The sequence below is a fragment of the Argopecten irradians genome, chromosome 7 (assembly GCF_041381155.1).
Source record: "Argopecten irradians isolate NY chromosome 7, Ai_NY, whole genome shotgun sequence".
In the NCBI taxonomy this organism is placed as follows: Eukaryota; Metazoa; Mollusca; class Bivalvia; order Pectinida; family Pectinidae; genus Argopecten; species Argopecten irradians.
This window is the reverse complement of record NC_091140.1, coordinates 28,197,238-28,341,416: the sequence shown is the minus strand read 5'-3', so window position 1 is coordinate 28,341,416 and position 144,179 is coordinate 28,197,238. Positions and strand designations below refer to the sequence as shown.

General features: G+C 34.1%; 2 protein-coding genes across 5 annotated transcripts in view; one reads left to right on the top strand and one right to left on the bottom strand.

The window, feature by feature from the left end:
- The window catches only part of LOC138328047 (armadillo repeat-containing protein 3-like), an 18,231-nt gene extending 7,571 nt beyond the window's left edge, over window positions 1-10,660 (top strand). Inside the window, exons 13-23 of one of the 4 annotated variants that reach the window (XM_069274641.1) lie at window positions 160-336; window positions 750-959; window positions 1,284-1,408; window positions 1,649-1,787; window positions 2,458-2,565; window positions 3,930-3,941; window positions 6,766-6,786; window positions 8,307-8,516; window positions 9,114-9,276; window positions 9,490-9,585; window positions 10,007-10,660. In XM_069274641.1, the coding sequence (XP_069130742.1) occupies window positions 160-336; window positions 750-959; window positions 1,284-1,408; window positions 1,649-1,787; window positions 2,458-2,565; window positions 3,930-3,941; window positions 6,766-6,786; window positions 8,307-8,516; window positions 9,114-9,276; window positions 9,490-9,585; window positions 10,007-10,117 (1,372 nt within the window). In that variant the 3' untranslated portion in view covers window positions 10,118-10,660. The remainder of the gene's footprint in view (window positions 1-159; window positions 337-749; window positions 960-1,283; window positions 1,409-1,648; window positions 1,788-2,457; window positions 2,566-3,929; window positions 3,942-6,765; window positions 6,787-8,306; window positions 8,517-9,113; window positions 9,277-9,489; window positions 9,586-10,006) is intronic. The other 3 variants (XM_069274642.1, XM_069274644.1, XM_069274643.1) reach the window with 3 other exon arrangements.
- A 22,580-nt stretch (window positions 10,661-33,240) lies between these two features.
- Window positions 33,241-101,532, bottom strand: LOC138328046 (glutamate receptor 1-like). Its single transcript, XM_069274640.1, has 12 exons — window positions 101,035-101,532; window positions 86,524-86,667; window positions 74,567-74,806; window positions 67,485-67,663; window positions 61,277-61,330; window positions 60,153-60,380; window positions 59,605-59,709; window positions 44,464-44,592; window positions 43,586-43,795; window positions 39,428-40,260; window positions 38,725-38,902; window positions 33,241-36,898 (listed from the first exon to the last, which is right to left on the bottom strand). Exons 1-12 carry the CDS (start codon window positions 101,147-101,149, stop codon window positions 36,839-36,841), a joined length of 2,475 nt encoding a protein of 824 aa, XP_069130741.1. The 5' UTR covers window positions 101,150-101,532; the 3' UTR covers window positions 33,241-36,838.
- Between the last annotated feature and the right edge of the window lie 42,647 nt (window positions 101,533-144,179).

The window sequence follows — 144,179 nt, the reverse complement described above, 5'->3', positions numbered from 1 at the left end:
ATGGATCCTATTAGGGAACAGTTACACTGACTGAGATTAAGAAGAAAAAATTAAAACCGAAAAGGTTGAATAATACAATTATTTATTAAAACCTAAATTTGTGAGGGAATAAAACTTTTCTTCTGTATATTTAAGGTCTAAATCTGTTTTTAATTACAGTGAGGTCAGCAATTTCAGTGGTACAGAGATTCTAGTAAATCTGCTGACGGACCCTCGGGAGGAGGCGGTGGCTAATGCTGCATGTGTCCTTACCAATATGGCTACAGAGGAGGCTCTCCGTATGGAGGCCCAGGGGAAAGGGGTCGTCACCACGCTGATAGAAGGCCTTAAATCCAAGTAAGTCCTCAACAAATTTATAACACCCTTACAATAAGTTTTTATAACCTGGAAAGAGAAATCGAGGATGTAGCAGGAGTAAATTATATGTTACTGAAAGCTACCATCTCCGCGGTGGCTGAGTGGTTGGTAGTTTTTCTCTGGGTACTCCGGCTTTCCTCCACCAATAAATCTGTTGTCTTTAAATGACCATGGCTGTTAATAGGATGTTAAATTAGTAAACTGAGAACCAAATTGTTGGTGTTCAAAATTTCCGATTTTAACACAATCTCACATTTTATGAAGACCACGATTTGTGTCGTAGGTAGCCTTTATAGACAGGTTTTTATTGTATGTTGTAATGTATCGACTGATGAAACCAAAATTTATGTTGTAATGTCTGAATGTCACACCCTCCCGTATTTCTTTGACAGAAACACAACGGTCCAGGCCAAGACCTCCTTGTGTGTTGCCGCCTTCGTGTGTGACTCTGATTCTAGAGCAGAGTTCCGAAATGCAAGTGGAATCGAAAACCTAGTCATACTGTTGCATTCTGGGAATGATGAAGTGCGGAGAAATGCATCGTGGGCTATCACAGTGTGTGCAGTAGACGAACCAACAGCTACAGAAGTTTGTAAGCTAGGGTAAGAAAATTGTAAAAATATTTTAAAGGTGAAATGCTAGGATATCTTAATGTCATTTCTTTCGCTAAATTTATCAAAGTTGTTAATGCATGTATTTTGTAAGTCCTTTGTACCGTCCTTTGACAGAGAAAGTCGTAAACACTGCCAATGCACTTTTTCTACCCATTTTTTTTCAACAGTTGTATTATTCTTTATCATTTAAAATTAACTGAAAATTAATGTTACAAAAACTTTTTCCATATCTTTACTTAGAGATTCTCTTTATATTTTATTTTAGAAAAAGGATATGTCAGTATTCATTTTTGTCCGGATTTATATTTACAGAGGTATGGAAATCCTACAGGACATCCAGGTGTCTGGAACAAGGAAGAATCCATTTGCTGAAGCAGCCTTGGAGCGCCTTCTGGACAGTAATCTATCGGCCAAGTACGCCCTCACAGGAAACCTCAGTAAGTATACCTGTAAGCAAGTATAGTAAGTATATATATATATGATATCTCTAAGCCTGAACTATATCCACTCACAGGAACCAGGTATATGCCCTCATAGAAAACCTTTATTCTAAAGGTTATGGTTCTAAAAATAAACATGCAAATAAATATCAAATCTGTCTCTTTTAGAAACCTGGAAGGAGAAATCAATATTAATTTAAGTAAACATCCTCTATTTGTATGTCTGAACTGTTTCAGGCTCAACAAACCTCATAGAGAATGGTTTCTACGATGCTGGGCAATTAAGGACAGGCAGCAAGTTCATGACAATTGAGGATTGTTGTCAACAAGAGCTCAACGACAAGCGAGCTGTTCTCCTGGTCAACGCCAAGGCAGCGTAAGTGTCCACAACTTGTGTAATAAGTACATGGTTTAGCTCTGAAGTCATATATGAAAAAGGCATCAATTTAATTAAATGTTCATCTTTTTTTTTTAAATTGGAAAATCTTACTATATTTTTATTCAATTTGACCCAAAAACTGTAGCTTCAATTGTCTCTAATTCTTAATTGCAAGGCAGATAATTTCTGTCTATAATTTTCCTTATTCACGAATAAGCCCCTACCTTGTAATAAGCTTCCCTGTGTCCATAAAATGTTTGCAGTTCAGTAAAACTAATGCTTTCTGTGTATATCGTTATGTGTAATGTACAACATATATGTTTCCTGGTCAAGATTTGTAAAACAAACTTACAAACAGTATGGCATTATCAATGTGTGTGTTTTAATTAATAATACTGGTATATTGACCGAGTGGTATGTATATAAAATGGTTATGGATATTTGTAGAGACCTTTTCCAAATATATGGCAATTTTTTCACACACAAGGGAAAGTTGAGCAAATTGTTTGAGTCAGCAGATATCAAAATCATGTGTTGTGACTTGATTTTTATGAGAGAGTAAAACTTAAGTAAGTGATAGCGCAGTAATCAGTAAGCTGTTTGGAAAAGGTCTAATTGGTTGCGGGGTGTGTTGTGTATATATCTGTCGTGTCGTCTGTGTTCTCAGCCCGGCCGCTCAACAGTCGTCATCCCAGCAGGAAGTGGAAGTCAAACAGGAGAGTTCCAAAACCAGTGTCTCGGGCAAGTCATCAAGAACAGGACGCGAATCAAAAGCGTATGTATCAAAAACACATTTCTTTCCGAAGGGTTTAATTCTTCGCTATTACTTCTGCCTAATTAGAATATCTCAAAGCCAGTTATTTAACTTTGCTACTGGTAGATTAAAAAAGATAGTTTCTTGGGGATTTTTTCTGTCAGTAAAATGCATTTAAGCTCTTATATTTAGACTACTGCATTTCTTGGTGCATTAAGATTCTGCTTTTGTAGAAAATTTAAGTTTGTGCTGCTTAAGATCTTTTGGGAATGGTATTTCCTTGAAATTGCTCTTTGGATTGCATTCATGAACACTATCTTTCATATATCTATTTAAATTATTCAGTTCTTCATAGCCTTACATAAAATTATATACTAGATTTTATTCTATAACAAGTTAAATATTTTTTAATATGGTGAGATCAGAAACAAACATTATAAATGAGGGCTGAGATGATAAGACTGATTCCGTGTCGTGTTGTCTTGTACATTATAACTTATATAACCTGCTGTGTGTTCACAAGTACACAGTTACTGACAACAACAACACATATAAGTACTCCACTGGATATAGGGGCCCCACATCGGAGTTAATCGGTATGTCCGTTCGCTCGTCCGTCTGTCTGTCAATTCACGATCCGTTTCCAAAAAATTTCTCGAAAACTGATAAAGGGATTATTTTTGAAATTGCTATTGGTAGTAGCTGATTATAGACAAGGTTTTTGGGGACATTGACTTATGTATCATGGTCATATTTGTTTTAAAGAGGTCTGGAAATTCACGATTGCCACAGTGGCATTTATATGGGTTAAAATTTGAAATATTGTCCAATTTCAATGAAAATTGCTTATATGAGGTATTTGGAGTCATTATAGATATCTTTTGTATGCAAGAACCAAAATTGGCTGCTTGAGAGAGTACACTGCATGTACTACGTATAATAGTCAACTTAGCAAAGGGCTGAGCTCTTTCTGACAGAACTTTGTCAGTTTTCTAGTTCAATTAATATGATACCATGCTTATTTGTAAGGAAAAAAATAACTAAATCCAAAAAGCCTAACTTTTCAGTATTCAAAAGAAGTAAAAAAAGGTTTCTTTATTTTCAGAAGGTTTATGTCCATCATTTATGTTTGATTAATTTAATGAATCCTAAAAATTAACTTATACACAAAAGCAAATAAAATCACCAAGGTTATTGGAATTTATTTTCATAAAATGTTTATGAACCTTGAAGAATTCAATTATCTTATAGACTATAGTGTTCATATTACTAAACCAGTGGAGTACTGAAATAAGCTGAACAAAAAATTAATTTTAATTGGTCAAGGTTTAAATGTTTGGTAATTTTGACCAATCACTAACTGCCGTTCCATTTCCTGCTTCCAGTGCATCACCTCCGTAAGTAGCACATTAATCTGTTGTGTGTGCCTTTCTGCCCATATAAGGCTTGGTGCCCCACCCCTGTGACCCAGAGCCCCTCCTCGAGGGATCCCTATTAATAATTTTTGCCTTTGATGTTGCAGCATGCAAGAAGATATTATTTATGTATAGTTATGCATGACGTACTCGAATATGTTTTTATTTTTTTTCAGCTTTTTTTTGCCAATTTACACTTTTGACACTTTTTCAATTAAAATTTCTATGACATTTTTTTATAATTAGATGTGTTGATTGGTTTGAATTTTAAATTTATATCCATATCTGATTCCAAAAGTTTTTTATTTGAAAAAAAATGCAATCAAGAAATAGGTAGAAATTGACCTCATGTTATTCAGAAATGATATTTAGTTTTCACTATAAGCACACAGTTTTAGAGATTCCCCTAAAGTGAAGGCTGTATTTTATAATGCATGTTGTGTAATTTTGTATGTACATATGCATATATACCTGGTATATATATATACAATGTATGTATTCAGTATTGGTGCTTTGTAAAATACATATATATGTTTATGTGTCCAAAATGTATTGTGAAAGGATATATCTACACCTTTTGTCTTTTAAATTGCTATATGTATGAGCATTTTATGTTTAGGAAATTAAATTCTGTTTTTTTTATCCGTATGTCCTTTCTCATGGTCATCCAAGTTAAACTTATGATATATCCATAAACTTAAATGATGTAGCAAATTATCAATTACCAATAACCTTTTGAAAAATGTAAATTAATATTTCATATGAACTGAGCCTTATAAATCTACGATGTTGATTCTATGAATCCCTCCATTATTATTTGTATTTCATATGAACTGAGCCTATAAATCTACGATTATTTTTGTATTTCATATGAACTGAGCCCTATAAATCTACGATGTTTGAAACCCTCCATTAATTCAGATCTGTATTGTTGTTTATTGTAGATATTCTGGGTATCTATACCATTTGTTTATTCCAATATTAACCCTTTAAGGTGTGCTACTATTAAAGGCTATGGGAACATCTTATATAACTCCCAGCTGCCGAAGCCCATACTTATCACAAATCATCAGAGCATGCAGGCACTATACTAATAAATTTGTTATGTGGATAGATTTTTTGCATGGAGAAAATCATCCATTGAAACTTCATTTATCTAAATAGTAGAGATCCAAGATTTCATCCCAATTTTTTAACAAAGGTGGCCGGTTTTTCTGTATTGGTGTAAATTGAAATGCATGTACCGAGTTTAAATTGAAATAGAATTGTCTTAAACTGAGATGTGAATTTCTTCCGATTTCTACTCATGAATATTGTCATCATTAATATGAATACTTTTATACTCATGAATATGCATGTCGGTATTAATATGCAGACATTCCTACTTATGGATATGCATGTGATGTTGAAGTTACCATTGCATGTTGTTAATCAAACTGAATTCATAAAAGGATATTGCACGATATACAAATGTACCAAGTCCATGCACTGATATTGACATAGCAATCATATCAAAATATCATAAATTTATAAACACAATCATAAAAATGTAATATGAGTAAATGAAAAAAATTTTCATGAGGATGTATATTTTACTCCCTATCTTTTTAAAACATTGACTTGTAAAAATTTAAATAAAATTATAACTATAAAATGAAATTGCTACAAATGCATATATAAATGTGGAGAAAATCACTCAGGTTCTAGCATGCATTCTGCATTAATGAATTCTACAGTCTCCTCCTCAATGTATACATTTTTACCTTAGTCACTCCAATAATTATTTTGAAATCATTTTACTTGCCATGTAGTGTTATATTTAAGGGACATGTAGTGGTTATGGTGTCTGACCTTCTATTTATGAATACCCCTTGACCTCTGGGTCACTGAACTTTCATACTGTAACAACCCTGAATGGACCAATAGATTGATAGTAGAATGTAAAAACCAAATTAGGAACCAAGCGTATACACATTTAAAGGGACATACTGATCTAATATCAGTTGTAGTGACAAACATACAGGTAGACAAAGGAATTACCTATAGAAGTTGTCAATAAAATAGTAGTTGTAACACTGAATATTGAGGACTATATTCCAGCAATCACAGAGATTAAAGTGAACAGTCGGGCAAGGATGGCTAAAGTCGGTAAAAATGGTGTGAATGTATCCAGTATAATTTCTTATGAAATAGAAATAGAATATCTCTCGTCAAAATCGGTCTGCGTACGAAGAAATTAATTTTAAGTATAGGAATCCTAAAACGTCCTCCCGGCTGACTATATCGGTGGTTACATTTCCACGCAGCCTGGCTTTCAATGCTTCAACTTTTATTTATTTCAATGGTCAGAACTGGGAAATGTAAGCAGAACTTGACCGTCCTATTAATATGTGAGAACTTTTGGAAGGCCAATGAACGCATTTAGACTGGTTTTCTTTGCCCGACTATTCACTTTAAGTATAACTCAAATGAAAACATTTTCTCAACTCTTAGATTGTGTCCCCCTCGTTTGGAACAACTAAAATCTATTTTCCATTGTCAAATTTTCGGATTTCACTCATTTACCCCTGAATACAGATTAAGGCTCATCTAAAGCAATGACTAGTCCAGTCCATTATGGAATTTCAGGGATGAATGAGTTAAATTATCCACACTTGTAGTTGCTGGAACTGTTAGAGTTACTTCCCCTTCTTCAGTACAGGTCTTGCTGCTGATCATGACATCATCATATTAAACTTTAGATATTAATATTGCATGAGTCTTTGTCAGTTTAGATTTAAACTTAAAATCCTGGTAACATTTACAGGGAAGACACCTGTTCTCCAGTGTAAGTTTTATCATTGTGTTCATAACCCGAATTTGTCGTCATACCATCTGTTGCCATGGTAACTTAGTTCTCTAATATGCCTAGCTGTTACTGTTACATTTAAAATAGTTAAATTTAACAAGGGTGTTTTCTGTGGAATGAATGTTTAATGCTAATTATTGTTCTGTTGTAATTATATAATATGTTTCCCACTTGAAAATGAATATGAATATTATCCTAGTTTCATGTAAAAAAAATTTACCTCAACTTGTTGCTTTAGTTTAGTTTTTAGATATTAATGCTTAGTTCACATATCGGTCAATGTTAAAAAAATATGAAACCTTTCAATTCACTAATCAATCCATTAAAATTTCAGTATATGAACCCAATTAGGGGATATTTTAGAATTTCATGTTTATAAGCACAATCACAAAATTAAGATATTTAATAAAAGATAGAACATTTGTGTCAATATTCTGAATTAAAGAAAAAATAATTTTCACTGAAATATAAATCATCTACTATCTATTTCATACAAATGTATGAATGAAAAGATCATTTCATAGAATTTGATATTATTATGAGTGCACGGTCTACATGCCTAAATATGTAATACATAGATGTAATTGCTCAATTTTCACTGAAATTTGGGAATTCAAAACAAAAGAGTAAAGAAAAAGAATAGTATATATCTTCTTGCAATTTTTCTTAAATCTGTTTCTCTAAATGTTTTAATAAAATTTACATAAAACATGTCAGTGTAGTTGTTTAGCTGCTTATTTGTTGTATTGTGAAGTTACATGGTGAAGGTAAACAAAGCTCGCTTTATACCTTGTAATCTGCCTAAATAATATGATTATTACATAGAATGTTTGAGTGGTGTCGTCATTCTGTCTTTGCAAAAATAAAGAGTTTAATTATCTCCCCTTGTAGGTCGGTATTGATTGTGACGTCACGTGTTTGTGAACATATATTTATAACCCCATCTTTTTGAGAGAAAATGATGTAAAAATCGCTCGAAGAACAATGGCATCAAGACCTTCCTGCAAGGCAGATAACTCTAATCTGCAAAGATGGAATAAATTGAATGAAAACAAATATACAAGTAATATGTCAGGGTCTCCAAGAAAATTTGATTTTCTAGTGACTATTCTTTGTTATTGGTTTTAGTTGCAAAAGTTTTGAGTGTGAAAAATTCATTTTATAATTGTATAATCCAATATAAATCCGGACATCCTCTCCGCAAAGTGATTAAAACAGAAAAAATTTAAATATATGACAAATGATAATATGAATCAATTTAATGCTGGTCTGTAGTAATTTTGTTGTCTTCAAATCATCTCGTTTTCTTTAGAAAAAGCATGAACAAAAATTAGAAGTTCCCAATGCATTAATCTTATTGACAATTATTGTTTATTACCTAAATTGTATACTTTATTTTGACTTAAGGAAGTGTTTTACATATTTTTGGAAATGAAGGCTTTGTTTATATAATATACAACAATAATATCAACCTCAATGATTCTGTTTAATTTACACAGGAAGAGTCGGACACAGAGAGATCGAGAAGAAAAACAGCGCGAGGAAGAAATGCAGGCACAGTTACTAAAAGAAGCCATGTCCCAGGGCGGTCGAGACAACAAACCATTCGAACTTCCTACAGATCCAACTCTACTGAAATATATAGAGGAGGTGACAGAAAAAATCCAGCCTATTACCTCTGTCCATGAACAAGTCACCACACTGGCCAGGTAAGGGTCGCAATGGTCATTTAATTCTTACAAATAAATTGACCTAAAACTCCTAATTAACTGCTTTATTAAGTATTCTATGCAGCCAGCTACAGAAGATCAAAATTCTTGTGAAAATTTTTAAAATGCACATGAATATATAAGTTTGTCACTGGAAAGTACATTGTCTTTATTGTTCATAACTAAATTGTTTATGTCATGTAGTCAGCATAAAATCTTTCAGGGATTCCTTATTTTGAGGGTTGATATAATTTTTTGTCTGTTAGAAATCCCATTATCAAAGTCATCAAAAAAGATTAAGGATTTTTATCTCGAGAGACACGTCTTAATTTGAATTGTGTTAATACATAAGGGAGATAACCATTTAGTAAAAATGTGTCTTGGCGGTTCGGTCCAAAATGGGGTGGTAGTACCCAATTAAGGCAATCAAATCAAGATGGCTGAAGAGATTGAAAGACAGCAAAATTAAAATTTTCTATGGAAAGAAAACAATATTACATTTAACTAAAAATTACAAGACATTTTGGGGGGAAAAAATGATCCTTTTTTGTTGCCGTATAAAAAATGTACCTTGTAAATTTTGGCATATTTTACCAGATATGTGGCTGACAAGATGGGTGGCCCTATAGAGAAAGGACAGCTCACCAACTTCAGCTGGGAATTGCCGATTGGTCAGATTAAGTTTGAACTGAAATCCAACGTTGTCCCAATCGGCAAGATCAAAACTGGCATACATATCCACCGAGCCCTGCTCTTCAAGGTAAAAAAACTACAGATTCCTTGAATAAATCTGCTACATTTTATGTTGGAGAATATGCTTCCTGAACCATGGATGTTTTGAGTATTTTTTCTACTGCTGTAACTAGCTTCTTACCATTAAGAGTTTAACAAATAAGAAGTATGTTAAAAGAAAAATTGTAATTACAAAAGCATATTATTTTCTCTTAGTATTATTTTGTATATTTTTTACCAGACCCTTGCTGACCAGATAGCTGTACCCTGTACACTGACCCGAGGAGAGTATAACAGAGCCTGGAACGAGGTTATGCTGCCCGATAGTGACCCTACGGTCAGTCATTGTACAGTCTAATTATACAAAAGTCATTTAATTAGGATTAACCCTTTGACATGAAGATAAACAAAAACATATGTTAAGTTTTTTAAGATACCAAAATTAATTCACAAAAAATAATATACATGTACTTTGCAGAATTGAAATGAGTATTTGAGATTTTGTAATTTGATAAACAGAGAAAATCAAAAGGAATGTGTGATAGATATGTTGTGGTATTTCTGAATTCCTTGAAAAAAGGAATAGAGAAAAACAAACTATTGTTTCCATTAAAGGCACTATTAACCAAAACTGAAAAATTTTTATACCTGTGCCTTCATATGTAAGATTACATTTTCTGTTTTATTTATTTACCCATTTTGTTTATTGATCTATGTGTTTATTTATTTAATTTATTTATTAATTAATATATTTACAGCCTGGTGCCCCCAAGTTCCCACCAAGAGCATTTATAGTGGACCTTATACATGAGCCAGGACACCTAATGAAATCTGATACCCCAGAGGCCATCACATACCGAAAGTTATAGTCAGCAAAATAAACAATTATACATAGCAATATAAATAAACAAATGTGAGACATCGGTTGTTACAAAAAATGTGATGCAAAACATCAGTGTCTTATTTGGAATTACATCTCGAACATCCTAACTTTGCTTTTTTGCGCAGTTTTCATACACCCCTTGTAATTTCATAATAGACTGATCCAGCCTCAGAATGAGAAAAGTCCAAATATATCCGGGGGTGAATGGGTGAACTTATGGATTGTCAAAGAACAGGTTGACAAGCAATATCTGTGATACACAAATATTCTAAGATATGAAATATAGCTTGAACTTCAACACAGATTAATTTATTATGTACACTTGTATTTGAGTATTGATAACTTATAAAAAGCTGTCCAATTTTCATATGAACAATGTTCTTTACAAACTATTGTTATATTTGTTACAAAGATTTGTGTAATTAGTATAATATTTATATGTGAATTATGAATTGTATAATATACATGTGTATGTAATTCTTCTGTGAATAGGGGATGCATTACTTTCAAATAAATGAATCAACATGTATCTTTTGTCATTTCTCATTTTAGCGGGAGTTTCTCCCCTTTCAACAAGTTTTGTTTCAATTTCTTCCTGAAACTGACCCTTGAGATAAATAAATGTCAGAAAGCAGAGGATTGCTATACATTTAAATCATGGCCTCCATTCATAGTACTGAACCTAGGACTACTGGATCTAATACTACACCGAAAACAAAAATATTTACAAAACACATCCCTTCCCTTATTCCTTCTTTCCTCACTCCCTCCCTTCCTGTTCTTGCTTGATTGATCCCTTCTTTCTTGCCTGCTTGTTTGCATCCTTGTTTGCTTCTTCATTTTTAAGTCACATGAGACGAAGTCTCAAGTGACCTATTCTAATCGCCTTTTGTCCGTCGTCGTCCGTTCTCCGTCGTGTGTTCTTAAACAATTTACAGTTTCGACTTCTCCAAAACTGCTGAAGCAATTTCAATGAAATTTTGCACAAATCTGTGGCCAATCAAAATTGTGAATTATATGACCCCCAACCCATCCGCAGGGGGCTGTGGGAGTGGCAAAAGGGGTAAAATTGACTAAAATTTCAAAAATCTTCTTCTCCACTCACAGATGTGGTAGAATCTTCAAGCGAAATATCAACAGTTTCTAGGATGTACTGTATTTTATGAAAGATGAATGTATTTCGTCAAAAAACAATGGATCGAAAAATATCACTCCACTATTTGTGATATGACGATTCTCAAAACTCGGTATATAGAATTAAATCCGCCAAATCTCAGTATAACTAAATGACAAACAAATATGTATATATATTTGTATATACTGGTAATTAAGCAATAGTATTAAATGTGCATTAAGTCACACGATTGATTTCAGACATAACACAATAAGTAGATGAATTTGCATATACACCTTAATATATCAAACATATCCCCCCCCCCTCCGATTTTCGCTGACTGAAATGGTCTGAAAATGCACGTTTGAAAGAAAAAATGTCCTCCTGCGAATTTTCGTACTTCATTTTAGAAAATTTCCGCTACGCGGCGCATTTCCTAAAACGTTCAAGCACATAATGTTCAAACTTTTCATAAGAAAAATTCAATACACATGAACTAGACTAAAACTGTCCATCAAGGGATTATACATTTTATTTTTTTTAAATGTGTCTTTAAAAGATTAATTTGTATATATGTCTTTGCAAAATAGAAAAAAATTACCACGTTAAGAACGCATAACAATCATCAAAATACATCGTAAAACTTAACTCAGCCGTTTTAAGTTAAGTCGTAGTATTTTTTCCGATGGAGATCTCTTATATTTAGAATTTCTGAGTAATCAATTGATGAGTTTAACATAAAAAACAATCTAGAAGATAACATTTGGAACTTCACTAGAAGATAACATTTGGAACTCACTAGAAAAAAAAAACAATTTTTTAAACGTTTTTGGAATCTAGATTTAAAAAAATAGGTAAAACATTATATTTAACATTATAAAATACACATATATTCATAAAACAGTACGATGTGTATCGATCCCTTAAAAGGTCTAAAATTTCTGGTGGGGCCATATTGATACGAATTGTAGCTTATTTTCAGATCCCTGTGTTCAGGAATCTTGTCTAAATATACAATCAACTTTTCTATATACACAATAATTTATACATGTAGATGTTGACATTATGTCTATGTAAACTTATACAATTGCACTATAGTTTCTAAATTATCAAAAGAACGTCAAACTTCTGTGAACGAATAAAGCTAAAACCATGCCTTCACTTGTAAATAGGTATGAACAGTTCCATGACATTGTATTTCTGTCGCATTAAATAAACATGTTTATTGTATCCATATTTTTAACCCTCAATTGGGTGTTTAGCTTTGAAATTTTCCACTACTCCTTTTCTATTACATGTATAGTTTTCCCCACATTTACTTTTACCAATACATTCATATCCAATTTTCAAATAAAGATATCTTCTCTGAACCGTCCATAGACCTCCGATTTACTTACACGCCTTGAATCAGTATTAATGAAACTTCACGTGTACTCTTCTGATACAACAGGCATCAACCACCCTCATTGAATTACTTTCGCCTCACCTATGTAAAGCGCACGTGCGATATACTCTTCGACTTTCTTTTTATAGCTGGCACCACAGGGATCTGGGAATTAGTTCTAGTTTATATCATTACGGCCCATAAAGAAGATTAAGATGTTTCCTTGGTCAAGATAAAATAAAATAGATAAAAATCACCGAATCTATTATTTGGACCCCTAAAACGTCTATATAAATGTTCTGTGGGTACTTTGGTTGGTCCATATTGATATAACTAACTTGTTCTCAGATTCCTGTGTCTTACACGTGTACACGTGCACGTGTAAGTTATACCTGAGCGGACAACATATAGACCATATCCGACTATCGGGCGACTTGTGTATAATCGTGTACATTTTGTACAAGTGTAGGTAGGACACGACTTGCGACTGTATGAGGATACCACTTCCAGCCAACATTGAAGTGAAGAAATATGATTATGTCGAAAAACTGGGCAACGAATAATACATGCTAGAATATGGAGATCACTGCATTAGAAAGAATACAGGTAAAAATATATTATCAACATTTTAATAGCATTGCATTCAAAGTGCACATAATGGATTGATTGGAGTTTAGATTTCATTTTATTTATGAAAACGAAAGGAATCGATTCTAATGTTTGACTTTTCAAAGATGCATTTTAATATTGCACTAGACTATACTCGTATTAATATATACATAGGTGTCAGTCTTACTCAAACGTATGTGACTGTACTATATTCAGGATATTTTTTAAATAGTTTTACAAAAATGTGCATATGATCCGCGTTTTATGTTATCTCCTCCGGAAGTCCTCCGGATGTATCAAGCCCCTGTGGTCTCAGCAGAGCGACACGGCTAAACGCCCAATACTACCCAATTATACCCAAGAGTACCCAATAGTACCCAATAGCACCCAATAGTACCTAGTAGTACCCACTAGTACCCAATACTACCTATAAATATCTTTTATACCACTTTTTTATAACAAAATCTTTTTGATTTTGTTAAGTTAAAGCATACTTTACTGTACCTTATGCAATTGATTTTGTGTTAAATTGTGTGTTTTGAAGCCAAATATCGTCCGGAAATGACCCAACACAACGATTAAATGCCGAAAACTACCTGTGATTATGCTATATCCGTGTCTCGTCCGTCCTGCTAATTCAATGGCCATGGTCACAGAATGAAAACAACGTACTTTGTCCATTCTAAACTTTGTCCAGTAAATTTATCAAGACTCATACCAAACCATTTCGTGTACACTTTAAGTGGAACTTAAGTAATATAAACATTTTCTTTTGGCCAAATCAAATAAAAGAACCCAAGAAACAGTTTTATCATTTCTTACGGAAACTTATATATATATTTACTAGACGTGTTGAGAAATGAAACCATAGTAGGCCTCAATAATAATATAGCAATGTTTATAAATCTTAGTTCACAAAGGTTAGAGAGCTATTTGCTATACTCTGTGAAGGTTGATAAATTGTAAATATTCGAACAGTTCTTAAGAAATGATTTGGCAGCGCCGCGCTGGTAAAATACACATACGTGAATGGGTTATTGCAATTGGTTTCGGTTTTAGAGCTTACAATTATGAACAATGACAAATGTTTCATCTGTTTTCAAATAAATATTTACGTTTCATTATCAATAAACTAAAAAATACATTTATTTTCACATCGTCTGCGAACCAAGTTATATAACAACATGTTTATTGGCTATAAATACAAATTACTTTCGATGGCAGTGCAAAAAGGTTCTTGGGGTGAAAGGAAACCGGAGTGCCAGGAGAAAACTCTCGTAATCAGGAAAAAAAAGTGACCCCTAACATTAACCTTTCCCGTCCGTGCCGGGCGGCTTTAAAGTCGAATACACCTTCATATAGATACAAAAAGTCCAAATTAGATATGAAGTACGAAAATTTCAATGATTCCGATGTCATTAGTGAATGAAGCCACTAGTTTATCGACGTGCAAAAATACCGAGATCGTCAGATTGTGTTTGATTTTATGGTGGCATATTTCTGCCATCGAGTTGCCTCGCGCGCACTCCCCCGTGCAGTTAAATAGCTGAGTCGAGGCTAATTACCACATCGTACTCCAAATATAACTTTGAAATTAATTGCTGTTAATTTAAACCCATATGTGGCATTGCTAACAGGAACACTTAATCACATTTTGCCGTGAAGTTGACGCCTGCAAAACCCAGTGTTTTAAGCTTTAATCTCGCTGATAACGGGATATCATTTTTTGGAAGGTTATATTCGTCACACGCTAATGGCGCTATATTTTAATTTACGTCACAAGACATATATACACCCATATAATTATAGAAATCTGCAGTGTATCAACTTTTCCGTACTCAATTGGTTTGTTTCTCAACCAGCGACGGCAAACCATCGTTCAAATTTGGACATTTCGTCCCAGTGCGGGTGATGGAATATATTTCAACGTGTGCACGCGGTGTCAAGTGTTTTGAATTCTGTCAAAGTCAATCGCTATGAAGTTGTAGATTTCAGGTCGAAATGTATATACCAAGGCATATTGACTCTGAGATTCGTTTCACCGTCGGATTTACTGTTCCACGGGATCAAACAATGATACACTTCATCTGTAATACCGCAATATTTTTATTTGATGACATTAAACCATTATCAGTAATGAAGAACTTGACATTTGACATCAATATCTCTGTATGTTTGCGGTTGTAATGTGTGCCGATATTTCATCTTGGCATTGATAAATTTCTAATATAGGAAATCAGTCAGAATAGCTGGTTTTACGAGATATGGCGTTCCATTACATGGTCAGCGGTATTTATCTACGTGAGAGATTACACGATTGATAAATTAATATACGTAGGAATCGTCAAGGCATCTAAAAATATCACGCGAATGGAAATTAGCGCAAATTAATTGTTTTTACGAGTAGCAGATCTAAGAGTAGATGGTGACCGTGATATAAGCCATCTAGGTTTTTTTAATAACTGCTGTATTACTACTTATAATCACGATTTAGCTATTTGACGTCATTTTTGTTGAAGAATTCCTGACGACTTACTGTTACATGTATCCCTCAGTCCTATGGTGGCCATAATGATAAGTCGATTGTTTTGGAAGATACTTAAAAAAATGTCGTGTCTGATTTTAGATAACGTCGAGCAGAAAAATATAGGGTCAGGAGGATTGAACTCTCCAGCCTTCGCATGTCAAAATGTGACAACAAAATGACACTGTCCAACCATCCCTTTTTGATTTTATATTGCTTTATGTTTTTTACTGGGATTTCCATAAGATCCCGGATGTTTCCCTTCAAACAGCTGTTGGCGATATATTCTCCCAGACCTTTGTGTCGGAAACATAAATATACACAACTATGCTGGACACGTCCTGTATGTCCGACGGCTGTTTCCTGTAAATTGTCTGGGTTATAGCCACACATCCGGTAACTATGATATACGAAATAACCCGTGACACATACATCTACTGTTCTAACTAAAGAAGATGATTTGTGACATTTTCGTTTATCTCCTTTGCTGAAAAAAACCCCAAGGAAAACATAAATTCTGCTATGTTAAAAGTTTCATTTTTCGTGATTTCCGTGAACGATACAAAACAAAACCAAAAAAATCAAGAAAGCTTAATATACACATTAAAAATGGAGAGAAAAATAACAACAAAACTTCATTGCTTACATCATGAAAATTCAGTATAACTGATTTTATAAAAGTTGTCTCTAAAGCCATCATTACATAAATGTTATCTTAATTTTTATTTTGTAAACTTGGGAGCATTCCTTTTATGGATTATTTTGCTGTGCGTGGTTACAACATGTTAAGTTCCTTTGCATCCGTACAGCAGGGAGATCCCCGATGTCGGTAATGTTTCAGGAGAGGTTTTTTCACAATCCATTATAAGCTGAAGATGTTGTTATAGTTATTACTAAAAATATGGGAAAATCCCCCATTTTTTTGTTTTATGACATTTTAAATACGTTAACCCTACGTAAAACCATCACTTTCGAGACATTTGGAAATAATGGTAAGGTTCAATGTTCTGAAAATGTTTTTTCTTTGCCAATTATTAGTTTTGGATGACTCTTTTGATCTTCCGATGAATTCCGGCGGGTCTTCTCCTGTAAATGTGTGTAATAATGTTATATGTGTATAGATAGGGAACCTAGGAGACAAAGTACAAATGTTTTCTCCTGTGAATATGTGTAATTATGGTATGTGTGTATAGACAGGAAACCCAAGAGACAAAGAACAAATGTTTTCTGATACGAGCACACCCCACTTGAACAAGAGATGTTGATTTAAAAAGAGTTGAAATGGTAAATCACGTATTTTGACAAAATAACACCAAAAGTTCTAGTAATTTTTTCAGCTGAATATAGTTGAACTTGACAATCCAAATAAAAAGAAACAAATTGTAATCGTGTATTGAATAAATTGCAGAAGATTACCGTCCAGTTTCACGAACATTCCTTCAAGGAATCCCATAACTAAAAATTCTCCTTAAGAAAGCGATAGAGATTTTTTTAGGAAGGCTCCTTAACTTAAGATTTTTTCCTTGATTTTTGTAATGCTTTTCTATGAGGAAATTGAAGTTAAGGAATTCATTAAAATTAAGGAATGTTCATGAAACAGGGCCCAGATGTAATGTCAGTAGCTGTGATAAGAGGTGGTTGGTTTCGGAAAGAATTCCGGCAATTTTCGGAAATATATCACACGAAGATTGCCGGAAATTTCTCCGAGATGTTGAGATTGGTGATGATGGTGTGTTGGAGAGGGGAGCGTGTTTTTCGCAATAAATTGAGATAATGGTTTTATCAACAAAATCTATGTCATATTAGACACCAAGGAAAGGAATGTCCTAGTCGTGGCTAATTTCAGTTTAAAGCTACTCCTTTATAAATCCTGATGTAGCTGTGTAACGTCTCTCCCCGGCGACCAGCTGGTAGCTCAATTGGTAGAGCATCCGGCTAGTGTTCGGAGAGTCCCAGGTTCGAACCCCATTTTGCTGTTCCTACTACACACGTAACTTTGGTATAACAACCAAGGGAGATAACTTATGTCGACGATAAAAAATAATATGTGACCAATTGACACCTAGTTCGATTATTCCCAGTCCTCTATCAATAACTGTACAGGGAAGTGTTCTAATTCACCATGTTTACACAATTCTAAATCACTTTCTCTGATCAGATTGGAGGCAGATGTATTGCTAATTATCCCGAGTTCAATATTTAGTGGGGTTTCAAACAAAAATAGAGCAACAATCTGTGTGAGGAAATCATTTGTACTCTTTACGTTTTCTTCCGAAACCAACATGGCTGACACTACATGTATCTGATTATTGGTATGATTTGTTTTATTAACGTCCTTTTAACATATTCCCAGGTTACTTTATGGATGGCCTCTCATGTGTGAAAAATTTTGCGGTGTGTGAATGTCAGTATGTTGTGGGAGGCTATGGTATATTTGTGTTGTGTCTCCATGTGATAGTGGAACTAATGATTGTACGTTTGCAATGACGTCAAAATTTCGTGTGCATGGTAAGTGTATACTCGAAACTATAGCTATATTCCCAAAAACTTCAATGCTATAGACTGAAGTTAATTGCATAATAGAATTTAATGAATCTCAGTTTATTACTTTAAAATACATACACTCAATACAATATGAAAACAATGCTTTTGGTGCTTACATTGAAAACTGATTTATTTAGATAAAAAGCAAAGGATAAAACAAACAAAATGTCATCCGAACATCTTTTCGAAAAATTCTCGACTAAGAAATAATAAGTGTTCAAAATCTCACTGACACAATTTTACGCATTAGAAACATATTCCGTGATCAAATAATTATGCAACAAAGATTTGTCCAAAGAACAAGAGCAACGTACGTCCCGTAAAGATTTCTAGCAATTTTAAAAGGATTTTCAAACGTTAGTGGCAATTAGAAGAAATGTTCCAATTGCTGGAATACCTGTTAACAAGAATGCATGACAAGATGGAAAAAGTGTTGTTTCGAGTTGTCAAGAAGTTATTAGGTACTGTTTTTCAATAGTCTTGATTTTATCGGTATTTTCTTGCAGAATTGCCACTGAATGTTTTATTGTTCCGACAAAAAGGGTTTTAGACGCAAGATGTCTTCACAATCATCCGTTGACATCTTTTACTAGTTCATTTTTTACCATTTCCGGAAATCTTAACAAGGCGTTAACTGACTAATTGCGCAAGTTGAAAATAACTTCCGGTTCCTGCTCACTGAGAGAATTGAAAATGAAAAAAAGTATGTGTTTATTGACCAATAAGGTCTTTGTTTGACGGTCGCTCAGTACGTAAATTGACATCAGGAAAGTTTACTGTGTGCAAGAATGAGATTTTTCGAATGAATAGCCATGGCCATGTTAACATCTAGACACATTTTGGGTCCTTAAAACAAGCTGCCGAACCTTTCCCATCATAAAATAGATTTTAGTATCGGAATTGTTTCCGTCTCTTTTATAGCGGTTTCATGAAGACAGCTGAATCAATTTGCTCGGAAATGCCTACCGTGTGAGCCTTTGACAACACAAAATCATGAGGGTATGTCAAAACCTCGTGTCATTTCCAATTGTAACGCCGCCGCTCTTTGATTAAGTCTGCAAAGAGTTATCGAAATTTTGACTTTTGAATGGTTTAAATTATGATATATTTGATTAGGATTTAAAATTCAAATACGGTGAGTATTTTCATTATGGAAAATACTTAAGCGGGTTATAACGTACTATGAGTTTTCATTTAATTTCAATATGCAATTATCGCTCTCTAGACAATGTTTTTCTTTTACGAATGCACCACATGACCCCGTATTATCGAAAATGAGTCTCCGGGGCCAATTATGTCACAGTAACCTGGCCTATAGAAGGAGGTGTGCGCCATGATATTTCATTAATTGCCAAATGATTTCAGAATAGTTGCAATATCTTCAGGTCTATAGCTCTGGACGAGACAGAAATTGGCACTTAAATCACCGCGCTAGGACCACCGTTCTGGAGAAACCTTATTACACGTATATGGAGTGGACGCCATAACTACCATGGTGCGGGAATGTCGACTCATCGCGTAGTTGGACAATTGTGTGCTTCAAACCTTATTACCAGGCCTCGTTCTGACAGACTGCCGTATAACGACGTTGTTCACAATATTGCTGGGTGTGTTGAAGATACAATGACTATGAGTTTTTTGTCTGACCTTCATGACCGACCCATCCCATCAAGAGAACAGACGTCTGCACACAGAATATTCAAATCACGGTCAACTTGAAACGTCCTCACAGTTCCGACGATTCCATTGTGCAGTAACATGTTTTAGCAGATACCTGTGTATAAAGACCGCCTTCGTAATGATACAACTTTCTTCACTGCCAAATGACCAGTGTTAACATATTTATCATGTGTATAAAGACTACCTGGCCATAAAGACATTTTTCCTTGTCCATTGGGAGGTCGTTAAAAACAGGATTGACTGTAAAAGAAAAGGTCCCCAAGCGGTGATTAAGTAATCTACATCGAGATTCTTCGGAATGTATCAAATACCGTTCGCTTATTACAAATGTAGCTCGCCTTTCGAAGAGAGAGGGCCTTATGGAACCACCCTGGCGTCGGCGTCGGCGTTGGAAATGACAGGTTAAAGTTTTGGTGCAAGTTTTAAAATGCAATTATTCGTAACAACTTACATTGATTTCTACAATGATTTTTATCTAAAATTATTGTGATGGGCATAGGCAATAAATAAAAAGAAGAAAATTATGTATTTTGAGAATTTCAAGAAGCCCAATTGCCAGAAATGACCAAAGCAAGGTTTTGGTGGAAGTCTTGAGTCAAGCTTTGTTGTTTTCAATCAATTCCTGCATGTTTGACAGACGACAGATAGACGATCGATGGATGGGCGGTAAAAGTAAACCTTTTCATGGTGCATATTGCTTTAATTTTCATCATAATTTCAATTAGATCGATGCACAATGATCAACAATATCTTATGGCTTCAACGCCACTTTTCTTGATCATTATGAACTAGTGCTATAACCCGTCGATATAAGGCAGCTGTCCAGATGCTTTTCAGAATAGGACTAAAAAGGAAAATCCTGGGAAAAACCCCCCCTCAACATAAGTCTGACAACATTTCAATCAGCCCATGTAATTAATAACTTTAATTTGATTGGGTGATTGAAAGAAGTTAACCACCAATTAACAGCAGCTAGAGTCTGCAGTGCGTTGTGTGTGAATGTCTGTATATTTTAGGAGGCTGCGGTATGTTCAGATTGTTTGTCTTTGCGATAGGAGAAACTCCTTTTTCTATTTAACATGCCGTCAGATCTATAGATGCCGGTCATCACACACCATCTGTCTCCAGGATCATGAAACAATCTTGGACTTTAGGCTTAGCCAATCATTAATTACGTAACATTTTGTAACGTCATTTTTTATTGGCTTAGTCTAACCTTAAGCCAGTTTTTGAAATAAGATTGTTCCATGATCCTGGGGCCAGGTCTTATTATACCCACATTTGAAAATAGTTCATGACGACTTATTTAGTAGTGATGGTTAAAATGGTTTGTAATCGTATAACTTCCCGTTTACGCAAATAATTTTGACTCCATCTCATGGGTCTTTGGGTTTTTCCCTGGTTCACTGGTTTCTGGGTATTTCAAAACTTTATTATCAGAATGTATTCTAGTGCTCACTTTTCTATATTTTCCTTTACAGTGTATGCTTATGTTATCAGGAATTTGTAGAATAACTTGATATATAATTTACCAATAAATTTAACACCGCCGCGATTCTTACATCATCAATTATCTTTGTTCACAGTTTTTCGGTGCTCATAAATACGAAACACACACAAAACTATTTTATCTCTAAACAGTTTTAAAATCGTCCTCATTTGGTCCAACAGGCTCCGAGCAGTATTTACGATTCTCTTATTCGTAGTCACGCTCCAAATTTATTCCATATCCGTTAGCGGAAAGTAAACAAAAACTGCAGTTGTATCTTCAATAAATTCTACTTAAGGCAGGCTTGCACTCAGTGAGCATTGCATAATTTTCGTTAATGGATATTGTTGATATTTCACCTTTGTACATGTGCCAATACATCTAAATCAAAGTATACTAGATCACTTTTGTCTTTTAAATCACATTTCAATTAGCAATGCTATCGCAAATGAGATTTATAGGACCGAACCATTATTATCAGCTTAATGTTTTAAAGTCAAAGGTTTGCTCATAAATTTATTTACTCGGCATTATTCAGATAATTCGATAAGAGTACAAATTGATCTTCAGAAAACCATATACGATTTGCTGATTATCAAAGAAAGCACTTTTAAAATGTTCTAAAAATGCAAATGTCAAGCTTCGAAAATTTAAAGTGAATTTAACAATTTCATGCATCGTTCTACCTTAGGCTTAATTTATCTTCTTTAATATGCTGATCGGGATTGCGATTTTTCTAGGAAATAAAGAGTTATTTCACAAAAGTTACGTAATTATGACATAATACGGGTTTAGCGTACTATATCATACCGGTATATAGCTGAATGATATTTCCTAATTAAAGGTTGCTAATACATCAGAATAGAAAGATTTTCATTAATATTTGTAACAGGACAAGAAATAAGGTACATTTGATCTAACATATAATTGCCCTTTGAATACATCATCGCTGTATCTAATACGTGTGTAGAATGTCTTTTGCCATGCACTGATACAGGGTCTTCAGTTACAGGGAGTGCAAATGTGTATAGAGACATCGTGCTTGGCATATTTAAGGAATAGATTTTTATTTTGTTGAGATTATGAGGATATAATGATAATGGAGCACGTGTATATTATGTAACCAAGGCGAAGCCGGGTTACATAAAATTTACACGTGCTCCATTATCAATATACCCTCATAACCTCGACAAAATAAAAATCTATTCCTTATTTTTACAGTTTTTCAAGTAAATGGATATTATTTATTCTCGCGGCAGTTGCATTTTTTTTAAATAACCATATTTTTTTCTCTTCTGTCATCGTCAACGAATTCGATTGAACAGCTGATTGGAATCGAGTCATTCATATGTTCCCACCAAAAGTGGGGTCATGACCCCACGTTGCTACGCTATCGACTATTCCCGTAACAATAGAATCGCCGCACGTGTGGTGCTATCATTATACACTGATAATGATAATACTAGAAAGCATGGTTATTGAGTCCATATCAGTGCAAACTGTAAATATTCGGTTAATTCCTTACGCTACCTGCTACGCTATATAAGTGTAGTGTAGCGTAGCGTCCACGGTGACTACACTACACTATGCTAGTAATGTACGTAATGTTATCAACAATGAGTCTCCGACGACGGCTAGATAGATTGCGTAGCACAATCGGATCTGCGCTGATCAGTTAAGGTATATTTAGACGTTTTCGTTGGTGGTTAGATTGAAATTTGATTAAGTTACCCCGCTCCAACTTTGAAATGATAATGTTTTAAACAGAGGTGGTTTAATAATGAAGTTTCAATTTAAGCTGGTGGGAAAATCCGAACGACCTCAGAAATTCGCAATCAAAAGATGGAAGACTAGAGGTAGAATGAACTATCATTGAGACTGTCTTTCTGTAAAGTCACTATGACCCCATCTTCATTTCTCGATGTCAAAATCATTCTATATTGTTTTATAAATATTATTTGACCGTTGCATGAAAATATCGATATTGTTCAATAACGGTCGCTAAAGAAGTACAAATTCATTCCGAAACACTGAAACATGCATATTCTGCCTTTTTGTCCCTGGAGAATTTCAGTGATTGTGTATTTTGAAGAGCAAAACGGCTTATTGGTATTTTGAGACTGAGTCCAATGCATTTCATCGACATCCTTAAGTTAGGAAACTCTATAATTAAAATATTCCGTGGAATAGCGTTGAAGACATAAAGTCAAAACATTTAAGTTTAAATATTTCCGTATCTTCTGTAATGTTTTCCTATGAATAACTTTAAACGGAGGAGTTTCCTTCAAGTTGAGTAATATTGATGAACTGGGTCATGTTTATATCATCAGATCTTCGACTTTTGTTGTATCGTCTGCGGGACCCAACCAAACAAGGCAGGTACACGCGATTGTTTATGAACAGCACCAAGGACTTCGCACATGATCCTGAGTGGTATATGTATATGCATCAGAATCAAGACTGTATCTGTATTCAAAATATATATAAAGTCTTGTTGATAATGGTCTATTGGCATAGATTTATGATAATCCAACTTTGACATTTTTAATGGTGCTGGCTGTGACAACGGTCTAGCCAAAGTGTTTTAAACATGTGCCTTTTACTTATGTTCTTGTTGACAGATAGACATTTCGTGTAAGAACATTATACTTAGCCTATTAGTCATATTGTCTTCATCCTGTTTTCTTCGATATACCAGATTATCCGCCATAGTACCAACTCTGTCCGCTAGGATGCAGATTACCTGCGATAGTACCAACTCTGTCCGCTAGGATGCAGATTACCTGCAATAGTACCAACTCTGTCCGCTAGGATGCAGATTACCTGCCATAGTACCAACTCTGTCCGCTAGGATGCAGATTACCTGCCATAGTACCAACTCTGTCCGCTAGGATGCAGATTACCTGCCATAGTACCAACTCTGTCCGCTAGGATGCACTCATTAATACTATATAATATTTGTTTCGGAGCGATGCCTAGCAGAGACTAGATACAGACCAGATTTTAATCATATAGTGTTACGAATGTGCAAAAGGTCCATTAGCCATTTTGTTGGTTCTCTGTTTTTCACTTTTTACGTTTAAGCAATTGCTTCTAGGTTTGTTTCAATTTTATTTTCACCGGATTTCTCAATTTTCTTTTCACTGGATTTCTGTTATTGGGTACATCTGCATTCCAATTACAATGTATTTAAATGTACGTAATAATTGCTATAGAGTATTTCGGTGTAGCGATTTTTCGATAAGTTACTTTTCTAAATCTAAGCATGCTTTTATATGGTAATGAAAACGTACTTAAATGAAATTTTGCTGCTAGCACATTTTGACACTTTATCACCCAATTCCTATCTAAACAAGACTGGAGATTCCTATCAGAATTCATTTGGTTTAGTCCACTGTTGGTCTATGAAACACCATCGAACTTCTTTAACGATGTTTGCTAAACACATCTAAAATTGGACACCAAAATGAAAGGCTGTTTGGGTACAATTAGTTTCCGCTCTCCGTGTGTTGATTTTGAAGCTACTTTAATTGCGGAAAACTAGCTTCGTTAGTCGTCGTTATTGGCGAATTTATTGCATCATCACTTGGCATCCGGAATAATTAACGTTTGTTTTCGTTTATTACTATGCTCTATTCCTGTTCCGCTACCTGATGGGCATGCTCACTGCAGGTAGAGTTGGGCAGTGTTGATTAGATCAGTCGTCCTTGAAGCCAGTTTGTCTCCTTTCTCTCTCCCCACACATGCCTCAAAATGCCGATAGTGCGTAGAGATGAGACTTTTAACATTGTCTTGTCGATATTTCGTGTCAACCGAGAAATAGATTAATGAAGTGACAGTTGTGGCTGTATCGGTGACATAGTGAAGACCGCGTTTAATCTTGGAGTTGCTGACGACATAAGGCCACTTCCCGGTAACTGACAAACATCGAGCGACGGGAATAAGATAGCGCCAAATCAACCCTCTCACGTTCGCTATGCAGGAATGAAACACGTTCCAATGGTTGCACGTGCCCACAGGAACTACGCAACGCTGATTAAGAGTTTTCTCTAACAAGTTAGACTCGCTTGTTTTTGTTTATTCGTTCGAATGAATCACTTGCAAATGTAAATAAATCCCACTTAATTTGAAATCTGTTATCTTCAAGTACTGGTTGATTCAAAATGAAGTAGAATCGCTAATCACATGCTTTCATTATCTTTTTTCCTTCACAAATGTTGTAATATGAATAATTAGAAATATTTCTATTATCCAAAGATTTCAAAATCTGATCACAATTTTATGCATCACTTTTGTATGCATATGATAAATCGAAGTGAAGCTGTAACACCCTTTCTGACGTTTAGGATCTGTGAAGTAAATGTTGCGAAAATTAGAAGACGCTTCTTCTTCAATACCCTCAGGTCGTATTGCTTCCAAATTCAAATTCTTGTAATGGAAATTGTGCTTTGTTGTCATGGCATTAGCCAAATATGTTCTGCCCCTGACACCAAACTTTTACATCTGATCTATTTCAAGCTATCGTGATATATTCTTTCTTTCTGTTTATCTTCATTCTTTCATTTATGTTTTGTTTGTTTGTTTGTTTGTTTGGTTTTACGTCCTATTAACAGCCAGGGTCATGTAAGGACGTGCCAGGTTTGTTGGTGGAGGAAAGCCGGAGTACCCGGAGAAAAACCACCGGTCAGCGGTCAGTACCTGGCAACTGCCCCACATGGGATTCGAACCCGCATCCCAGAGGTGGAGGGCTTGTGGTAATATGTCGGGACATCTTAACCACTCGGCCACCGCGGCCCTTATGTTTTGTTCTGGGACGTCTATTTATTATTATATAGGTCAAAAGATTTTATACTTGAAATGTCAGTTAACACTGCTTTACATTTTGAATAAATCTATGTAGAATATCACTGATTGGCAGTAATATTCAGTAAATGTTGATAATAAAATCACAATGTCACCGAAGCATGTTTAATGTGCTAACTTGAAATCTTACAATTAACACTATACTTGTACTAGTTTTTCTCTCGTTGTATTGATTTGTGACAAGTATGGAATATTTGTTAACGTGTTAACACAATGACTGTATGTTCTCTCTTATAATTCAATTGTCTGGTGAACATTATCTTTGATATACACACTTTATGATTCCAGAATATCTTTTCCTAGTCTGCTAAATTACCAATCTTTCTAAGAAGCCCTCTTCTGACACCAAATGTCACACAAGGCAACCCAATTTAACTGATACCCCGCCTTGCCTAAATCTCTGGCATTCTTGAAGATTATTAACTTAGACAATGTATACATGTCTGCCCGTATATACCGATCCCTACTCCCATACATACGCCAACAAAGCCATCCACGCGAACATGGAGGAATAATGGAATTGATATCAACAGTTATCCTTCGACAGCTCTAGGAATTGATTTGATAAACTTATGGATGGAACCACTGGTCTCTTGAAATCACTTTAATTTTGAGTGGTTTTGTAACCTTGGCATATCGCATGCTTTAGAAACAGAGGTTAGGGCGGTTCTGGAATTGATCACTCGATCGACTCGATCATCAGAACTGCAAGCGAGCAAGCTTTTGCAATTGTCTGATGTGATGTTAAGCGCCCTTGATGCTTGTTGATATGACAAGTGCTATAGTGCCTCGGCAACTATTCGGGCTTTATGTCTTTCGAAATGTTGTATTTTTATCAAGTTTACTTTTTGCTAAATATCTGTCTTGCTGTTTTTAAAAGATACAGGCACTATGTCTCAGTATTGTGCATATGAATTGGAACCAAAAGCAAATGATATGATGAGTTTTATACGGAACTGCTAACTGGAGAACAGTAATTATAACCAGTCATTACGAGTGCTGATATGGTCAGCAATTTCTCAAGTTTAATTTTTCATTGATGACATTGGATCGTTTCTTATGTCTCTATTGCAATATAAGTTTCTATATTCTAAAGTACTTTTCGCAGACGAATGTGATGCATTTTTTCTCGTATCGAGATTGGAAGGATGTAGCCGTTATGATGTAATTACTGATAAGAAAAACAACATGTTTTAGACACTGTTAAAGTACATAAAACATTATAGCGGCGATGTTTTCAAGCTAATTTTTCACGCATATTACTAAATTCAACATTCATTCGTAGACGTTCGGACTTATATAAGAATGCTGGAAGATAAGGTAACTGCTAGAAGATTAATTTGAAATGTCTCTTTGCAATCGAACATCACGTAAAAGCTCTTAATCAACTTTAAACAAAGAAAGGAAAAAAAATATATTTACAAGTACATAATGTGATAAGAAATCAAGGTATTGAAATAAAAGAAGGTATGAGTTTCTTGCAAAAGAGTAAAGCAATGAGAACCAGGATGACCGGAATAGTAAGTGCTCCTTCATCAATGGCCATACAAAAGATCACGAGATTCCGCCAATGGAATAGCAAAGTTCGCTTAATAGACTGGACAAGTCTGATGTAATATCTTGAAGGGACACAACGTATTTCCAAAGTCATGCGATCGACCGTTAAACTTGTAAACAATTTTCACGTATTCAAAATTATTCAAGCGCACTCAACATTAGTTACAATGTATGTCATTGCAGCAAAATCAAATGCTGCTTTTACCAATAGAACTTTACAAGCTGACTAGAAAAAATCGATACGATAAATCGCTTGCGATGTTCTAAAATTTAGAGTTTGACATTGCCTTTGGCAGCTTTCGAATTTCAGCCTTCTCTACAATTAGAGGCAGGCTTTTTACCGATAAAACATTATATTGTACCACAAAGTACTTGTTAATTAACGACCGAACGGTAGCATTGATATACTTTAATTGTTAAAAGGTGTTTAAAGTGTATGTTTGATTATCAATCCTTTATATTCACACTCTAGCATCACTCTCTCTCATGTCTTAAAGGAACGAGCATGATGCAATTCAATTAATTAGTTCGATGACAAAGTGAACGAGAATTGAGCCACATGTGCTAATTACATGTTCAATGTTATAATCTTAAATTCCCCTCATCGAGCCCCTCTAATTAAATGTTACGTAACAACTTGTCTGGGTCAGCCGAACTCTTATTCATTCCCTTTTAATTATTACTACATGATAAATAGTCTGGATCAACAAAGCGCTTTCTCAAATCTGCATCCTTAGAGTACACCGATTTTCCCCTTTGTTATTTCTCAGCGAAAGTTTTTTTTCCGATTAATCTAATTGTGCTGCTTGATTCTCTTGTGATCAGACTCTCTGGATATTTTCTGTTAATATTAAATAGAAGAAAGTCTCTGTACATAGAAGGAGATTAATAAGGAATAATGGGTAAGATTCCGAATGAATTTCCGGTTGCAGCTTGCAAATGAATGAAAGTCTGGAAACATAGGCTAGAACTGTGTAGCTATCTTCACGTACTAATGATTCTGTACTTGTTATTACCCGTAACTTACATACGAAAACAGAATGATTCTGACAGAGAGTTTAAATCACGAAAAATCTGTAAATTACAATGTAGCAAAAGATGTATGGTTCAATTTTACATTGGAGTACTAGGTCTCATCTTGAGATAAGTAGTAGTCATCGGTTTTACTTTGATTAATTATCAAATAAACTTATCTTTTAATTGATAATTTGATATTTTTCCGTTGCCACCATATATAACATATGCTCCTATTTCAAATTCCTCACATTCTACACGTGCAAATTGTGGTCTATATGCGAATGATATAGACAAATAGAACAAAGGAGAACATTTTAATTACACTGAAGCAATTTTGCATTGCTTGAACAGCAACCTTCTTCGTATAACTGCCGTGTATGTAGTGCAGGTAAGTTTTTATTAAAGGAAACTTCAAATGTTTCAACCTTGATTTTCTCCTCATAAAATAGCAAACCTGAATTCAAATACACTAAAGCATACAGTCGTAGTACATTCAAACATAGTATTGGAAAAAGATGAATTTCAAATGCTAAATACCACTGTCATTTAAGTTGTCGTTCTCGAAATGTGTTTCACAATACCATCGAAACACATTTCTTGTACGATTTCATATCCGTCTTTTTACTTAGCGTAAACACAGCGAAATAATGTTGTTTACCAGTATTGTCAAAAATAGTATTGCTTGATTGTGCATTGATAATTCTCTTTAACTTTCCTAAGGCAGAAACTCATCTGAATTGCCAGGCCTACACGGGCTTGTTATTGTATGATTGGTAGCTGACTCTTGGTTGATCTAGTGCTTTCCAATAACGGCTTGGTGTTTGTTTTGGGGACCCTGAAGCAATCCAAATTAGACGTGATCCGCCATCAGAAGTATAGAAGCCTTTATAGGCACTGTCCAGATTGGTTATCCCCAGTCAGGCGTTAGTTACGACGTCATGGTGCGGTTCATCTCGAGTTTATATACATATTTCTCAATGGTTTTGTAGATATAGGGTTGTGAGGCAATCAGAATGTTCTTATTTTTGGTATAGCTTCAATAAGGGTTGTAGATAAAAATGCTACTCATATCGTATACATATGAGTGTTTTAAAAAGTCGTTTTTGTTTGAAATTCAATATAGTCAAGATAGTGAAACATTAAATGATGTATATGGTATTTCAGATTTGTTAACTAAAAAAAAAAAAAAAAAAAAAAAAGACAAAAAAAAATTAATTTGTAAAAATGATTCTTTAACTGCATACCGGAAAGCTGACATCAGATTCAGCCTTATCTGTTATATCTTAAAATCTTGTGTATTTATTTTTCTCTGTGTTTCGTTTTCGCTTGTAATTTGTCTATTTTTGTTTTGGAATTTCGTTATTTGTCGCTTCGTTCGTTACTTAGTATCACTAAAGAAAAACCAAAAGGAATGACCAGTGAGGGATCATTTATTTGGTGTCAAACACCTGTGTGTTCACTGTCTACGTCTTCGAGGAGAAACGACAACATTCGTGCTCTCTATCATAAAACGTATCCTACATTACGAAATCAATATCTTGCGATTTTCCTTTTTACAAGCATAATCCAGTATAACTTTGATAAATATACGTTATAAGACAAGAAAAAAAAGTTTTTGATTCTCTAACCACATGCCCGACGCGTCCGCAAATTAGAACCGAACGGAATAATTTTAAGGCAAGTGATTCGTACCTATGTGTAAACATGCAAACCGTCTATTAAAAGTAAGACTTGTGTGGATAACAGGCGTTTTACTATTTACCTTCCTCTCAGTCAAAGTCAGGCAACACACCGATCGTTATTTATTGTATAGAATTGGATTTATCTTGTCTCAATTTGACATTGATAATACAGATGTGAATCCGGGAGATTAGTCAAAATATTTGTTATGTTGATATATTACGACACCTTCATCTTCCTTGACACCATTATTTGAACTGACTAACGAGATGACGTCACGTCAGACCATTAACTATGACGTCATAATCACAATGAGAATTCACGACAATATTAGCGATTCAGAAAAATAATAATTATTAAAAAATGTATTGAAAGATGGATTTTCATTAAGAAAACCCTATAATAAATTGGAAAGGAACAAGTGGTTTAAAATCGAATCCAATAAATCTGTTAAACTGTACACAAATTATACCTAAATCGATGTCTCCATGACACATATTGTCGGATTTTACTTTATAGGTAGATAATACAAATATCAAATATGCATTTATGAAGGGACGACTGCATTTTTCAATGGGACATTGCAAATACAGACGGTATAAAATAAATAAATAAAAAAAATAAATAAATAAATAAAAATAATCCCATCTAATCATGAGCTCTAGTGTAACATTTGCTATGTCCATTACGTAAATTGTCGTATTCTCATATAACTATTTTTTATCTTGTTGGATTACACAATATAAATGTATTAGGGGAAGGTTAGATTTCCAGACCGAAATGCACTTAGTTCTGTATGTCCCAGAGCAGCCTAGATCAGCTGTACAATTTGTTTACACTGGTAGTGCTCCCATCGGCGACTTTATTGTCACAGTAAGAACCCGATAGATGGATTGTCAATTGTCTGGGATACTGAGAGTAATCGGGCGTGCCTTTCTGGCATTAGAGATGTGATCTCTGTATCATTAGCGAGGACTTGAGATGATAACCATCAATAAGTAGAGAACATTATAATATGCCACTGTGTGCACTTATTCACGCCTCGTCAACTCAAGGTTGGAATTTGTTCGAATGCACGTACATCGAGTACGCATTGGAAAGCCAGACAAAATCAATATTTTATACTGTATAAATGCATATTGTGGACTCTAAAACTTTCCCAGTCAATAACATTTACAGAAATAATTCTTTTTTGAAATAATCGTCTTGTTTTCAGATAACATTTAATTGTTAAGCTGACAGATCTTTGTGCATGGGGTGAAAGTACTTACATTATGTAAAAGTCTTGTCATCTTAGCTTTGAGACATGAGTGACATATATCATTGTAAAGCAGGTGACAAGTTAATTTTCGGATTCCTAAGTCTTTTCTTTGATATTTTCGTTTAGAGTGATTAAGATTTGTTAACTCTATACGTTCCGTTCGTGTTAATATATCGGTATATAGTCATCAAAGGGACAATTCAGTGAGGCTACTTCTGTTACATAACCAGGAAGCAAAATATGACATAAATGTATTGTTCTACATTCCTAATGAAACATATAACAAAAAATATTGACAAATTCCACGACATTGTTAAGTATTTTGATTGAAACCATTGACATTCCAAATCGATGATCAATACGATTAAGCAGGTACAACATGTACGCTGTACCAATACCCGAGCCAAAGTTTCGCACGTTAAACAATGCAATACATAACCATTGAGGAGTTGAGGAAATTATTTTTAGACAGGAACATACATCTAATAAGGTAAACACACTATTGTAAGAGCAATTTGAGTATTTCTAGGCAAACATTACTTTAATACACAGGCAAGAGCCAGGGTTCGGCATACAAGACATCCGACCACTTTGTGTAATGGCGGACAGTAAGAGAGGTTTAACATTTCACATACATTTCACTACAGTGGGCTTTTCTTGCATATCACAGTAAAACCAACTAATCTAATTTCTATTAGAAATGGCTTGTTTTCGAAATATGTGCAAATTTTAATGTACTCTTAGACTGAATTGTCCCTTTAACCTTTATGATATAATTTCTATTCACATAATACCCTACTCACATGGATTTTAGTAATACTGGAACATAATGTTCACACCCTCGATAATTACAAGGTTCCATTCGCTGTTACTCTCTCTCTAAACTGTTAGCATTTCAGCACAAAAGTATCAGTATTATTAAAGATAAATATCTAGTTGTTATCAAAAACCAATCACAAAGCTTATGTATTATTATTTATCACCAAGGAGCGATTACCATGATAAGAATATCGACTCCTAAATTCAATTCAAACATTTTTTGAATAATTGTATTTTTAAATCTTCATATCCATCTAACGTTATGTATTTTGTATCATGGTTGCTGATGCTGTCGTTTTTCAACCTCTCCAAGATGAAATTCATTCATAAAGGTATTTTTTGTTTTGAATGAATAAACGTAGCTTCCTTGTCAAAAATATGACAATGACGCGGAATACAATTTTGAAATGATAGGAGTCGCAGACGGTTGAAATGATCATTTTAACCCTCAAGCGTCGAGAACGTATGTATGAAAGTGAATTTGAAATGCATTATTTGATCACTGAACAAATTATTTTGCCGAGAGGAACAAATGGCGAGAGCAAACGCAATAAGACTAACAACGATACAAGTTTTCAGATACATTGTTTATTTTTTAATAAACTGATCACAACAGTTCAACACTGGTATATGTCTATGGGTGAAAATGCAGTGGTGACAAGGAAAATAAAACCGAAATTCCGACATTGAAATGAGCTGCCATGTGGGCAAGACTTGATGCTATGTGCAAGTTACCATGGAAATGTTGAAAGACGTGATTGGCATGCTAGAAAAAAGAAGATAAATGTCTTTGAAGCAGGTGCTATAAACCAATTGATTTTCGCGTGTTTTTTTGTTGTTTTTTTTGTGTTTTTTTTTTGTTTTTTATTTCGCGGACATTGTTAGCCATAAGTAATCACGAAGACTTATTGACAATCGCAAAGAAACTATTTCCGGCAGGAGTCTAGTTCTTAGTTTGAAGTTTTTTTTATTATTGTGAGCTTATTAGTTCGTCTTTAGAACCATATTAGTTTAAACCGTTTTAAGAGTCTTAAACATAGAATCTCGAACTGAAGTCTCCCCCAAAAAGTATTCAACATGAAAACAATTTCCAGCAGGATTACAGTTCTAAATTAAAAGTTCTTTATTTCTTTTAGCTTATTAGCTAATTAGTAGAGCCATATTAGCTTAAGCTGTTTTAAGAGAGTCTTTGTCATCAAATCGCGAAGTTAATTCACCGCAAAATTAATTGCTTTACAGTAACCATACTTCAAAAACGTTTCAGTAATTTTCTATCACAGATTAGTGTCTGGGGCTATCACAGCCCAAACATTTTGTTAAACACTCATTGCATTATACTCAAGTTAATGTTGTCATTATGTTAATCTCTAGAAAATTTGTGTTGTCTTTCCATATTTTGATACGTCTTTGTGAATCACCAATGTACGTGAAATAAAATTGTAAAGTCCAGAACAACGAATTTACATATACAAAGAATGATATTGATAACATTTAGAATATACAATTCATAACAATAAAAATGTATGCATTTATATTTTCCCACACATTTTGAATCAAATGCCTTTGCTCCAGAGCTCTAGAACTCTCACACACATGCATGCATATCAAAAATTAATGTTGAAAATGGTATTTTTGTTATGAATAACAGTATATGAAAAGTGTATATTTACATGAAGATAGGTCAGCGTAGGCTACTTTTAACAATAACAGGAAAAATGTCCTCGTAAACATGTACATATATATAATAGAGATCGGAGACACTAAGGATTATACTACACTATATAACACATAACACCCATATTTGATCAATACATGTAGAGAACACATTCTAATCCAATTTTTAACTAGCTACAAAGTAAAGAGAGCATTAATGTTGCATAACTTATAATCATATGAAAAGGTTTAATGATCTAGATTTATGAAGGTATTTGAAGTGTTCCACATTTTTTTCTTCCAGTATTGCTCCCTTTTATCAAGAAATTCAAATCTAGACTGAATGTGCCCCGGAATCAAAACAAATTACCCAGAATGCTACGGGCCAACCGGAACCGGAAAGCATGGATCAGAGAGGCGTTAGTGAGATAATAGGAAAGAGTAACTGCATAACAGGAATGTGTATCTTTATTTGACACTCCATACTTATTCTTGAAGAATATTTTCAGATATTTTTTATTTACTTTTTATGTAAAAACATTTTAGTGTATTTATATATCATCCCACTATCAAATTATCTTACATAGATAATGACAATAACTTAAGTATTTTGGATCACTTTGAACCCGTGCAAGGGATATTGTTTAAATCAAGAAAAATAGTGTTTTGAACATTTCAGAAAGAATACATTTTTTTCGAAGAAACATATGTGAAACTTCGTGTCTTTCAGCTCAAATTACATTTTTCATCATAGGGAAAAAAGCGGATATCTTTGTGAAACAGCTACAGACAATATGTCACCATACAAGGGAACAAATAAGAAAATCGCGCAATTTGATGCTATGTATAATTACCAACATCACATAAGGCACTGTTAAGTTGTCAAATACGGTTCATGGCATCCGTCTGTTGTTTTTCACATACTTCTATAAATTCTAGATAAAACTATATATTCATTTTTTCTGGTATCACCTTTTAAAAGTTCTTATTTTTTTTCTTTCTAACTCATAATAATATTATGAATTGTGTGTTTAACATGAAGTTGTTTCACATTTTGAAAATAGAAGTATTTTGATCAGTTCTAGTTTATAGCAAATAAGATAGAAGTTGAGATCTGTGCTGATAAGTTGTTAAGAACACCTTTATATCATTTGTAATGATACAAATTACCGAAAAAAATATCAGTTAAAAATAAGCAAAGGTACATGTCATTATCTCCAAATTAGGATTCCATTTTTGATCCATCCTCGCCTTTCCGTAGACAATGCCTTGTTAGTTCAGGAAATATCCGTTAGGCAGTATGGATGAAATTGGTTTAAAGGCAAATATAACAGTTATATACATTTATTGGTACTAATTGGTCAACAAGTTCAAAAATCAGAATAGGATTGATTTACAGGGGAGTTATACTTCACAGTAGATATATTATAGTTCACTTTCTATCACATCGTAGAAATATATATTGAACAGATATTTACAGACATATTCAGCAGTCTTATGTACAGATAAACAATTTAAGTATCATACATCGGTTAAAGAAACGGCGTTAGCATCACACAAAGATACCGTCACATTTTCACACAGTTTAATGCATACATTGGCAAACTGAAATTTGATTTTCATTTTAAATCATTTTAGTAAATGACGAAAAGATTAATTTAGCGACCAAGTTTCGATTCCTCATTTGCACATTACATTTATATCTGTCACCGATAATGACTTTTTGATGTAATTTCATGTTTCCATGGAAACGACACACTATTTGTTAAAATTAATGACGCTACAATCGATACCTACCCCCAAGGGCAGATTACTCTGTATGCATCATTTCTAGTGGCGACATTCTAAAGTATTGTATTATAATACTTCCTTTTCTAAGGTAAATCTATTATTCAACAGCGACTAATTTGAGTCTCTTGTTGTACAAAAAAAACCCAACCTTTCAGGGTCTATATTTCATTCATAATTCCCCTAAACAGTTCAATATATCGTCCTGCTGAACTATTTTACTTTCAAGCATACACATGCTCACATATTGGAATTCAAATATAAACTTCGGATTTATTACATTTTGTATATCAAGGTACCATGACAAAGGAGACATACGTTCCTGAAAGAAGTCCATTCTTACTGAATCGTTTCATTGTCATAAGTACAATCCTTGTATTCATGTCTCTCCATTTTTAGGGAACTTGTGGTACCATAACGTTCATACATACACTTATTCACTGAAAACAGAATCATTTGTTCATTCCGTCATATTTACATCTTCATTGAAATAGCTCCACGTTATTTTCCCAAAACATATATACTGAAAGTTCATAGTTACTGTCGTACAGGTCACTTTCTTTTATATTAATAATACATTTAACACTGCAATATCTTAATAACTTCGTATACATAATTCTTTTCAAACAAATCATTAGTTGCTTTGTATAGTTTAAAGAAGTCTGTGCCATCTTGTTTTTCTTAAACCGGAAACTCGAACCTGTATGACGTCACAAATGATTTACCTATGTTCTTGTTGGGAGTAAAAAGCTCTCTCGTTCCTTCTCCGCTTGTGGTGTTTTTTGCTGCAACAAGAATAAAGCATTTTAATGATGATATAACAAATATAACAGAAATAAAGACAAACACATAACTCCATGGTTGTTTATATTTCGTTAAAATATGCGTGTAAGTTAAGATAATATAAGATGATTTAATTAAGTTATTCAAAATTGTAAAGAATAAATACTAAGCTTTACAACTAAACAGACATAGCCACTTCTTCATCTTGCATTTCATCTAGGGACGATAGATATAGCTTTTGTTTACTGCTTTCTTAAAGATACTCCACCACCGACAGAGCATAAATGATATTTATCATTTGAACAATAATAGGTGTTTAATCGTGTATATATATATGCCTAATTAACACAAAAAATGATATAAAATAATTATATCGCCATTGGTGCATGCGCAATCAGTACTTATTCCATATAGTGTCACGGAATTTTTTCGGGATGCGATTAATTATTTTTCTTATTTCTAACTTGAAATAAAATTAGAAGCTCAGATTTTTTCAATGGTGGTAATGGTGTAAAGTAAATAACTTTTGTAACTAAAGAAAAGAAATCAATCGTGTTCTCCTGTTGTTGGTAATGCAAAAATACCATTTATCAGCGATGGAGCATCTTTAACGATTCCTGAGAATGTCAATTTCATATCTGTCAACTTAAATGATAAGAAAAAGGAACAGTTTCCATCCCAAGTGCACTATTAGTAAGATTATGATGTGTTTTGTCTTGATAACATCACTGTAAATAAGTTTCACAAATGAGTTGGAGATTCTGTAAAGCTTTTGCTGTACTGTATGGTCAATACCATCATTTCGCACTTCGACAGCTATGTCTCTGATAATAACTTGAATACATTTTGATTTTTAAAAATACAGGGTTTTGTAATTACATTTAAAAGGTTAGCAAATAGCTAAATGACAAGGATTGAGTGAGCAATATACTGGTGATAAGTGATATTTCATTATAAAGTCGATAATGCAGACCATGGTATCTGAGGTTGGACGTAATCCTAGATAAATATTTGATTTTAACATCTAATTTAACGTATCATTAGCTGTGATGTATGACAAAGAACAAGAAAACACAGACATTTAATTATATTAAGATTAATGTCTATTATAATTGTTATTCTATATGGTAAACACTATTAAACATTGTATTGCATTCGACAAGGATTATGCTTAGAAGAGCGTAATACTCTGCAAATACGTCTCAATTCAACTGTCCAGAATGACTCAAATAGACACACAGAAATTGATTATATATAAATATTTTGTTTGTGATCCATTGTTGAAATTACCTCTTCATCAAAACCGACCACCTGGTGAGTATTGCAAATAATTCCAAATTAAACATAATTATTTATCGTAGGAAAAATATTAGATGATTACGAAATCAACAAAATTCCTTTTGTGTCATGCTGCTATGCATATTTGATACCCTTCGATCCATTGCAGGCATTCGTTATGATGAATAACATTAATATTTGTACTGTAGCACAAGAGCAAATTCCAATCAACTTCAGGCGCAAACCTATTAAGAACAATTGGCCGAACCGGAGCCTAACACATTCAGCAAATACAACAACAGAAATAAAGTATACTATTTTTGCAGCTAATTGGTTTCCTCCGAGAATACATTGACAAATGCAGGTTTATAAAAATCGATTAAATTGATAATCTCTCTGTAAAACATGCTTACGCTAACTTTAGTCGGTTCTGATGAGTCATATAACACGCACCCACGAATCATTATGGTCTAATCAGGAGAAACATAAATTCGGTGATGCACGAAATAATTGCAATAAAAAGGTATTGTTCTGCATTTTATTGTTTTACCTTTTTTGCTGCATTATGCAACATTTTTGTGAAATGCTCGAATCCACACACGATGGCTGCGAACACAATCCCGCCGACTAGAATGAAGAAAACACCGGCAACATTCTCTATTTGTAGTTCTGAAGTCTCGTCTGCTGAAGGCTTGGTGAAATCCGGACAGTTCCGCCTACCCCACCATCTGTAACGAAGTAAGGTGTCAGTTAAACAAGGCGTTCTCATTACTTAGCGTCTTTAGTAACACTAAAATCGTAATATAATAACGCAAGTGGAGGATAACAAGTAGATAACTAAATTCCGTCTCTGTGTGTTGCTAAGTTATTTGCCCTTGTGAGAAAGTATTGGCTGTGACGTCATATTTTCATCAGCGTAACGTCATAACTATAGCGAAAACGAAGCAATTCTTGACACTCTTTAATTATCTAAAATCATTCCCTTCCCGTAAGAGTAGATAACTATGCAAAATGCAAAGCCGGAATAAATCACAGAATGACGGAGATAAAGTATATCTATATGATTAAACTACTGCAAAGACTTTTCAAAATGAAATAAAGAGCAAAATGGGAGTCCATGAAATATATGTTGAATGCAATATGGTATTCAATTGCACATTAAAGAAATTCACTTTCCTTACCGGACAGGAAATAAATCAAGATTATTTATCTATGTTTATATCAGTTTATATATAAGTGTTGAAACAACCTACTTGTTTTCTAACTCGTGCAGAAGTCCAGTGTCACTCATTCTGAGAATAGCCATCGATAATTCCTCTCGATAAGTGGCGCCTGGCGGGACACCAATTCCAAAACCCTTGGGATCAAAATGGGGTCCAATTTCCATAAATTCACAGTCCTGAATGGTCATGTATTTATTGACCGTGGTGTCCCAAAAGAATGCGTAATTTCCCTTTTTGACCTTTTCAAATCCTTCCGCTGTCGTTTCAACCATTGAGTCCTGCTCTCGAACTTCAGACATTTGGGCCCACATTTTGGAGAAATGCTCAATTGTTGTCTGCTTAAAAAAGTGCATAATTCCACTACTCCTAACGGTGCCGTATTGGATTTTGGTTTGGGATGCTAGATCAGTAACCGATTTGATAGGCGCATTAATCTTCTTGACCGTTAAAAAAGCAGCGAGGTTAGCCGTATAGGATGAAATCAAGATAAGGGCAAAAAACCACCAAGCACTGGTCAGTATTCGGCCAGGTAGAGTGGACGGTGATGCGTCAGTACTGCCCTGAAGGAGTGACCCGAACACAAACCATAAACTCTCGCGGAAGGATATAGCCGGATAGTCCTTATTGTGAGACGTCCCTATCTTTTCAAGCATGTACAGGATTATGCTAACTACAACAAAGGCACCACATGTGCAGAACCACACAATGTGGTGCAGAGGGTTCAGGAATTCGAAATAGGACCTCTCGGATTTAGGAAGTTTCATTAGGACACTAATATAACGAGTCATAAAAGGTTTGGTGAAGTCCACGGCCTCCTCTCGCTGGGAGTTGATACTTATCGGGGCAACTGACATCGTCGCATTCTGAAAAAAAGCAGAGAAAAATTAAAGAAATAATAACGATTTGAAATCGAGATGGACATATTCCTCTTGTTAGGAGGTGATATTAATCAGGTCAACATACATCGTCGCATTTTTGAAAAGAGGAAAATCATTTGAAATTTAAATATTCAAATTGGATTACTTCGGTTCTGTGTATCTAGAAGTCTGAATTAGACTACTTATTAATGTTTGAAAATATAGCTTGTTGTGCAAGTGTTTATGGTGATAATATAATCATACACATGTATCTCTTTTTGGAATAGAAGTAAAAAATATGATTTAACAATTAAAGAGACAATTCACTCAGGCTTTCTTTACATAACCAAGAAGCCAAATATAGCATAAATGTATTGTTCTACATTTCTTATGAAATCATAACGTAAAACATTGACAAATTCCTCGACATTGTTAAGTATTTTATTAATATCGTTCAAAACTCGTTGATCAATACGATTAAGCAGGTACAATATGTACGCTGTACCCATACCCGAGTCAAAGGCACGCACGTTAAACAAATGAACTACATAACCACTGAGAAGGTGATAAAAAAATTTTTGGCAAGACAATTCACCTAACAAGATAAACACACTACCGTCAGAGCGATTTGCAAAGTTCTAGACAAAAATTGCATTACTCTACGAGCAAGGGACAGGGTTCGGCATACAAGAAGTTTGACCACAGTGTGTAATGGCGGACAGCGAGCGAGTTTGAACATTTCACACACATGTCACACCAGGGGCATTTCATGCATATCACAGTAAAACCGACTGATCTAATTTCCATTAGAGCTGGGTTTTTTTCGATATATGTACAAATTTTAATATTGTCTTAGACCGAATTGTCCCTTTAAACAGGTAATATGTTAATATAAAACATGAAAATAACCTTGCGTTAATTATAATTAGAATTATACATTTTTCAACAACGTTCAAGAACAGTTTCAATCAATTCAAAATCGAAGCATGATGCAAATATCTAGTTTCAACAGATGGTTTCTCCAATACCCATTTCAGAATTGATCTTAATAATTGCTGATAAAATGACCAATTACTTTCAACGCCTATTTAGAGTACAGATAGAGAAAACCACTTAAAAAGCCTAATGGCAACCAATCGCTTTTAAAAATTACGGAACAAGTAATATGTTTCATGAAAAGAATTTAAACCATTTCAGCAACAAAATGAAAACAATAGACACTTTAACGTTGTCGCTTTTGACAAATTTTAATGTCCACCATTATTTCCTTCATTTGTTTAAGTTAGCTATGACATTAACACATGGTCTTCTGCACCTAGTACAACATTGTCTCGAACGTACTGTATTCCTTTATGCTCTTAGAAAAAATTCAATATCCATTGGATTTTTTCCGAAGGATAATGGCTTTCAGAGATATTTTATGGCTATTTTCATAAGCCGTTGTACTGTTCACTTTAGGTATTTACTATCAATATGTCATTCATTTTTTACAATATTTGTATGTATTGTAGACTATTCATTATCAGCCAGATTTGGGATAGAATATAAAGACCGGTCGTAGATAAGTGTACCAGAACTACATTAAAACACATAAATGTGACAGCTAGCGGTATTGACATTTCAACAGTAGCCCTATGGTGTCACATTTCCGTGTACATTATCAATGTCAATTTAATGCAATTAAAACCGACGGAAGGAACACGTATGTTGCGTGATGGGGATGGACATCACATGAGTAGATAAAATCATGCTCTATTTTATCACGCATCCTTTGATTATAGTATATATATGCATTATTTGTAAAATCGATACGAGATAAATCAAACCAAACATATTCAGTTATCTATCCTTTTTGTTCATTATTGATGAATTTCTTTACACAATCATTAGTGTTAAGCGCAGTAACAGAAGAATATACTGAAAAAGATCCAGATAGATCCCAAAGCACCCTTGTAAGCTTCTATACACAATAGCTGACCATTAACTGAAACTGGGCCTCTACATCCTAGTATCTACTTCCCAATCCACGATAAAGATTAGATATTTATTAATGAGAATATATACGCTTCAACTGATAAACGGTTGATTGATATATTATATGATGTTCATTTTATTCCACAAAATACATTTTTTGGTTATGGAACATGGAATCAAGGTATATTGTGCTATGTGCTTGCGACAATTCCTTGGGTTAACATGGTGTATTTGAACATTTCAAATTGGTGCTCCACATAAATCCTACAAAAACAAAATCATAAAGTTGTGGCAAATAGCAGTCATTTTGGCATAATAACAGTTTATTGAAATATAGATTATATAATTTTGTTTTCTCGTATTAAGATAAGATACTTAGAACAAACACAGTTGAGCCACGTTCCGCTGAAGAATCGAATTAGATTCAATGAAAAGTGAAAAATGGCAGCAATAAATTCCAAAGTAGACCAAAAATACTGATAACGCCATTTCCGTTTTAAAAGATATAAATGATTATCACAGTGGCATTGTCAACAATGTATCTAACTCATGCTTTAAGAGAAGGAATATTCACTTGCGTGTAGAAGTAGAAATATATTTTTCTAAGTTAGGACTTGACCGTATGATAACGTCAGAAATATGATATTTACATTATAGAGGTAATGAATAACGGCAGTTACACACGCGACGCATAACCATAACATCCTGACTAGAATCATCTTTCTAGATTTATACAAATGTTACAGATGAGATTTGGTCACGAACTGAATGGATCTAACTTTGGTTCCCGTAGAGTAAAACGCACAAGGCACGAATTTGTTGATGAATCTTTATCTGATGTAAAGGTAGTTAAACACCCAACAGATTCCAACAGTTTTGGAATATTTGTTATCGTAATGAAATATTGATTCTCCCTATTCTTACAAATGGATGATTATGTATAACATAATCCAGGTTTTTTATGCTTGCTCTTTTGAGATTACACCAAGACAGATACATTTAAGTAAAGTAGAAAAGACTCGATGTGCATGCTGTTGTCAAGTCGAATCTTTTCAAAAAAAGGAGCTCTTTGTACACGCTATGAGCATTATTAAACATAATGGCATGGCTCTTTGGTGACAGAAATATGGTCTAATCCTTAAAAATCCCTTAAAATGACTTATTTTGGAACTATTACATGTATCAAAGTTCATGTTTTGAACATGTGCTATGGTAAAGCTACGTTGAGTTTTGTCGCTTCCTTGCAATTGGTTAGTTCCTTAACAATGACATATACACCCATCTATCTCAATATTAACTGAGAAATGTATTACGTAACTACTGTTTAAACATATAGACCACTTCTACTAATTCTCACCCCGGCTAGCAGTTCGCCGATCATGCCGTTCCATTCCTCGCTACCATCGTCCACCTTTGAGCCGAACTTGCCATCATGAACCAGATAGATATCGTAGTCGAACTGTAACATCTCAGCCACCTCCTTAATCAAGTCCACAGCAAAGCCCTCAAACCGGTCGTTACCATGGCGGAGGTTGTAATCTCGTTTCAGCATGGTAAATGGTTGTTCCTGTACGTAAAAAGGAAGGTCACCCAGGGCACATATACCAAATTAGTTAGAGTTAAAAAAGTGGAAACCTGCCTTAGTGGAAGGACAAGCTTAAGGTGATTTCATCTAATTGTAAAATGGCGGTTTGCTGTCCTTGATAATTTGCCTCCTTGCAAATGGCAAATATTTCTATATGTTAATGTGAAGGCGGAATAGGGGAGTAACAACACTTTATGATGAAGGAACACGACTGGTACCAGAGGTGTTAATATAGAATGGAATAATAAATACTACTAGTAATTCAGTGGCAAATCTAGGACGTTTGATTCTAGATGAAATGGACGCCTTTTCACGAATAGTTATAAATGTTTTTGTAAATTGCGTAATGCATGAATCGTGTCATATCTGAAACTGTTAATTCCTTAGTTTAATAAGCAGTAAATTTAGCATTTAACAATCATGTATATATTTAAAGCATATGGAAACTCTAAATGGACTCGTTTTCTAGCTCTTTCGTCCTTGTTGGGCTCCATTAAGAAAGTCAATATCATTGATACACGTGTTTTTGTTTATTAATTAAATTACTTCAATCTAGTTATACTAGTGCTTCATATCACATCAATGCACCATCCGATTCGAATATAAACTTTAGCATTATGAGTTTGAATATCGGAACATGCGAAGCTTACAATGATCATGACAACTTTTGCTCTCCGTCCTCTCAGTGGAAATGGCATGGTTTTGTTTCCTCGCTTGATCCTATCCCGAAACTGAATTCTCGAATCAAAGAAGTCTGGATTGGAAACCCATTTTCCTATCTGAAGTATAAAGAAACATACTTTTACACAGTTATTTTTCAAAGACACAATTGGAAAAAGATTATATTATTTTAATTACCATTCATATATTTTCAACTAATGCTCTACATCTAATATCCTCTTTTATTTTGCCTTTTATTTTTGTTGCGAGGTGACGGAGGTACGGCGGCACAGAAGTGACACGAAAAATATTTTTTTTAATGTAGGAAAAAAAAAAAAAAAAAAAAAAAGATTTTATGTAGGGTGAAAAATATTTTGTTCTTTTACGTGCTCACGTAAAACAGTTTGCGTAAGACAAGAAATATTTTTTTATGTATGGTGAATTTTTTTTTCTTTTACGTGCTCACGTAATACTTATTACATGAGCACGTAAAAGAAAAAAATATTTTTTGTCTTACATTAAAAAACATTTTTCGTCCTACATAAAAGAAATATTTCTTGTCTTACACACAGTGTTTTACGTGAGCACGTAAACGTTTTACGTGCTCACGTAATAAGTTTTACGTGAGCACGTGAAAGAAAAAAAATATTTTTCACCCTACACAAAATATATATTTTTTGTCCTACATTAAAAAAAAAATTTCTTGCCACTTCTGTGCCGCCGTACGGAGGGGATACTATCAGGAATCGGCAATCTACTTAATTAACGAACGCGGTCGAAAGGAGAATGGATGATCAATTTAATTTAAATAACACACAATTTTCTCTCGTCAGTAGCTGGAATTGACAATAGTTACGGACATTGCAGCATTTCTGGGGCAAATGTAATAACGATCAAAATCGTTAAGTTGGAAGAGTTTTCCAAAGCACCAGCAGTAATGGATGTCTGGTTTTAATGAGTTGCAAATTTAAAAAGGACAGTATTTTTACTCTATCAGTTTAATTTAGCAGTGTATTCAAAGTATAATCACGCAGAATACACATCCCTGTTGCAATAATGAATATGATTGAAATGCATTAACTTCACAGATATCGTTTGTATATATAATTTTATTATTACTTGACGTTGTCTTTGCTAATAAGCTGGTAGATCAATCGATGTCAATAAGACTCTTGTTAGTCGAACAACTACACCGAAACAACGCGACAATAAAATTCTTATTGTTATTTATCATTTAGAAGTGTCCGAGAATACTCAATATGATTATAAAAAAAAATCCAATGTGTGTTTTATTTTATGGACTGAGTGTATAAAATCTTTATTTCTATCAACAATGGTACGTCCAAGAAATAAACATTTATAAAAGATGGATATATTTATGCGACAAGGTTTCACCTAATCAAATTCATTGTTACAAAAGTTACATTTTGATTAAGGATAATCGCATTGTTTTTAACCAATGGAAAAAATATTGCGATTAGTTAATCCATATTAATGATAGTCTAAAGTCCCAATAAGAAAACGAATCCATCTGTTAAATAAATGTTCGTGAAAGATAATTGGGGAGGCGATGCCCCATCTGGACATTTGGAACTTGACCATTAACTTGACCTATTGCATGTTAACCATCAATTTGTTAGACTGTGTTGTCCTCTCCACAGTTACGTTGTGACCAATTACCCAGTTCCACTGGTCATTAGAGGTCGAACCCCCGACACGTACATGGTATGGAATTACGTACTGAAATGCCAATGGAGACATTTTCACGAATAAACCGTATAAGCCTACCACACAGTTTCTTTAGCAAGTGTCATCAACCACACAATCACATGAAGACAAAATCTACTCTTTCCGTACGTGGCGCCGCCAAAAATTCTCGAGTCAGTTGCACGGTAACAGGAAATCTATGTGTCGGGTAACACTCTTGAATCATTCTGGATATAAGAGATAATGTTGTTTCTCCAACTGACTCTAGGATTGTGATCTTAAGACAAATTAACCGCCGAGGTGAATGTCCCCAGTCGATCATTTGGTTTTGGCGGCCATATTGGTATTTCACAAATTGGGAAGATCAACATGAAGGAATATATTACACCGATGGGAGTTCATTTTAACGCAGGAGCTCAAAGTCTTAAACAAAATGTACTTAGTTGTGAGATCATTTATATTAATTAATGCCTTTTAATCATGATATGTAGTGTATCCATGGTGATATTGTTTTCGTCTTATTTGAATAAGCCTCAAAACATGTACCTACATGAGTTTGAGAGTAATGTGATATTTAAACTAGACTGCATTACGAAATATCATCAAGGACAATTTTGGCGGATTTGAAATCGGGATAATCTATTTGAATGACAAATATCTTGGTGAGAATGTTATTTCAGCGTCTGTGTTCCATTCACGTTGTTATCAGTATATAAAAGCGCAAAACATTAAAACAAGAATAACATTACTTTAGTATGTGGTTTTTTGCGGCAAGGTCACCTGATAGCTTTATCGGCCTTATAATACAAACTTATGAAATGTAATGATTTAAGAAATTTATAAGATTTATCTTTCCACATACTTTGTTTTATGGGTAAACAACGACCGGGTAGTTTCTGTGCTCAATATTTGAAACGTCCATATCGATGAATTTCTTTTATCGTCGCGTTTTGACCAAAATTGCCATAGAACGACCTGGATTTCATTTATCTACTGTATTTAGAAATAAAAATGAATTAAAATGTTCACGTATGACCCGAAAGAAAAAACTGTGTGCAGCGTTTTCAAAATAGAAATGTCTTGGTTCGATAGTAGTCTTAATGGTGTATGAAAGGCGATTGTACTGATATTTTGACTGGTGTTCTGCTAGCATTAAAGATATCAATCTTCTGTTAAACTCATAAACTATATGATACATGGAACATAAAACCATCAATAGCCTCCATTTATAGAAACATTCCATGCATAAAGAGATTTGTCATCGTTGAAAATCCAGTTCGGCTTGAAACCCCAAGGATGAATGTACGTCGTAGCAAGGACATTGATACCATACTTTAGCAGCCAGAAACTATAGCAGAGACAATATTCGAACTGCAACAACATAGTCAGGCTTTTATAATATTTCTTGCAACGACCATAAAAAACCTGAAAGCATTGCAAAAAGCATTCCAAGACGCAACAAGACATGCCAGATGGGGCGAACTGTGAATCAGTGTATAGAGTGTATATATATATAAAAGGCTACTGTTGGGACATTTACGTCTGGGTCGAAACTGACGATATGTCATATTATAGTTAGTTTGTTTCTACGTTATGAGAAATTAAAGAAATGTCTATATTCGGAACGTTACACAACTGCTTGCGCATTGTTTTAATTTGTTTTCGTTCTGATGGATCATGTCTCCGCGACCTCATACAACGTGGAGTTGGTGGAAGATGGAGATATATCCGGCCAGACGCGAGACGGAAACACAAATACACAGCATTGGCTTCTGTCACAGATTTATATAACAAACTGATGGATAACTACAGTGGAAGTTCGGAAAGTTATATTTCCTTCGGAAACGCGACAAAAGTGAAGAATGACCGGTTAGAAATTGGAGATATACTTGGTACATTGTAAATATATAACTCTTTGATTTCCAATAGCGTGAAGAAATATACTTGGAGGAAAGAATAAAATATATACCAAGTCACTAGGAAATCTATCCTTTATTTACTCGACTTCCTCACTGTGACCTTAGAAAGAAAGTTGTTGCTTGTCAATATGGATAAAATAAAAAAAATATAACCTAGTTTTCCTCCTGAATTTGGATTATAGAATTGACTAAATAGTATCATGCTTATTGTAATTGTTCGTTAGGAAATACATTTTTATTTTTTTTGTTAATGATTTATTATAATGTCCTTTTAACAAAAAGAAGGAAAAATGTAACATTTTTAATTTTATACAGACATAATGCTGATATTCGTACCGTGTTAAATCAAACTCGTATAAGTCAAATACCATGTTTATTTCGAAGTGCTTAATTATCCCGACTAAAGTTTCCAATATATCATTAAGGACACTCATATCGTATTTTCGAAATTTTAATATGGTCCAGTCCTTCGGGCAAAGAGGTTTTACTTTAATTGAACATTTCAGTGATACCGTGACTAAACAGTGATACCGTGACAAAACAGTGATACCGTGACAAAACAGTGATACTGTGACTAAACAGTGATACCGTGACAAAACAGTGATACCGTGACAAAACAGTGATACCTTGACTAAACAGTGATACTGTGACTAAACAGTGATACTGTGACAAAACAGTGATACCGTGACTAAACAATGATACTGTGACTAAACAGTGATACCGTGACTAAACAGTGATACCGTGACTAAACAGTGATACCGTGACTAAACAGTGATACCGTGACTAAACAGTGATACCGTGACTAAACAGTGATACCGTGACTAAACAGTGATACCGTGACTAAACAGTGATACCGTGACTAAACAGTGATACCGTGACTAAACAGTGATACTGTGACTAAACAGTGATACGTGACTAAAAACAGTGATACGTGACAAAACAGTGATACCGTGACTAAACAGTGATACGTGACTAAACAGTGATACCGTGACTAAACAGTGATACACGTGACTAACTAACAGTGATACGTGACTAAACAGTGATACGTGACTAAACATGATACCGTGACTAAACAGTGATACCGTGACTAAACAGTGATACTGTGACTAAACATTGATACCGTGACTAAAGTGATACCTAGACAGTGATACTGTGACTAAACAGTGATACCGTGATTAAACAGTGATACCGTGACTAAACAGTGATACCGTGACTAAACAGTGATACCGTGACTAAACAGTGATACCGTGACTAAACAGTGATACCGTGACTAAACAGTGATACCGTGACTAAACAGTGATACCGTGACTAAACAGTGATACCGTGACTAAACAGTGATACCGTGACTAAACAGTGATACCGTGACTAAACAGTGATACCGTGACTAAACAGTGATACCGTGACTAAACAGTGATACCGTGACTAAACAGTGATACTGCAATACCGTGACTAAACAGTGATACCGTGACTAAACAGTGATACCGTGACTAAACAGTGATACCGTGACTAAACAGTGATACCGTGACTAAACAGTGATACCGTGACTAAACAGTGATACCGTGACTAAACAGTGATACCGTGACTAAACAGTGATACCGTGACTAAACATTGATACCGTGACTAAACAGTGATACCGTGACTAAACAGTGATACCGTGACTAAACAGTGATACCGTGACTAAACAGTGATACCGTGACTAAACAGTGATACCGTGACTAAACAGTGATACCGTGACTAAACAGTGATACCGTGACTAAACAGTGATACCGTGACAAAACATTGATACCGTGACTAAACAGTGATACTGTGACTAAACAGTGATACCGTGACTAAACAGTGATACCGTGACTAAACAGTGATACTGTGACTAAACAGTGATACTGTGACTAAACAGTGATACCGTGACTAAACAGTGATACCTTGAAACAGTGATACTGTGACTAAACAGTGATACCGTGACTAAACAGTGATACCGTGACTAAACAGTGATACCGTGACTAAACAGTGATACCGTGACTAAACAGTGATACCGTGACTAAACAGTGATACCGTGACTAAACAGTGATACCGTGACAAAACAGTGATACCGTGACAAAACAGTGATACCATGACTAAACAGTGATACTGTGACTAAACAGTGATACCGTGACTAAACAGTGATACCGTGACTAAACAGTGATACCGTGACTAAACAGTGATACCGTGACTAAACAGTGATACCGTGACTAAACAGTGATACCGTGACTAAACAGTGATACCGTGACTAAACAGTGATACCGTGACTAAACAGTGATACCGTGACTAAACAGTGATACCGTGACTAAACAGTGATACCGTGACTAAACAGTGATACCGTGACTAAAAACAGTGATACCGTGACTAAACAGTGATACCGTGACTAAACAGTGATACCGTGACAAAACAGTGATACCGTGACTAAACAGTGATACCGTGACTAAACAGTGATACCGTGACTAAACAGTGATACCAAACAGTGATACGTACTAAACAGTGATACCGTGACTAACAGTGATACCTGACTAAACAGTGATACCGTGACTAAACAGTGATACCGTACTAAACAGTGATACCGTGACTAAACAGTGATACCGTGACTAAACAGTGATACCGTGACTAAACAGTGATACCGTGACTAAACAGTGATACTGTGACTAAACAGTGATACCGTGACTAAAAGTGATACCGTGACTGAACTGATACGATGCTAAACAGTGATACCGTGACTAAACAGTGATACCGTGACTAAACAGTGATACCGTGACTAAACAGTGATACCGTGACTAAACAGTGATACCGTGACTAAACAGTGATACTGTGACTAAACAGTGATATACCGTGACTAACAGTGATACGTGACTAAACAGTGATACTGTGACTAAACAGTGATACCGTGACTAAACAGTGATACCGTGACTAAACAGTGATACTGTGACTAAACAGTGATACCGTGACTAAACAGTGATACCGTGACTAAACAGTGATACCGTGACTAAACAGTGATACCGTGACTAAACAGTGATACCGTGACTAAACAGTGATACCGTGAAACAGTGATACCGTGACTAAACAGTGATACTGACTAAACAGTGATACCGTGACTAAACAGTGATACCGTGACTAAACAGTGATACCGTGACTAAACAGTGATACCGTGACTAAACAGTGATCGTGACTAAACAGTGATACCGTGACTAAACAGTGGATACCGTGACTAAACAGTGATGAGTAACTAAACAGTGATACCGTGAAAACAGTGTGATACCAGTGATGGACTAAACAGTGATACCGTGACTAAACAGTGATACCTGAATGATACCGTACTAACAGTGATGCCGTAACTAAACAGTGATACGGACCGTGATACCGTGACTAAACAGTGATACGTACTAAACAGTGATACCGTGACTAAAGAGTGATACCGTGATTAAACAGTGATACCGTGACTAAACAGTATACCGCGACTAAACAGTGATACCGTGACCAAACAGTGATAGCATGACTTAACAGTGATACCGTGACTAAACAGTGGTACCGTGACAAAACAGTGATACCGTGACAAAACAGTGATACCTTGACTAAACAGTGATACCGTGACAAAACAGTGATACCGTGATTAAACAGTGATACCTTGACTAAACAGTGATACCGTGACTTAACAGTGATACCGTGACTAAACATTGATACCGTGACAAAACAGTGATACCTTGACTAAACAGTGATACCGTGACAAAACAGTGATACCGTGATTAAACAGTGATACCTTGACTAAACAGTGATATTGTGACAAAACAGTGATACCGTGACTAAACAGTGATACTGTGACTAAACAGGACATGCAATTTATTTTTATTGATGACAAAAAAGACTACGCCTCATTTCATTTGTCGTAAAATGTTAATTTTAGGTTACTACTTTATCTCTATATAGTTTTCATGCACCATAGGTTTTCTTACACTCTTCGATTCGGGCCAAGAAGAACTATATGTATGTATAAAGCATTTCTCATTTTGCTTCGTCTAAAAATAAATAAAAATAAGATAAAACAATTTTGCGTATTTGTATAACAAAACTATCAGTCATTTGATTTTTTGTTTTTCCGTAAATAATAAATAATAAAAACTACACGATTGATTTAGAAACAATACAACTTCAAAACAAATATACACCATGCATTTGGCGGAGACTGAGAATTGAGAAATGCATTATTACTATCTGAAAAACTCGTTCGGAATCACTGTATCCATTTTCAATATGAAGTCAGGAAATTTTCAGTGCTTTCCTAAATACTTCGTGTGTGGTTGTGTTGAAACTAGAAAATGCTCATTTAGGATTGTTCCTTGAATCATAATTCAGCGAAGTTTGTAAGACAGGCGTCCTGAACGAATCAAATAATACTTTCTCTCTTCAGAAACACTTGGTTCTATTGTCGTTTCGGTTTTATTCAATCAGTTTTTATGACCTCCATTTTATTCTGTAGTTTTTCTCTTTTTAATTATCTTAAGCTTAATGTAAAGTTTGGTTCGGTTATATTGCTAGCATGTTTTCCAATAAATTTCTTTCAATTATAAAGTTACATTGGGTGTCCTATTTCGATCACATCAGCCGACGGGACCAACATTGATAAAATATAGCTTTACAAAGAATTACTTGCAAATTCCTGACGTAGAATAAATCTCGTTTATGCCATCTAACTTTTCACATGGATATGCGTTTTCAGCAAGTATTATACCCAAATAAATCGCCAGGAAAAAAATCGAGTTTATTATTACGTGCAAAATGGTATTGCTGATTCATCAGTTGAAAGATTTACACTAAAATGTCAACTAGGATCTGGGAGAGATTACCAGGCAATGAAGAAACAAAATCCAATTTCCGATTCCTCGATTTTAAACTGACAGACATGGTTAGTTCAATGACACTTGTTGCAATCGTCAAAGACTCGGCACAACGCATGCTTAAACGCTTGCGTTTACAAACACACCGAAAAGTAAATGACAAACGTAATTTGTATGAAAAGGTAAATTATTCTTTAACACATTTGGTGATTAAACTACTAATTCCTTTGAATACCTTCAATGTGACGTACGACATGCATATATATATATACAGAATCACTATCCTCCGTAATAAAATCAATGGTAAAGATGACGCTAAACCCATCAAATCGATTTTACGTCATAGTTTATCTTTCGGGTATTAATTTCCTGCAGTAATCACCCCTATTTCTGTCACTTAGAACGGCAGCGTTTGTTTAACTCTATAAAAATGCTAACCATCTTTTCCGTCGTGGTATCGTTTTTAACACCACCTGTCCTAGTCTTCTTCAGAAATCATCGAGCAATAACGCTATTTTAAAAATAATTTGTGACACTCCTTCCTTAGGATATACCGAAATAAAATTGAACTATTTGCTTTTGTCTTAAGCAGGCTCCTTAAATCCAAAAATAGAATCCAATTTCTGCTGTTTCGCATTGTAATGAAAGCTTTAATCCCGAAATGCATTCGGCATATTTGATTCAGGTACGCTCGATGTAATTTTAGACGAATAAGATGTGAATCGCAAATACTGATCTTTGCAGTAATCTAAATCAGGTAGAAAATAATACGCTTTTGCTTTGGTATTAGCATTTTCACACATTATAAAAATAAAAGCTAGTGTAGAGAGTTTAACAAACGAGCTTAGATGTATGGTTTGGTTAATTAAATGTTCTTTAATACCCAGGACCATTTAAGTACGTATCAGAGGTGGATGACTTGTGGTAATAATGTTTGGGACATCTTAACCACTCGGCCATCGCGGTACAGAGGTGGAGGACTTGTGGTAATATGTTGGGACATCTTAACCACTCGGCCATCGCGGTACAGAGGTGGAGGACTTGTGGTAATAATGTTTGGACATCTTAACCACTCGGCCATCGCGGTACAGAGGTGGAGGACGTGTGGTAATATGTTGGGGACATCTTAACCACTCGGCCATCGCGGCCCACTGAGTATTATGGACAGTACTTACACTGTATATAAAGGTATCAAAATGAAATTAGAAACGTATCAAGTTCTAATGTAATAAGCCAATATATTGACATCTCTAATGCTTACCGACACCTTTAATTAATGCATATTATGGTATTATTCGTTTAAATGCTCGGCATTGATTTCGTTTGATGATTGGAATCCACAACTTTTAGCAACATGTTTTTTTTATTACTTAAGGCAATTCAAATCGGCAGTTAATGCGCATTGCATTTATAAAAGAAGTCATTTCAATGGTATCAAAAGACCTAGATGGTCATTTTTGCTTCAAAATCCTTCTAAAATTTGATTTATCCCGTTGCATAATACCATTTTATATTTTTATTTTCACGCCAGCGGCTAGCATACACGGGCGTATGATCCCGCAGTTATATATTAATACTATACAGACACCGCGTATTAATACATGTAATCAACGGAACAAAATCGAATGATGTCAAGTCTGTGTGGTAAATCTGGGGTGACACTCATCGTAGAACAACAATTTGTCTTCGATTATTTCCTGGCGAATAAGTGGGAATAATATATGGTAATAACGCTGCACGAATTACACTATAAATCGAAATTAGCTTAGTCTTTGTTATGTGGACTTTGCTAGGAACTACTGTGCAAGATGTTGTGATTTCATTATATTGATGTAGATGGATGGCGGTGTCGGGGCAGATTAGTATCCCCGTCAGTAAGGACCGTGCGAAAAGACAAAAATGTGTCACAGAACGCAAACACGACGGAATATCTCCGAGATCAAACAATGTCCGTCAGCAGAGCGACGACTAGCAATAGCAAAGGACTACCAACCTGGCCCCGATTCGAGACAAGTTTAAGACATAAGCTGACATAAGGAAAAGCGAAGTCCACATTTCTACGTTAACCTACCATGACAGGGACATGGTTATCTTAAAACAATTAAAATACAAAGAACAGATTCTTAGTTCTTAATTCTTATTGTTAAGCCGTTTTAAAACGGTCGCTTATTACTTTGAACTTTCTCAAAGCATTGGCTTATATCGTTAACAATCGCGAAATGTTTCTAAAACTATTGACATTAGGAGTAAAAAATCTTCCAAAATCAATTAAATTGTGTTTAGAAAGTACAAATGTTAAAAGAATTGTATAGGCTTACCTACTAAAATTCTGGATTTAATGTGTCTTTCTCATACCATTAGCAATAGCATCATTACTGGATTTGAAAAACACGTTATCAATATCTCACAGGACACATACATTGTCGTTCTATGCAGACGACACTCCAATGGCACAAGAACTTCTAGCCCCATCAACATTTATTTACGATGGTGCCTTCCTGAACTTAAAATTTCTTCACAGGAAATCATTATTTAATTTTTTAAATGATATCCTGTGGATAACTTTAAGCGAAGAAATTCCTTGAAGTTAAGCAATGTGGATGAAACTGAGCTCAGACTGTTTCTGATTTTACAACAATAAATGAAGGTAGTTAAAACCACTTGTAAAACTCATAACCTAGAACATGCCATTCTGAAATAATTATATAAGACTGTTTCCTCTGAACACTGGAAGCTTAGAACGAAATCACAGGAAATTGAGTTGATCACCAGGACCAGCATGTCACTTTAAGACATAAACCAAAATGTCAAGAAGTCAAATAATCCGGGGCAGGAAAATAAACCGTGTCAAGGATATATCCAACAGAGAATTGTGTGATTTGAACAACAATGTCAAAAATCTCTGTCTCCGTATTCTCTATACAATACCGTGGTCTTCTGCAATCATTTCAAAGGATATTTTACTATTATGGTCTCGCTAGAGTTCGTTATTTCAGTTAGGTTGGTTGTCAGTACAGAAATATTACCATTATTTTAAGGCTTTGTTTTTGTGTTATAATAAACACAAAGTCTGTCTGATATTCGGAACATTAAAAAACCAGCTGTTTACGAAAATTTCATTTTACATTACTTGCTCATGAATATAAATCAATGTGAACAATCAATTTTCTTCTCGAATGGAAATATGAATGATTATGAACTAAAATTTAAAAAAAAAAAATATTTAGAGCAGTGCTCATAAAAATCTGTATATTCTTAAGTTACGCTTCTTCACAAATGGTTATAAATGTATCACCACAAATCAGTTCTGCGTATATTTAACAGAAGACGTCAAACATTTTGATAGAAAATTTTGATGTAGAGATACTATGTAACTCACACTTAAACCATACTTCAAATTTAAAAATAAAATAACCAACTTACATAAAACTTTAAATATTATTGATGTCTATAGCGTGAAGAAAGCAATAACTACAGAAAAATAAATCTATTTTGACTCAATATAGATTTGAAAGAAATCATTAACGTATGGTAGTTGACATTGCGGCTCTCACACATCGCTCTTGATATTGCTAGTTAGGCCGTTGTTAGAGCAGGAAGCATTGATGCGCTTGGCGTTTGATAGATTTACGGGATACATGCAGATACAAATAACTATTTATATTCTGTACGGTGAAATCCTGATGACTGATACGCCAAAATAAATTGATTTAGTAGTAAATATGGAGAAGCAAATAATACTGGCCAAATCGATAGACTTGTGATGTCTCAGATAGCAATGGAAATAACAAACCGGTCGTCAATGTCCATATCGGTCTGTGTTAAAAATCTATGTTTGTAAAAACACCTTTGCGATTTGTGATAACACATCGGCGGTTAATGATAACAGTGTGTATCATCTTTATACATTCTTACACACTCTAGGAGGAGCGACGATGAAACCATTACTTTTGGATGGCCGTCGTGGGAATACTTCAGAAGAACTCGTGAAAGGTTTGGAATGTAGTTTCTTCTTGGAATGGGTTTGATCGAATTACTACGTCTGGCCATGTTAGGTGATGTGAGGCTACTGAGGCGGATAACAATCATCTACCGGAAAATGTGACGCACACAAAAGTAGTCCTTCTTTAGATTGTTGTTTTGCATAAAAAGACGGCATCATTGTACTCGATTAAATCTGCTGCACTTCATAACGATTTTAAAAACAATTCTTTCGCTACATCTAACAGTGAATAATTGCATTGGTAGCAAAGTCCTCTTGTCTTTACTGAAGATTTTCTTTAATAAGTATCAGTGACTTTAACCTTTATATACGCATGCTACAATATTAGGTGAATAATTTTCCTATTGACGAAATTGGGTCAAATATGTGGGGCTGATGAAAGTACAGCGATCGAAAGCTTTCAAAGGGCTGGTAACTATGACTTTGAAAATGACCCTAACTCATAAAAGGTCTTCCGAAGGCGATACTTGAAAAAATAGTCAAAATTGATCCAAACTGGTAAAAAATGTAATTGATTACTCTGACATGGCGGACACAAATTTAAAGGTATTATGATAGCTTATTTGGCGAAATGTTGTTGAGGAATGGATATGAAAATGATGTTTGTAAGACGAACATGAGTACGGAGGTAAGTACATCCAAACGTGCAAGTGGAATGATATATCTCCTCAGCGTTCGCAATAAGGGAAACTAAATTTACCAAAGGGGAAATAGGAAAAAGTAATATGGCGAACAGCATATAATGTCAATATTTAGTAGCTAAAGACAACCTTGTTTTTACGACTGATGCACTTGAGATATCAATTCAAACATTAAATTGTATGTTTGTTTTTATAAATCAACGGACATAGAGGTATACATAGTTGATAATTTATTACTCTGGGTAGGGCGATTGTAGTTGGAGTAGATAGAATTCTCCGTATAAAAGTAAAACTTCATTTTTATGATTGGACTCGAAGGTCATTAAAATATATCTGCTCGGTTATATATTGTAACTGTTCTTGGCGATATCATGCCTTGAGGTAACATCAACATGTCAATGTTCCCTAAAATGATCGAAAAAGCTAATGGATAAAAGTAAAAGAAGATTTATTTTTCAGTATTCCTATCAATCGAAACGGTTATGTGTACTTAACGGGCTTCAATAAAGAATGAAAATCTTTGACAAGCACTAGTACAAATGTACTGTTTGAAATACAGTAACCAGTTATTTTGGCGAGTCACAGATTTCTCGATGTCTGCTTAATTATTGAAAACAATTGTTGTTCTTGATTTGTAAATAAAAATACAACATCATTTTGCGATTATTACTGTCTCGCGAAAGCTTGAAAATATCATTTCCGCGAAAACTACCGCAATGCATTAACATACTGATCCAGATTACGTATTACTCATTACAGATTACGTATTACTCATTACAGATTACGTATTACTCATTACAGATTACGTATTACTCATTACAGATTACGTATTACTCGTCAATTTACGTATTACTCATTACAGATTACGTATTACTCATTACGTATTACTCATTACAGATTACGTATTACTCATTACAGATTACGTATTACTCATTACAGATTACGTATTACTCATTACAGATTACGTATTACTCATTACAGATTACGTATAACTAATTACAGATTCAAAACACACAAGTAAAAAGAAAGAAAAAACCACTCGATCCTCCTCAATCCTTCTTCTCACTTCTAACGTTTTCAATAGAAATTGATATTCTTTTGAAGGCACCATCAACGATGAAATGTCGACGACCTATGTTGCGAGCCTCATATGTACTGGGAACCTACCAGTAGACGTGAAGGAGCAGTAGTCGTGATTTGGGAACAATTTAATTGTTTGCATCTCATGAAACACATTATTCACACATCAACAAAACATCACCATTGTGAAGTATTCGTCAGTTGCTTAAGACAATCCGAAATCTGGACGTATAGTAGACTATGGTTTGGTCCCAGTAGGGGTTTGAATATTGACAAATACGATTGCCTGATACACTTTAGTATCAATGCAAGTTGTCAACAATGCCTACAAAATAAGGGCCTTACTGCCACTTTGAAAGAAGCCCTTTAACTGACCTGGCCATTCAGAAAGTCCTCCACTGCAAGGGACACCATTGCCTAGTGCTTCCTCCGTATCAGTATGAACACCCTTAGGTGCTCAACTTTTATTTCTAAATATTAGAACGCTGCTCAGTTACCGATTTTGTTCATTTCACAAAAGTCATTTGTTTTGTTTAATGGGAATAATTCACGTGCAACGTGATACCTGATATCGTTCGTGCGAGACTAGTGTCTCTATTAGTGATGGAATGATTCTAGATGATGATATTTCGTACTATCGTCATTTCAGCGGGAAGAATTCAAATAGTTATCTTCCGTCACCAATGGAAATACTAGTACCGAACAAACGTTATCGGGTATCACATGGTACATGAATTAGTCTCATTTAGATTGCCGCCTTCCTGATATAAACTTAACCAATAACAAAACAACCAGTATTTAAGTACATGACCTTGCATAGTCAGGGAATATCATGGCTAAAAGTAACTCCCTGCAAATCTTATTCCATACAACATATCAATTACCCCACGTAATGTTTCTAGAACGTTCTATATTTATAACTTACTGCGTATTTTTCGAATCCGTTGTATTCAGAGAGGAAGATAGAGAAGTTGTCTCGGCGACCCCTCTCATCAAACTCCATGATACCAGTAAGACCTGAAACCTTCATCTGCAACAGGTGTATAAGAGTATATGGAACAAAGCAAGTGAGATGAAACGTCTGGGTCAACATTATAGGCCAAAAAATCACAACTCATTTCATAACTGAAGATTATTTTAAAAGCTTGATCAAAAGGAATTAGTTGGTACGATAATGACCGTGTATCTTGATTTTGAAGTTTAAAATGCAGACAATAGCTCAAATAATTTGTGTTTACAAATATGTAGGTGCTTATTTTCAAGACTGATATTTTTGAAATAGAATACATTGGAATAGACAAAGTGAAAACAACGTAAATTATACTTCATTCCTTTGTGAACTATATTATTTATATGATGTAGAAACTCGGTGGTTAGAACTGCAAGTGAATGCAGAAAAGACTAGATTGTATAACCATTTCATTCCCTAATAGCTGTATGTTATTAAACTCCATCCTCCAAAGCCAGTGATACCTTTTTAATGTTATCTGAAAGCCCCTTCCGTACATCCGTCGCTGAATAATTCTTGAGATTTTCCACGGAGAACCGGACAAGGGAAGATGCATCCATGGCTAAAGACCAATTAAGACGGTCCTCTGCCAAATCGAGTTTGGGATCCATAGAATCGTTCATTAATCCGAACATGGTGAAATTCACAGTCACTTCTGGGAAGTCATTGAAGACATCGTTTAGCTGATCGCCCTGTAAGTAAAATTATCAATGATAAAATAAATACATAAATAAATAATAAAAATATGAATAATAATAAGAAAACAAAATGCTATTTTTTCTGAGTATTATTTATCAATCATTTGTTTATTCAGAATGCCGTGAGTGGTAGTTTGATACAGGCATGTGACTTCATATTTTGATTTTATTATTTAGAACTGAACTATTAGAATATAAGAAAACTAAAAAACTTAACGACAACTCCAAGGGCATCCTATTGATCAGTGAAATTAACATACTTGCGGTGAAATATATAGTTCATGTCCAACACATTTACCACGTTGTCGTTTTTTGCCAGAGTATTATCTAATTTAACAATTAACGGTACACGCATGCGTGATAATCTGGTTGTGACTTCATGTTGACATTTTCAAAACTATAATGACAGCTGGTATCCCCTCTTTAAGTTAACATGGATTACATCTTTAAGTTAACATGGATTACATAAATCTACAAAAATTGAAGGGAGGTATTGAGTTTACGTTCTCTTTCTCCGTATTTATGCTTCTGATTTAAGGAAATATGCACGGAGACATTTTGATGATATTAGATGTGCTTTGATTGTTCTCATTGGCTAATACATGGTCACGTGTATTTCGATATGAAGTATATCAGTTATCAAGCATTTTAGAAACACCGAGTTAATTTGTGAACGTCATTGCCCAAACGTTGAGTTCTTCAGGGTGGTGTCCTATAGCTAACTTTTTTCTTGTAATTAACAAGCACACCAGGTAATTGGTTTACATTTGTCAACGAAATTACATATATAAGACTTAAAGACCTTTGTTTCGGTCGATATGGTGTAATACCACCCTGGTAGAATCTAAAATAATGCCTTCAAGAATGATCTCTTTTACCAAAATACGTACAGGATCGTAAAAGAACCACTCATATGGTGTCGACAGCATTGCTAAACTGCGTGCCTGAAAATAAAAAAAAAAACATTTTAAAGAAAGCAACAACCAAACCAAATAACAATAAATGCAATCAATCGACAAGTATATAAGTATATTGGTAAAGAAATGCATTCTTTTGAAAAATAATCTGGTATATCGAACATCCAGCAATAAAAGCAATCGACATATAAGTATATTGGTAAAGAAATGCATTCTTTTGAAAAATAATCTGGTATATCGAACATCCAGCAATAAAAGCAATCGACATATAAGTATATAGGTAAAGAAAAGCATTCTTTTGAAAAATAATCTGGTATATCGAACATCCAGCATCTGTATTCGTACATAATCAGGAATGTTTAATTAAACTGACAGGAGAGGTATGGATTCGAAAATTGATATTTATTAAGTATTAGCATGGCTATATTAAGGGACTGCGATCGTGTAAAAAGGCTTTTTAGGCCCAAAAAGTGCACAGAAATGAGACTAATGACCTGTGATGACCTCTGCCACTAAACACACAAGCCATTTCTAGTCTACTTGAAAAGTACGCTGGGGTGGAACTGTTAATGAAGTTCAGGACATTACCATTCCCCGAAACGCATGATAGCACAATTGTACCAATACATTGTGCAATCCATTTTCGTTGATGGATATATGAACAGCGATATTTCAAATAATGTTAATCGATGCGTTATTAACGTATTGAATGAGATTTAAATGTTTACAGTATTATGATCATAATGACCATTGTGATATCTATACTTTTAAGCGCACCCATTATATGTTCGCTGTATTGTTATTAAGGTCTAGTTGTTTCGCTCTTTGTAGTTGCTCATATTTCTATAATATGCCATTAGTAAACGGAGAAAATACAAACAAATTGTTAGAGAGAGACAAAATTGATGGCTTCTTTTGTACGGGACAGATTTATTTTGTTTAACACACTATCGCCATTCGAGTGCGGTGTGTGCAAGGATGTTCCAGACGACAACGGAATACATGTATTCCTTTCGTGTCTCCTTAAAATAGATATACTCTAGACCAGTTTTTAGCGCATTATCATTGTGGTATACCAATGACACAAACCTGTTGTCCCAATCCATGAATGCTGTTACTTTCAACAGCATTCATGAATTTCTAAGCGATAAAGCAGGAGAAGAATAGATAATTGCAACATGGTCTCAAGATTTTCTTACAAGAGCATAAAATATTTACTCTACCTCGATACTCATTATTTGAATCCTCTTTATGGATTTAGAGTTTTAATAGAGCTCTGTTATTTTTGTTATTTGTTCAAGAATTTGGGTCAAAAGATTTCTTTATTGGAATCGAAAGAAGAGCCCAACAAATCACTCTTGACATAAGGCAGCATAATTATCGAAATGATTATTTTTCCTCGACACTTTCGGCATTACAAACGTCTGATTAACCTAGTGATCAATCAACTTCCGGTTAATAATTCATTGTCTAGTCACATCAATCACAAGCGTCTTGCTGCACTAGTCTCATTTCTACAGATGGCTTTGGCAAGTATATTTGGTAACAAAACACGGTTTGTACGCTATGTTTAGGGTTTCCTTTTGTAGAAATGTATTATTGTAACAATTCAAAGGCACCATATCAAATTAAAACAATTACTGCAAACCTTTAATTTTGGCGATATCTAATTTTAGCGTAAATTGATTTTGGAAGGCCTAGCGTAGTGACGAACTCGCACCTCCATAATAAAAGCAAGTATAATACAATAAGCGTAAACTTATTTTTATCGCAATTGTTTAGCGCGAAAAATGCTTTGAAATATGATAGTATGTAATGGTAATGTTGCTAGTAATTAAACATACGATTTTAAAAAGTTAAAACACGTAAGAGATTCAGGATATCATATATATATAGTGTGGTCCATGATATCCTATGAGAATGGTTGTGACTTAAGGGGATACCGCGAAGAGGTTTGTTACTTCCTATTCAAATTAAAACCGATATAAACTCGCCTATACGAGACAGTTTTGTTTTACTACGGTGAAATATTTACAGTAAAATAATAAGGTATTTAAGTTCAGTCGTCAATCACGCCATCCACATTAAGTAATATATTTGTTTTGTATGACTTAATGTTGGATGATAAAGCTCTCTGTTCCTGAAGACATTCACGTTCCGCCTTTTATACACGATTTATTGTAGAAATCAAGACGGTTTGTTCCGAACAGATAACAATGCCGTCATTAATTACAGCAATTTTAAACGATTTAGTTTAAATATAAAAATTGAAATGTATCCGTTTTAGTAGTTATTTTGAACTTATTTTACAATTGTATCCATAATGGGAAATTGGTCAGATTTTAATGCAAAATTTATGCTATCGTTTAACGCCCGTATTGAATCTAACACCATACCTACTGTAATAAATAAGAAGTCCACAAGGAAATGTAAAATATGGTTATGGTATATGTGACAGACATACACTGTCATTAGGAAGTGAAATATACTCTTTCCGTAAATAACAATAAGACAAAGTACATTGCAAATACAATGCATATGTCTACTTTCAATTAGGAAACATTATCTATATTATTAACTTTCGAAATTCAAATAGCTGCATATCACCATTTTAACAGTCGGTAAAAAATCTAATATGACTTATAAGAAACTATGGGAACCTGAAAACGCAACGAATTTTGTCAAATAAATATATATTATTTCCATTTAACATTAAATACCGAAATGGCTTTTAATTAAAAAAAAGGAACTGTGAAACATAATTTTGAAGAGTCATAAATCTGTTATTGTCCTAATATCCTAACACTAGGTCTCGCGGCAAAACAGAGAAATGCTTCTTCTTTTTAAGATAAATTTAGATTGGGAATCGTTTTTTGACGTTGTAACTTCATCCTCATATACAATGAAGATGTTTCAGTGCTATTTATATTTTCCATTTCTGTTACGGACATGCAAAGGGTTTTAAATTTTGCACTTCACTGTAAGGCATCCTGCAAAGCATTGCATAGAAACAAAACAATGTCGTGCAATGAATCAGATATGGAACTACAGTAGTATATCATATATACCATTATGATAGATAGAACCGCTTCTGTAGTAAACCTTCATCAGTAGCACTCATTTCCTTTATATCACTTTCGGTTTGACACCAGCTATCGTCTTTATTGAGATGTATACGTTTACTAGCATGATACGTATATACATTAGTGATAGCAAATAGCGCGTGCGGGGGTGATATGCAGCACGTGCGCCCGTGTACCACCCCAAATTAATATCCCAACAACTTCGTGTATGTAGCTATTTACCTTTCCATCACGTGCAGTATGTTTGAATTTTAACGCGATAATCGATAACGATGAACAGATAATCTTGATTTATGTGTCGTAGGTAAAGGGGTATTTAAAATTGATATTGTTTATAATTTCATGTTTGGAATCGCCATTGGGATAATAGATAAAAAGTCAACACAGTCGTGAGTCACTGGTACGAAACCGAATCGATCTATTGTTGTTGATATCTCTAAATTACAAGACAAATCTGTATGTGCCGCATATGTCACTGACAAAATATTGCTGTACACAATTACGCCCTGCATGACAGCATTTCAACTGGTCGCTTGTGTTGTTGAAAATCAGTAGATACAATTGCCAATATCATTTGGCCGACAGACACATCTAGTGTTCCGACCAGTTTGGTTTATTGTGCTCTTGGCAGAGTCGGCGAGAGAGGACGTATGGAAAGGACACTTTAGGGATGCATAATTAGCTATCTATGGTAAAATCAATGAAGCGATGGCCCAGGGATTTTCCGGTGTTTATTTATCAGAATGTTCACCCTTTTTACTACAACGCTTGACTCAGTACACAGAGGAAAGAACGGACAATACTGGTACATTCAGTTGATGTTAAATAATGATATATCTATATACAGTAAAACCTGCATTAGCGACCACCTTTGTATAGTGACCACCTGATTATTAAGACCGTTTTTCTAGGGTCGCAAATGACCAATTTCAACTCAATTTAACCTGTGTATAAAGACCAACTGGCTATAAAGACCAACTTCCTATCCCTTGGTCTTTATCGGCAGGTTTGACTATATATATATATTTGTGATATGAAGCAATAGAGTTTTGAGTTATACAGAACAAATAGATATCAATGGATGTGATCAAGACGATATAGAGGCCATTTTTGCATCAAGTACATTAAGAAAGTTCGCTGTTTGTTGACTTTGAAAGACAAACGAAACGAAAGCTAGTAAAATCATCCAGTATACATTATGAAAATCTTTCATGATATTTATTTTGCCGAGATGATTTACAACAATTGTGATAAAAAATTCCATTGATTAATTAGAAATCATTGACGGTAAAATCTGTAGCAACAGAATGAACGTATCTTTCATGAAACAAAGTGGACTATAGGGGTATAGAAAATTGACTGAAAGGCATAAAAAGCTGACGTTGCAATTTTGACATTATCAAGTTATAACGGGGTATATTTGAGCATATTTGTTCCATTAAAACGATTCAAAAGTACAATTTAGTTATAAATCTACCCTAAATTAATGTAATCTAGGTTTTTATGACAGGTATCTTGATGGAATAAAGAATGCGCTCCCTACAACGTATCACCTGGTCGCATCATTGCTACACTTGTATCTTTTACAGTATACTTGTTAACTTTTGCGGTGTTAAATTGCGCGATTTGCTGTTTAGAAATTGTTCGATGGGAAGCATTTTCGCCAATCTTCTTTGTGACCTTTGAACTCGCTATTTACATGAGTGTGATATGTAGAATCATGCTATTTTAGAAAATTTCGCCAGGTACTGAAGTTCGCAGATTTGGGTGAATTCGCTATTTAAGCGAAATTAATATACCGCGAAAATCAGCAACTGTACGGTATATTTATTTCATATGTCATTGCTTAATAGGTTGAGTATGGGAATTTTGTTGTTTTAAAATCTCTGTATTTCTTTTTTTCTGTCATATTCAATTTGAATAATATCAACTGATGGGGTATACCGTCTCAATGTGATAGTCAAAAATACAATGTACTACCAGCAGACAGATTAATTTTATGTAATTTTCTATACGAAACAAAGTTATTTCAATCCTAGCGCAGTTTTTCGACGCAGACAATGATGAAATCGATAATATTCGTGTTATAAACAAAGTAATGCAATGTCTAATAGTTAGAAAATGTTCAGCGAATTACACCAGAGCATTTTAAATGGGCGCATACCAGCAATTGAAACGCGCATGTTTTATATTCTTGGTTTATACATTACAGTGATTTGGGATAGAAAGGCCTTGGAAATCAGACAAATGAATCATATTATCGTCCCTAAATCAACACCGTGAAAAAGGACTTCATTTCGAAACATGTTATTGAGCTTTAGAGCAATTGGAAGGTATTGGCGAGAAGACCTTGACAAGCAGACAAATATGAGACGTTAACGACTATTAAATCGGTGCTATGCATATGCTGAAGCCGCAAAATGTTCGGAACGAATTGTTCTCGAGGGCATCCGTCGAAACATAATGGGTATTTCACAAAGCAAATCGCCGATGAATGCATTTCAGAGTCTACTAACACTGAGCATATCAATAGCAAAATAGAACATTGAAAATATCAACTTGCGAGAAAAAAGTAAATGTCATCAAGAAATTTGTTTGGCGATTTCGACTTAAAGCGGTGTACTTAAATGTGAAGGAGATAAACAGTGGCAGCCAATGGCGCTGTTTTTGAATTTCTAACGGAAAACTATTGTTTGTACGTATTGATTTTTTAATGAAACCAGAAATTCCAAATTCTTTACAGTTACCAAGAAAAATATAAATGTATGAATAACAAAACTCTCGCATGGATACAATTCTTGTATACTGAAAAAGTCAATGATACCCAAGGATAAACAAACAAAAAATCTATTTTTTTAAATAATCTTATGTGTATCAGATTTGGTAATTTTGATACAATTTACTATTATACAATATCGATGATAAATAGTATATTTCATTTCATTTGATTTAAAGTAGATACTTTACGCAAGTTAATATTAGCGAAATGAATGGAATACGAAACTAAACTTTGAATACATGTATATACTAAAGGGTACAGGAAACGAAAGTAATATGTGAAATATACTCAAATAATAGCCCCGTTTCAGCTAACATACCTGTTCCAAGATGTTTCGAGTATTTTCTTTACTGCAAAAAAGAACACTCTTCTGTCCAAAAGCTCTGCGCATGTGCACCAGATGTTCTCTGATTTGTGACGTCCCGCGCAATTGGTCAACTCGCCACGACTTGACAACAAGGTCATGATTGGTCAAGAGCTTTTCAATAATGGATACACCTAAAAAATAATATTTCAAGATAAAAATGACCTCAACATGCTCATTCTTATATAACTGACAAGGTAAAACAAGTACTAAATGTGTGTGCTTTAACAAAGTCGAATCCGGTCAAACAAGCGCTCCTTGTACATGTTATAGACACTACTAAACACTGTGATATAGTTATTTGGAGAAAGAAATATTTACCGAACCTTGTGAACTTACTTACCTGAAATGTGCATTCTTTTTGCATATTTTGGCCGAATTTACAAAAAACACAACAATTTACAACTCAACAGTTATACCTAAGGTTAGCCCTGGTAAATACACATTTTTATCAACTTAGTTATGAACAAGTAACGTAAGTGAAAAATTGGAATTTAGAATATCACTAGTTAAAACAGGATCTAAAACCTTAACTTAGTAAAATATTTGAAAGAGAAACTTCTTTTGAAAAGTTAGTAAAATACTCTAGAAACTCATAAAGCAGAATATATCTATTTAATCTTTTATTCCGTCATCATAAATGATGCAACATTACACCTTTGTACAGGTGATAAAGCAACAATGATTCACCTAATGAGGAATATTTATTTCGGCGTTGTTTCATGAAAGAATAATCAAAAGTATAAATAGTTCAGTAGAAGTGCATTGTTTTTCCCTAATAGGCTACATCAGGGCCTCAATTGGGCAATACGTTTGACAGTAACGCGGATTTATATGATAACAATAGGACTGATGTCATTCCCGACAGCCAATTATAGCTCTATATCTAATAATAAATTCATAACAATCTTAACTGGTCGTAACAATGGCCGTTTATAGTCTCCAAAGTATTAAATATGGTATGAATGGTCAGTGTCCGTGACAAACAAAGCCTCACAAATACCGTACTATCTCGGAGGGTGAGCATAATTGGCAGTCATAGTCTGTTGTTGTGTGGAATAGTGTTACACGTGGGGAATGTTTAATGATTGATCCTTCCGAGGTCATTCTAAGGTGTTGTGATATGACATTCCTGAAAAGCGCACCAATAAACCCAATATACGACATTGCTGAAGAACGCAATACTCCTGTGATCTATACAGATTTCTGTCGCAAAGTGTTAGATTTGTGTACGTCTTCAACTCCCAGGCATCACCTGTTGAAGAACTTTCTTTTTATTTTACTTTGTACGTGTTATAAACCCTAAGTTTTGCAGGCTGTTGTAATAGTGATGTGATTATCATAAACTTTGTTTCATATTTTGGAGTTTTGGTGATTTACTGGTGATTTAATACGGTCCAACACTACGTGGACAAAATACATTTAAACCAGACAAGAACATTCCAAAAACAATTGTACAATTCTTGACATAATCCTACTGTTTTTGTTGTTGGAGATATCGATTGTTGAGGAAACCAAAGACATTTTGTATAAAGTCTTACGCTTGTTTGTTTCATTATTTTAACGTCCTATGAACAGCCAGAGTCATGTAAGGCTTACGTGTATATTGACAAAGTGCATACCCAGACACCTGACATGTTCCTACGACAAAGAATTAAAATGATAATTAGTATGACCTTCGGATACCTTATACATGACGTAAGGTCATCAATATTGATACAATACTCAGTACTTTTCAGCTACATTTGTAAATATGTTTCTGCTGCTACATGAACCATAAGAGCTTTGTTAACATTATCGACAGTTTCCGAAGGACGTAGAATTTCTTTGTTTGGGTTTCGCGTCAATTTCAAAAATATGTTTTCCTGTTCTCTACTGTTAAATTCCTTGTTAAAACACCAAAATTCCTTGTTAAAACACCAAAATCAAGCAAACATCTTTTTATATGATTACAAAAATATAGTGGCTAGTGGCTACGTGAACTAATCACTAGGTAGTATAGTTCTATTTTACAACGCACCGGTACACTGATCTCCGTGCGATGTGTTGTTGATAAGTAATTATTCATTCAGGCAGAACAGATGTTGATTTCCTCCCTGGAGATTAACATCTCGCATTGCTGCTTTGCATGTTCATCAAACAAACACACAGCTAGTGTCAGTATATGTCTGCACATTGATCTAAAATCCATCTCACTGACTGAATTATATATCGATAATCATATCACAGTTATCAGAGAGTAAAGGGAAAATCTAATTACAAATTAACCCCTGAATATTGACTAGCGTCCGGTGATTAATGTCTCGATACCTCATAATTTATCAACAACATCAATTCCGCCAGCTGATTTCTGATTTATATAAGCATGTGTGACTCTATTGGCATACATGTGTTTATAAGATACATTGTTTATGCTCAATGATGCATTGTATGGCATCCATATATATGTTAAATTTAAAGATGCTCCACCGCTGACAAATGGTATTTGTTCACTATCAAAAACAGGAGGAGAGTATTTTTCTTCAGTTACAAAAGTTACTTACTTAACACCATTACCACCGTGAAAAAAAGTTTGAGCTTCTAATTCTGATTCAAGTTAAAAATATGAAAAATAATTAATTGCATCCCGAAAAAATTTCGTGGCAGTATATCCTATATGGAATGAAGTAATGAATGCGCATGCACCAAAGGCGAAATAAACTATTTTATATTATTTTTTGTTTTAATTAGGCATATATATACACGATTAAACACCAATTATTGTTCAAATGAAGAATACCACTTATGCCTTGTCTTGTTACAAATGTATGAAATATGACCTAAGTTAGCTGCTACATGGGAGTGGGTATAGCGTTTTACACGTAGATTTAACACATATCAAGGAATCGAAATATGCCTGTATCTCAAAATGGCAATGACCTATGCTAACCTATATTAACACTCCAAAGATTTTTAAAGAGGAGAAAAAAGGTATGAGGGAGTTATATTTTATATCAAACCGAAGAAAGCTAGTACACATACAGTCAAACATCGTTAAGTCGAAAATAAACTTCGAAGCTTCGAGTGTGTTTGACGAATAAATATTTATAAGTTTTAAATGTATCTTTGAGGATAATATTTGAAAGTAATTCATGCGTATAAGCATGTTTGATTCGACATTTGACATTGATCCAGTCACATTTACCGCAGCCTCGTTATATTCGAGTGTCGTGTTGCGCTCTTTGCGCCTTATTGCATCGAGCCGATATCGATGTAACATCATTTGACCCTTAACAGCCTAACGTCGAGGTGACGATATCTAAATATAAAATATCAGAAAACGTGTTATTCGGTTGAAATAATGGCATACGGGTCGCCTGAAATGTATCACTGAGTCTAATTTAACGACAGCCATAGCTTGGGAATTTGACATTGATAGATTCCATAATTCACAAGACTGCTGGTGTGTTTTATTTCGTATGGACCTCAAGGGATTTAGGGAACTACTGCCAGGAACCGAAAACCACATCCGATGCTGATATGGTTTGAATTTTTTTTTCTGAAAATGAAATGCTAAAGCTTAATGTTCTTGCATATCGAATGGAATCATTTGTATAGCGATATGCTGAATTCGGACACCGTCAAACTACCTTCCGCAATAACCCGTCAAAAGCTTATATAACAAATCCTTTTATTATGATGGGCACGTAACAGATAGTCTACTCAGCCAATCAGAAGTTCCCATTTCTCACAATCCGGCTCATTATAAATTAATAACTTTTTCACACTAATGCAGAGGAAAATATTGATGAAAGTCGGTTAGATTTCATAGGTCTATTAGTAAAACTAACCAATCATTAATCCGTGTCATGTAATCATTATGAAATCAAGTTGGTGTGAATAAAGATTTATTGAATTGTTTTAAACTATGACTGTAATGATATACTTCCGTGAAAAACGAGTATGTATTTATTGGTGAATATGTCACTTTTATTTCCAACAAATCATTTTATGATTTTGATAACTTATCAATAGACATATTTGAAATAAATAAATAAATAAATAAATAAAATAAAAATGAAATAAAATAACTTAAAGTTATATGTGCCGTAACTGGGCGATAATTTTGACATGCTATTATTTCATCATTAATTGATTAAAAATGAATAAAGCTGTAAAAATCATTCAAATGGCTTCAGATGACGTATAAACGTTAGTTATAACACAGAAATGTTGTACTGTATTTGTTTAAATGAAAACATACCTGCAGAAGTCACTTTACAATTACTAAAAACATTGTAAAAATGTGTAATGAAATTGTAGACCACAATTTGGCTCATTGGTCTGACCGTATGTACTAATTTCACTTCACTATTGATGTAAACAGTACTGCCAAAAATCATTTTCAGCTCTTATTTGTACATGTACATTTAAAACATATGCATTGAGAGCACTGTAATTTTCAAAAAGGTTGGTAAATTGTGGTGATGAATAGCATATTAAAAGCTCATCTTGATTCGTGAGTATGAAAAATACGGCACATATAACTTTAAATGAAAAAATTAAATAAGAAATAAAAGATTAAGAAAATAATAAAAGGAACATAATATATAATAACTCTGATAAGATTAAACATTCATATTTTGCGATTACCACAATTAGAGGCCAACCATTGTGCGGTTACTGTATTGACTTTTTTTCTCTGTCAAAGAGCGCTAATCAAAGAATAAAAGAAAATTAGATGAACAAACTTTTGAAAGCCGTATAAAATAATTATAAAATGAACGCAGCTGTTTAATAAAAGATGATTGCATTGTTTTTTTTAAATCTTGCAGCTGGTTCGTGCTGTCACAAGTTTATATGAAATTCCTCGGCGACGATGTACCTTAACTACTATATTGTTATCAACCATGATGGACATAACACAGCTTGTATAGAGATAACCACCCACATACCAAACCCATCAAATCATTACCTCATCTATTTTTATAGAATTGTGTTATTTTTGACCATATGGTAATTAAATTAAAAAGAAGCGGCTTGGTAGTAGCTCGTATGCGTCCTGATGTTATTAATAATTACAAATTCTATACCCGCCCACGTAGCAATTTTAATATACATTCTATAAACTTAGCTATATTTGCGTGTGATTTAATTTTTGCGTATTTACCGGACGAAATAGAGTCCGCGAAAATGATTCAGCTTGAAGGATTTTAAGCTGTAAATTGCGAAATTTTATAGTCGCGAAAAAGTCGTTATGCAAGAAAACGCCTAATTAAGTTATCGCGAAAATAAGTCAATTTACCGTATTTTATAAATTTGAATTATTTTTTCCTTCTCATGTTGAAAATATATGACAATAGTTTTATTGTTGAGTTGGGGAGTATATGTGTATTTCATAAAGATGGCAGTTGAACTCTGCTACTCGAAATGAATGTTGGTATTATTTCGAAAATATCGTAATGCAAAAATCGTTAATTATTGTACTTTGGATTGTACTTTATGGGAATCAATAGATGTATCAATTAAAAGGTCATTGTGAATATTTACTCAGTCTGATAATATTGATGAATTCATAACGTCAAATGACCACCCCAGAAAGTTAACTCAGACTTAAACAATATTGATTTGCCCTGGTCAGCTCTAGTAACATATTTACACAGGGGGAACATCAGAGTCTTCTCAAATAAAATTGGTCTCAAGCGTCGTAGTGAGTGACCCCACATTGAATCCCAATCAATCAACCTTTGACAGCATCCACGTGTAAACATGCGAACATGGTCGTTTTAGATGATCTCTCTAAAATGACGTTTCTACCCATTGATATATAAAGTGTTTAATTTCAAAAGCTTTTTACACACTTAGAACTAGTTTCACAAAAACGGAACATTCCTAAAGCATTCGAAAATGACATCATCTAGAAATGCCGTTGATAAAAGGATGTTACCAATAGAAGGTCATCGATTATATTTACACTCTGTTAATAAAACGCAGTTAGATGATGTGATGTGATGATAGATAGATATACAAATAAAGAATCTCCTTCCAAACTTGGTGTTATAATGTTGCTCAATGGTTGAAAGAAATGTTCCCAACAAATTATGGTAAAAATAGCATTGGCAGTTGTCAACTCAAACATATTACTGTCGCTAGTAATGAATAATTCTCAAAAAGGTATAATGCCTCTAAATAATATAGTTCAATATAGGTTGGAGTATTCACCCGTCATCATATTTCACATAAAAATAACATGCAAGTATATTTATAAGCCCAGCAATATAACTTCTCGATTACCAAAAAAGGATCGAATTTCACATGGAATGTCGAAGTCACATTAATAACAAGGTTTTATGAGAAGGGTCTTTAGGACCTCTATTTCTAAGCCAATATTCCTTCGTAAAGATTTGTTTTATGTGATATTGAATACCAAGTTCATCACAAATTCTAATAACATTCGTCTGTCTTGCCTTGAGGTTAAGGCGATATTTTTGATATCATATTGCCAGGTCATCAACACCACGAAGACGAGATTTTATAAAGTGCGTTCCGGTACAAATTGGATATATCTGTAATAGAATGCGCCCTAGCTTATCCAATCGAACAGGTTTAAGTGGTTAGTTGTCCGAAGCGTAGCGATCATATCCAAGATAGCGGAACATTAATTCTACGTTATTTTTTTTATCTTACGCCTTACGTTTTACAATCAGGCCGATTTAAGACTATCTCGTGGAAATCACTGACCTACAGTTAACATCTACCCCATGTAATATTCGATTTTGAAACCCAGATATAGATGTTTAGCGATATGACAACGACCCCATGCATTTACTATAGACATAGAACTATATAAAAGTTATGGCATTGTTACAGTGTTGCATCACACATTTCGTTAAAAATAGTCCAGTATGTATTAAAATTACCGTTAATTTTAGATTTCAATGGTCTTCAGATGCGTCCCATTTTTCAGTGTTATATACTTTCTCTAAAATAAGAAATAAAACAAAATAAACAAACAAAACACAACAAAAACAAAATTAAACATCCAAACATAAAATTACCTTTGTCATCATCGTAGAACAGGCTGACCTTTTCCCACTTATAGAAGTTGACGATGTCAAGAATAGACTGTCCGAAATCTGATAAACGTGGCAAGATCTGAAATGTGTTGTTAAGTTTGCTTTTCGTGACGGCAGTTGTAGATAGGTACGGGATTTTTAGCTTCTCTGTTACCATGGCAATGGCGTCGTCATACGGGCCTATAACCACGTGGACTTCGGCTTTCTTTAGTTTCGACATAGCTGTAAAGTAAAAAGGAAATTACGTCAACAGCAAGTAAATAACGGAGTGAAAACGTAGCCTGACATGTCAGTACATATCACAAAGATAGACGCCAATAATATGTTGGTATTTAAAAAAATATTGACAGTGGTCGAAACATTCTGCTCATCTCAGAATATGTACTGGGATACTTTGTGCTGAGAAACTCATGTCTCGAACAAGCGACAGAATTCCGATGCTTTATCAAAGGCTAAAACGTGGACGCGACCACTACATGTCAAGAAAACAATGCAAATTGTTTGGACTATAAGGTGCAAATATTCATAAAATTTCCGTAGTCTACCTGCAGGATTACGGCAATAGTTCACCTACTAATTCATATCAATTGCCCAAGTTCAATCATACATATAAAAAGATTTATATTTTTTTTTCTTCGGAGAATAACTTTTATTCCAAAACAGCAAAATCATCAACGTTCTCCGACCGTCGAAAATAATAAATAGATTTACAGCAGTTAATTCAATGTTATTAAGGTACAGTTTTTAAATTTTGGGGGTATGAAACGCGATTTATTCATGGGAACGTATTTGCAGTTGTTTATTTTCATCTCTGTAGCCTTTGAAAGCGTCATTCATGTGACAGAGTATGCATTCTGTAACTGCATATTAAAGAGCTATCTGTCGGTAGGTATTAATTGTGACGTCATGTGTTAGCGGGAGTATCATCATACGCTTTAGAGACAACAAAATAATGACGTCATAATGGCTACCTGCCAGCAAGGGAAGCAACTCTGCGATATGCAAAGACAGAATAAAACTGGACTCTAGTCAAATACTTGAAGAATGCAGCACGATTTCAAATACATGTATATATCTTCAGGATCATGTCGACCGGAATGTGTTTTTATTGTCAAAATACCTACATTTAATTCTGCAATTCAAATAACATCTATAAAAAGTTTGGTTGTCTCCAAAAACAACATTAAAAGTGATATCGATTTGCATTCCCACAGTGGCACGTTTTAATGCAGTTTTAGGAACAAACACATATCTATAGCGGATATTTGAATTTTCCACCTGCACTCTAATGAAGTCTTACATTGACGCGTTTCACATTTGAAAAAAACTAAAAGATTTCCTTTAGCGGAAGGTCTGAATTCAATAACCAAACGTCAATAAATCTGGTGTTATTAGAAGAGAAGTCTCGTTTACGGGTTGTGTAACCAGAACAGGAAGTATATGAGGTCTTACTGGTAGACAATTTGATTGTCCAATCTGGAAAAAAACACACGCTGAGCAAGAAGCAAAACATACAATTGTAAGGTTTTAAATTGATATTCCTATCGTGACTCGAAAAACCCACTTCGAGTTAAGGTCAAGAGTGCCTTCAACAGATTTACAGTCCAACCGTCTCGCGCATGATATGAACAATTGAGAAACACTCCATACATATTAAAATATAAATATTCAGTGCAGTAGAGATTTTGAAAACCTATTGTTGTTAGAATTTTTAAAGAGGGTTTCAAGTATGTATTCTCTTGGTGAGGTGTTCTAACGAAATGTGTATAATGAATTTGATATCTTCAAAATTTGTTTCGGTTTTTATCGATATATCTAAAATGATAAATACAAATTATACATATGGATGCAAATGCCGTTCGCAGTGCCGTGAGGCATGCAATACCTTTTTAATTGAATACCACCATGCACTCTGAATGTGGGCTCTTTTAATTTCGTTCAAGGAGTTCGGATTATATAGGTCCTTTGGGATTCGCAGTTTGATTTCGGGGGAAACGAAACTTCAGACGAAATAAACAACACAGTGGTTAAGAAGCACGCGAACGCTGCTGCAATCCCTCACGAGACGACAATCAATGCAATGTCTACCCGTTTGAACCGTTGCCTCGGTCAACATGCACGCTATGATGTAGGTCAGAGCGCCCCGATATATCACAGCTGCCCGTATAGGCCAGCTTGAGCGTTCGCTTAGGTAGAACTGCCGGAGTACTATTTCATTCCGCCATCGACTTTGATAAATTGTATATCGGGTTATATAAACTGGCATCTCACACATGTCGAGCCCCCCTAAAGATTCTGGTAACTGACTCTAATGTTGTGTGTACTCTGAACACACTTGTTTTGTCTTTAGCGTGTAACCGAATTCAAAAATATCAAATTTAACGATTTATTGGAACAAGAACGAGACTTTAGAGTATATTGCTATTGATGGTAAAAGAATACTACATATTATGAACCGTTGACAGTTGTCTTTTAAACAAATCTCAAATTGATGAACCAGGGCCTTGATTTCTTAACAGAAATTACGACCTAAGAGAAAACTTAAGGTTATTACTATTATGTAACCTATGTTAATAATTATAGATATAAATTAGTTTCGAGAAAACGGAACTTGGAGTTTGTACATAAATCAATATATATTTTTTTTCTAATGGTATAATTTAATTGACAAAAACAAAAACGAATCTTTGTTGTCATTTTATCCTTTTATTTGACAATTTATATATAACATAGTATTCAAAGTTTCTTTGAAGAGGTTTCACATAGATTACAAGTGGTATTGACATTATCCGATTAAATTTGTCTATTATTATATATTTTATGTTCTATATTTGTTCTCACTTCCAAAGGAATTTCTTTAGAAATACTTTAACTATCGAAATAATAAGGCGAGTGATTCTTTGATATATTTACCACATGTTATGAAAGACCTTGCTGCAGTACTAAATATCACTTGTCTAGAACTAAAGAGGTGTCTGGAAAGAACCTCAGACAAATAGCTTTTCCCATTAAAGTAAATATCTAAAGAAATAAAACATTTGTTGTAATGGTCAACTGACATTTTGCGACATTGGTTAAACCTCTTAGCGTCTCGTTAGCAGACAGCAGGGACATATTGTTTAGTCAACTTAGTCTATAGTTTCTTCAGTCGTATTTGGTTTGCGAATATATAGCAATCCCGTTTATGAAATCGTGTAGTACATGTTCAGCAAAGTATGGAAGGTCTTATATGAAATTGGTTTCAGACGTAATCTTACTAAAATCAACCTAATGAAATTCAAATATTTGCATAATCGTTGAATAATTATCATAATAATAATGTAACGTTTTGATGTTATTTTTTATTTCATATTAAACAAATTCATTCTTTTTTAATGTCTCCCTCGACACACATTTTCACTTTTCTACGTGAGTTGAACGTTCACCCATATGAGACAGGCTCTGTAGTTAGTTTCCTGGCCGAGAAACACTAATTCTGAATTAGAATTTTCTGCACCTTCTTAGTGTTCAGCGCAAAGAGAATGGATTATTACTTGACCAATTGTCAGTATGATGTGAGCGGGCGAGGTGTGCTGTTCAGTGTCTTTTGTAGTCTGTTTCAGTAAGATAATACTACACAAAGGAGACACACGACGAACATACCACAACCTTCCACATTACACACGCCTTATACAGACGGACACGACCATCGTTAAATGATCTTAGCTATTAATCTATGGCGTTCAGAATATTCGACCAACCTACCAACCATGTACCCAGATATATAGATTTGATTTGACGCAATTGCCCGGTGTATGATTATATGATACAGTTGTGAACAAAAGTAGCCAATTTGTTAATTCAATTAATTTTTTTTTTCTCACACAGATATCGTATCAAAATAGGCAGATATATGGACATATGTTAAAAAGGAAAGAAAAAAGTGATTGTAAAGGGATTATGAACTTTCCTTTTAATAAATTTCCTCAATGATGTAATGAATTGTTGCTTAAAATCAGCAATGGCATACAAAGTGATGACTGACTTTCCATTATTCTGTGACAAGTAACAAAATATGGACAACCTCTTCAACTTGGTTTAAGACTCAAGATTACTTCGCCAAGCTGACACTTTATGTGTTGAGACATAGAACGCGTTGTATACATGATATAGATTGACGTTGAGTACAAGAAACACCAAAAATCCCCGGAGACAATGTTAGGCTCTATTCAGGTCAATTCCATCACAAGAAAATGACATTGACGCCTGGGCCCAGATATATCAGGTAACGATGACCACTATGTGATAGCGAGAAGTTCATGTCACTCGTAGCTGTTTCGGTATGTCTCCTAATGGAAACAGGCCAAAAATGGCGTAAGGGAGTCGGGAGGAAACTTGGTGAAGATCATTCTAAATCAAGTTGTTTGTTAAAATTAAGCAGGATAGCAACACAATTTTTTCAATATTTTTTACGATTAAGATGCTGGAAAAATATGAAAGAAGCAATATTTGTATAGTCGGTATCTTTTGAGAAGATGGTATTTTGAGATTTCGCGAGACATTGTAAAAATATGATTCGAGAAATAATCAGACCTTTATGTCTTATTTCTCTTTTATGCTGGAATGACAACATATTTGGTCCGCAAATAGTAACCGGCGACGCAGTATGACAATACTAGTGAAGTATAAATGTTGACTTGACGAAACATTATTTATTGGAATTTATATGATGAATATCGTCGTTGGAACAGGGCATTATTACTCCTTGAAATATTTAAATTGAGTTCCCCTCGCATTTTTCCATCTTTGACATCTTTGGATTTTCTGTTTGCATTAAACCTTGTTAAATCGATTGAAGATTTGAATTACATCTCCACACTCCCTTTGTTTCTTAAATTGCGCTAATAGAGCAGGAGTTATTTACTTCGTGAAGATTAACATCTTTTCGAGATGCTTTTACATTATGGGAGGAAACTGATCAGTAATATTGTCTGCCCAGGAAATGTCGGATTTAATTAAATCGTACCAATCCTTTCGCCCGTCTGGTGAAACAAAACTGCATTATTTTGGAAGCAAGACAGACGGATCATCCATTCGGAGGTCAACTCCATGACTATTTCCCATATCCCAACCTTATATCCAGGCAAGTTAAGCGAAATATTGATTCTTGGAATTAAACACTTTCAGGGAACAATTTCGGAATCCGATTCGAATCGTTGAGGAAAGTCAATGGATTATGTGTGGTTGACGTGTTTCATTTTCACCCCGGGCTTAATGTAGGTTATTGTGTACAGGCATTTTCAAATCCCAAATAGATTCAATTTAGTTTTATTCGTTGCGTTTGCTGTGCGGAATCGTAAAATTCTAGACCGTAGCGATCTAAAAACAACACCTTCGCCGTCTTGAAATTGCGGCAGGGAAATCACGGGCTAATCAAGCGCATACAGGACGTAGATTCATCAGAAAACTTCAACTAGATGTCGCTTCACCACCTTAAAAGCCAGCAGCTCTTACACGGCAGAATGCCTTCACTATATTTATATCTCGCAATATCATGGAATTTGTCTAAATTTAGAATTGGTACTTCAAGCTATATCCAGATTTTCCATATATAATAAACATGCAAATATTTAAGCAGATGGCTGGGTTTCTAATACTGAAAAATTAGAAAGTTTAGTGAAAGCTGCAATGAACGAGTCATCGTTAAGTGCACTGGTGTGTAAAACGATTCTAATTTCAGATTTTAATATTGAGTGGTTTTGAATTATAGTAGTAAAGTGCTCAGTTGTATCAGATCGAAAATCCATTTTCGAAGGAACAGAAAAGAGGGAGCACGAAGTTAAATCTAACTGTGTTTTATTTGAGCTTAAACTCTGTGTCGTAGTGTCTTAATCATAATCCAAATCGAAATATTTTGTGTGATAGAAATACTTGTCGTGATGTCAATCGACTTAGCCGAACATCTGGTATACTTGAAATTGATATCATTTGTAAAAATGATAACAAGATAAACGCAAATATACAATATTAAGACACTCATAAAGAGAGCAAAAGAAAGCCAGAACCTGGTGTACCAGAAGAGTAAGCCAAATCAATGTTTTATCGACAACATATGATTGAAATTAAACTGATGTCGGTTAGGATGGTGAAAGTGGAACCATTACGTATATAAAATTCTGATTCTTCCTGTGACATCACGATGTCGAAATTTCATTAACATGTATATGTCTAACCTCTCTAAAGCAGTTGATGGAAATCATAATTAGTAGACGCACTTGAATATAGCATAAATGTAGCACTGTATGTAAGGTAGGCAGGAAAAATATATCCAGAAATGGATTTTTTGTTTCTTTTTTTGGAAAATTATATGACCAAGATTGTCATGCATACAAATTGGCTACGGCCTAATTTGGGTTCACTGTGATTTAAGAGCGAAGCCTTAAAATCGACGTCAAAACTGAGTTATTAAATGGACCGAAAATAAGCTACAGTGAAAAAATTAAATTGAAATATGACGTATTATACGAAACATCTTACATGTCTACTATGAGGCATATCACAGTTTATTTTCAAGACAATGATCCTAGAAGATGTTTATGCCAATCATGTAGCACACTACATCAAAATTCATGAACAATATAGAATGATCAAAAGGAAACGTGATAATGAACTTAAAAGTGAATAATAATATCCTTTGTTTTTAAGAAATAGATCTGAAATACAACAAATAAGTGAATCATGATGTTTCTAGTATTAATCCCAGACACTATTTCCGGTGCCCACTAAAGGAACCTACCGATTTGTCCAGACGGACCTTAGGGACCCTAGTTATGCATGTAGAAGGTTCATTTGTGTCGTGTCATTTACCACTTGAGCCATGCACATGAGATTTCGGCAACCAGACGCGTTTTACCAAATGGCAAATGGTCATACACAGTTTCCATGAACAGTGACATAACAGACTATTTAATGTCTGATGTTTAATGTCTGATATTCAATGTCTGCATGATATAGAATATTCCTGGTCTTCTAACTTGCTAATGAATTTCCATAGCGTGGGAAGGTAGACATATTAACTGCTTTCACGACAAGCTTTATTTTATTTCACTAACAAGGTAGAATTGTTTTACGGATGATTTTTTTTTTGTATTTCTCAGGATATGAATTAACATAAAGCACCTAGTGAATTAAATGTCTTTCCTTAATAACTTACAAATTAAATGACTGAAGATACGACTGACTAGGAGCTATATTATACTTGTGTCAAATATATTGATAGACGTCACGATTTGTATGTTAAAAATGCCAATTACTGTAACGAAATAACGCCGACATTACAAAACATTCCATGAAAATCAATAATTCAACGCATGGAAAACTTACACGAAATAATTAAATATATTCTTTTCCTGATTTGAATTTGACGAATATATCAAACTATTTAAAATAAAGAATATAGAGAAAATGTTATATAAGGAAATTGCGATATCTATCAAATAGTAATATATCAAGGACTTCTGGATTTATGTTCTTTTCAACCTGCAACGGCTGCGACGAAGGTCTGGCAAAGTGTACTTTTATAATGTACGATTATAAAATATTACAAGAATTCACTTATTACCTCATCAAAATCTAGCTACATTTTGTTTGTTAAAAGATGTGTATCAAGTTTGGTCGGTTTGCAGTCACATGCAATTCAAAACATCCTTTGTTTTCTGGGTTCATGCTTATTTCAGATGTCAAAGGCCAAAAGTCAAACTTTTGCTTAACATTTTCTTTTCTGAAACAAAATATATACGAAGTTAATCAATAAACGTATTATATTGGTTATAATAAGTATGCAGCATGAAACCGCCATACTTCCAAAGTCACAAGAGATTTTTCACGTTCTCTAAACCTAACAGACAGGGAATCCTCATCGATTGGTTAATGATTGATGAAGAAATAAGAAACGCATTAAATGTAATGGATAAAATTCCACTAGATAACATTTTATGGAAAGGGATTACGCAGGAGCTTTATATGATGTAAATATTCAAGCTGCACAACTTGTCTGATACATGGATGTAGGCTACAAAAGCTTTTTGAAAATGGCAAAACAATATGAAAGATAAAGACCGAGTGTTTAAGATGTCTCGGTATATAACTACAGGTTCGCCACATCTGGGTCGCGTGTTCGAATTCCAGTTGGAGCTGTTATCTGGTCCGGTGATTTTCCTTCATGTATTCTGACTTTTCGCCACTTCCCGTAACTTGACTCATACTTTAATGACCCAGTTTGTTAATTGGGTGTTAAATCAACACACTTAATACGTCCATTAACATATGCATTTACTAATGTTTAAAAAATGTAACAACCCTATAGAATGCAATACACATTATAAATACACAAAAAGCATTATTAAAATAATCATAAACGCTACTACTATACTTCGTTTACATTAAATGAAGAACGTTATTGAAATTGTACCAATGCATACGGGTTGTATATATAGCGCGTTGTTTCCAATAAAAAACAAAAACCACGAAGGAAATTTGAAGACACAGTAAATTCAAAACACAGAGCTACACAGAAAATGGCACCTCGAAATCTAATAAAGCTGGTCCAACAAACATCAAGGCAGGCTGGAATCCCCTTGGGCTGTATCGCATTCTTTAAAAGAAACAGCAATGCTGGCTGTCACGTGGTCTATTTGTACAGGATACTAACAATGAGGGATAGAGATTCCACTAAAACCTTCCTCTACGTTTACATCACAAAAAAATGTTCTAGGAAAGGTTAGATTCTTTGGGGTATTACTAACGAGGAACGGAATTCAGAGCGGAAGTGATAACTGTTGTAATGTATAAAAACAAAGAAATGAATGCTCTTCCATCAGCGATGGTGCCAGCTCTCAGCGTATAACGATTGCTTTGTCTTTTGTAAATGCGATACTACGAAGTTCATTGCTGCTGCTAATGTTTAAACGATCCCAGATTGTGTTGCAGATCTAGGTCAATTGAGATTTATACAAATGGCTGATTAAGAAATGTATGTCATGCTATAAAATTAAAAGCATTTACATTATATTAGAATCTTCTCCCACAGGGAATGTTTCTCCAATAAGATTTGATTAAAAATCTCACTCTTAGCTTACAATCTTTACAAGAATCGCGCAACAAGGAAGACTCATTATACTGAAATTGGTTCTGAAATCAACAATTTAACCATGCAGATGGGAACTAGACCTTCTTTGAAAAGATAGTACGATCAAAGCTTATGTAAAAGGAACACATGGACGATAGATAAAAACGGTCTTTTGACAACATGTGTCTGTGTGAAATGACATCGATTGGTCACATACATCTAGACAAAAAGTCTTCATTTAATATTATATCTGCAACGGATTTATATGGAAATATAAGGGCGGATGATTTTTGACCTTAGGCATCAATATGAAAGTGTAATAAATTATTTCTTCATTACTTGTGTACGTTTTACACAATCGTGGTATCTGTGGACTAACAGTATTTAGTCCATATGCTTAATGTCGTTTTTCAGGGGCAAACATGACTGCCAAATATTTCAATAACTTCTCACTTAGATTATATGTTAAACATTATGCGTTTCATAATAGGTTTGCTTTTAAGAACTAATTGTTAAAATAAAGTTATAACATTTTACTGTCTATCATCAATCTATACATTAATGCATCGTAAATGCATTGACACAACAAATATGTAATCACGCTTACCTTCACAAAGTATCAATGTTAGGTATGTTATATGCATGTTTGTTAGTTTAAATATTATATACTTAATGCAGTGGAACAACTAATAAAGGATAAATCAGTTTCTTTACAGAAAAAAATATGCATTGCACTTGTAAGATTATAGAGTTTAATTGTGCAGTATTTATTGTTTAAAAATGTAAGACGTTTCATAAACAGAATCTTCAGTCAGCAAAAGGTGAATTAGTGCAGATTTAGTTCATTTAATACACGGAAGTTATATCTATATCAAAATGGGTTTTACACAAAGACAACATAGTCTCTTATGTTTCTGGTCTCCTGAATAGGTTGATAAGCGTGACGCAATTCTATGACTGATTTTTACATATTCAAACGGAATAAGATATGTTCTAACGTACTAATACGTCTGGGATACCTTTCAAATACTATTGCAGGTCATGGAGTCGAGAAATAAAGACCTTAACCTTCTGTCTGCATGGTTGGTTATGATGTGTTTAATGAGACAAGATCATTGGCATTTAAAAAGATGTATATAGATTTATTAAATATCGATATTTTTCAGAAATCTTTCGTGTCAAAAAGAATAGGTTGAAGTCATGCTGATTTCTATATACAAGTTACCCTGATGGAAGTCGCTGTAATAGGAAGATGCAGGGAATATTATTACCTTCACTGCACTGCTGGCTATATCACACATCAAAACGTAATCTCGATTATTCGGATATGATGTAGATTTTTTCAGCATAGAGATGTATATATTTATCCATTAGAGGAAACTTGGCTTAAAAATCAATCTTCTCCAACCCTTAATTTTAATATTTTAGAACTTTGAATTCAGTTGACTCTATGAATGAACTACAGGGTATCTATTCTTAGATAAATCCTGACAGTCAACTCAACTTTTCATTTACTGTAAACCTAGGGATATTTTATATGTATTACACGCCGTTGAGCGCTTTGTCATGTTTCTTTAGTCAGAAAAAAGCAAAGATGATAATCCGATTTATCTAATTATAAACGACAGGAAACTTGTTTGATGCAGCGGAGGGGTGATAATCTCCTGTGTAGCTTGTGGTATCAGTAGAAAATCAACAGTGTATAGAGCAATTATACTCAATTGTGTAATGCCTTCAATACCGCTTTCTGGTGCAAATTGCCTTTCATGAACACGAGACATTTGCGTGTAAGCTTGAAGTATCATCAGCTAAGGTATGCGCAAGTAGTTAACTCTCACTCTAGACCATTAACCTTCTAATTCAGATCCTGATGAACTCAATAATCTGAAAACCTCGACAGACGGTGTTAGGTTACTGTGTCTTCTGTATTAGCTAAAGTATTATCCTATTTGCAATGTATTTTAATGTGTATGGCGTCAGTGTCCAAGCATGTTCGCCGTTCCAGCCGCCCGAGGACGCTCACCTTAGCTAAACAGATTCATTACGTGTATATATAAACCAAGTATGCCTATACAACTATAATAACACTTATCAACCGGCTTTGAATATTTCAAGAAAGGAATCAAAATGATTATGCACAAAACATGTCATGAAATCGGTATTTCGTAAGATAGCATTTAAATTTAAGTTACGTGTTTCACAAGACCAGTTTTGAAAATCTTTGACCTTTAATAGCACAGTCGAGTCCTAGAAGTCGGAAAGCAATTTCCTTTAACGGCTACTGTATATCTTGATTCAAATTTCTACTATGAAGTGCTAAACCGCAAAGATAATTTTTGCTAATTCTATATGTTGATATTGAAATATATTTTAATACAACTGTCTGGAAAATCCTGTTGATATTACTTCTTTGCGCCTTTTAAAACAACTCAAACAGATATCATTTGTGGACATGATTTTTGGTAATTTACCTCGATCTCCAAAATCTTGAAAATAAATCGCTCGCATGAGAAAGTTAGTTTACGGTATACGATACAAATATGAATATAAATATATTTTATTAATAATTTTTATTGATGCCTTATATGGAACCCTGGAGTCAGACGGGCGTTTGAAGAGTTCGGTGCAAACGAGAGTTACTGCAAAGCATCATATCCACACTGAGTTTTACACACAATCCTCCAAATGATTTCAACACGGCCCCAACAACATGAGTTGTAAGTGTGCAGGGAGGTTTGAGGACGATGTGTTTATTACTATATTTTCACGCATGTGTTATCTTTAGAAGTGTTTCTATCAATTTTTCTCCTTTGTATCTAAATCCATTACTTACCTTTGAGCATTTTGTCGTACTGTGACCTGTGATCGGGGATTGTCAGGTCTAGGACATCTATGGGGACGGACATATTTTGGTAGACCAGGGATGTATTCACAATGTCAAGCCAAGGCGGTTTTACATCACGAGCTGGAACCACCCCTGTAAAATGAAATGAAATAAAGACATTTTAAGACTTTTATGCAAAACGATTTCAAGTTTGTGCGTTCAAAACCTGGTAAAGGATTACAGAAATAAAAGAGATGTGTTTCACTGTCGTCACAAGCTATCAACACCTATTTCATTTCCGGGTTCATTGAAATATTAAATTGGAATTTTGTTGAAGCAAAGCATTGTTTAAGATTAAATAACTGTGGTTAAATGCTATAATGAGCAAATCGAATGTATCAATTTTATTCATTTATTTAAAATAAAAAAAAAAAACAACCAGAAGTGGTTTGTATTAGTCTAGGGTGGCACAAGACATTGCCATGTGAAACTCCTCAAATTGAACATTTCAATAATTTATCATTCTATTGAATTCACATTGATATTATGATATTGTCATTCGTTACATACACTGTGTTCGATAAACGTTGCTTTAACTTGAATGCTTTTGTTTGAAAGATTCAAATTTTAAAGATTTTTGAAAGACATAGCACTTTTGGCCTTTACAATACAAACTTAAAATGCTTAGAACAGATATAATGATTTTCCTCTTCTATAACAGGAAAGAAATTTCTTTCTTGGCTAGGTGTGAACATCAACATTATTCTTTAGTAGCGCTTCTGCACTGGGTTGTTAAAAGAAAATGAGACATTTCGAAATTAAAAGCCATATATTTACAGGTAATTTTTCATTAATTGACACCCAATTTAGTTTCGTATTTCCAGCGGCGTGGAATATCACTACAAAATGTCGTTACAGTTGTTACCAAGATGCAACAACGAACATTATATAATGGCGTTAGGGAACCAAGCTAACAGCCTTCTAAATTGAGTTTTGCTACAGCTAATGGGTCCTGGAATTCAAGCATGCCCATTTTGGGTGAAGAGATTTAAGTAAGATTTTCAGTAAAAATTTACATAACTATCCTGTAACAGAGAATTTGTCAATTTACGGCAACTAGTTGTCTTTTGCACTCTTGCAGTTAGCTGCCATGGGCGATTTTCACATAATTGTCAAGCTTTTTAATGAGTTTTATTAAGATATACGGAATATCGATTAAAGATAAAATTATAAAATCCGAATTTTGAAAAATTAGGTTATGAGGTAATATCGGACAGATCATGATTAAATTATGTACTATATAAGTTAAATATCACTAAATCACTTGATATATTGTTAGTATTTTTATGCCAACTTTCTGGTGTTAATACTGATATAAATACATAAGCTTTGAATTGTGGTGGAAAGACGGCATTTTCTTGGTAAGCACGCTTGTTATGTAACAGTGTATACATTTCTCAAAATGACCTTATCTTGATAACCGTTGTCTACAGAACCAAATATTGAAATGATATTACACATTTAATTGCATGGAGTGGAGTCTGCTGTAGCCTTGATATGCAAATGTTGGTTCCAAATTAGGCCTTAGATAGTAGTTTTCATAACCGCATTCAGTTTGCTCTAGCCTTGAAATGCAAAAAGTGTTCACATATAAGGATATAAAAACAGTACTATTCATAACCGCCTTCAGTTTGCTTTAGCCTTGAAATACAAAAGCTGGTTCAAAATTAGGGCCTAAATAGCACTATTTATAACTGCATTCATTCCTTTTCGGCGTAGTTAGGTAATTTAAAAAATATTGCAGAGCAAATTATTTTCTCTTTTACATGATTAAATGAGATTTGCAAGCGTTCTTTTCTCCCAAAAATATATTCGTACAACACCTTTGGAATGTCATGCGACTATGTCCCTCGCCATGCATGTGTGATGGACATCAAATTCTCTTATACCTACACGTGTAATACTGGCTGGTCTCGGGCAATACACTCATGTCGCTTGAGACTGTATTGGAAGGCTACCCATGCAATAAATCCTCGGGATGCCACAGCGTCAACAAAATTACTATTTTCTAGGTACAATTTTAGCATTTTTTTTCATAAACTAAGCTGGATTACTTTAAAAGATACAAACAACGAGATTTGCGTTGAAAATATCATGCAATTTTCATGTATGGGGAATTTACTTGCAGTCGCGTTTCGTTCAAATTGATTTAAAAATGGCTGAAACTCATAGAAGTAAAATTGCAATTAAATGTCGAGGTATGAGAGAAAAATACCCTTACATGTGTGGAAATGAAGGATAGGGATATTTTACCCTCGGGATCACAAAATGTTGTAAAACCCGAAACTTGTCGAGGGTTTCCCAACATTTTGTGACCCTCGGGTAGAATATCCCCATCCTTCATATCCTTATATGAAAGAGTCTTTTAATATGACCTAATGGATATTGTGTATATTGTTCGTTATATAGCTTTATGTATATTTGTAAATGCTCATAAATGTAATTATCGTAATAATTGTGATCATTATTAGGATAGTAACTTAATTAACATCGGTATTCTTTGAGCATGCTGCTAACATTTATGCAAACACGGCCACCATGGAAATGTTTTACATAAGCTATTAGCTTGTTACCAAATCTCCATTCACTATATTATTGTATTGCATTTATTGTATTGCAATTGTACTCACTTACTTTCAATTAGTAAAAAAAGTACATAAGCTTATACCACTCAAGTTACGATAATTGTGTGTTATAGTTACGGTTGATTGGGTGCGTACTTTCTACAAATATATGAAAATTGGATAAAAATAGCATGTACATATTTTTGTCCTTGAAAGCCCTACTTTAAATGGATGCGCATTGTATCAAAAGGATATCAAGTAAACCGACAGTCCTAAATAGGTTTTATCGCCATCATCTGAAAACGACAAGTTGTCTGTAATACGCGCCTGTTGTCCATTTGCAATCCATTTCACTTAACATTGCACCATTGCACGGTAAGCTGCATTAGACATAGGCAGACATTTCCAACACAAAGAACACCATTTCTAACGCCTCCGTCACAACAAGACTACGCTATAGAAACTTGTGGGAAGACACGATTCCTAAATGCTATTTGCAGATCGTGAGACAGAGAAAAATACTGTTCTACATTTTATACCGATTTGGTCGATTTTGACATTTGTAAAATCGATAGCGAGAGCATTAAAGAATCGAATGACAATTATGTTATATTTATCGTTATGTTTTTTTGTATTGCTTATGAGTGCATTAAGAGTCTTCAACTTTTAGATCTGTAGATGAAGATACATTGTCAAATTAATATACAGAAGATAGAAAAACCCGCATTTTATCATTCATAACTGAAATATGTAGCTACATTTTGTTTTATATGACTCGTCATTACTGCTCAAATACAAACATGGTTTGGATTGGAGATAACAAAACTCAAATAAAATGTCAATGAAAGATTAGCTTGGATTTGTTTTATATCATAAAGCTTTTATACAATGTGCAACGGATTGCAATCTCAATATATGCTTATTTAGAGTACACATTGAATTATATCTCCATAACATACAAATCTATTTCGGTTGATCCCGATATCCAGTGAAATTCCAAAAATCTAGAGATAAGCTCTGTGTGAAAACTGACGTACAATTTTGAACCCCTTGTGAGCCAAAGTTGATAATACTATTAAAATAAATTAGTTTGTTTGATTAATTTAACATCCTATTTACATACTAACATTCATGTAAGGATGTCCTCCTGTGTATGTGGTGTGTAGCGTGTATGAAGTGTGTGGTGCGTGTTTTGGGAGACTGCGATATGTTCGTGTTGTTTCTGCTTATATAGTGTCAATCTTGCCCTTCAAGCCCTCCACATTTTTAGGAGGAAACACATATAAGTTATAATAACATCTCATTCGAAGTTGTTATACACCACGGTTTCATATTTAACAAACAGGATACATAGACCATTCCAGAATTTCCATTCGCTCCTACCACTAACTGTTATGGCATCCGTTCAGATTTGTATCGACTAATGACATTGGAACAATACATATGATTGTTTTTTAGGTAGCTTCGATTTAATCGTTTATGTTTCAGCAGCAGACTTGGTATTGAAGCAGTAATACCAAGAACTACACGGTAGATAATATCGTGGATACGGCTTACTAGATTAGCTTTGTACGTGACATATTTTCTATGTAATCAAAAGCTGACAGCCAATTATTTGACGATGTTTAGTTTCCTTGACCTGCATGAACACAATCTGAACCAGAGTTGGTAACAAAATATTGTACTTTGTAATATTAGAAATAAGTTCTTAAATAGACAGAATGTACAAAAGTGTACCGAGAACAAGCAAGGTTTTATAAGAATAAAACTTGTATATGCATCGCCAGTAACTATCCATCAAAGATTGATAAACATATCTAAATACTATTATCATCAGATTGCGGTTTACCAACACAAACCATGTCGATGCGACCTTACCATAGAATATACGATATCAATAATGGTTATTCGGTAGGGATCCGCAAACATGTTTACATTTGTATCAACTGGTATCATTTTACAAATGACACGCTATGCACATTTGATAGGGTTTTACTATTACACATCAATAATAAACATTAATTATGTAGTCCATTTTTATTATAAACAAACATATCTGCAGCTATGCATCCCATCAATGTCACCAACAATAAGTGTCGTTCCATGACATTTCGTGAATAAGATCCATTTTGCTTTGTGTATTGTTACTACTTAACAACCAAAATGAAGTCATTTCTATAGACTACTATAGCCTTTTTTCAACTTCGATGAATCGAACCGTTCACATCATATCATTCTAAAATTCTATCTGAAACAAACATCCGATCTGTTTCGCTTAATTTGTAACTGCGGCAGCTCTAACGCTGCGTCTATTGTTCACAATCAAATCAATGTTTAACATCCAGGGCAATTAGTATGATTTTATCATAGTCTATTTTTGGGCGTCGATCATTGAAACGTATATATCCAGATGTACTAGACGCTATATTGAATCATACAATGACAGTTTTCAATGCATTTCGCCAGCAGGCACTCACGAGGATTGTGAATAGCCATACGGTTACCCTGTCGGTTATTTTCATCTTCTGTCGAACTCCCAAAGTCCCAAATCCAAAACATTTGACACTACTCGGACTCGTGTTGATGCACATTTAGAGAGACACGGTAAATGTACATTTTTGACCGCAAAACATTTCCATGAATTGAAATGTTTTTATGTCAAGTAAATTTTCATATTGCGTTCGCTAAAGGTGAACTTCAACGATGACGCCCGAACTTGCTAAGTACCTTAAAGTTGTATGGTCTATCACTTTCGCTCTTTTTGCCATAGTGAAAACTCTTTTTTCCGAGGTTTAAACTTTCTAGTTTTACCACTTTTTATAAAGTTGCAGCACCGGAAGTATTTTTTATTATAAAAGTAAAAAATCTTTTTAACGTGTACACGTTTAAAATAACTAGGAAGTATCCGAACTGTTCCGATCTATTCCGATCTGTACTGGTATTGCCGATATTGACCACGTGATACGGCTCGGGAGGTTCCGATCTATACGGGTATCGCCAATGTCGGTCACGGGATGCAACTCGGTTTTCCGATATTACCCGAAAGTTTTAAATATGGCGTTGACTTTGGCGGTTCTTTCAAAACGTGTGATATTTCATGCGACATTTACCGCTATGTCAATAGTATATTGGTGTTTTCATGGATCTGAACCATCATATATAGGCATTCTTATCCACACATTGTATGTTTTATGAGAGTTTGTGATGGTGAAATTTACAAGAAATACAACTTTAATAAGTACATTTCGACAGTGTCATTTAGCTTTCCTAAAATGGCTGTCATTAAGAAAAAAATAGTCTTGAAAAGATGGATGTTATGAATATCGACTAGTGTTTTTATTTCAAAAAGATTTCAGTTGACATAGCTATTGTGATATCTCGATCGCACTCACATAACCCCAACACGGTTCGAGGGAGAAGACCTATATAAGCAATGCATGTTGTCTAATACCATTGACTTTTGCCAATAAAATTATTTGCAATTGAAATTGAAACCCCCCCCCCCCCCCAAAAAAAAAAGAATTCTTCAGGGTGGTGCCCTAAGGCTGTACTTCTTCATATAATTAACATGCGTATCAAATGATGATATCTACATTTTAAAAGAAACGTCCGCTGTTGTCATCTTATTCTACGGGTCGGTATAATGTCATAAAATCAAGTTTAGATTTCTTGTTATAAGTTGGCTGGAAGATAAGTGAGGGCCACCATCTAGTAATATGACAGTTATTTAAGGAATAGATGTTTATTTTGTTGAGGTTATGAGGGTATAATGATAATGGAGCACGTGTAAATTATGTAACCCCGGCGAAGCCGGGTTACATTAAAAAAAATTATTTGCATTTTTTTAAATTAAAATACCCATATTTTTTCTCTCCCGTCATCGTCAACGAATTCGATTGAACAGCTGATTGGAATCGAGTCATTCATATGTTCCCGCCAAAAGTGGGGTAATGACCCCACGTTGCTACGCCATCGACTTTTCACGTAACAATAGAATCGCCGCGCGTGTTGTGCTAACATTATTCACTGATAATGATAATACGAGGAATCATGGTTATTGAGTCCATGTCAGTGCAAACTGTAAATATTACGAGAAAATCCCCTAATACATTATTTGCAAAATAGTTCATCCAATGTAACGAATGAAGAAGATTGAAGTACATGGAATTGTTGTCTTGTTGCAGAAATAACTTGTATTTATCATTCATATCTCAAATATTGTATAGACATCAATGATTATACAATTTTCGGCGGTGTTTGGCCATTGGCCGTGTATTGTTTACACCATTCGTGACTTTATAAACATCTTATGCCTTCGATATTGGTGTGTTTATCGTATCGCCCCGGGATTCCAAACAAGCAAATCCTACTTATCGGTAAACAAGAAACACAGGATACCTTGTGAACACATTCAGTGGCATCATTATACCAGATTCTGACCAGCGACTATCTCGTTTATAGGGCGGTAGAACTTCAACCTCCATGAAAACATCAAAGGATTAGTAGATGTGCTAACTTAAGGTTTCAAAACCTTTACGTTCTTGAGGCTTTGACTTGAACTTCCATTGCGGGCCCGGTCGAAAAGACAAAGAATCCGAAGAACTATATTTTCGAAAGAATGCTTTAGTTAGCACATTTATGAAAAAAATATAATTGTTATTTTACCAAGAGATCAATTTAAACAATCCACTGAAGTTCCAAGCACATCTGTTTCATGTTTATGGCTCAAAGTCATATATTTTTAAGAGAATAATATAATCTTGACTTTCACGACGTGTTTGGTTTTCAAAACAGTCTTTATAATAATAATTTTTATTATTTGTGTCTATAAAAGTTCATGTACGTTGTTAAACTACATGCATTTGTCAGTTAATTATTTATTAAATAAAAAATTAAATATACATACAAACTTGCAAACAGTAATTTGAAACTAATAAATCATTATAAATTATTTCTTGGTCCCGATTTATGAAGTATTTACATCCAAATAGACGGGACATTAATTCCAGATTCATCTTCGCCATTCCAATACATAAGACACGGGTTGTTAATCAACTGGCTAACGTACTGAAGTTTTGTTATCTTAACTACTTAATATTATCATATCAACTTAATTGCATAGTCTCAGATAGCGCTTTACATATGTAAATAAATTAAAGCCTGTAGGAAGAAATCAGAATATCACATCATCTATTTCGTTTGTTTAAGTTCTCGTGTACTTTGCACCAGTGGAAGCGACTGTCTCTGCCAATGTTCGTCAAACAGTCTTGTCCTGCCTCTAAATTTACAAAAAAGTTATTTTCAGATGTCATGTGATGGGCAGTTAATTTGTATAAGCCAACAATTTAGTTTCGTAAACGATCATGCAATAAATGTGTAGGAGTGGAAATAGCTTTTTAGTTTCGTACGATTCTCTTGTGTGCCGTACAATAGTTTTCGTAAATGGATGAGAAGCGCTGGCTAGATAATACAAACTGCGCAGATCTGTTGCCTTTAGAAATAAATGTAATTACATTGAAAAAGTACGACAAGAGTACATTGTTAGCAATAGATGTTTTTATTTTTATCTGCTCTACAGTGATAAACATGTCAGACTTGAAACGTAGATGATTGGATCAGTGAACGAGTTGAGCGATCTTATATTTCGTTCCAATTTGTTTTCAATAGAAAACTTGATTTATTTTAGAACGATTTTTTCATGAGAATATAGCCTTTTAGTTTCGCATTTTGTCTCACGTCGATTCCGGAAGAAAACAACATACAAAAATGTAACATGTTTACGTAATAGTTGTAAATTTTTTGTGAATTGTAACGAAAGATATCAGGCGTTGTTTTGGTATAAATAAAGAACTTATTAGAAGGCAAAATTGAATTTGTTTCCTTCTAAATATGGAGATTTCGGTTGAAATTAGACATAAATGATCCATATGCTATGCGCATAACTTCACTTATATCCGTTATTCTAAAACCTATAATCATGTTCCTAACAAGTCAACCTATGCTAATGACATAATCAACAGAACGCTTTAATTCAATACATATGTAATAGTATAACGATCATTTAAAAAGCTTGCACATGATCTTGACTATCTCATGGATATCAATTAATAAAACTCTCTGTGGTATCTTCTATATTATGATTGGACCTTGTGCACATGATACCAGTAAATCAATTGATGTTGATTATATTGTTTGATGCCAAAAATACGTCACTCTATCATAAATTATTTAAACCACCCGATGTAATATTTTTAGTATTTACATAATATTATGCATGAGTTAATAACGCACTAAGATTTCTATATTGTTTAATTCTCTATTGTTTGAAATATAACCAGCATACACAAGTTTTGATCTGTTTGTTTGGCAGGCGCAATTATGCAATTAGAACTGCATGATTCAGAACAAACGTGTTCTTAAATAAGGTCATTTCGAAACTCGATGATGTTAATATTATTTAATCATGAATTGACGTGTTTTCGATATTCATTGATCTAATCTTTTCCATTCATGAATTGGGAATTTTGTTTGACTTACTTTAATTTTTTGTGGGAGTCCATTCGCGTAAATAATAATTTTGTCCGTTGATATCACTGGTGGGTCTTAGATGGACCTAAAGTTTCTTATTTAAAAAATACATTTCATACCGCAGCTTCGACTTGCTTTGAATTATGATTTATTTTTTTGTTGCATAGGTTTTTTTAAATTAAATTGTTATCTGGCAATAAAAATAGAAGTAGATTTCCCGAGACGCTGGATGCAACTTTATGGGTGACCTGCCAATGTCAGGTCGCCTTGTCTGATAAAACATCTACCACCTGCTGTTGGCAAAATACTGAAATCCCCAAACAACTACTACAGTCGAATTGGAGACTTTTGTTGTAAAATTATAGTTCAGGTGAATGTCTACCGGCCAAAACATATCCTCGTACGGGTTTAGCATTTAATTCAGACATTTTACACGTAACCAGGCAAAAGAAACAGCAGAATGGTGTGGTGTTATTTTGAAATTTGACCAACATCTTCAGCGGTGTTTTGGTAATTTCTCTGAAATGAAAGATGATAGATACTTGTTATGGATTTGAGGTGCAGTTATTAAGGCACATACCATATTCCGACCAGATTTTCAGTGAAATGATACTTAGAAATTGAATTTTTGAATTATTGACAAGTTCCCTGCCAATTATTTGTATCCTTAATTTATTTCAAATGGATGATACTATCTTCATCCTCTTAACCGATAGTAAAGTTTAAGACCCTTATCTGTGTATGCCTATATCACTTCTTAGGTGTAGTTAAACGAAACTTAGTAACTAAAAAGTATCTATGCATCCTTCCTTACCATAGATACTACTGTAGATTTTGGTGTTGTTTGTAAACTTTAGCAACATATTCAAAAATTGCACATCTTAGTTTTCAAGTCCACAGGGTTCACTACACACTTCTGTCACCATATAACCATGCCATTTTGTTTTACTAGCCATATATTTATTTTGAATTGATCCATAATTTGATTTCAATTTCGACATATAAAGGGATATTGACAAATGATAGATTTGTCAGTAGATAACTTATTTTTTGTACTTATATAATAGAACACACGAGAAATCGGAATGTAAAGGTTCTAGACTTAATCGATATTATTTTTAAAACAAAATGCATATTGATAAATCAATTTCAAGACAAATTAAACTCAGAAATAGAAATCGATTGACGCTAATATTTACAACAAAAATACACATTTCAACAAATGTTATGAATACTAATGGCACCGATTTCACTCTGCGACTCGAAAGAATCATTTTCTGTAAGCTGTCATCTTCTCGGCCACGGTGACCTAGTTACTTAGTGATCGACTTTGGTCATAATTTTAGACATGTATAAAATATATCCTGAGAGACAGTAATGTTATCTCAGGAAATTACCTACATGGAAATTGAATTGATCGACACATCATCGAATCGTTCTTGTTGATAACCTCGTGGGGAAGGTTCGGAATCAGCTACTAGTGATGCAGAGCATCTTACGAACATACATGTATTTAAAATTATATTTACAGATCGCTTGTCCTTCTAAAAGTATGACATTATTATTTTCTATGAGAGATAACAGGGTAAAACCGTTACATGGTTTTTGTGATATGTATCTCTATTGCTCTCTAGAGTATCATTTACAGGGTTATCATCATTGGTCAACAATTCCACAAAGAACAAAGGTGTATGTAATGATATTGATACACAGCCAGTATTGTGTGGTGTTTCGATGATTTGTACGATGTGTATTCGGTCATTAAATCTTTAAACTTTTACTGGTTGTGTAACAATGAAAACAAACAAACAGACAAACAAACAAATATACAAACAAACAAAACAACAAAACATCAAACAAACAAAACAACAAAACATCAAACAAACAAAGCAACAAAAAAAGCAAAAAAAAAAACAAACAAACAAAACAACAAACAAACAACAACAACAAAAAAAATAAAAAAAACAACAAACAAACAAACAAAAAAAAAAAAAAAAAAAAAAAAAAACAACAAAGCTGTTTGTCACTTTGGCATGAATATCGTAATAACAATACGAATTTAATATTGATTTCGAAAAAAACTCTCAATAATGTCAAGGAAATCGTTGTTTTTGAGTGAATCACCTTCAGATCGGCAATATCGCGTATTTTATGCGATATTTTTAACATTGCGACATTAGAATACAAACAGGAGACCATAATTTCCTGTTCATGACACAATATGGAGGAAGCTGTGTTCCTGTCATTGTGCAATATCCGCCATAAATTTCATGAAAGATGGCGAGATCGTACATCATTCAACGAACTGGTCCGAGACCTTCCTAAAGATTTACTGTTGACACTTTTTGTTACCATGACGACACGAACTATACGATTCCAGAAGCTGTAGTAGTTTATAATACATTGTCAACACTACGACTATTTCTCCTGAGAAATCCATATACCTTTTTAGAGCTTAGTCTTAGTACTCGTGGTGATTTATGGAGCAAAGCCACGAAAATTGGATATATACATTAGATAATTATCTGGTAAATATGATTACACATCGTTGCCCTACAGCCTAATTCTACGGGTTCGGGGAGGTAAGTAGGGTTTATTAAGATTAATATAGTGTTAAATGCTACTATTGGGATGAGAGATAAATTCTAGAGATAGAAGCGCACATTTTTATAAGGTAATATTTTAGATAAAGTGAGACAATTTTATTGAAATTTGAAACAGCTGACTTCGTGATTATACATGGCAACACCTTCTATGTGAGTTACATACTTGATTTTATTTAGTCCTATTAAAACTGTTGTAGATTTCACAATCAGAAATTCTACATTGTCAGTTTAAGTTGCAGGGAATCTATGTAAACAGCAATTATTTTTTTTATGAATGAATTATCGAATACTTCAAAAGAATACTGATTAAGTGGATATTAGCTTGATAAAGATATTTGTTCCGAAATATATTACATCAAGATAGGAAAATTAGCACTTACAGTTTATAGTTAACGTTTTATCTAACGGGAACAGGTTCTTATCAAATACACCTTGATCAATTTGTGATGGTTGAGAGCAATAGAGAATATGATCGAATGGATGAAAAGGTAAACGTGCGAAATAACATGCAATTGCCCCTCTGATCTCCTTGAGAACGGACGATAGGCCAAGACGACCTACAGCGTTATACTTCACAGCTGCCAGACACTGAATTAGGGAGGGGGAGGGGGTACACTGACTATTTGTTATCTATAAACAGTCATTACGGTTATAATCATATATAAACACACACGCGCGCGCACGTGGCACGGCTACACATATGCTATATTTACCCTATGGGAGACCACATGTGGTTGCAACCATGGCCCTAAATATGTTGAGGTAATTATGGTCTTAATGCCGTCATCATCAGATAAAAACTGTCTGTACTGGTTACAATTAACAGGCCTTGAAACGTTCATCAGTGTATGAAATTATCACTGAGTCGTACTCTGTCTTTCATTTTTCTTTCACATAAAGACATATGTTGATGGTTGGTGTATGCATTTTGATATAATGTGTTTAGCAGTTGTTATCTCCCTTTCGTAGTAAATTAGATGAATCCATTTAGTACTTCTGCTGCAATAATTATCGTTTTTATTGTGTACTTGTCTTCGATAAAAATCATACAATAAAACTATGGAATTCGAAAAAACCCGTCAATTGGCACAAGGTTAGCCTCTTCTTCTTTACGACTTTGACTGTTTAGTATTGAGTAGTTTCACTTTTTATAGCTGACTATACAAGTTATCTTCGAGATTGTTATAAGGATTAAATGTCTCCGTTGGAAGATGAAAGGGCCACTCTTGTAGTACAGATTTTTGTTTGTTTTGTACTTTTTAATTAGTTAAGATTACGTACCATTTTTGTACACGCCGTTGGTGCGCTGGGGTCAATTTGTGTTTCGTTTAAATATCTGGTAAGATGTCTTCCATTGTATTTGTATTCCTTCTTGTTTCATTTCCTGGTTGTGCTGTTTTTACACAATGGCTATGAATCACAAGTAGTCCTTGCTACTGCTTTTATTTTTTATCTACACGATATAAAATCTATCATGTCAACTGGCCTATAGCAGAGCCAACCTTAGTTTTCTTTCGGATTTCTGTTAACCAAGAAAGAAGTTTACATCACAGAAATCGCATTAGAACTGTGCGATTTATTTACAAGTAAAGGAAAGCAAGTTTTTTTCTGTTGATTTGAAACACAGCAGACAATCCAATAGGTTTTGTCATGTAATCATAAATCATTTATGTTTCTAATTTATTTCACAATGTTTATTTCTTGTTCATATACAAATAATCTACATGTTACATTGCAAAATGCTATTTCTGATATGTAGATAAATGTAATCATGTCATGTGTGTTGTCATGTTTGTTTAAATATGATGTTTACCTGTAGATTACATGAAATCATTTAGCTGCTCTATTGTAACTCTTAAGACTTCTAAACAGAGAGCAATGTCGTCTTAAAACAATTATTTTTCAGCAAGATTTCTGCTAATGAAAGCAATGAATAGCATTGTTAGTATAGCCTTGTACATATAGGAGGATTTTGAACAAAATATAAAATTATTTCTGATTAGTATTTTCGGCGAATTGAGCCATACAAATGAATTAGGTCATGTTGAACGTTATGGAATCTTGACACATGGGAAATGTTTATCAACACAGGAGCATGTGGCGTTTAACTTCAATGATTCTCATGACTGATTGTCTACATGCTTAACACTACATTTCTTTGATAGTATTAATTAATAAATCAAAAAGGGAACATGTCTGTATTTCATCACACACGTAGATATTATCAACTATATTATCGCTATATCTCCGTCTAATGATATTTCATACGGAGATAACACTGCGTGGTTTGTTTTGACGCGACAGGACACGCCTGAACTTCAACCATATAACATCATGAACTGATATATATTGATGTGGAATCACCACCAACATCATAACAACAGAGATCCGACAATGGTAGAGTAGTTAATATTTTATAGATTCGCACACATCTATCAGCCGTATCTGTATGCCTGACTCTGGATAATGGACATTCATATGTCCATAACCATAAATATATGGGCATACTATGACTCTGTTACTCTCAGTTCGTCAAGGAAGAAAATATTTAAAACTGCAATCATGATAATGATAAAATGAATAAAAATAAAGAATACTAATGAAATAAATAGATAAACGTACCACAAAAAAAAAAAACAAAAATCAATGTGAAACACATGCTGCGCCGATGTATATATAGATTAGTTGTGAAAAAATATGCCTACCTGTTGGCTACATCGAACAGGTAAGTTTTTCATGTTATCATATGTAGTATTACCTACCTGCATTTAAGATGAAGTTGTTTCTATCTGTTTCAGGTACAACCAGGTAGAATTGGAAGGTTAGTAAAGTTATTACTAACCCTACCCGTCTAAATGTTAATATATTAAAATCCATTTTTTCTGTACTCTAAAAACCACTTTTTTTAAACAATAAAAGGCACAAAGTAACAAAGTCACGTGCGTTCGTATCACCACATCACGTAATGATGGTGTGGTACCCCATCCTGCCCGGGTCCCGGGGAATTACAACTCCTGAGTGCTTATATCCTTAGCTTGTGATTGTCAGGCATACTGGAGAAAGACTCGTAACTCTCCATGATGTGCTGATGAGTCGTATCGTACAGAGCTAGTCACTGTTCATACAGCCGTAGTATCGTACACGGGCGTATGTGCAGGAGCGGGATGGAGGACGGATGAATGATAGAGGAGTGAAGTGGTCGATAATTGTTTCAAGCTATTAAAACGTTAGTATAAGACGTGTACGTCCTTTTAACACCACCGCCAGTACTAATGTGACAGACCAGTAGCTATATATGGCAAATTAACGGCCCCGTATTGGCTCAATTGGAACGTCCCCTTTGATATTGCTAATGCCGTAATAGGGTAGGTATTTATAGCAAGGAGCTTACGTGTACATGTGTATAATATTATGTATATTTATATCTAATATACACATTTTGACATACTAATTTAATGCTGAAATGAATTGTCTCATATATAGATAGGATTTTTCGTTCTTGATATACAAATGACTTTTTATATAAATGTTATTTCTAAGAAGTAGAAACTCGATAGTCTTTAACAGTTAGTAATATATGTCCGCATTAAATACATTAAGTCTGACGATTTATTTCTTTTCGACAAACTTTGTAGCAATATTGTAGCAAGCACTAATGAAAATTGATTTAGATTTCTATTTTATATATTTTCATTACCAGCACTATAAACTTCGAACAACAGTATCGTGGTATTTGAAAGGTATATTTTCTTTTCTTTCTGAATTGTCGCAAACATATTTTGTCCACTTTGAGATCAAGCTGTAAATTCTATTTCACAAAAAGATAATAACTGACGACAATTGATTCTGTTTGTCGATAACAACTACCTGCATGTGTAAATACAATGCCGATAACTATTGGTAGAAACCATTGAGATAGATCATCGATCGAGTCTAATACTTTGGATGTTTCATTTTTATGTTAACATCGATTCTGATTATGATAGTCGAGATCTTGATATGGTGCTAATTTGATCAGACAAGGAGGTATTTAAATGGAACACATATCGACTCCTTAGCGGGGCTCTAGATAAACAGATATATAAAAATTGCCATACAATAACCGGGTAATGCACTTCATGGTAATATACTTCATTTATGAGAATATGTCGTCGAATTGGTATCGCTGAAAATCAATAACCGATCTAAATGTTTAATATTAGAGTATAATCTAATATATATAATAATCTTATATCATGGTTCAAATAATACTTGTTAGAAATATGATGAGACATATGATGGTAGCATGCTAATTTTTATGCTTTCCTTGTTTTTTAGTTAGTAGAGTTTTGAATAATTCGTAATTTATTATTTTTGTTTGTTTTTGAAGACATTTGTAAAGTGAGAAGAAAAAACGAAAGCAGTACCGGTTTTAGAAGCTGTCCGGCCAAACTCTTTCAGTCGGGTTGAAATATCCCTGTCCACCTAACAGACCCATGCAAGATTTTATTAGTCAGAATGAACGGTCGCGATCCGGATATCATTAGTTGGATGATAGTTTCGACAATAGATACGTACTGTTACGCTGTCATGTTACACTATATGTATATACATACCTGATTTGTATAAATACAAATGCACAATCGAAATGAATGGATAGATATTACAATATACAATATGAGGTCGATATAAATCCTAATGTATTTCAGAATGAAAATAAATTCTCTCTGTTTTTGTATGCATCATAGATGTCCTTGCAATATAGTTTGCCTTTGATATGTACAGGTATATTAATTAAAGAAAAGTATATTTCAGTGTGAAATCGAGTATACCAGTATTTAGGTCAGTAAGCATGTCTCAGTCAGGATGAACACTGAATCTATTTTAAGATTATCTCTTACAAAAATAGATTTATTCACTTGTGAAATTAGCTTAAGTAGTTATTGCACAACAGCTTACTACTCGTTATTTTACCATCAAGCTCACACTAATGTCCGTTATATTGACTAGCTTCAGCTGCCGCTTCAGAAACAAATTGGACGACAGCATAAAAATGAGAAACTCAATTTAGTGCCATTGTCAAACTAATCGTAAAAGCTACGTTGCAAAAATGCAATATACAATAACATACCATTAAATCTTGATGATAAACCGTGGCTTTTATTCTCTATGTGTTGGAAATTTTAGGCTTATTTTCGAGACCGGCCTATTTTTAAATCCGTCTTATTTTCAAAGTCATTGATCCTGTAAGGCATGGTGTGCTTACTTACGAGACTAGCTTTCTTATGTAAAAAATACAATTAGAATATAAATAAAGTATATAAACATATTTGAAAATAGTGTCATGCAAAATTAACAAAATTAATAAAGATTAACACAAATTTTACTCATACAGCTTGTTTTCCAACGATATATGGAAGACAGACAGCTAAAACAGACAATATTGGAGACAAGGTGTCTTGATATGAGGTATTTCCACTTTCTGAATCTATCAAAGAAACATTGTGTATGTCGTCAAAATCTATAATAACCTAATGAGACAAAAAATCTTCACTGGAAGTATATTGTTTTCTTTGTTCTCGAAAATTGAATTTGATGATTACCAAATATTCATTTACTTCATTTGATTTGGTGTAATGCCAGCACCTATTTGGAGAATGTTAATAACGTAATAAATAGCTTAAATATGGCGATTAAATGACGTTAGTAGATATACATATTGTCATGATTGCATTTAATGCTTAATCATCAAATCCTATTAGTGAGATTTCCAACTCCTCACTACTGATATAAATTTCATTAGGGAATAAGGACTAACAAATACATTTACCTATACAGTAAAAACAACTTTCTTTCGTGTGCGATTTATTTTCACACATTTCGCTATCATGGCGAATACACGAAACTTTATCACCGCAAATAATCTATCTTAGACAATTCTTGCACAAATGAGTTCAAAGATATCTCTATTTAATTTTAAATCTGCGTAATTTCATCTCCGCGAGTATATTTTAAAACGGGAATCGTGAAATTTAGTGTTTGCGATAGAAGTTGGTTCAAAACTTATAAGATTGAACTATGGAATGTCGCGATATCGGCTTTCGCTGAATACTTGAATTGGGATATATAAGGTTGGATAAAATAGAAGAGTATGAAATTCTAAGTTTTTATGAGGATTTAACAATAAACAGCGGTAAAGTATTTTTGAACCCGATGCTAAAGTCATACAATGAGTAATAGAAGAATATGTTTGCATTATGTATGTTGAAGTCATAAGCGTTATCAAGAATGTAGTTATTTTGATATATGTTTCAGTTCTTTCTGTATTGTATATAGTAGATTTTTCAACAATATACCTACTTTATTTCCAACTGATTTCCAACCACTCCAGCTACTGGTCGTAGGTCGGTGGTTTTTCTCCAAATACTCCGGCATAACACCAGGAAATAACCTTGGATTTTAACAGGGCTTTAAACAAAAGAAACCTCTAATCCAACCATTCAACGGATAAATACAGCTAAGTACTTCACTAAAAACATCTTAAAACACCAACATCAAGTAATTGTTCATGATGTGATATTAACTAAATTCTTACAGATTCAATATGATACGCATTGTTTAATGTCAGTTAACGTCATTGATATTAAGTTTACCAGTATCTACACAAATTTAGCATCAAAAAATACTGCCAAAGTGTTAAAGCAAGCAGGCCTGTCTACACTGTGTTGTCGCATTCATTTTGGACTGGTCAATTGTCAGTCTATCATTTGTCGAAAGCTGTTTTCGCAGTTTGCTATTCTAAAATGGCGTCTGAATATTATTTCCGAAACAGCATGGCAGATTTTGATTATCGCTTTGAAAACTGGCGATTTGACACTTACAGAAATAGTTGAATTCCTCATGCCCTTGACGTAAGTTTGTGCATCTTAATCTTCAAAGGGTAAATCAGTTCAATTCAGAAGCTTTAGAGGCTTTTTTAGCTGTGTAAAAGGTATTGCGTTAAATATAGATATTATTTACACAAAACGCTTGTTACAAATATATTTTATGTGTATCTTAGGTTAAACATATTGCCATAAACATTGATAGATTGGATGCAATTGAGGTTTAGCATCGTTAAAACCTCTACCATTACACATTACCCAACAATAAGTACATATGTAAATCAGTCCAACTGTATGGTTCGTTATTGTCTCAGCAGAGCTATGGTCATTTCAGTATATACACTATTTGATATATTTTCCAATTCTGCACCAAATCAACTCTAAATCGACCATTATATTAGTTATTAGGTCTTCTCCTGATATTCTTGTCGACAATGCCATTAACAGCTATCGGATGGCCCGACCAATCAATTATATTGCATGTTACTCAACAATTCTCTCTGTTCATTTTTTACAATAATACGACCCGCTGACGTTTCGGACAATTGGGCGCCTATAAAAACGCTAATATATTGTCTACTCGTTTATTATCAGGCGTTTTTTCCTCTCTGTATTGTACTATAATTTCACAATTTACATGCATACTTGATTTTAGCAAATATATATTGTTTGGTTTTGTTCTATAAAGTTAGAAAGTTAATTTTACCTATGTCGTATATGGCTTCAATATCACTAATGATCATGTAGAAAATACATGTATATATCCATCTTTTCATTTTTGGTTTTCTGCATATGAAAACATTTTCTTCTTGCGATAGTTTGGTTTTGGTTGAGTATGTGTTTCTAGAAGTCACATGGACAACGAAAAAGCGTGAACTTTTGTAATACGTCATACACGCTGGAAGTATCGCATTTCATTTAACAGCCAGAACCAGTACTTTGATTATTTCTTTCCTGGAAAGAGACCATCGCCATGTGGCTATTTTACCCCATGTTGGCATCATATATACAACCAGTAGGTTGATGGATTAGAGGCTGTATGTCCAGATACATAACAATCTAAGCACTCAGCTAGCCCAACCCAAATGTGCATGTCTAAATGCAATGTGTAAAGATATCTTATCATACATGTGTATGTGTAGCCATTACAACCAAGAGGTCGATGCAGTAATCCATACATATAGGTATGGTACTGGCTATCTCTGGCAATATCATCATGTCCACTGATACTGTATTGCATGGTACGCACCCTTGTGACGTCACTACGTCAGCACAATTACTGTTTCCTTAGAAAATATTAGCTTTATTTTCAGAACATGAAACTAGGATTACTATATAAAGGAGGCAAACAGCAGGATTTACGTTAAAACATCTTGCAATTTTTAAGTTTGGATAACTTGTCAATGGTTAGAGCCATCATTATTTAGATGTGTGGGATTGGTGCTGGAATATCCAACACTTAATCATTCTGCCATAGAGTCCCAGAATCGAAGGTTAGGTCGTTACAATACATTCGTGATTGTAACGGACATTTTAATTTGCTTAAATAAGGTCTATATTTTTTTAGCACATAAAGAAATATTAACGTTGCTATTTGTAACGTTGCATCTGATTTGCCATTACAACTGCGTAATGATGTTAATAGAAAAAAATCCAGCAATGAATTTGAAACATTGAAAAGATTTTCAAAAAGAGGGTATTATAAGGTTTATTTTCAAGAGAGTTTGATTTTATAGAGATATGACACAAAAACTTCCTTCATATTTTTATGTTACATGTTTATATTCATAACATAAAAACATATATTCAACATGGTCCTTAAATGACATCATTGTGAATCCTTCATGTGATGAAGACTGCAGACAATTCTGAATACAGCGATTACATGGTCCATATGCACAAATACTTTTGTGTTGGCCCTCAGCATGTCAATTATAACAATGAATGTCAATATTAATTAATTACGACAAAGTATATTGTTCTTAAATAAACAGAGATAAATGCATTTAGATCAACATTAACGGTAGCAATTAATCAATTTTATCGGGAATATGTTTTAAAAATGATATTTTAGAGACGTAAAATAATTCCCCAAAAGCAATAGCCGTGAAATAAGAACACGACAAATCTGGAAATATACACATTATATGTTTTGGATCATTTTTTCGCACTTGGAATTAATAAGCATTGTGTGACTGTGTAAACGATCTTCGTTGGTGACTGTGGCAGATTATCTATGGGGAATACAAGATCAAAGGTAAATATTTATGATATGGATAGGTGGCCCCGACATGCCGTCTACAGTACCAATACTTTAATCGTTAGATTCTCTGAGGCGTAACTTAGTCTATATTGATGCAATTGATCGCCAATTAACGCACGGATGATTCATCAATAATCACTGAAGATATCTTCATTATATTTATTAATATTTTATTTGATTCAAGTATAAATTATGTTTGACGTCTATTATGAAAAAATAGGTACATATCACAAAAGGTATGGTGCGAAACATATTAATCACAGAAAAATGCTTTGCATAAATGAATCACTAAGAAGGGATATATTATACTACGTTTCGTTTTTATAAACAGATAAGTTTTAAAGTTCCATTCAGGATTTAGATACTGTGAAATGTTTGTAAGGTACATATTTGTTTATGTGTTTGGTACATATAGACTAACGTTTAGGGAAATTAACAAATAAATGATCTTTTAATGGATTTGAACACTCAATTTTAATGGTTTGAGTATATCATCAGTGTTTTATACTGATTTATACTATAGGTATACACAATTAAACGATGGGATCAACTTCACTTAGCTAGCTTAATTTGTCGTATTGTTTATTTGATAATGAGTTGTAGTTGCTGATTTTGTATGGGTGACAATCTTTAGTATCAAATGCACATGCTGTAGTTTTGATATGAGATTTAAATGTCACTTCTTTCGTATGGCCATGTCAATTCCATGGACTTGTCGAGTTTTCCTTGATGTGGTATAGCGGGGCATAAATGTATAGAATGAATGAAATGAATAAATGTATATCTCTATAGAAAATGATAATAGTGTTGCCAATTTTTCCTCGTTTTCTATCGGCAATGCTAGCTTTAATAATTTTGTACGAACCAAAAATCCTGATCGCTTATGAAATGTATCAAATAGCAAAAACAATTTTGATTTTATAAACATGTTAATTTTGTATACCTTTTTTATCAATATTATCCAGGTATATTGTCTCTTGTTTCGTCATTGTATATTGCAAGAATACTTTTAAGTTGTTATTACTTTTACCTGATTCTTTTGGTTTTTGTCTTGACAATAAAATATATTTAAACTAAACTTCTGAAATGCAATATATCAATAAATGCATCCTGATAACAAACGAAATTGCAATACATTTGGTATGTGTATATATTTTCTGCTATATTAAATAAGTATCATATATATTTATATATGTATGAAAGTCATCCTTATTTAATAAAATGGACTAAAACTGAAAGTGATTAACTATCGTGAATAAATATCTGCAAAAGTTCTACAAAAATAAGGAAAACATTAGAAAATAATGAAAATTAACAATGTTTTCTAACTCATCATCACTTTGTAATTAATTTTACTGGTAATTTAAATCCATTGTCGCTACCAGTCGATATATCCTAACCAGTATCAACATGGAATCTAATTATCAGGAAATTTTGTCGTCAGAGGTTGACAGCTGTTGGTGACTAATAGACCCAGGGGCACCTACCTAAATGATACGTCACAAACACCCACGTGTTATTCAAATTAGTTTTCGAGACAAAAGAATACATATCTATTTCGTGTTAGGCTTGTTTGAAATAAAATAATTGCCTGGTTAAGGGAAATCATCTCTAGGTTGCACATCATAGATTAGAAACGCTAACTAGTGAAAATTATTATATACATGCCAACTTAAACACAGGAACAAGGTATGAATGTAACGACAGTGAAAGTAACCCCTGGAGTATCGAGGAAGGGGTACACCAATCGCAGGATTAACATTTAAGCAAACAGTTTAACTGTGGAAGTAATGTAATTACATCCCTGGATTATTAAATATAAAAAAATCTTAAGGCGTTTCAGGAGACCCCCTCCCCTTAAAAAGTATAAAAAAAACCTTCGATCAATCATAGGCGTGCCTAGAACTAAATACAGTCGAATCTGTCTTAAGCGACCGCTCAAGGGAAATTGGACAGTGGTCTTTTAAAAGAGAATGATCGCTTAATAGAGTAGCTCAGGTTTAGGAGGATATAGATTTAAAATATATGTTGTCATTTACTGTTTATGAATTCAGAGAATTATGAGCATTTATAGAATATTGTAGAACAAAAAAAATGTTAAAAGAATCAAATTTAAAATAAATCATTTCTGTATTTTTTTCTATAATAATGTGGTTCTCAGTGAGTTTAATAGCAAACTATATATTTTGTGTGGTAATGATTATAAGATGTATTGAGGATAACACAGCCTAACTAAGCCATACAGTCAACCACAGTTTTTACTACACCACCTATCTCCTCTTTGATTGCAAACAAAACCTTCAATTTTGCTATGCAATATTCAAGAGGTTCATGTAACGCCAGTGATAGTAACCCTAGAAGATCGAAGATTAGTATGCCTTTGGAAACAATGAAATTAACCTAAAAATAAACGGTAGTAAGTTAAATATTATACACGTGCTTTACACAAGCTTTTCCTATATGACAATATTACATTTTGACATTTTGATGGATGCAATGCTATCATTTGAATTTCAGTTTTTGCAATACCATACAGCCTTATGGTTATATTTCTCCTTCTTAACTAAAGTCTTTCTCTCAAGCTCAAACTCTAAACTGAATGCTTTGAATTTCGGTGGGCTCAGAGGTGAGGAAACGCCTATACGAAATATATTATTTAATCTTTTGACACATTTCTAGACTCCGGTAACGTTCAAGCGACAGGTCGCATGGTCCCCTACAACAAGAACAGAACACTTAAGTAAATCCGCGATATACTTGGAAGTAAGGAATAAAATGATCAAAAAGGTGCTTTGAGTCTTTATGTGAGTCTGTCAATATATTTGTAGTGATTTTGTTGTATTTTGAGTTGTCAGAATGTGATAACATTATGTAGTCACAAATTTTAACAATAATTCTATTAAGAGTTGACGCTGTCGTGGAACAGCTCTGGATATGTTCTAATATTCTACCTCATTTCCGCTACCTTTGCATCGTGAGTATCACTTGGGACAGTCGGTAGATGCTGATAATTACAGGTTGTTTTCTACGAGTACTACAAAACCGACATAGGGCAAATAAATAATACTGCTTTTGCCTTTACAGTCCTGACACTTGTATGTTTGTGTAGGTGTATCGCGAAATTGAAAGTAATAAAAGTGACATGATTTTTATCCAATTCAGAACACAACCTTGAAGACAAATGACACGTAACGCGTACCTGTAGTAACGACAGCGATTACGAGACAATTTAACAGAAGATGTATGATTAAATGTCTATGAACAATGATCCATTTATCACATTAGAAAATAATGTCTTCATAAATCATAAACTGATAATACGAACCATTTACCGGTACGTAAATATGTTCTAACGAAATTGAAAATGAAAATTAAATAGGCTACACTCACGAATGTTATTCCAAACTAAAGAGCTTTTGACGAAATTAATTCATTTGAGATATACACAAATACGACTTGTATTTTCTATTGTTGAAGACATAACGACCAATCATGCGTACGAACGTATAGAATGCCAATTGCAATTTCTCTGACGCCAGACGTTTGCGCAGGTGCTATGTTGCTACTTAAACAAATTAGGGCCTAACTTGTACCACTTCCGTCATGTTCAGTATGGAGTCTACTCCATTGTCGATCTGATCATCGACCTTTTACTATGTTTTGTCTACATTTAACCAATTACCCAGCATGATTGCCTTCTTCACGACAAATACCGTTTACGCGATATTTACACAAAGACCTTTTTTACGTTTAAGAAAACTAGTGCTATTTAATTATCATAAACTATATTCAATGAAAAATAAAACGGGTTGATTTATCTTAGCGTTTTAAAACAAAAGCATTGTGGCAGAAATAAAAATCGATACCAAAGTCAAAAGGCATCACTTAGACATTTGACATAGGAAGGAATAGGTACTATATTGCTAAACCAAACAGAGATGTTTATTGGCTATTTGACAACCATGATCATTTACTATTACAGCTTAAAGCATCTCTTTAATTATTGGAGTTTTCCTATAACAACACATCATAAACAAGAAAATAGAGGGTTTTGGATTGCATGTCATCCCAATGTAAAAATCTTAATACATAAACATTAATGTTAGCTTTGTATTGAAACTGGTTTGAACATGCTGGGTAATGTCTAATTTGGGATTGATCATATATATGATTCAAACAATTTCCAATGTTTCAGACATGCACCTCATTTGGTTTATCCAAATGCTATTTGGTTGAAAGTAATAAAACAAACGTGCTCTACAACTATTTTTATGAGACAGAAAATTATCGTTGGCAACTTGCGTTGCTGATTTCGATTCCAATTTGTCTCATATACAGCGAACACAAAGTTTATGATTTGACAACCCTTTTTTTCCTTTATAGCTGAGAACTACGTGCGATGACGTAGTTTACTTACCCACTTTACCTGATCTTTGGTCTAAATATAGCCATTGCGACCTCTTGACCTCCTAAACTTTGTTTTGCGTCACTTGAATAGTCATGACTATGCTCGTTCGAGTTGTTGAGCATGTACTTTTGATTCTTAAAAGACATATTTGTTACATAATGGTTCAGCGATACAAGTGTTTTTGTTTTTGTATAAAAATAAAATATTTTCTCACATAATAAAAATGGAATAATCATTACAGCTATGCAACAACAGAATTATTAATTCTACATTTGAAGTAAACAATCAAATGATATGCAAGTTACAAAGGCGAGACAGAAGCCAGCTATTATTGAAACAAAACATTCTTTTGTCATTTTATGGAACTAACCATGACATTTTTTATTGTTCTTTCTGTAAACATATGTCGTTTGGACGAAACGAGAACAATTGAGCAACAAACAAGATTTATCGAGACATAAAACTATATCATACACCCTAAGTGGATGTTTAACGAGTCTGGGACCTGAATTGATTGATTGGTCCTCGAAAAAACACGGCAGTAAAAATCGTGCGTGACCTTTGCTCGCTCCCAGATGGGTAAACTGCGTGTACTAGGACCAACACCATAGAAAGTTAAATTCCCATGAGGAAAGGTTCACGCTCGGAACAACATTTGACATTTAAGGCAAAGGATGACTTGAAGACATACTCCGCACTATTAAGAAAGATTGTTCATAGAATGGTTCACGTTATTAATGTTATATTACAATTTACAGTACGGAATAATTTTCATGAAAATATTCCACGATACACAAGAGATACATTTAGCATTGATATATGGAAATATAATGAGTACTATCTCCCTTCGTTCCATTTCAATCAATACTAACCATCTACATGTCATATACATGCATGAATGTGAGGAACTCCAAATGAGATCATTTCGGCCTTGACCTTTAGATGCTGACGAATCTCCTGTATTTGGGTCATTTTTTTTGCTTTTATGAAATGAATAAACTGAGTCATTAATTTTTACAATGAAGCGGTTTTTGTAGGAGATTAGATTAAGTAAAAAAAATTGAATATTGAATACCCCCTTCTAATGTACTCAGTATCGAAATAATATAACTTCAAAGGTATGTTAAGTTGAATCAAAGAACGGTTGTTTACGAAAAAAAGTTGTGACGTCAAAGTATGAAACAATAAATTTTAGTGTCTATGACCTTGACACAATTTGAACAAAGTAACGTGGTTTGCTAGAAAAAGGGGGAAAACACACACACACAACTGAAAAGTATGGTGGCTTCTATTGGCCATTTCGCACTGTCGCCTTGGCGACATCGCTAGGATATAACGATAACATTAGAAAGCCCATATTTTCTATTAAGATCAAGGCCATTTTTATTTCCGAAAATGATTTATCAAGAGGGACATTAACATTTTGCCTATGCATGAAGTATTCGAGTGGTAAACTTTTCTATACATATACCAAAAGGGCAACAATGGAAAGGTTGTAGAATAAAATCTAAGCATTTATTTTTATTTATAGCACCAAACGAGCGATACCATATAGGTCTTAAATCTCAAGAGTACATTTTTTGTCTGGCCCGCATATACGCAATCATAATAAATTGTCTCTTAAATTTTCGATATATTTTATTTCCCCCATACTAAGGATAAGATCCCATGTGAACGACAGGATCGATGTAAGAGCCTTTTTTTACTATTATGGTACAGCTCTGGCAATAATTTTAACTATATAATAATAATTATAAGCCTGATTGATTTATCAATCTGTCTCGGACAGTTAGCTTCATTGAAGTAACGCTAGAAAGTAGGAAAGTTATCTCGCTATCGCAAAAGGACACATCACCAATATTGTCTGACGCTTTCAGAAGAGACAATTAGTATAATCAAATGTACATGGTTCTTGATTGGAGGCTAAGCAAAACAAGACATAACCAAACAAAATCCAGAAAAAACATGTTCTTATAATGGTGCGTAGACAAACGACTATGGAGATGCTAGAAATAAAACAGCCGGGAAGATAAAGAACATACATTAGAAAGAAATCGATAAGTAAATTTGAAAGGGACAAATACAAAAAATAATGGAAAAGAAAGAGCTTAAAGAGGAGAAGATGAGCAGGATGAGGGGGAGCCAAGTGATCTCGCAATCGTAAAAGAACATAGAAGTGTGGAAGAGTAGGATTAACAAAAAAAAAAAATCAAGACATTTGACGGTAATTATACTAAAACGAAGAGCAAATCAAAACTAGCGAAATATGACAGCGATTTGAACGATAACTCTATCGAAAAGGTGCCTGAAAAAAACTTCCTTGTATCTTAAGGCATGTCACAGTCAGAGAAAAAGAACCGAAACCGAAAATCGAATGCATTAAGATAAGTATGAATTGTTTGGCAATATGAATCACCAGGCCAGGTAATATGGTTGATAATAAAAAATGTATTTTTTTTAAAAACTTTTTTCATGTTGACCGCTTTAGTTCAAAGAGTTCAAAGAGGACGCTTTTGTTGATTCTTTCTCTGTGCTGAGATTAGTTTTATGATGATATTGCTGTTTTACTAATAATGTCCGTTATTTCCAGTGCTCTTGAGATCATACTGCATTTCTGTTTATATTGCTCTCGTGTTTATAATGCACAGGAGGTTTCCATGTCCCTTTGAAATCATTATATGTTGAGTTCTTATGTTGACTCGAAAGTGCAGCTCAATTATCTCAATCTGTTTCAAAGTGCAGTTTGATCAGTTTTTATAACCGTTTTTGTTTAAAATCCGTCAACTTCTGAGGCTGAGAGTGTAAACATCACAGATATGTAATTAATGAAAAATAATCGAAAAATCATAAACCATGTGTTTTCTGAAACTGACCTTGATCGTAAATTAACGGTATAGATTTTGTATATTAAGCTGAAACATGTTTGTATTCAGTGACAAAATTCGCATGGCAACATCAAAAGTGTTCCAAAAATGTTTTTTTTTTAATTTGGATTTTTTTTCTCTATGTTAATCACTTTATTTATGCAAATATGAAATGTATGTATTTCGTTCTTGGCGGTCCATCAGTAACATTTAACTATACGGTACCAAGGTTAGCCAAACACACGACGAAAATGCTGTTGTACCAAGGTTACACGTGCGTATAGAACTATGTTCTCAGATGGTTCGGAGAGACACCGACGAACCTCTCTGATACTTCCTACCAACCCATAGCTCCTTCTAAAAATGTCTCCTAGGCAAAATACACTGGTCGATAACCCTAACTGTGCTTTAATAATGCCTTACATTTTGTGAAGAAGTGATAATATTTCGCCCCAGCGCCCTCAAGCAAAATACAAACGATCAATAATATTAAACGTAATTGAACACACTTATAAGACCATAAAATTAAAAGGTATTATTTTTCTGGAATCTATATTATACAATATTTAAACGCTTCAATTTTTACCAAACATTTATTACATTTATTTTAACAAATCTCAATGTAACTTGTAATTATGCGGTAATGATTTTCAGCAAAACCTATTTTTTTGTCGTTATATCATCTTTTTTTTCCGCCTGAACTTGATTCTTGTTCACTACAGTGTGATATCAGGTTTAGTAATCCGTATAATGATGTACTGAACCATCCACATTATTCCTGTTAACTATGATAAGTTTAAGTATGCATCATTATCATAGCGCTGCATCAAGTTTTATTTTCACTTTAGGATTAAGGATCAAACTAGTAGTGTTCGTTTAAACTTAACACGCGTTTTGATTTGTGATTTTAAAATAGTTTTCAATCGATATTAAATATTTGCCTATGTATAATTTAATAACTATCCACAATTGACTTGGTGACTTGACGAAGTGATTCTAAAGTAAAACGATAAAAGCATAACTGTCTAACTTATATGTTACCGCTTCGAAGCTAAAACGGATTCAGTTTTGTAGATAATAATTAGATAATAAAAACAGCAATTAAAATAAAAGATATTTAAACACAGTTAATTAGGTTCACAGGGAAATTATGCTGATCAGGAGCTAGTGAAAGGTAATGCCTATACAAATTTTTTCTCATTAAATTCAGTATCAAATAGATTAAGATTTACTGCAATGGATCAGAAACTGTTTTCTGGTCAAGAGGTCTCATTGCTTTGCTTCTTCTATTGAAAGCATGTTCGAATATCTTATAAATTTTCTGTTTTATTTCTGTTACATGTATAAAACTTTATATCTATTTATGTTTTATTCTTCATTAAACACATTACCGAGTGTACAACGATAGGGTAAGTTTGACTCGTAAATACCAATAAATATATCAAGCTAGCAGTACATGAAATAAACATCCATGTCGAGTCCTCGACCAGAAATCAAACCGAGTTGACAGGCGTGGAGTAAATATTGACTGATCTAAAAGCCATCGTCGGTAACCCACAAGTCACTGCTCTTCGTTTGTCGCAAACGTAGAGATGTACCTTATGGGTTTCTGACGATGCCAAAAAGCATGCTTCGTCATCTGAGTGATGGAAAACGTATGTAACAAACAACACCGCTCCACTCCTTTAACGCAAGTAACAGTTTAGACGATATTTCTAATTCAACCGACATACAACATCTGGATTTCGCATATGCTGTAAAATATTGCACCTGCATCATGGTACATTTTAGATGTTGCATATGTAACAAATACTTATGATGGATTTATTGCGATTTAACAACATTGTTTGGTTGAAAGAGCGTAAATGCGTAGATCTCGTGTATATATACGCCAACATCTGCATCCTTTGTTCAATATGGTTATGCAGTTGGTCAGTCCGTTAAAAGAATTATATCATATGCCAGAATGTATCATTTCTGTATTAGCTGAGGCTTATCCTGAACCATCGGGCTTGAAGATACGATGTCATTTACTTCATTATTTTAGATAATAAATAGCACTACGAAATGTCTCTTTTGGCAAAAAACTCACACTTAAAAAAAATAATTGTATATCTTCATCCTGTTTGAATCATCGTTATTTTTTTCCCTATGGGATATATTAGTTATACGTTTTAGTAGTCAATTGATACAACTACAAGTACCGCTAGTTTATAAAAACTAAAACTTTTGTCCTTACTTTTAATGTTTTGATAATATTTTAAAGATATATAAGTGTGGACGGCGGATCAAAGAGTCGATGATGTCTATATTAAAACTCATGGAAGTCTCGTAATCAAAAGGTATCGTACAATGCGGATTCCATACTCGCTTCAGGTAATATTATGTATTGTAATTTAAAGTTTTACAGCATGATTGTTTCGAGATCTGGTTCATTGTTACCGTAACAGCAATCTCTATACTCCCGACAAGCGATTTCTTTTAAAAATATCAACTGAGAAAAATATACTGTCGTTTTAAGTCGGATACATAACGCATATACTCAATAACAATAAGACATTCATTTTAATAGATGTACATTTCAATTTTCTCGTTTTGCGGACGATTAATCAGAAAATAACAACAACTAAAAAGTTTAAAAGTACAATATAATAATGCGATATGGGGACAATGATATTGTGATTTGATTTCAACTTGCTTTGACCGACTTTTGTGATCATTATTGTCGGTTAGACTTCTAACATAAATCATACTATCTCCAGAGTACCTTTTTCCGATTTTTACTATTTCTACCATTTTGCTGTTAGTGTTTTATTCCTTTTGGGAGAAATATTCGTTTTTAAATGTTAACAATTAATACATATAAGTGTTTTAACATTTAACGCAGTATGAACATTCATTCATAACTGATTTCTCTCGTGAGGTAATTTTATTACAAAATGTTCCCTTGGTCTTTCTACGAGAACTAACCCTGACAAGATAACGATTAAAAAGGTACGTACTCGATATATCATTGTTTTCTTTCAGGATCTCTGCGTTTTGATGACCTTACGCACAAGCTATAGGCTGACATTCTGAATTAAAATGTGACCAATCCGTTGTATATTGGAGGTGCGCGAAATAAATCAAACAAAATGTGTGATGCTGATATATAAACATTACTAATGGAAGCAGACAGCTTGCTAAATCGACTTAATGGCGGATCGGGAGTGCAAAGTGTTGTTTATCCTATTCACGCCGACGCTTTGTAGACTGGGCTGTTTCCGCATATGATATAAGAGTAACCATGATCTCATAATTTGTGTTTATAAGTTGAGATGATAGCTATGGCCGTCATGGCACCGCGATGTAACATCCTCAAGGTCAAAATGTAATCACCTTACTCCTAGTTATAACTTACGAGCTTTCTAATACAAGATTATACTGTTCCGTGGGTAATAATGTGTTTCATCCCAAAAGCCAGGGGAAATCCATATTACGGTAATGCGTGACTCGAGTCGTGTATGTATTTATTAGAAATCATCGCCTGCAACGATGCTTACAGATTTTTTATCATTTTATCAAATTTAGAATTTAGTTTGGAAAACTTCATCAAAAGTGATAGACCCATGTTTTAATGGTAATTTTAACAAGCAATTTGCAATCGCGTCATAAATTACTGCATTTCATTTTTGCGCGAAAAAACATTTTGGTTGACAGAACTAGATGAAGACAGTGAAGGAAGGTCGCTGTTTGTAGGATATAATTTAATGATTATCTTATCTTTTGGCGACTGCGGTAATTTACCAGTGTCTCATTGCGATATTGCAATCCATATATATATATATGTAGTGTTATCTCACCGAAGCATATTGTCAAAGACGCTGAACAGCACACTCAACCTTGTTACGTAATACAGATAACACGCGAACTTGATGATCGACTATACATGAATACTAAGCGCTACGCTGGAGTAAAACTAAAACTTGTAAAAGACAACAGTTAATTATTACCTCTTTTGTTCTATTAAAATATATTTACATTACATGTATTTTTGTATCGCCGAAAACGGAATAATAAATGAAGATATAAATAAAGTCTTTAGTTAACAGAAACTCCACTGTTGCATTAGAAGTTAATCGTCTGGAAACAGAGTCAGCTGTATCAATTGTTGAAGTAAGGATTTTTATCAGCACGATGCCACTTCAAGGTCAGAATTGATCAGATCTCTTTAGTTTACTAGTTTACTTGTATATAAATTTCAATTAGAATTGTTTACTATTCTTCTTCCATAAGATATCTCATGTTTGTTGTTCAGCGTAGAAACCTACCCTAGCTATCATTAACCATTCTCTCAGCAATTACATCCATACTTAAATCTTACCGCCAACATGCTGTTAGAGCAAAGTACTAGGTGCTAATTGAAGAGTATGTAAGGATAGGTGATGCTAGTCTGATGAAAGTCTCAGCCAATTTAGCAATACGCCCTATGTTGATCAGATCCTATTATTTCTTAATCGTGCGGGCTACGCTTGTTTTCGTTATAGACGAAGCTTCGATCCTAATTAGATAGTTTTATTCAGCATTGTAAGGAACGAGTGTAATTGGTTACAGTAAGGAAGGACCGACAGAGTCTACTTAGAAGAAAACATTGATTACATAATCGGTGTAATCACGAATTCCCAAAGGGAGACAACTACATAGAAGGTCAGTAGGGGGCGATTTGACAAAGATTTTTATTGGATCAAGATTTACAAGAAAGCAGCAGAGAGCACTCTGTGGTAGGCCTATTTAGCAAAAGCCAATGTTACGTAATCCACTGTTTAAAGCAATAGCAGTAATTAAACCTGTAAGAAGAATAAAGCGGCACCAAGAGCGACCATTATGGGAGGTTTAATAGGAAATAACGATTGGCATATATTGAAATCTTGTTTTTGCACTTTCAGATTATCATAAAGGGGGTCATGATATTCAGTAAAGTTCCCATACTAAATCCAACTAAGCCGAGGCATGTAGCTGAAACTAAAGCGATTCATAATCAAGAATCGTAACAAAAAAGATTGAAAGGTTTTGGTTTCATTAGTTTAACGTCCTATTAATAGCCAGGGTCATTTAAGGACGTGCCAGGTTTGTTGGTGGAGGAAAGTCGGAGTACCCGGAGAAAAACCACCGAACAGCGGCCAGTACCTAACAACTGCCCTACATGGGATTCGAACTCGCGACTCAGAGGTGGAGGACATGTGGTAATATGTCGGTACATCTTAACCACTCGGCCACCGCGGAAAGGAAAACGTATCAATAATATAGCTTATGGTGGCACTTTTCGGAAAATACAAAATCATTGTGAATGTTTAGATTGATTCTATAGTTTTTGACACAAACAAATGCTGGTACAGATACGAATAGTCCAAACAAAGGCTTATAAAAATCCATTACCGTATTTGGCGACTACATTTTAGACGTTATCTTTTCTCTTCTTACTACCTTCATACGCCTCCTTCTTAACGTCTCACTTGACATCGCCGGACTTTTAGCCCCAAATTAAGCGTTCTACAGAGGGGGCTTTGGTCATATCCTTTAGTGGGACACCCAATTGTCTACAAAAGCAGCAGTTTCTGTTTTCGTTTAGCATTCACAATAAAGAGAGTGGGATGAACTGTTTAACATTTGTCCGTGTAAAGTTGCGAGGCAGGGAGAGCTGTTCGTCGTCTATTTGTAGCATGCTTCAATGACAGTGTCTTCAGTGTCTTTCATATCCTAAATGCATCCCGCACACTCAACACATGACATAAACGTTAGTCTGTCATTAAAGGGTTCGATCCCCGGCACATAGTTTAAAGTTTAGGGGTCACCTGCCCGATCACGTTGGTTTCCTCCGGGCACTCCGGTTTCCTTCCACTCATAGACCCATTGCGAGCTTATATCAGGGCCACCGAAAGTGTTTTGCATATGCTGTATAACTTATTCGCAATCGATGTAAAATAAATAAAGTTTATATTTTAAAAGAGCTCAACCAATTTTTGTTCTCGTGGATTGTATAAGTTATGAACTTTGCGTTGAATCCATTATCTAGTAACTTGAAGTAAAAGATATTGATTACATATTTTTTCATCAAAAAGCTGATTAGTTTCACTTCAAATACATATACCGTATAATATGAACGCAAACCCCTAACTTATGCAATCCTGACAAAATGATAATGCTTGCCGAGAACAATGGAAAGTGTGCGCATGTACGCTGAAACCCGTATTTAAGGGACACTAGTTTCACTATTGCGAATTTCGAAATGCAACAATTGCTGTGTAAGAATCCAAAAATGCATGGTTTCGTTTTTAACTGTGTGACGAATAACAATGGAACACATAGCGACGATCAGGTTAATTAAAACCTTTGAGATTTAAAAATGCAGTACTTTAGTTAAGGAATATTACGTTTAAAATATCTTTCGCTATTTATTTTTTTAAGAATTCGCGATAGCATAAATCTAGGCTTTGTACTTGTTGGAACTGTTAACATTGTAGAAATATGTTTTAGTAAAAAATAGGTTGACCTTTTATATTTGAAATTAAACGAGTCATTCGGGAGAAGAAGTGTATTCAAATTTGACGATGGTCTATGTGAACGATATTTCATGTCCTCAAATAGGATGATGTTTATATTTGTCCCAGAGCGTAAAATGAGTAAAAACTTAAATGCTATTCTAGGCGTACGGCATTTTTGAGTGTATACAGTACCCATGACACCAATAAAGTCAGCAGCCTCACACCTGCCCGGGAAATGATTATGATACTTTGACTTCATCTGTAGAGTATGTGTTACACCAATCCGTAATCAAGACTGGCGTGTTTCTTTTATTTGGATATGTGGTTACGTAAAGGAATGTTTTATTAATGTTTGGCTATTGGAAGACAAAGGAAGGGGGGGGGGGGGGGTATTTGTCCTTTGTTGATCAGAGATTTAATGCGATTAATACGGTAAACTCAATAATTTCCGTGTGCTATTAAATCACGTGTATTTTGCGGACAATAAAAAATAGATCATTTTGAAAAGGTGTGAAAGTACGAAATGAATTATTCGTAAAAATAATTTTAATTTGATGTTGTTTCTCAGTAACTGAAATATGAGTTTATCTAGTTATCGTTTTTTGGCAACCTCTGTCTCTGTATAGACAAAGTGTATATCTATAGAACTTTGTTTGATCTTTTTCGTGATATATATTTTGATTCGTATTTAAAGATAAATATCTGCAGCAACATATCCAATCTTTTTTCTCTGGGACTCATCGAAAATTCTAAAAAAAATACTGAAAAGGTGAAAAAATCAATTATAAAACATCTACCCCAATCTTTTTGTCTTTCCAGACCTTTTCTATAAACACTGTTGATAATACAAAGTCTGGCATTTAATTTCGTTCTTACACTGCAACCACTCCACTATGTCACCTTAAGAAACCCAGTTGGTGTTGCTTAGTGCATGAACTGACATTCGCTTGTTTTGACATCACTATCATTGTGACTTCACTAATTTCGTTCTGACGGTCATGGAAGATGGCTGTTGGAATGATTTGATGATACTTAGTTTTTATTTATTATGGATGCAAAATCCCTCGAGACTTTTTTATGACATTGTTATGAAATGTATAGATAAGCATTAAACTGCATTTATCATGAAGCACTAGCACATTCAACTTGCCGTTGTCCAAATTGGGATTCATAATCCCATAATTGTCAATGGAATGCAGTTCAATGCTTAAATCTATACTTATAACTTTTAAGGTTTTGACTACATTGTCAAGCATTTTAGTTGCATTAGATTTTTATTTTCATAAGAAAACAGAAATATAGAATTAAACATTTTAATCAAAATGACAAGAATTCGACAATATGCTATAAAAAGACTGTACAGCTTACGTTACATAAAGTAATTCAATTATTGTATCATTAGGCGAAATTCATTTTTATTTTACATCATAATCGTTCCCACACATTCCCAGGAGCCCTCAACATGTTAAAGATGACATTTACAGTATCGCTAGAGGATTGCCCTTGGGGTATTTGGAAGCGTACATGTAACGATGGTATACTCCTCTACAACCCATATTCATTGTATACAATATTTAGCATCGTTATGATAACGAATACTGTTGAAAGTTCGTAAAAATGGCAAATCGACATAAACCATACAGGGGGGGATGTAAAGATCGTGATATATACCACAACAACACATCTTAAAGTAAGTGTTCCTCAAGTATGATCGATGGCTTGCATTGCTAAGTCCGCACGCCATAAACAATATATAAATACGTCATCAAAATGGATGGGTTTGTTATGACGATAAAGCCACGCGTTAAGTCGATTTGAAACTTCTTTCAATTCACCCTTAGTTACTCAACATGAGAAAAGGTCAAATTTTACTGGGTTAAGAAATATCGCTAAGTAATAATCATACGACTCAAGATATCTATTTGAATAAATGTATAAAGATGATTTGAATGTGAGTAGTAATTTGCCATTAAGAATATCATGAATTAGAGAAAACATTTTCCTTGTAGAGTGTTATATTTAGGTGTTTATAGCATCATCTTTCATAGATTTTTAATCCATTCTGGTCTCTTATTTGACCAATATTGTCAGCAAGAACTCATCACTTTATACTAGGACGAAAAATTCAAATATTACTATTTAGAGAATTTTATCAAGGAAAAAAATCGTTAATAATTTTGCTCCCACGCACGAGTAATATGTACCGTGTAAGTTCTATCTTATTACGAATGGAAATCTACGCCAATGAAGCTAGCGTAACACAATATAACCTTTATCAATACGACGGCTAATTTATTCATAGAAGATGGCCATCACAGATTAACAAGATGCAACCACCGAACGACCGGTAGTTCTTCTCTTCTGGGATGACACATGGTACACGCGGATATTTGTGTTTAATTGGGAGTCGATTTCTTATCCGGGTTGACAATAGCCATTACTATATAGTGCACTTAAGAGTTCCTCGGACCGGAAACAAATTAACACCGTTATTTTATCCGACGCCTGAATATATCAATGATATTCGACCAACAAAGACCTAATATTTGTTATACCCTGTCAGTGTAATCCGTATCCGGAATAATTATTCTAATATATCGGTTTTGTAACTTGTTAGCGATATGACACGCCGATTATTTGTTGGTGTAACAAGTTGGGTGTAAGCCACCATCGACAAACTGACGATTCCAATCAGACAGCAAGCAATTTTAGATAGCACAAGAGACAACTTAACTGGCCACTGTTTGGTCGTCAATGACAATAATTGGCTAATTGACCGCCGACGTTCTAGGGAAATTAAACTAAAACGACTATAACTGTTTGGTGGTCGCTTTTCATAATGATCAAACCTTCAAAGTCCGTATATGAAGTGCTTTTGCTTAAAACGCATTGTCTTTTTGCAAAGGGCAAAGGTGCATTGATGTTTTAGTTTTTTGTATCGGCGCAATGTTTGATCCACATCTTTGGAAATAAAATTCTGTATACATGTTTTCTTTGGAAATTCATTCGAACATTTCCAAAGATTTTCAAACACCAGAACATTGGATGTTATTCTACTAACCTTGTCCTTTGTAGTGACCATACCAAAAGCACGCAATGAAAATTTATTTATATCAAAAGCAATTAACAACAAAATAATAACAGTTCTTTGTTGTGTTTTTTAGCACCTTTTCTGATGAACCATACGGTTAAAAGAAATAAAGAACTGAACTGAAGAAGGTATAAGATGTGGCGGACGCGATGATCGAGTGGTAACGACAAGTATACAATAGTAGCATATACTGAAAACTCGATGTAAGCTGCGTTTACGGTATTTTAAAAACTAACTCTCAGAAATATCAAAAGCCTTGTTGCATGATGAATTTATTACATTTAAAAGTAACTGGCTTGTGTGATGCAATCCCTATCGTATACATTATGTACCTTTTCAAAATCGGCGGCTGATGTTACAGTTAATCTTTTATATAGTATAAAACTATCAAACCGTAATGTTGTATGAACAAGTCTACATGTATAATTTACAATCAATTGTTAAAGTACCTATTAAGATTTTTTAATGATTACTTTTTACATCATTACCAAAGACTATTAGTTTCCAAGCGATTAGCCTAAATATCCCTTTAAGAACATGAAAGACCATTAAAACATATAGGAAATGTTCCTCGGATAGCATTTAAATAATCGATTTATACCAAACTATCTATAAACGTTTGTTTAACTGATTACGGAATATTGGAGAGCAATAATGATTTATTCAGTGAAGTTAAACAGCAATATAAATGGTAGAATGACAATTACTGAACCTATCAGGGGCGCTTTTAGGAGGAACGTCATATGCCAGTACTACAAAAAACAAATAATCCTTTCCAATCAACACTATGACAAAGTATAGACATGACAATTGTCAACACAAAGTGTATTGTTTAATTTAATACGGAGAGTCCATACTACCCGCCCAAAATAAACAGAATAATTGAAAATCAATTGTTAGACAATTGCTGTAAGGTTGGCTTCCGGTTGACTGGTCAAATCTAATATGGCGCATTGGAGAAGCGGCTTGCTTCGATAGAGTCCAATTAACGTCGTGTTGGGAGAATGGAGATATATGGACATGATGTAACACTGACGCCTATATACTGACCAATGGTCAAGAACGGCCAAATGGGGCTTCGATTTGTGTCGTACGTATTCGTATCTGCAACTGACATTCCATTTATAATAGGGAACACATCCAATTTGGAATCTAAGATCGGCAGTATACTAGCTCTAGATTCGAGTGTAGATATAAGAAATTCAATGATACAAAGCATGGCCTTATTCATATGTGTCGCTTATACATATGATAATACAACATGTACTACTTTCAAAACTATAATGCATTTCTAATCAATCTTAGATATCCGCTCTGCAGTTACAATGTAGTTAAAGATGCTCCACCGCCGACAGACCATAACTGATATTCATCATTTGAACAATAATTTGTGTTTAATCGTGTATATAATAGTCTAATTAACACAAAAAATTATATAGAATGATTTATTTTGCCTTTGGTACATGCGCATTCAGTAGTTCATTCCATATAGGATATAGTTGAACAGATTTTTTTCGGGATGCAATTAATTGTTTTTCATATTTTTAACTTGAAGTAAAATTAGAAGCTCAAACTTTTCAATGGTTGTAATGGTGTAAAGTAAGCAACTTTTGTAACTGAAGAAAAATACTAAATCGTCTGCTCCTTTTTTTTAATAGTGAAAAATACCATTTGTTGGCAGTGGAGCATCTTTAAATAAAAACTTATAATAAAAAGTAATAGTGACGTTATATAACACACGGCTTGATCATGGTGATTAATCATCAGCTTCACATGAATTTTCAGTCAAAAGTAGCTCTTATTACCATTATTTCACAAAATGTCTCGTATTACTCCCGAAAATATTTAAGAAACAATATATTTCTGAAAAGGATAGAAACATTAGAACCGCGACAAGCAACGCAGTGCAACGCATGAATCTACTATGCATCATGTATGTTGAGTATTACCTCAAAGTACAAAGACAAAGGAAATATGTTATTCTAACGAACATTCTTCATCTTTTTGAATGATTTCCCTCCAAACATTTTTGTAATTGAAAGTTTGGCTTTAACACATGAGGATTTAAAGTATTTGCTTGTATTGTCACGTCAATCATTATGAAATAAACATGGAAGATACATATCATTCAGGAATTTCCTATTTATAATATCTACTAAACTATTCCTGGTATCCTGAAAGCTTTTGTAAACATGTTGTCTTGTCATAACATCTTTGAAATGAGTAGGTAATATTTGTTTATTTCTGTTATCGGTGATGTGAAAAAGTACAGAAAATAAATAAAAAATTTCAAAATAACGGGGATGTTTATTAAAATAATAAACAAATTGTTGACAAGTTTATACAATCACGGAAGAGAAGGTAAGTTTTGACACAAATTAATGTTTGGAAAAGAAAATTGTCGTTCCCTGGTTGTTTATTTTCAAGATGATACCACATGATAGATGTTTGTCTTTGTTTTCAATGTTCATAAATTGTGTGGTAACTTTAGCACCCTAATCTGTATCATCACCGAAATCAATGAAGCGGAAACGTGCACGTGATCGCTTCTCATCATACAGCTCTTAAGTTTTCAGAGGACTATAAGTAAACCATGGCATAGATATTGCTGAAGATCATACTGACTAGAATCATTTAAGCAATGCAATACAGACTACCAACCAATCTATTCATTTTAATTCATTCAATTTTTTTTCAATATATTTTTAAAATTACAGTCAGGCCTGTCTATAGAGAACAGCTAAAGAGACAGAGAGAAATGTTCTTTATTTCCAAGTGACCTTTATATACGTGTCAAATTGTGTTGAAATTGACCATCAGGCCCCTATTAAGGAGGCAGTCTTTATACAGAGGTGGTCGCTAGCACAGGTTTGACTAAATTAAAAACATATTTTATGCCTTGATTCTAACTAAATTATAGTGCGAACGATATTCGTTTAGCCTAAATATTCTGGTGTAGTATAAGATGTTTTTTAGGGAAAGTTAAAAACTTAAAACGCTGATCTTATTTTGACATGGCATGCATTTCAATCCTGACAGACAAGGGAATATATTGCACAGTCAAAAATTCATTCTCTTTCCTACAATCGCATTGTGTCAAACACACTGTTATCACACCAAGATCAAAATGAGGTCATGAGCCATATGGTACAATGTTTGCTTTATTTTCTTCTGGAGCAAAAACAAACACTTTAGTTTAATCAGATCTACCGGTTTGTTTGTTTGAAGGTTTCTCGGCTGCCGCCAAATCGATAATATCACTTTTGCTAGATATCATATTCTTTATTACAAGTGCTACCCTACTAACTTCAATGTCATCGGATTGATTTCTTTATCTAAATGTTCCAATGCATGGGCAATATCCCTAACTCCACGGTATCATTTGACATATAATTTTTGCGTAGAATTATAAACACAATCGGTGCAGTTATAATTATATAAAATAAAATCGATCGAAACCGACCTTAAACTGATCTGCCAGGTACCTGTTTATTCGAGTATAGTTTTGAGGTCACCTGACCATAAGTCATGGTGCCCTATTGCGATAGTCTTTTGTCCGCCGTCGTGGGTCGTCCGTCGTCCGTTAACATTTCCTTGCGAACGCGATAACTTGAGAAAATATACACCGATCTTAATGAAACTTTGTATGTAGACTAACATTGAAAAGATCTCGGACGACTTGGAAAATCAGCGTAATTTGACAATAATTCACAAAGTAATTGCCTTTTGCACAAATAAATATTATTGGACCTTATGAATGCGATAACCTGAGTAAATATAAATCGAGCTTAATGAAACTTTGTATGTAGACTAACATTGGAAAGATCTCGGATGACCTCGAAAATCAGTGTTATTCGATAGTAAGTTACGGAGTTATTGCCCTATGCACTAAAAAAATATTATTGGACATTGTGAACGCGACAACTTGAGTAAATATATACCGATCTTAATGAAACTTGTATATATGAATCCGAAAATCAGCGTGATTTGACTGTAATTGATGGAGTCATTGCCCTTTGCACGAATACTTACCCCTGCGAGATGGTATTCATGACATTATTGAATGATTCATGGACTTTCAAATATGTTAGAACTTTAGAACTTTATGGTTCATGAAAAAAGTGCATGAATATTCATCAAATGACTCTTCATGAACTTTTATGATCAATGTGTCAAGAATTATTTATGAAGTTTTATGTATGACTGATATTCATTAAAATTCTTCAAAATGAATGAAAATATTTCATTCATTTTTAAGAATTTTAATGAATATCTGTTTTGCATAAAACTTCATGAATGATTCTTGACATGCTATTTCTTTCAATTTGATGAATTTAAATAAATATACAATGAAGTCACAAGACTTGTCACATGACCACATAAGTGACATGACTTCTATATATATTTCCCGCCGAAACCATCACAATCCAAAATGGCTGTTGTATCTGCTGTTATGTGAAAGGGGAAACATTATTCATCTTAAAATGGAAGTTTTGGCACATTAATGAACGGATTATTCCATTATTGGATTTCTTTAAGCACAGATGAACGCTCAGAAAGTTTTGATTTATCTGCAGTTCTTTTTCAACATGAAATCATTGCACAACGATATTGCTATAGTGATTATGCATAGATATTGATTTGTGAAATTTTGTCAAATGTTATTGAATTAAAATGTCCATATAAACTACCATGCTTTACAACTGTAGGTTAATTTGGACAAATACTAATCTATATTATGAAATTGATTGCTTTGAGTTTCTGAAAACAATTTTGTTAGCACTTGTCTGTGGCAGTATGAAAATATAATGAACACAGTAAAACTGTTGGTGATTTCATGTTAAATTCTTCTGATGTTATATATTAATATATGGATTATACCTATTGTCATAAGAATTTGCTTCAACAAATATTGAATTGATTCCAATAGAATTGTCATTGGTTTGATAGAAAATTTCAATTCTGGACCCACAGTAGGATTCATGAAATTCAGATGCCGCTGACTCAGATTTGCATTCATTTAACTTTATGAACACGACTCAAGTTCATGAATATTCATGAATTGTTCCAGTTCATGAAGTTTCATGAATATTCAGTAACTGTTTGTGCATCCTGCTATGAGTTGTAGTTCATGAATAACTCATGAATTTTCACGAATAAACATTCATGATCATTCATGATGGTTTTAAAGTCATGGATGTTTTTAAAATATTTATAAACTTTTTATGAAATTTCATGAATGGGATATTAATGAATGTTCATGATTTCATGTATAGATTCATGAACATTAATGAATTCATGAATGAAAATATTCAAGAATGTTCATGAAATATTTTTCCTAATTTATTCATGAAATATTTAGTTCATGGATTGCATGAAAATATTCAAGAATAATTGAAAGTTCATGAATTGTATTCATGAATAAATGAATTATTCATCAACGTCTCGCAGCGTTGTTACTGGACATTGTAAACGAGATAACTTTTGTAAACATTAACCGATCTTGATGAAACTTTGTGTGTAGACTAACATTTCAAAGATCTCGGACAACTTCGAAAGTCAGTCTGATTCGACAGTAATTTAAGGTGTTACATCCCTTTGCAATAATAATTACCATTGGACCTCGTGAACGCGAAAACTTCAGTAGATATGAACCGAGCTTAATGAAACTTTGTGTGAAGACTAACATTGGAAAGATCTCAGACGAGTTTGAAAATCAGCCGGATTCGAAGATCATTTACAGACAGATACCTTTTGAATACGATAACTTGACTAAATATGCACTCAGCTTCATGAAACTTTGTATTTAGACTAAAATTGGAAAGATATCGGACAAGTTAGAGAATTGACCTGATTAGATCGTAACTTACGGAGTTATTGCTCTTTGCAATTATAATTATTGAAACTTGTGAATATGATATCTTGAGTAAATATGCATTAATCTTAATGTTACTTTGTATGTATACTAACATTGGAAAGATCTGGGAAGAGTTTGAAAATCAGCTTGATTCAACAATCATTTACGGAGTTATAGCCCTTTGCAATAATAATTATTGAACCTTGTGAACACGGTAATGTGAGTAAATATGCACGAAGTTTAATGAAAATTTGTTTGTGGACCTTTTAGATGTATGTTCCTATTTCGTGAACAAAAGACATCACTTGGCTAGTAAATTACGTAACTAATTTGTATCAAAATATCACGTGACCGTAAAGGCCTATCGGCCTCTTCGTCTTCTTAAATCATAGTTTTTAAAACCTTATAAACCGGAAACCTCACTATATCAGCCAAATATGCTGTTTCTTGTGACACCCCGTCTTGGCAATTTACACTGCAGATCATGAAAATAAGAGCCTGCAGCGTTGTCTTCTTTTAGTACCTTGCATTGTACTCGTTACTTAAATGGATAAGCCATTTTTTTCTTGACAGCATTTAAGCTTTCGCGGAATGATAATAGCATTTTCACACATCAATCCATTCAGACTTATTTTCAAAAAATCCACATCATCCTTTAATAAAGCAAGGCTAAGGACAATTTCCCTTATCTTTATAATACTATTCAACAGTGAAAAACAATGATATTTTCATATTTGGTAAATATTACTGAAACAGATGCATCGTAGCCTAGTGTTTGTATTTACCCGTTACCCAAGTGGATAAGTAATTCCTTTCTAAACAGCCGCCAGGCTTTCGTAGTTGTAAATAACATTTCACCTGTCAAGCCATCCATGCTGATTCTCAGATAAAATATCGCCAACTATCGCTAGGATGAAAGGGGAATTATCCTTAGCTTTATGGTATTAATATCAAGGAAGTCGCAGTATATAGCTATTCTGCTATATTTGTTTACTGTAAAAGTCAGAGCTGCATCGTGCCGTAACAGTGGTACCTGGCTATCACCCTAGTCACTACCGCACAATTTTAATTATCTGTTTATTCGACATAAAACAGTCGTTTCCTCATGCAGTAACATGCTTTTAAGATACTCATCTTCAAGGATAGTTATACCCAGAGCTACGATAACGAATGATATGAAAAACAGTCTTCATTTTTTGATGATATCGAACTTTAAGCAGTCATGAGTAACATTCATATACAGCTGCTAATATGACCCTTGGAATCAATATCCCTTTGGTAATGGTAGTCCTCAGAAAAAAAGAATCCCTAGGTTCTAAAAGCTAAAGCAATATGGAAAACAATTTCCATGTAATCATATTTCGGATCATATAGATGTTTCGGTGTTCTTTTGCCTTCACATTTTAAGCAACAACTTCGGTCATATTCTGCCTAATTTGTTTTCTTGATGGATTTCCGTAAGTTATAGTGACTTATAATATATGTGCCATAAATGATAAATTAGGCTGTGAAAATCATTTTAACGCCAGAAAATATGAAAGCTATTCTTGAGCTTTTTTAACCCTGTGTATATTTTACTGCACAATAGACGTAATAAAATACTTTAGTGTAAAATTAGAACCTATCTTTCCTTTAATTCTCAAAATGTTGATAACATTTGGTGGTGAACAGCACATTACCGGTTTATTTTATCATTCATCAGTATACCAATTGTGGCATATGTAAATTGAATAACTCTAATAATGAGTATTCTTCATTCTTTATTTATCTCTATCTTACTGATAAACCCTCAAAGTTGATATTTTGTTTCAGAATCATACAGACAAAAGCTTCTAACACCATTGTTTAACCCGGTTACTTGCAGGATATCAAACTAATTCTCCAAACCAATGCAGTTGTCTTTTGCAGTGATATAAGCTATACTACTGCTGCGTCAAACTTGCCTTAGGACACATTGGCAGAAAACATAATGAATGCTCCGTCTACTAAAATGTGGAATATATTTTCAGATGTTACAATTCCACCGATTCAGTGATTTATGGAAGACAGTGAAAATAGGTTAGTTATAAATGTCAACGATGGGCAGAACTATTAACAATGGTAAATGTCTCTTCGTGCATTTTCTGAGCTGATAGATACAGTTTATCACAACTGGTTGTCTCCTAAATCACGTCAACCGTCAGTTAGTGAATGTTTATTTGACAAATATCGGTCAAACGTTATTTTAAAGTGGTGTAGTATTAATCGATCGAAGTAAATGATGTACTGTTTGAACTGAAAAATAAAGCATTCGAGTATGACAAGCTAACGATATTGACATTGACCGAGGACAGAGTATTAGAGGATGGGATAAGCAACGACTGTCACTGTGTAGTGGACTACATTATGCTACCATTTTGTTTTTTGTTCATATAATATATCAGAATAAGTTAAGTAAAAATATTTTTAAATTCCGTACCAAATCAAAGCAAGATATGCCTTACCATAAACTAATTTAATGCGTTTTGCATGCTGTAATTTTCGCCATTTCTTTTTCATATCAGTAATATCGCTACACCCATTATAATGCCAAAGTAATCCTGGTAAAAGGTGTCAGTATAACGAGGGTGGACTACAATAATTTTACTCCAATTCTAAAGTGAGTTTTGTCTCTCTATAGATACAAATTTGTGTAAAATAGTATTTGTCTGCTAACGAAGCCAGGAATGCTGAACGCAATATTTTCGATAGATTTCGAAAAATTACCTGCTGTAAGAAGCACACATTACATATTATCTGTTCATAATTTTTTTTATGCAACATTCATTTTCATGATGATATATTTACATTTTCACTGCAGTCCCACTATGTAACCTTACCAAGCGCAGTTGGCAGTCATATAGACAATGAACTTCAGGCGCTTATTATGACGTCATTATCATTTTGACGTCACAATTGTCACAAGCGATCACTGTTCAAATGTCTGTTCCATCCATGACGATAACGAATGATTAATTCATTATAGATGCAAAATTCCTTGCGATTGCATTATAAATTGTAACCAAATGTAAATATAAGCTTTGAAATCTTTCAGTTATCATTCATAGCCAATATGAATGCCAACTGAACAGAGGCAAATTCAAGATGAAGCGCGAAACTCGAAAACAAATAAATTTTTGGAAAATCAAAGAGAACGATCTGGAACTAAGGGATTGGTTGATTGGTTAATTAGAACGTCCAATCGACATCCGGTGCCTTTTAAGGGCGTCAATCTGGTTTTTTTGAAGAGTGCAGTATGTTTTTTTTTCTGGTTGTTCTTTTAAATATGTCTTCAGAGACACAGAACAAGCAAATTCGAAACGGTGGAATCACATAAAGAGGCATATAGGATAAGTCCAATTTGAGTTGTATCATTGTAATTATCTCATCAAAGTCATCTTCACAAGATAAATAGTCAACGCATATTTACTCTGAAAAAGGCCAATATCTTAAAAGATCATCGTGTTATTGGATAAAAAGTGCAGTCAATCCCAGTTCAAATGACATCATAATCGTGTATGTACATAATTCCACTCATAAAAGTGTCAAAAACCAATAGCCAACTTAATAAGAGGCATATAAATTGCTTCTATAATCATGTTTACATGAAATCATTTGTCTTAATTACATTTTGGGTCCCAAGAGTAGGTTCGTCTCAGATTGCATCATTAGTTTAAAATTGTATGCTATGACTGAAACAAGCCATGTGCATTACGTGTTCTCTCCACGGACAGGGGAGTGTGGGGGTAATGCAATCAAATTATAGCGTCCACTGTTGGCATGATACAACGTTAAGTCTGACCTTCAAACGCACCAAACGTTACATCATATTTGATCTACAAGTTCTGATATATATCGTTTGTTCCGTCACCGAAAAAATAAATGTATCGACACTGCATATACATATCAACTTAGGTTTATATTAGACAAGACAAATATAATAATATTGCCATTATATATGAATAAATTATGCACAAAAAAGAGAGTTTATGTGAGCTTTAGTGGGAATGTTCTTAATATATAAACACTTAGTATGATAGAGGGTATGGAATATGTATCTATTTTTTATCAATATATAATACCCAACCGTATTGTTTTTTCGATTTCGTTTCATTTTGCAGTAAAACAGAACTGCCGCTTTTCTCAATGGAATTTTTTTCAGCTCTGCATCATTTGGTAAATTTATGTTTCTGTTTCAAGTTTCGTGTTTTGCTATTAGTAACGAGTTCGGTGTACTAGAGTGCAGTTTGGTGATATCTTGTGATAAGAAATTCCTTCATAGTGTTTTGAACAAATTGTCAATTGCGGATTGCAGTGACGATTGACTGAAGTGATTGCTGTATGGGGCGATAGCGGTGAAGTGATTGCTGTATGGGGCGATAGCGGCGAAGTGACTGCTGTATGGGACGATAGCGGTGAAGTGATTGCTGTATCGGACGATAGCGGTGAAGTGATTGCTGTATGAGGCGATAGTGGTGAAGTGATTGCTGTATGGGGCGAAAGCGGTGAAGTGATTGTTGTATTGGGCGATAGCGGTGAAGTGATTGCTGTAGGGCGATAGCGGTGAAGTGATTGCTGTATGAGGCGATAGCGGTGAAGTGATTGCTGTATGGGGCGATAGCGGTGAAGTGATTGTTGTATGGGGCGATAGCGGTGAAGTGATTGCTGTATGGATGGGCGGATAGCGGTGAAGTGATTTGCTGTATGGGGCGATAGCGGTGAAGTGATTGCTGTATGCGGCGGTGAAGTGTATTGCTGTATGAGGCGATAGCGGTGAAGTGATTGCTGTATGAGGCGATAGCGGTGAAGTGATTGCTGTATGGGGCGATAGCGGTGAAGTGATTGCTGTATGGGACGATAGCGGTGAAGTGATTGCTGTATTGGACGATAGCGGTGAAGTGATTGCTGTATGGGGCGATAGCGGTGAAGTGATTGTTTTATGGGGCGATAGCGGTGAAGTGAATTGCTGTATGAGGCGATAGCGGTGAAGTGATTGCTGTATGAGGCGATAGCGGTGAAGTGATTGCTGTATGGGGCGATAGCGGTGAAAGTCTTTCTTTCAAATAATCACACGATTGCGAACCTTTATTTTACTGTTGCAATTACCATGAAACAAAGTATATGTCCGAAAGAATGTTTGTTACATTCAATGTGATATAACTATCCTGCTTTAAAAGTGCGGGTTAACACCAAATACTTAATCAGTTTTAAACAAGTAACATCTAGAAACGAATTCGTGAAAAACATATTTTTGATTCTAGACAGATATTTCGTTATATGATGGTATCACACACTATTGCATTGTAATTATGGGCAGACGATTTTGTTGATATTTGTTTTATTTTAATAGTTTTTATATCCTATTTCCACAATGTCCAGTATCACTTTTACACCGATGTCAAAGAGACGCGTAATATATTGAAATAAACAAGGTGAACAAATAAACAATAAAATTCCTTATTCAAGTAAACAGAAAAGTTTATTTTCTGTAAGTCTTTTCAAACTGTTCTTTATAAAATAAACATTTTAAAGAATAAATCCTTATCATTTCAGGAATTAGTTTTCGTCGTTATATTTATCAGAATTAGTTGACTTCAAGTTATCCTAACTGAAAGATGATAAAGTAGGCAGCTAATGGTTTAGAATTATCACAATATGTAGAATTATTACCAATAAAACTTTTAAGAATAATTAACGAGACGAGTGTGAAATAAATTCCATATCCAATTACCATAAGTTGTGCGACCTTTTTTCAAAGAAAAGTACAAATGTTCTTGTCTTTGTTTTCTTTTCTAGTTGTGATATGCTTTCTAATGATCAATTGAAATGCAGTTGTATTAAATTAATAAAGGTGATTATATATTTTTTTTTCTTCAAAATTTGAAGAAATGAGATGTTATCTAGGTCACTGTCCACAAACGTGATGAAAATAAGCCAATCGGATTAACCTGATTAGCCCTCCTTGTACAATGTAGGTCTCCCAATGCCGCTGACCTTGTTGCGTTTTGTTGGTTTTCTCGCTACTTTTTGGCCTCAAGCTCGGACGTGTGGACAATACAGTCTGACAGAAGTATACCACTAAACCCCAGCTAATCTAATCCTGGTGGAATATAGATTAATGTCTTTGGTAATTGGCTTTGGAAAGCTGTGATTGGCTTGTCTGGGCAACCACTGTGTCGTAACCGGCAAGTTGATCAACTGGTATCTTGTATGGCCAGAGGGGTTGTAAACTTTCAGGTCTATCGAATTAGGCATGTCAAACGTCCAATTTTGCAAGTACATTGCAAGCAAGCATCAGTATAAATCATTTATAAAAAAACGTAACCTTTAAAGGTAAATTAACAATACTTATCTTAAAGTTATATAAGATCCTTGTAATAATACGATTGATACTCTTTCCCATGACGGCATTCCTAGTATCTTCCGTACTAACGTTAACGATCAGGGTCCAGATTGTTAAGGTACCACTGGAACAAGGTTTTGACAATTGCACTATAGATACAGACGTCTAAATCCATTTTACAGTAATAACTTTAAGTCTTTATTGGTTTATCGCTTCAATGTCGCCTTCCCACATTGCCCAGCCAACTTAAAACTAATTTATATTATGTTATCATAACAGTATTTTGTAACATGGTTAGGAAACTTCTAGTACCAGATGTTTAATGTGATTTATATTAATTTATAAATGAATACTTCCACACTTAGGTGGTGGCAGAAAGTGGTGCTTAGATTTGGTATTTTATTTGTTTTGGGAAATAAATTACTTTATATCAATGGATATATATATATAAAGAATGCTTTGTTGAAAAAGAAGATATTTTAATGTTAACACCACAAATTTGCCCTAGTTGAGTAAAATATTTATTTCAGTCGAGCATATTAAGTGTTCATGTTAATCATCATTGAGATTAAGATAAGTTAACACAAAAACATCTGGTCAAAAACGCCATAAAAATTGACATATTTTTTGTTAGAATAAGCAAAGTTCTGATAATATCTCCGTTTTTTAGTCCTGGCCACCTATCAATAGGTTGTTGCAAAATAAGATAAAATAATGCATATTGAACTGGAGATATGCAAATAGTGGAAGGTTAATCTTTCTATCTTGATATTGTTAAAAGGAAATATACATATGAAGAACATTTAAACGTTTGCATCATTAATATATACAAGCCTTTTGTGTAGAGAGACTTTTTATCTATGATTACAATGAATGGGAGCTAGTCCGTCATGCCATACCCACTAATGCTGATGAATTATGTACTGATGCTTTTAGATATAGTGGATCTAGATTATCTTATTGATAATGCATCTTGTATCTGTGGCAGCTCTGTTACGAATATTTTCCATTTCTCTCTAATTTGTCCAACATTTATAATTGAAAGACAACTCTTAATTGATTCTCTGTCTCAATTTCAAGTAGATATCGAACTAAATCTTAAGTTAAATCTCAACTTAAACGTTCATCTACATCTGATAAAAAATATTAACTTGCTAATAAGGGGAAGCGATCACCTCAGTCAGGAGCTGAATTCTGCAATATGTGCATACATTCATAAATATATTGAATCAACAGGAAGACTTTAGAGCTATTATCAATTTTAATTTTGAAGTAAATTAATATGTTGATAATTAAACTGCACTTAAACTGCATTCACACTATATTTACTTCTACTTTACCCTTCACTGTATCATACAAATGTATATTGTGATGTGAATATACATGCATTTAGATATAATTTCTTACTCCCTCAATGTTGCTCATACTCCGTATATTTGTGGCTGGGTAGGCACTTAGTGGTAAAACACTATGGACATTTTAGTGCTGCCTAGTTACAAGGAATGTCCGGAGTGAGAGTGACATTGAAGGATTAAGTTTTTAGTTATCAGCTATAATCATAATCAAAATCCAGTTATGCTAAAATCAGAATATTTTGATTATGCAAATATTAATTAATTAATACCGCTATTAATTAAAGTTTAATAGAAGAGGAATATTTGCATGTTATTCATCGTTATAGGTAATATCTTCTAGTTATATATGAATAACTATTTATTAGTATTTTCAATAATATGTATGGTTTGTGTTAATCTTAATAATGATTTAATATTATTTTATAGATCTAGTCCAGTGCGACTTTGCTTTAAAAGATGAAATATGTTTCTAAATTGTATATATACATTTTGTAATACATGCATGCAATCAGGTGAAGAGGGTGTAAAGGCTTGACCAGCTGCCCGATCCAGATCTAATCAAAATATTTTGAAATGAAAGGAAAAATGAATGCGGTTTGGGTTGCTTTTTATTCGATATCGATTTAATTTGTTCGATTAGTCTGAATTCTGAATCATTATTCTTAGTTTCATACAGCTGCCATTTTATTGACTTTTATGCCGATTGATATTTTCATTTAATTACATGCATCTCGATAACCACAAACACTAAATGTAAAGTTCAAGTTAATCAATGTAAAATTGACATTTGAAGAAATTCTGTATTCTTATTCTTAATATCTAAACCGTTCCTTCTCATGGAATGCACCTGATTATAATGTTCATCGAGGTATCCATCTCTATTATATCTAACCGAGATCTTTATCTATAGAGCTTATTTTTATAAGCGTAAAGTTGACATTAGAAGGACTTCTGTAGTCATATGTTTAATATCTTTCACTACATAACCAATCTCTTATATCTTACCAGGACCATTACATGTAAAGTTGATGTCCGAGGACAGTTCGGTTCCCCAGTGCTCCTGAACGTTCTGTAGTTGTTGGCTTATTGAAAGATCTAGCAGAACAACGCCGTGTTTGCCCACACGGTTGCAATTAGACCACCTTGAAGTATATACTCCAATGAGTGCATTTACATATATTACTGAGATGTATGTATATCCTCTACCTCTACATCGTTGTTTTAACCAAAACAGAAGGATCAATGCTTTTATAAAGTACTGTATCTATAACGACACACTGGGGAGATCGAGTAATGGCTAAACTTGAGGCAAGCGAAACTAAGAATAAACACTTTCTCATGTTTCCCCTCGAGAACAAATGCACAAAGAGACAAGTCCGATACCATAGAGTCATTAATGTGTATGTAGCTTAGATTCTAGATAAATTATTTTCATACACAATGCTATTTGTAGCATTTCCAAAGATTCATATTGCTTTGCGTTGCTGTATACGAAAATGGTAATACTATGATATGATAGTTGGTACCATTACGTCTAGCGGAATACATAGTACAAGTACAAGAATATTTTGGTGTGATTACCTTTAAATACTGTAAATGTTAAAAATAGTTCAAGTGTATAAAAATGAACTGTCTCGCTATACGGTAAGACTAAAAATGAATGACAAACCAAATATACATCTTCCGTTTGCATATAACACATTTACCTCAACTGCAGGTAGGTATTACAAATGCCATGGAGTCAAAGCAAATTCTTACATTTCTTGTCATAACGTCATAACATTTATAGACAGTATGATACTGGATATGTGGGATATACTTGAGAGTTTGTAAAGTTGATGATATTGTAATTAAGCATGCGTTCAAGTAGAAAATACAATATATATTTATAAAGAAAAGTGCCAACCGCTTCGTCAACATCTTCATCATATAAGTATATGTAAACCCGGCACGTTATCCAAAATGATTCATGTTTAAGACAACGCAATCAAGAGACATGTTAAGAAGCACCGATAACTTCCTATTTCATGTGAAAGCAGTAGGCCGTAAAACATTCGTTATTAAATCGTGTTTCTTGAACATTTCGAAAAAAAACCATCTTCTTAAGATAATTTGATTGATATTAGTAAACTTGTTTAGTTTGAAAGTGATATGATCAATACCGGTCAAGAAGAGACTTTTTGTAATTAATTTTGATAGAAACGCCACCGTTCGAGTAGAGGTCTAGAGTTCAAGTGGTTGAACATCTGATCGAGTGGTTAAACATTAGATTACAGGATTCTTAGAGCACGTAGTTGAACGTTAAATCACGAGGTTGAACTTTAGTTGAACGTTAAATCACGAGGTTGAACTTTAGATCACGTGGTTGGACGTGCGATCAAACGGTTGAACGTTACATAAAGTGCTTGGGTGGTTGGACGTCAGAGGCCTTTAACAATCCTAGCGGAGTATAGGTGGGATAAACAGCGGTGAATCTCCTGTCTACTTCATCACTTGTCACGATCCTTATGAGCAGGTCCAGTTGCCGAATGTTCCCCGGATATCCTTAGAACTCGATGCGTCATTAGCTTTGAGGACTCGTGGTTGAGCACTAGACATATTTACCGCACGACTCGCCCCCAGACCATGTGGCTTAATGTCGAACTTACTTATAGAAACTGTAGACACTGAGTTGACAGGTGCACTGTTAAACAAATCTACCTCTAATTGATGAATAAACAGATTTCCTGGGGACCCATTTTCCGTGTAGGTTTTATACAAACAAATACGTTGGTTAGTTTGTCTATCGGATCGCCGGACAAAACACAGCCTCTGGACAGCTGGGATGAAACGTCTGGCTTATTATACAGATAAGCTTTAGTCTTATTAGATTCATCTGGTATAATAGGGAAGTGTCTACAACACGACAAAACAAATATAAAATATGACGGTATAATTACTGGTTAAAGGATATGGGTTGTTTGCATTATATCTGAACAAACAATGATAAATTAGTTTTCTGTGAATACGGATTACAAAACTGCGTTATGATATTTCTTATTTCTGCTTTAACATAATGGTTAATGTTTAACTTTCATAGTTTTAGGAAATGTAAAAAAAATGTTTTTGATTTATTTCAGTAATTTAGCAGGGTGGATTTTAGTTCCAACAATTTCAGCTCTCAAAATTATGAGAAAAAAAATACTTTTAAATTTAATTTCAAAGCTGTATAAGTTCATAATAAACAGTTTTTTTCATACTTTCATTGTGAATTTCGAAAAATTATGATGCGCACTGATTGCGCATTCTGTAGTCCTCAAGGTTCACAGAAACAGAACTAAAGTGCTTCAAATATTTAAATACACAAATCTTTATTATGGAGAAATCAAATTGAATTTGGAAAAAGAACATATTTACACAGATTTTTTTTACTGAATATACTGTATACTCTTGGACGATCTCATGATGACGCCATTATCAATCTGTCACCTGACAACGAGCTGCCGTCCTTTGTAAATTTGCCTGGAGCGTGTTGTTTCAACAAATAAGTTACCTATGTACTCTACTCCTAATCGTAAGGACACAACTTAAGTAAAGTAAGCCAAAACATCTAAAAGGCTGAGAACTACGGCTCATTACAAATCATCTTGAACACACACAGGATGAGAAATCAAATTCATCCACATTAAAATCGGCTGCTATCGCCAACCCAAAGCACAATTCATTTACCGAACGCTGTAGAGTAAAGAGGTAGTTACACCGACAGAAATGGATTAAAAAGAGAACTGCACTTTTGTGTTAGTATTGTTCTATTTATAGCACCAACCGGGATACAATGCGTGTTTCTTAGCAGAGTGAATGTTGAGAGTAATTGTGTTTGGACAGGGATCCAAGCAAACGATACCTTAAAGTAGAATTGATTAAACGAAATGAAAGAATCAATGCCGTCTCATGAAATTCCACAGCAAAAAACAACCATGTAGGTCTATTGAACGAATTCATTGTCAAATACATGTATATTTCTTGTAGTTGTCTTAAGAAGTTCAGAAACGTAAGCATGGCTATTGAGTTTAGAAATAAAAAAAAATGTATTTTTGGAATTATGTTTTAATCTAAAGAAGCTTTAGCCCATCTTCTGTTACGCACGTTAATTAGCCTACGGTCTGATAGGTTATAAATGGAGAGTAGTGGAGTTTAAACTCTGGATAGTGAAATCAAAACAAATTCAAGTATTTTCAAAAATTTGTTTTAATTTCCATCAGCATAAGCCATGCATATGGAAATCAAAACAAATTTTCAGAATGTAGCAGTTTTAGGTATCATCATGCACTACTACCAGATCATAATTGATGTGTATCTATTGATAACAGTAACGTATCGTAACAATAGAATATCGTTTTGTTTATTTTGTACTCATTTGATAATACCTGATTATCAACGACAGCTGCCCAGGGAAAATATTATTGTGACTAGGTGCTGAGAAGGCGGTGAACACAGAAAACCGCCCACATGTGTTTAAAGGAGCGTACAAACATGACTGAGATAGTATGTAATTAACGCACCCATCTAACTACAGATGTCTAGTTCTCACGATGTGTCGGCAATACGGACCAAGTCTCCAGCTCAGGCGGATTTTGTTTGTTGAAAAATTAGAAAAATAAATATACATGATTAATGACGGTTGATTAAGTGAAATAGCAAACAAATGTTGCTTCTCAATGCAGCATAGCTGTTTCGAAATTAGTTTAGTTTGAGTCAGTGTTATGAGGCAATTGAATATTCTGTACATGTATATTTGTTGTAGCGGACGAACGTAAGACATAATTTAATAACACATTGATTTTATGAAGTTAACATGACGTTTGTAAGTACCATTACCGTCGACTTATCCCACCTGTCGGCGATTTGGGTTCATAATCCCCGGGGGTGTGACTGATTGCCAACTTTTACGTATCTCAAAACACCCGTATTGAAGATTTCCAATGAATTGCTCCCGATTTTTTTTGCTACGAAATGTTTCGCTAAAGATACTTAATGTCTTGTTTCACTCCCAAGGAATCTCTGGATAGTTTCAAGCCAATGCAAACACTAGTTGAAGTTTGGGAAAATGCTTTCAATGAAGGCAATCTCGATCCTTGAATCAATTTTTCTTAATCTGATTACAATACATTAGAAATTCGACAATATATCTTGTACAGTAAGAAAGGTTTAGATAATTGTAGCAATCGTTTATATCCTGTGGGCAGATTTGAATAAAGGACAAACGAAAAGAGTCGTTAAAAATATCAAAACCGTGCGTCTACTGTGTCTTTCTAGGAATCTGTCATAGAGAAATTTGAGATGTTCTTTGTTGTTATATAATTGTATATTTTACCTATAGATGTGTTGATCAGTTTAAAATCTACCCTAAGGCATTGTGGTCTTACTTTTGTGGAGTGACCACCAATTACATATAGTATTCACATGTCAAAGTGTTTATAAACTTCCTTGAGGCAATGGTGTCATTGATAAGCTTAAGTAGATATATTTCATATCAAACTGTCGATATATTGTCAAGTCGTTTAATTGTGATAATATCTTTATGCTATTAATCTTGATTACATCCGGGTTTACCTATTGGACAATGGTCATTTTATTATAAAAAAACCCATGCCTGATGTATGAACATCAGTTGGATTTCCAACCTTCAAGGCGGTCACTACGGATATTTCTTGGATTACCAGATAGTGAACTGTGTGTGAACATTATTCCAATTCTGAACTTTATAAGGTGGATCGCCATCTACGGACAACTAATTCGGTGTCTACATATTGGATTACCAATACGAGTGAACTTTCATTTTATTTCTATGTAATGTGCCACATATGTTTGATATATGAGAAAGAAATACAAGAGAAAAGCAAATTCCACTTGAATTCTCCGTTTTGTGTCCTGCAATTTATATAATTACCAACGGTCCTATCTAAACTGAAAACAACACACATTTTCTTTATTAAAATTGGTGAGAGAATTCGGAGTAACTTGCCACAGGTAAGCCAAGTTACGCACAAGATCCCCGGGAACCTCAGCGAGACCCCAACCTTGGAGCACCAAGACAAGTACTGTTGCCACAAATCTGCTCCGCATTCAACAATGGATACCACATACCGAAATGAAATGTCGTACCAAAGAGCATTCCCCACAACGACACGAACAACGTTTCTACCAAATCTACCTTTCAACCGAAGATGGACACGTTCATCCGACGACGCCTGCCAAACAACGGCTACAAGACACCAGGAACCCCCGATGTCATCTATCAGGCCAAAATCGTCGCCTCGGAATCAGTGTTTTAGATGTGGTAAG

Bases quoted from the DNA above. Each gene is read 5' to 3' on its own strand.
- LOC138328046 (XM_069274640.1), bottom strand. From the start codon at position 101,149: ATGGATTTTAATATATTAACATTTAGACGGGTAGGGTTAGTAATAACT. The intron at 67,664-74,566 runs GTAATTTTATGT...ATTATTTTTTAG, and splicing joins GTTCTACGATGATGACAAAG to GTGTATCCATTATTGAAAAG. The intron at 59,710-60,152 runs GTATCACTGGCT...CACCTGTTGCAG, and splicing joins TTTCAGATAACATTAAAAAG to ATGAAGGTTTCAGGTCTTAC.